Source organism: Lagenorhynchus albirostris, chromosome 19, assembly GCF_949774975.1.
Source record: "Lagenorhynchus albirostris chromosome 19, mLagAlb1.1, whole genome shotgun sequence".
Classification (NCBI taxonomy): Eukaryota; Metazoa; Chordata; class Mammalia; order Artiodactyla; family Delphinidae; genus Lagenorhynchus; species Lagenorhynchus albirostris.
Window position 1 is genome coordinate 16,518,501 of NC_083113.1, and position 103,632 is coordinate 16,622,132.

Here is a 103,632-nt window from a genome sequence, read left to right on the forward strand (position 1 = left end):
TCTAATGTACACTGAAGTTTAAAAATTTAGATGAAAACACTGGGAAAAAAAAAAAGTAGAGCTAAATAAATGTCAGGTTATGTTGTTATCACTGCCTTGTATGACAATATGGTGTTTGTTATGCACCAGTGGTAAATAGTAAAATTACAAAGTCAGGTTTTTCATAAAATAACTTGTGTTGGCTCTTTTAAACACAGAACACCTTAAACGTGAAATACATATATGCAGTATGTAAGCAAGGAAAGCAGAGATAGTATTGCTTAAATGACAGATATAACTAAGGAATACCTGAAACAGTTGATGAAATGTTATCACTGAAAATTAGGATACTTGAGATTTTGTTGGGCTTGGGGCAAGGATAAAGATGTTTAATGGTCCCTCACATGGTTTGGGTATGATATAAGGTAGCTATTAATATGTATCCTGGCAACGTGGGCAATGTGGGAGTAACCACAATTTATCTTATAAATCTTGACTAATAATGATTCAGGTTTCCAATAATCTGGATACTTGTATCTATTAGGATAGAGTAAGACAGATGTACTTATTAGGAAGTTCAGGTCATCTGCCTCCTGACATATTAAAATGACGATTCTGGGGCTTCCCTGGTGGCGCAGTTGTTGAGAGTCCGCCTGCCAATTCAGGGGACACGGGTTCGTGCCCCGTTCCGGGAAGATCCCACATGCCGCGGAGCGGCTGGGCCCGTGAGCCATGGCCGCTGAGCCTGCGCGTCTGGAGCCTGTGCTCCGCAACGGGAAGAGGCCACAACAGTGAGAGGCCCGCGTACCGCAAAAAAAAAAAAAAAGAAAGAAATAATCAAAACCTTTACTTTTAATGCATATGCTGTTCCCATGGAAATTTACAGGACAGGAAAATGGTCATTCCAAAGTCAGTTTATCTGAAAAACACAAATTATATGAAGTCTGTGTGTGTATCCTTATTTAAACTAAATGTTCTTAAAAATTCCTAAACTCAAATGATGTCACAAAAGTGTTAGAAACGTGTAGACCATATAGTGTACACTATATCATTTAAAAATAAATTAAGACAGATTTGGATTATGCTGTCATTTTTAATTTTAATAAAATAGATAATTTCATACTACATAGAGAGCAAGTCCATCCACTCATCGATAAAATTTTAGAAATACTTTCTATAAAAAGTTTAGTAGCTGATTGCAAATGAATCCATTAGAACATGATTTCTATAGGTACAGTGTTCCCATCCTCACCCCCATTCTTGTTAATTTTGAGAAAATTTAAAAATACAGAAAAGTACAAAAAATAAGACAAGATATCCATATACCACAATCCAGAATTAACCAGTATTTCAATATATTTTCTTGCAGTCTTTTTTTTTTTTAAAGAGAAATGGACGTTTATATATAAAACTGAAGTCCCCTCTAACCAATCCAATCCCCCCCTCTCCCACACGCATTCCCTTCCCTTCTCCACTCTTCACAGGCAACCACTATCAAGAGTTTGATCTGTATCCTTCCAAACCATTTCAAAAACATTTAAAAAACATACATACATATATGTATCCATTACCAATATATAGCACTGAAATTTTGAGGGAAGTTTTATTCAAATTTACAAAACTGTCATCATAATATATGTCATTCTGCAACTTTATCTTTCCCCCTCAACGTGATTTTTGAGATCTTTCTCTGTAATACATATAGATCTCATTTATTACATTTTACAGATATACAGTATTCCATCATAAGTACTTTCCATTTTGTTGCTGATGGGCATTTAAGTTGTTTCCAATTTATGACTACTACATATCATGCCACAGTAAATAGCCTGGTACACATTTCCTGAGCATACAAACTCAGACTAGAATTGCTAGGTGTTTTTCAATTTGCTATAAGGAATGTTTCCCAACTCCCAAGGTCATAACCATTTTAGTATATAGCTTTTTCATATTACTATTTTTAACCTAACCCCCCTGGATCTTACCTTAATGTATAGTTCGTGGGTTTTTTTTTTTTTTTTGTCCCTTGGAGAACAAATTATCTCCAAATCATTTTTTAAATAGTCCCATTATATTCTCATCTCCTGATGCCATTTCTATATTATAAATTCTAATAAATGCATAGGTGTTTCCAGAATCTCTTCTGTTCTGCTAAATCAATACCATAAAGGTCTCTTCCTTTCTAATACTTGCAACCTTTTTTTTTTTTTTACATTGGTGAAGATCTCCAGATCCATGCAGACGGCAATGTTAAACATGTTTTCCATTCCCAATTTTAGTGGAAATGCATCTAAAGTTTCAGCATTACCTGTGCTGTATTTTTTTTTTTTGCTGGATATTATCATACAAATGTCTTTCTCTTCAGGATGAATTCTCTGGTATCCTTTAAGTTTTTAGCTTTTGTTTCTCTCATTTGTGATGCTTTCCTTCAGAATGATTATTTCTGATATGTTATGAGATGTAAATTCCTGATGAACACCTTTCATGATATCCACAGGTTTTTAATGAGTATGAATTTTCTGGTGTCTAATATGGTGTGATTTCTGGCTGAAAGCTTTCCCACATTCACTACATTGATAAGGCTTCTTACCTGTGTGTATTCTCAAATGTAGAGCAAGGGTTGAGAATTGAGAGAAAGCTTTCCCACACTCATTACAACCATAGGGTTTCTCACCTGTATGGCTTCTCACATGCACCGTAAGAGATGAACTTTGAGAGAAGGCTTTTCCACATACATTGCATTCATAAGGCTTATCACCTGAATGAATTCTCACATGTACAATAAGTGACGTTCGCTGAGAGAAGGCTTTTCCACATTCATTACATTCATAGGGTTTCTCTCCAGTGTGAATATTTTGATGTTTTATGAGGTACTTCTTCTGACCAAAAGCTGTTCCACATTCACTACACTTAAAGGGTTTCTCTCCAATATGAATTTTCTCATGCTCAGTAAGGTTTGATTTGCCACTGAAAGTTTTCCCACACTCCTTACATACAAAGGGCTTCTCTCCTGTGTGAGTTCTCTGGTGTCTGATGAGGTTCGACTTCTGAATGAAAGCTTTCCCACAATCCTTACACTCAAAAGGTTTCTCTCCAGTGTGAATTTTCTGATGGGTAAGAAGGTTTTCCTTCTGGCTGAAGGATTTTCCACATTCATTACATTCAAAAAGCTTCTCTCCAGTATGGGTATTTTGATGTTTAATAACATACTGCTTTTGGCTGAATGCTTTTCCACATTCATTACATTCAAAAGGTTTCTCTCTATTATGAAAATGCTCATGCTCAGTGAGAGTTGATTTGTGGCTGAAGACTTTCCCACATACCTTACAGGCAAAGGGGTTTTCCCCACTACAAATTCTCTGCTGACTGAGGTGTGACATCTGAATGGAAGCTTTCCCACATTCACAAGATTTCTCTCCAGTATGAATTTTTTGATGAATGAGAATTTGCTTTTAGCTGAAGGTATTTCCACATTTCTTACATTTGTAGGGCTTCTCTGTGTATGACCTTTCAAATGCAGAGTAAGAGACAAGGTTCAAGAGAAAACTTTATCATACTTAGTACCTTCAAAGCTTTCTCTTCAACTCTAAATTTTCTAATACTCAAATGAAGTTTTGTTACATTCACTGGTTTCTCTCCAGTATGAATTTTCTTCTACTCAATGAGATTTGTTATCTAGCTAAAGGCTTTTCAATATTCCTTAGAAGCACAGGGTTTCTCTCCAGCCTGACTTCTACATTTATGAGGTGCAACATGTGAGTGAAAGTTTTACCACATTCAGTAAATTCATAGGTTTTCTCTCCAGTATGAATGCTCTGATATCATATGGGGTTCAAAAATTTTTAAATGAAGGCATTTCCACACTGATTTACACCTAAAGGGGGTTATTACCACAAGGAGTAAGCTGTGGCAGGATTTCCAAACTAATTGATGATTCTTTCCTACACAACTAAGTCTAAATTGTGTTTCAAACTCTTTCTAGGTTAAGTTGAAAAAGGTGTTGCCTTAAAAGATATAAGGTTTGAGATCAGAGGAAGTATTTTTCCAATTTTCTTATATTCACTGCTTTTTTCCTCAGTCTGTACTTTACTGGAGCTGGATGCAACTTGCCTCCCAAGTCTTGTTGCCTCTCTATCTGCTCATCTTCTTCTCAGGCTTCTTCTAAAATGGAGTACAAAGAATCATCATTTAAAGGAGTCAATGTGCTTAGAACTGTGGCTGGCACATGGTAAGCACTCAATAAATGTTAGCTTTATGTTATCATCATTATGAATTTTCCCATTACTAGTAATAAAATTTCAGATTGTGCTTTTGGGGATGAACTCGGGTAGCCCACCTCAACAGTATGAAAGAATCCTCATGACCAATGTCTCCAACTAAATTTTGAGAAGGAAACCTTTATAGAGGACCCCTGGTTGAAAATTAACATTCATACATACATAAAGCTTAGATTATTCTTTAAAAATAATCTTTCTTATTTCATAATCCAGCAAATTGAATGTAACAAAAAATGAGGAATTAACAAACAGGATAAAGAGGTGACCACATAAAATTAAGAAAGTCTACCTGGGATTCTTAAGAAATGGAAAAAGGAAAAATCAACTGCTTCCTTCTAAAACTCCATTAAAATGACAAGAAAAGGGAAAATGGTAAACTCACAAGAAAAAAGAATATGATAGGAGACATCAATACACACAGGTATTAACAAAATTTTTGATAACATAAAGTACATGGAAGATTTTCAACACACAGAAGAGCTGAGGAAGTTCGAATAACATAAAGGTATTCCAGAAGAGGATGCCAATGTCAAGCAAGCCAATTTGTGCCACAAAATATCAGAAAGATTCAGGAAATGAAGGGAAATCAAGTATCTCAAAAGAAGGAATGAAGGATTGTTGCTGGGTTAAAAAAAAAAAAAGGTGTGAGTTGCAGCTGGACCTCTACTGTCAGTCAGGAGGACAAAGGACCACTCCTCTGTAAGAAATGGAAGTTATTCTTTGCAGAAATTTAATCAGAGTAGCTCTAGTCTCAGGGACACTCAACAAATGAGATGACAGGTGCTATACTGAAATCAACAGGATCTATATGTAATATGGTGAAACCTCCAGTTCCATTATGCAGCTGATGCCAAAAATTGTTGGCAACCTGTGAGCAGGATATGAAAGGACCTTTTTCTGGACAAACTGAAAGGCCAGTGAAAAACTTAAACAGGATGCCCACCATCTAAGATGATACTTGTTGCTTGTACTCTTTTTTTTTTTTTTTTGCTGAAACGAACTACCTGGCCACACCTGAGTTCATGAGAGTAAGGCAGTATAACGCTTCTGCAGGAGGAGACCCTGAGTCCATGAGGCATTCTATTTTTCACCCACTAAAGCCTACCAGATGACTAGAAGCACCCAGGTATGAAAGAGCTTACGTTTTAGTGAATCATTCTTAAGTATGACTGTGCAGCCAGTGTTCCACACACATTAGAGGAACCCCACTAACATGACAGATCAACATTGAGAGAAAAAAGAAAGTCAAAGGAAATAAAGGTAAGGCACAGCAAACAACAAAACCCTAAAAACCAATCAGTTATGATAAGATATTTTATAAGTGAAACAATAACAGGATTCTGTAAGCAAGAAGCAAAAAGAAAAAGTTCCCTTACAAATTAAGACTGGGGTTGAGGGGGTGGTGCGGGGGAAGGTGGTAAAGTAGACTGTATTACCATTCACCAATAACAGAGTCTCCTAAGCACAGAGGGGTCATACTGTTAATATGAGCACAGGTGACAAGTGTGATTTCCTAGTAGAAGTTTTGTTTGTTTTTTTGGGGGGGGCACGCCTCAGCTTGCAGGATCTTAGTTCCCTAAAACCAGGCATCCAACCCGGCCCCCAGCAGTGAAAACGCTGAATCCTAACCACTGGAATGCCAGGGAATTCCCTCTAGAGACTTCTTTTTTCCCCTCTTTTTTTTCTTTCTTTCCTTTTTTTTTTTTGGCCACACCACGCAGAATGTAGGATCTTAGTTCCCTGACCAAATATCGAACCTCTGTGCCCTGCAGTGGAAGTGCGGAGTCTCAACCACTGGACCTCCAGGGAAGTCCTCTCTAGAATTCTTAAAAGGCCCACTTGGTACCCCACACAATGAATAATAAAGATGCATACCTAGACACATCACTGTGACATTTCAAAACAGAAAAGAGGCCATAAATGCTCTCAGAAAAAAGAACATATATCATTCAAAGAAAAAGGAATCAGAATAAAATTTCCCAACAGAAAGGAAGCTAGAGAGAAAATTCTGAGAGAAAAATTTTAAGCTTAGCCTATCAATCTAATAAGACAGTCAAATAAATCCATTTTTAAGATATGCAAATGCCCAAAAATGCACCTTTTCTCCCAGGATGGTACTAGAAGATGTGTTCCATCAAAATTAGTAGAGAAGGCAACAGATATAGAATCCAAAAAAGAGGGGATGAATAGGGGAAAAAGTGAAAAAAATTTCTATGATAATGGTGATGAAAAGCTATAAGGTAAGAGCTGACTATCAAGTCAGAGTACAGCCAGTCTAGACTGAAGCAGGAAGACAAAAATTCTAAAAGTAATATCTCTAAGGGGAAAAATGGAAGGAGATTTCCCAATGCATCTGACCATGTGGAAACAAGTATTGAGAGGGCTTTGAACTATTCTGAAGAAAGTCCAAGGGAGTCTGTGCTAAATATAGGAAACCAAGCAAGGAAAAGCACTTGGGCAAATCATCTAAGTTGTGAGCTAAACCTAGCCACTTTTCTCATGAAGCACCATTTTTTACTTTATTTTATGGAGCACCACTAATTTGCTTTAAATAAATTAATAAATGCCTTACAAACTATGGTTATTAAGCCTTGGGTATTGTTTGCCAGGAACTTCCTTCAGACAGAACAAAGTAAGACATCATCTCAAGGAAAACAACTGACAGTATATGTTGCCAATGATAGAATTCAAGTTTTCAAACAAAAATTAGAATTTTGGAAAACCACAAATCCTCCACCATGAGACTGATAGCTTTTCAATACTTAAAAAACTTTTCTGGGCTTCCCTGGTGGCGCAGTGGTTGAGAGTCCGCCTGCCAATGCAGGGGACACGGCTTCGTGTCCTGGTTTGGGAAGATCCCACATGCCGCGGAGCGGCTGGGCCCGTGAGCCATGGCCGCTGAGCCTGCGCGTCCGGAGCCTGTGCTCCGCAGTGGGAGAGGCCACAACAGTGAGAGGCCTGCATACCGCAAAAAAAAAAAAAACAAAACTTTTCTAATGAGACTGGTGATGTTAACAAACTGTGATGTTTTGATATTGTATAGTGAGATACATCAACATTTTAAAGATCTCCATAATTCAACAGACAAACGCATATTACAAAATCATGCATGGGTAAGAGATCCATTCAAAGTTTAAGACAAACCAATGGATTTTACGTAAGAGAACAAGAAAATGTGTTTCAAATTTCACATTATGGCTAACCTTAAAAAAAACGATCACTTGTCAAGTGTTGGTATAGTACCAAAGAATATTTACAATTATCTGAAAAGGCTACTAAAATACTTCTCCCTTTTCTAACTACATCTGTGTGAAGCCACAATTTTTTAATATACTTCAACCAAAACAACAGGTTACAATAGCAGATTCTGCTATCTCCTATTAAGCCAGACAATAAAGATATTTACAAACATGCAAAACAATGCCACTTTTCTCACTAAATTTTTTTATTTTGGAAAATTGTTATTTTTATTAAGAAACAATGTAAGTTTATATGTAATGGGTTTTTTTTAATTAATAAATGTTTCTAAAAGTTTCAATTTTTTGTTAAATAAAGTAAACATCACAAAAGTCCACATAATAAACCAAAGCTCTTTGCGGGTCCTCAAGTTTTAGGACTGTAAATTTTATTGCTATTGGGTACTGGGTTTCCTTCTGTGGTGATGAAAATGTGATAATGGTGATGACTGCATGACTTTGTGAATATATGAAAAACTACTGAACTGTATACCCTAAAAGGGTAGATCTGGTTAGCTGAATTATATCTTAATAAAGCTGTTATGTAAGAAAAAGAAAAAAAAAATGTGAAGAGTTCCTAAGACCAAAAAACTTTGAGAACCTGATGGTCAAAACATTTCTCATTATTCATTCCACAAATACCTTCTTCTTTCCTACTATGTGCCTGGCACAGTTCTAAGCTCCAGGGATAAACAGTACTGAATAAAACAGACAAAATTTTCTGCACCCATCAAGTTTATATTCTAGTGGACAGAGACAAATAATAACCAAATGAAGGAGATGGTTTGTTAACAAGTTTTAAGTGATATGGGGTAAAATTAGGGAAGGGATAGAGTTTCAATTTCAGATGGAGAGGCCTCTGAGAAGGAAGATTCAAGACATGAAGGAAGAAAGAGTGATCTGGAGGAAGAGCATTCTAAGCAGTAGTTAAGTAAGTTCAGAGGCCCTGAGGAAAAGCCTGCCAAGCATGTTAAATATGCAATCAGTGAGTCACAATTACACATATTATGTTCCTTATATCCTTTGGCTTAGCTTGATCCCCTCCTATTTTTTACACTTCTTAGAATTCACAGAACCTCCTGGAAGCAGCTCCAGTAACATGCTCTTAAAAAGACTTCTCCAATCTTGTCTCTTACTTCTAAACATCTTTCCCTTAACTACTAATCACAATCACATTCACTTTTCTTAAAATAAGTGTTTCATATGAAATATTTTTAAACCCAAACTTGTATGTAGCTAAGTCTTAGCATGCTAACTATAATCTGAGATGCTGGATTGCAGTAACAGCTCCACTCTTTTCTTTGGATGGCTGATAGCAAGTATTTTTTAAATATAGGGGGCATTACCAAGGGGGAAAAAAGGAGGGGAGGACAGTTTAGAGTTTAAAGACTAAAAAGACAACAACAAAACCCAAAGTTTAAACCTTGACTGGATTCTGGTATTTAAAAAAAAACTATAGAGGGAGCTCCCTGGTCGTCTCGTGGTTAGGATCTGGCGCTTTCACTGCTGTGGCCTGGGTTCAATCCCTGGTCAGGGAACTGAGAACCCACAAGGCTCGAAGAGGCCAAAAAGAAAAAAGAAAAAACCTACAGAAAGTATTTTGGAGATAACTGGGGAATCTGAATATGGACTATTACACAATATTAGCACATTATGACTAATCATCTAACGTGTGGTAACGGTATTTTTGTTATATAGAGGGATGCCAGTATTTTTAGAAAATGCTTACTTAATTTTTTAGGAGTGAAATGTCATGCTGTTTGTGTGCTGTAGTGCACACAATACACATGCACTGGAATACAGATACATCAAACATGGCAAAATACTATTGAATCTGTGTGGTGGGTATAGAGGAGATCACTGTACTCTTCTTTCAGTGTTTTATGGTGTTTGAAGATGTTAAGAATTGATTAAAAAAACAAATCTTCCACAATAATAATTCAGATTATTTAACAAGTTACCACATGTGTAATCAAAACTGCAAACAGAAAATATAAAACATGAGCCTTCCTTTCAACAAGTTCTTAAGATATCCAGACATAAAAAAAAAAAAAAAAACACTTAAGATGGTATTTACTAAGGACTTTTGAATTTCTGTGGAAAATGTGAAGCAGGATGGACAATCAGAGGGGAGAGCAAAAGAAGAGGAAGTAACAGGTTTAAATAAGCAGGAACTAAATAGGTAGGGTATTTCATAATCAAAGGCCAAGATTCAAATAATTTTATAGAAAGGAAATATGTTCACATTTATATTCACATGGTTAATATGCCCTCTCTTGATTAGAGCAAAGTATATCTTTTAAAAGGTTTGACTGACCATATCACAAGGACCAGAAGAAAAGAAATAATCCAGACCTAATTTGAAAATGGTTTGAAGTAACGTCTGGACCTGAAATAATGAGCTGAAATCTCTAATTTGGGTACGATATTAATGATTTCACGGTCTGACACAATGAAAATGAAGTTAATTGGACAGTTGTTTATCCCGTAAACAGGTAAAATCATGGTGGGCAAGACAAAAGCCTGGAGGTGCCAAAATAAAAATTGATATTTATAGAAAGAGTTACTTCTAACTTCAGAACGAATGAGTCACTTTCTAGGGATCAGTTTATAAAGGGAAGGAGGAAAGGCAGAATACAAAGTTCCAGAAGCCACCTCCAGTAAGAGGATGGGGGGGGAGGGCTCAAAAGATAAGGAAACACTTAAGACAGAAAAAGCAACATCTCAGGCCATCAAAGCACCAATCAAGCTGAAGTGGGAGAGAATTCCTAGAGGAGGGACTCAAACATAACATAAATAGATGCTTTCTTCTAAAACGATAAAGACATCTCTGCTCACTTTATGCCTGTGAAGGAGAAAGATAAAGAGGAAAAAAAAAAGGGAAAACTGCATTGTTGATAAGAGTAGGAAGTAGCTATAATTCTAATGTCTTATGAGAAAGGATATGAGTGGGCAGCTGCCATTGCTGTTTTTACGAAGAGCTCTCATGCACAATGCTCTCCAAAAACAAAAGGCACAGCTTCAAGGGCCATTATCACTACCTCCTTGTTTCTAACAAGAGAATCCAGGAATGTAGGCTGGATGCAGGAGACTTGGTGGACACTCTGGCATCCCTGGGTGGTAAGAAAAGTTAAGACTGAGCAAGGAAATGCAGAGACACCATCACTGAATAAAGCAGCTTATTAGTACAGCAAACAGAAGTCATCACAAGTTTCTATCTCCCTAAATTCCTGACTTGTGCATCCAACTGTCTACCTGAATATGCACTTAGATGATGGACCAGTAGATATGTCACAATTAACGAGTCCAAAAGAAAACTCTTGATCTCCCAAAATTCCTGAAGTCTTCCTATCTCAGTAAATGGTAACTCATCCTCTTCTAGTTAAAAGAGTCATCAACAACTCCTCTTTCTCTCATAACCAACATAAAATAAGTCAATCTTGTCAGCTGTTCCTTTAAAATATCTTAAGAATCTGACTGTGTGTCACTAAGTACAATTACTACCTACTGCAATAGCCTCCCATTAATCCCCTCTACCATGTTTTCTTTATAGCAGCCAAACCGTAATTCTGATCTTTTCACTCCTCACCTCAAACCCCCCTGCTTTTTTCCCCAAATATTTCATTTTTATTAGAGTATTTTTTTTGGGTAGTAGAGCATATTACAATCTCAATTATCCTAACAGGCTTTTAAAGGAAAGCAGCTCTGGGTCGTCCCTGGTGGTGCAGTAGTTAAGACTCCAAGCTCCCAACGCAGGGGGCCTGGGTTCGATCCCTGGTCAGGGAACTAGATCCCACATGCATGCCGCAACTAAGAGTTCACATGCCACAACTAAAGAGCCGGCAAGCTGCCAACTAAGGAGCTCACGAGCAGTGCTGCAACTAAGGAGGACACGAGCTGCAACTAAGGAGCCGGTGAGCCACAACTAAGAACTGGCACAACCAAATAAATAATAAAAAAAAAAAAAAAAAAAAAGAACCCAGAATTCCTTCAGGTTCACATGCCTGGGAGGAGCAGGGGGAAAAAAAAAAAGGAAAGCAGTTCTATCTGACAAGGAGAGAAGAACCAATGTTTAGAGAATGGTTATTAAGCAGAGAGGAGTAGAGTAACTCTTCCTCCATATGTCAGCAAACTTGAATACACTCAGCTTTGATACCTTGCCAACTTGCAAAGCATCTAATGGTGGCTTGAGCCACAAGGGATAAATGAATTATGGTATTTAACAATATTTACTGCTTGACTACTGGCTTCATACAATTTGGTGATTTACCTCAAAACCCTTTGATGGTCTCCCAAAATCACTCAGAATAAAGGCCAAAGTCTATGATTTGGCCTGTTAACCTAACCAAATCTATTCTTATTTCCTTTGTTCACTCTGCTCCAGCCCACTGCCCTGATCATTATTTCTTGAACAGCACGCTTCAGCCTCAGGGTTTTTAAGATTTTGTTCCTTTTGGCCGAATGCTCTTCCACCAAATACTGCACGTCCCACTCTCATACTCTTAAATGCCATCCTCTTAATGAGACCGTTCCTTGACCAACTTCTTTAAAATTATAACCCCCCAACTTGCCCTCTCTATGCCAGTTTTCCTTGCTTTACTCTTCTGCACAGGACTCACCACCAACTGACAGAATATATCTTTTACCTATTTATTCACAGTCTGTCTTCCCCAATTTGAATATAGGCCTCAAGAGGGAGGAATTTTTGGGCTTCTCTGGTGGCGCAGTGGTTGAGAGTCCGCCTGCCGATGCAGGGGACACGGGTTCGTGCCCCGGTCCGGGAAGATCCCACATGCCACAGAGCGGCTAGGCCCGTGAGCCATGGCCGCTGAGCCTGTGCTCCGCAACGGGAGAGGCCACAACAGTGAGAGGCCTGCGCACCGCCAAAAAAAAAAAAAAGAGAGAAGAATTTTTTACTGCTTTGATCACTGACATTTCCCTAGTAACTGAACTGGTGCCAAATTCAAATCATTCAGTAAATACTTATTGAATATACGAATATACTACGTTGGTAGAAATGTAAATTGGTTTACTTCTCTTGAGAACAATGTGCCTATTTCTATCAAATCTATAAAAAAACATAACTTTGACCCAGCACTTCCACTTAGAGTAAATTATGATGTAACTATATCTGCACATCTCTGCAAAGCAATATAAACAAGTATATGCACTTACATCTTCAATTGCATAAGCCTGGAAACAACCTAAATGTCCATTAGTATGAGACAGGTTAAACAAATTAAATGTTGATACAGAAAAAAAGAAAACTATGTACACAATAGAATACATACCACCATTTACATGAAAAGGAAAACTGAGGGCTTATATATATTCATATTTGCAGCACAGATACATAATATAGGCTGGTTTATTCGTAGACTACCTCAAGAAGGATACATGTGAAACTCTTAAAAGTGACTGCATCTTTGAAAAAGAATTACAGGACTCAGGGTCAGAACAGCAGACTTTTTCACTGTATACCTGATGTTCAAAAATTTTTACAAATTCACGTATTACATTAAAAAACAAATACAGACTCATACATCCATACACACACACACACAGCAGACAGGCAGAATTGACTTCTAAGGCAAAAACTTCTGAAAGAGGTACATGGGGGCAGAAGGGAGTGAGGCAGGAGTTTGTTGATGTATAATGGGGGCACTGGATAAGAAGACAACAGGAAGTGTGATTACAGATGTAAAATATAATGCTGAGGCATTTAACCACTAAAAGAATTAAAGAAATTGGTAAGTAATAAAAAGGAACCTAAATATCAGATAATATATAAAGACTTAAGACATATAAAAGAATGCACAAAGGAGTCTATACACATCAGGGGATATGAGACTGAGGGCATCATGAAAGAGAGAACAATGACACAGAGGCAGTACAAATGACGTGCGAAGTGCTGACATGCAGAATAAAGGTAAGAGGGGAACCTGGTCCTCTAGCATCTGATTAAAGGAGTAGACTACTAAAAGAAAAATGACTGGAAATATCTTTCAGGTTTCTAAAGAATTCATATCAAGTGATATTCTAAGACTAGGGCCTGTAAGAAAACATCCTTAAAAGCATTTCAGAGGTGGCAATGCCGACTGAACAACTGTGACCTGCCTGGTTGTGATGCACTCACCTGGACAAATTTCCTTTACACTTCTTTCTCCACCATCCACAGTTCGTCTTCTTGCTTCAACAGAGGATCACATACAGCTTGGCCAGCTTATAACCTGCTATTGGGGAAATGACACAGCACTAGAATGTTAATGCTGGAGCCAAAGTTCTGTCCTATAACTCAGGCTGAGCCCTGGGGCCTCCTGGCCTTCTGAAGGATGAGGAAGGTGCAGTCTCCAGGAATGCACAAGGAAGCGACCCTGTGAAAAAGAACAAAGTAATGACTTTTTGTCTTAGAAATTAAAGCACACACAACTATATGAGCAAAGGGACTATTTGGGTCCTGAATTTCAAAGCCATACACTCACTCAACCTTTTAAGGCTCCACACATCCAGAAATGGAGGAAGAAAGAGGGAATGTATTTTGAAAATTTGACCTACATAGGAAAAGCTGTTCATACCGTACATGACTGGCTGCTACTGTTCTCTAGCACCACGTTCCTATGTAGGCTCCTAAGTGGATTTTAACTGTGGCCCTTATTCCTGGATGAAATTCAATACTCATATCTATAACAACATACACCTAACATAACTAAGCCACATGGATAAAGTTGTTCTTGACAGTATTCAGGAATAAAAACTGAAGTTTTCCTGGAGTCCTAATATTTACTTTGTTAGCAATATCCTCTGAAAGAAACTATATACTAAAAATGTCCTGTAAATATATGTTCATCCACACATTCAAAAAAACGTTTTTAAGAACATTATTGGGACAATGGACAAAATTTGAATATGGATTTTGAATTAAACAATAGTATTGGCATTACATTTTCTGATTTTGATTACTGTACCATGGTTATGTATAAGAATGTCCTTGTTCTTAGAAAATTTATGCTGAAGTATTTGCAGATAAAGGGAGCATGTATACAACTTAGTCTCAAATAGTTCAGAAAAAAAATGTACACACATATTTGGAAAATAAGAGAAGGAAAAATAAAGCAATAAAAAAGTAAATGATTGGTGAATTTCGGTAAAGGGTATATGGGACTTTTCTGCACATATACCCTTCTCTAGAAAAGGTACATGCAACTTTTCTGTAAAGTTGAAATCATTAAAAAAAAAAGCAAAATCCTAAGTTTACTTATACACTCTATCTACTATGTGTTGAAAAAGCTTGGTCACCAGCTTGTACTGGGGTGTGGCAGATGGAAGGCTTAGAGCCTGCTTTAAACAGTAATGTACACAGAGATAAACATGAGAGAGCGAGTTGCCTAGAAACAGCCTGCAAAAGGAGATCAAATTTGATCTTCTGGACATTCAGAGTGTCAAGTTTCTGAGGATCATGCAGGCAAGTATATCCATTACACAACTGCATATATAAATTAGGAGCTCAGAACAGCCTAGAATGGAAATGGGAATTTGTCAGTTGTCAGAATATCACTGCTGTTGAAGACAGGTGGAATACTACTGTGACTGCTTATAGAGAACATACACAGTCCGTGAAGATGGTCAAGGATGGAATCCTAGGAACACCAAAGGTCAAGGACACAAGGAAAGGTTTCACAGGAGCATGGTGGCTGTTTAGTTTCAATCTTTCAAATACTTTTCCTGAAAACCATATAAAACATCAAAAATAATGGGGTAATGGGGAGGGTGGAACAAGGGGGCAAGAAGCTAATCCATACACTACATCTGTAGTGAAACTAGTAGAGAGAATTTATGTTAACTCTAAATTATTTGTAAGTGCGGACCAAAAACCCAAAATAGCCGAAGTGGTACAGGAACCACAATAGTGTAATAGGTGTAGCAAGAAAGACTAGATAATGGTGAGAAGTCTTTGAGGTAACAGATCTCAGAAATAACTAGCAAATATTCATTCTCAGAATGAGGGATTCACCCTGAGTGAGAACTGTTGTAATGAAGTCTAATTATGAACAAAACTAGCCACAAAAGACAAACCCCCAAACTCCATGTACCTCTGCCAAAGGGAAAGCCAAACAGGAGGCCTAAAGAAGTTACAAAGAAGCCAGGAAGAACTCAAAACGCTGAGGGAGATTCTCAGGACTTAAATAGTTCAGAAATCTGCAGCTAGTATTTCCTTACAGAACGAGTAGACCTTACCCTAAGACGGAACTAATGAAAGCAAGACCTAGATTAAACAGAAAGAGACTGCAGGGGAAGCAGAAAGAGCAGGCTTAAAAAGTACTTGGGGGCTTCCCTGGTGGTGCAGTGGTTGAGAATCCTCCTGCCAATGCAGGGGATATGGGTTCGAGCCCTGGTCCGGGAAGATCCCACATGCTGCGGAGCAACTAAGCCCATGCGCCACAACTACTGAGCCTGCGCTCTAGAGCCCGCTCGCCACAACTACTGAAGCCCCTGCGTCTAGAGCCCTTGCTCCGCAACAAGAGAAGCCACCATAGTGAGAAGCCTGTGCACCACAACAAAGAGTAGCCCCCGCTCGCCACAACTAGAGAAAGCCCATGCACAGCAACGAAGACCCGACACAGCCAAAAATAAAATAAAAAATAAATTTATATATTAAAAAATACAAAGCAGGGCTTCCCTGGTGGTGCAGTGGTTGAGAGTCCGCCTGCCGATGCAAGGGACACGGGTTCGTGCCCCGGTCCGGGAAGATCCCACATGCCGCGGAGCAGCTATGCCCGTGAGCCATGGCCGCTGAGCCTGCGCGTCCGGAGTCTGTGCTCCGCAATGGGAGAGGCCACAACAATGAGAGGCGCGGGTACCGCATTTAAAAAAAAAAAAAAGCAAATGCATCATCCTGGAAGGCAAGTACTATGAAGATTTATGGGAAACAGAGAGATGGAGATAAAAGTCGGCCTCAACCAGGTTATGGTCATCTAGCCAGAGAAGGTGTGGAAGCCCTCTGCTTTTATACACTAGAAGAAGTACATGAGCTTTGAAGTATAGAATGCTACTATGTTTCCTTTTTCCTGGTACTTGTCTATGAATATCTACCTCATACAAACATGAGAAACACAAAATAATTTTGTCTGTGTCCATACAAGGATGCTTTAAAGAAAACAGTGGCAATGAACACCATAATTTTCCAACAGTTAAACTCACCTGAAAATACTGCCACAAGTAGATAAAAAATGAAACACAATGTAACAAAATTAATTTTTTAAAAAAGACATAAAAACTTTAAGAAGCAAGCAAAGCTATAAAAAGAACACAAAAGATAAATGGAGAAACTGATTTAAGAAATGGTCACCCAAAAGGAGGAAATGGAAAGAAAATAGCAGTGGACATCTTATTTTTGTTATATTTGACTTTTTTTAAGACTGCAGCTATCAGAGAGTTTAGAGGGATTTTTATTTCCTTGATTAATGTGATCTTTCCTGGTTGTTGTATCTGAGGCATAACAGTGGTCTCAGCCTTAAACGTTTTGTTTCTACTCACATCCCCAGAGACCCAGGCAGCATGGGTAATTTATACATATATAGGTAATCATAATCTATATCTGACCACGAAAGCCAGCATCTTATCTAATGCAAAAATATTGAAGGCATTTCTATTATTAAACTCTAAATAAAGATAAGGATGCCCACTGCCTCATTTAAAAATATAACTATAAACAATAATTCTGTAAATTAAGCAGGGAATAAAATTAACTTATAGAAATCAACAAACTTTGGGACTTCCCTAGTGGTGCAGTGGTTAAGAATCCGCCTGCCAATGCAGGGGACACGGGTTTGAACCCTGGTCCGGGAAGATCCCACATGCCACGGAGAAACTAAGCCCGTGCACAACTACTGAGCCTGCGCTCTAGAGCCTGCGTGCCTCAACTATTGAAGCCCATGCACCTAGAGGCCATGCTCCGCAACAAGAGAAGCCACCACAATGAGAAAACCGCGCACCGCAAGGAAGAGTAGCCCCCATCACCGCAACTACAGAAAGCCCACAAACAGTAACGAAGACCCAACACAGCCAAAAATAAATTTATATATATAAAAAAGAAACCAACAAGCTTTATATATAGCACAATGACTCCATTCATAACAGCAATATAAAAAATAAAGTACTTAGAAATAAACTTAGTAAAAAGTGTCTAAAACCTATATGAAGAAAATATTAAAACACTCTAGGGCTTCCCTGGTGGCACAGTGGTTGAGAGTCCGCCTGCCGATGCAGGGGACACGAGTTTGTGCCCCGGTCTGGGAAGATGCCACATGCCGCGGAGCGGCTAGTCCCATGAGCCATGGCCGCTGAGCCTGCGCGTCTCGAGTCTGTGCTCCGCCACGGGAGAGGCCACGACAGTGAGAGGCCTGCTTACCGCAAACAAACAAAAAACCACTCTAGAAGACCCAAAAGTAAACTGGAATATATACAACACATATCATGTACATAGACAAGAATATTTAACATTATAAAGATCTAATGTCCCTTCTGCTAAATTATTTTACAAAATTTAATGCAATATCAGTAAGTTTTTTTCTAGAACCAGACAAGCTGATTTTAAAGTTTATACAGAAAAATAAACAAGAATTAGGAAACTGAAAAAAAACAAGCAATAAGAGAATAGCTATAATAGATATTAAAACAAAATTATAAAGCATCCATACCAAAAAGATAAATATTGGTACACGAATATAGGCTGGAAGATGGATGAGAATATAAAGTCCAGAAATAGACCAGAAACACGAGAATTTAGTATATGATCAAAATGGAATCTTAAAATAGTAGAGTTAAGGCCTTTTAATAAATGGTGTTGGAAGAACTGGGTAGCCTATTGGAAAAACATAAACCTGGATGCAAACCTAAATATCATACACGAGGATATGAAAACCCATAGAAATTATAATCTTTTAAGGATTTGAAAGTATAGGTGAAACTTGGAGTGGGAAAGGCTTTCTATGACCATAAATGGAAAGACTGATAAATCTATTACATAAAAATAAAAACTTCCTGATTCCACATGGTTTAAAAAAACAAACCAATGTGAACAATATCAAAACACAAATTTAAAACTTGGAAAAAAAACTCCAACTCATTTCACATAGGGCTAACCTTTCTAATGTAATTTAACAGCTCCTAGAAGAAAGAGACACCCCATAGTAAAAGGAGAAAAAGGATATGAACAGAGTTCCCAGATAAGTACATGTGGCCATTAAACATATGGAAGATACTCAACCTCACCCATAATAGAGATGTAAATTAAACCTACACTGAGATACCAATTTTCACTCATTCCTTTGGCAAAAAAAAAAATGCAACTCTACATTGTGATAAGGTTCTAGGAGGAAAGGTGTTCTTGTAGATTGCTAATGGAAATGAAAGTACTTAGCCCTATGTGCAATTCTACTTGTAGCAATCTACTTTAGAGATAATCTTGCATAAGTACAAAATGACACAGATGAAAAATTACTCATTACTGCAGTAACAGCAAAAGACTGGAAACAACCCAAATGTTCAAGAGCAGAATCAACTACGGTACATGCACACAATGGCATCTTATTTATAAGGCAGTTAAAAAGAAAAATATATATATAATGATTAATAAAGGATATCTCCAGGACGTATTGTTAAGTGAAGAAAGTGAGGAACACAGATGTACATAGTACATCTTTTATGTAAGGACAGTGGGGGATAGGAGGGAAGAATAAACATACACTAATGGCCCAACAAACAAAAAAAATCTACTTGAAGGATAAAGAAACAAAAAAACAAGAAACTATATTTAATTGGGACAGAGAAGAATGTGATGCAGGGGAGCAGAATGAGATATCTCTATGAGATACAGTTTTTGTTGAATCACCGAAATGCATTATTTACTTTTTATATGATGAAATTGATTTTTTGAAAAAGCAGTCCCTGAACTTGAAAACAAACTGAAACAAATGAACCCAACTGTACATTAACTTGGTAACATAATTCCTCAAAGAAAGGATTTATTTCAAATGACTTTAGAACAGAGAACTTTGACTACACATCTTTCCTGGGATGCATTCTAAGGACAAAAACAGCTACAAAGAAAATTTTCACATGATACAATATGTTTATGGTTACTACTATCAACATTGTTATTTTTGAAACCATTTTTTTTATAGTGGAGGATAAAGCAAATAATCCTATACTTATATTAACCTGTTCCAAAATTTTTACTATAAAATACAATTAGGGGCTTCCCTGGTGGCACAGTGGTTGAGTCCGCCTGCCGATGCAGGGGACACGGGTTCGTGCCCCAGTCCGGGAGGATCCCACATGCCGCGGAGCGGCTGGGCCCAGGAGCCATGGCTGCTGAGCCTGCGCGTCCGGAGCCTGTGCTCCGCAACGGGAGAGGCCACAGCAGTGAGAGGCCCGCGTACCGGGGAAAAAAAAAACAATTAGGAGCTAAGTATGAGGTAAAAATACTGAACCATTTAAACTGAATTATAAATACTAATATGAACTCATGATTTTTCAAAATGGGTTTTCTAGTTCCATCTCTGAAATGGCCTTGAAACAATTACCTCTGCAGCAATAAAATAACATCCAGGAGCTTCCCTGGGTCTGCCCGCCAGTGCAGGGGACATGGGTTCGATCCCTCGTACGGGAAGATCCCATATGCCGCACAGAGGCTGGGCCTGTGCGCCACAGCTACTGAGCCTGCACTCTGGAGGCCACAAGCCACAACTGCTGAGCCCACACGCCACAACTACTGAGGTCCGCGCGCCTGGAGCCCCTGCTCTGCAACAGGAGAGGTCACCACGATGGGAGGCCCGCGCACCACGGCGAGGAGTGGCCCCCGCTCTCAGCAACTGGAAAAAGCCCACACACAGCAATGAAGCCAGTGAAGCTGAAAGAGGGGAGGGGAGGGGAGGGAGGGGATGGGGGGGAGAACGAACATTCAGCACCCAGATCTTGGTCTCCAATACCACTCTCCAGTAAAAGGAACCAGAGCTCCTTGAAGAAATAGCTAATTCCAAGTCTGGGAGGGAAGGTACAAGATGGGCCTGGAGTGCAAGATCGCTTTCAAAGTTAAATGGGGGCAAGTTAAAATGAGACTGGAGTTAGCATGAAGGAATGTCCACTGACTAAAACTGTGACAATATGACTATCAAAAAGAAACTAGCTGCAGTTATTAGAGCACAACTTTAAAATGATGCTTAAAGAAAAAGCCAGGATAAATTTGTCACAATTTGAGGTAGCAATCAAATAAATGTAAAAGAAATGAAAAAACTAGAAAATCACTTTGCAACCTTGAAGAAATTATTGATTCAGCTAAGGATTATTTATTGGTGTTAAAACCATTCATTAAATGATTAATGGGGAATGGACATTTGTACCGTGCCAAATTATGAAACCATACAGATTACACTTTGGTCATAAAGGGGAAAATACAATCACTAATGGTGGACCAGTCATATATTTCTGTCCTGATGTTATGCAATTTGAAGATCACCTCTGATGTAGTCTGACCCCAAACAGGTCACAATTAGGATTTTTAAAGAACATCATCAGAGGCTCTGAATTAGAACCATGAGAAAGTAACCGTCATAGAAATCAAAGAACAAATCTCATGAAGGAGGCAGTGATGAATTTCTAAGGATGAATGTAACCTGAACAAAGAACTCTAACTTCCTCATTCCCATTACAAAAGAAAATGTAAAAAAAAAGCTTAAACATTGAAATTAAAAAAGAACATCTGCATATCTGAATCTTTCAGAAAATTTTACCAGAAACAGTAAGAATGAATGTACTGTTTCTGAGGAAATTTTTTGTCCCTTTCTGAATTTTCTAAAAATTTTTATTTTATATTGGAATATAGTTGATTAACAATGTGCTAGTTACAGATGTATGGCAAAGTGATTTAGTTACACCCATTCAAGTATCCACTCTTTTTCAAATTCTTTTCCCATTTAGGTTATTATATTGATCTGAGTTCCCTGTGCTATACAGTAGGTCCTTGTTGGTTATCTATTTTAAATATAGTACTGTGTACATGTCAATCCCAAATTCCCAATCTACCCCCCCACACACACACTCTTTCCCTCTGGTAACCATAAATCCATTCTGAGTGTTTGCTTTGCAAATAAGTTCATTTGTATCATTTTTTAAAGATTCTGCCTATCATATATTTGTCTTTCTCTGTCTGACTTAACCTCACTTAGTATGATAATCTCCAGGTCCATCCACCTTGTTGCAAATGGCATTATTTCTGAGGAAGTATTATTCTGTAGATAGTAACAATAGTACTACTTAAAGTTTATCCAGTACTACTAAGTAATAAGGCACTATTCTTTAGAACTCCTCCATCTACACAACTACTCCGTGAATCAGATACTATTATTTTCTCTATAATACTGGATGAGAACCTGAGGCACAAGGGATTACCTGCCTAAGGTCACCAAGGTACAAAGTGGCAGAGGAAAGAGTCTGGTTCTATGGCCTACTTTTAAAAAAAAAGTACTTTGACTTTTGAATATATACTAAATTCATATAGTTAGGGGAAAAAAAACAAAACAAAACATAGAAAGCTATTTGCCCTTGTCCTATCTATGCCAGTACCTCTACCCCCAACAGAGGTAGCCACTCTTACTAGTTTCTTGTGGATCTTGTTTCTTAAAGGAAACAAATTCAAGTATATATTCTTATCGCTCCCCTTTCTTACTCTAAATGAAGCATACCATACATTCTGCATCTTCCATTTTTCACTTAATATATTTCTGGAGTTATTTCAGTGTCAGTATACAGAAAGCTTCCTCCTCATTCTTTTATAGAGCTGCAAATTATTCTGTTGTATACATACATCATAATTTTATTGAACCAATCTCCTACTGATGGGCATGAATTGTTTCTAATCTTTTCCTATGTGAAACACTGCTGCAATGAACAACCTTGTACCTGTACAACTTCATGTAAATTCAGGTACATTTGAAGAATGAATTTCCATCTGTAAAATAAGTCAAAAAGAAAATACATTTGTAGTTATTATACATACTGCTGAATTGCCCTTCATAGGCCTGTTTCCTGCTAATACCAATACTATTTTAATTTCTGAGGATTTAAAATGTTACTGTTGGGGGAATTCCCTGGTGGCCCAGTGGTTAGGACTCTGCACTTTCACTGCTGAGGGTGCCTGTTCAATACCTGGTTGGGGAGCTAACATCACAAAAGCCCAGGGGAGTGGCAAAAAAAAAGTAAAATGTTACTGTTGGGCTCCCACCTCCCCACACCCCAACTGCTTTCCTTTTTCAGAGTTTTACTAGCTATTCTAGCTTGTCTATTTTTCCATATGAAGTGCAGAATCAGCTTACCTAGGTCCAAAAAAAAAAAAAAACTGGATACTTTTATTGGGATAACATTAAATTAATAAATTTACCTAAATTAAATTTGCACACACTTCTTTAAGACGTCTTCCTATTGAAAAACACTGTATATTTGTTCACATCTTATGTTATACCCTTTAGCAGTATTTTAAAGTTCTTTTCCAATAGTTTTGCACAGTTCTTAAGTTTATTCCTCAATTTTTAAAAAACTGTTCTTGTAAATAATGGTTTTCTTCTATTATACCTTCTAACTGGCTGTGGTTTGTCTATTTGAAGGCTACTGATTTGTAGATATTGATTTGGTCCCCAATTATTTACAATCACGTGAAGGATAACTGAAGGTGGATTCGTTACTTCACAAAATCCATACAACCTGGGAACACCTCCACGCATTTAGGAGTTAGGACAACTAACTAGTCCAGACTCATGTATAAACACTGAAGGAACTAAGTTTTTTTCAAAGAACGAGGATAACCGTGCCGAACCTAGAACCCCAAACCCTTGACTCCCCAGTCCTCGGCCTTCTGCACTATTTGACACTGCTTCTCAACATGTAAGACTGATACTCTAAATTAACAGGAGACCTATTAAAGTACCCCAAAGATCAGAATATTTGAGACCGTTTGAAGCAGGCTTCCCATAACAAAAATTTCCTTTGAAATATTTTTGTTTAAAAAAAAAAACACGGTGATTTGCATTCTACCCCAATTAAAAACAAACGCACTTTTATACAAAAGTCCATTTAAAAAGTATTTACCACTTAGCTTTTATATCACCCTTCAAATCTTCAAGTAAATTAGATGTTCCAGGAAGACGGAACCGTTATTATCAGCACTTTCGACACGGTAAGTGCCGCTCGGATGTCATTTTCTCAATGCTGGTTTCCTACACCTCTCTCTCTTAGAAACAATCATACACAATGCTGCACCCTCAGTTTCTCCCTCAATCTCAAACATCCGATCAAACTTGCGGTCAAACTCAGGGTCATGCACGCTCGAACCCTCCTCAGAGGCCCCCACCCCCACCCTACATGTAGGCCAGAAGCTCTTAAACCCACTCCCCACCCTCGCGCCGCACCCCAATAGATCTAGAATCCTTCTCTTCAACCTCCCAGACCCCATCGGCCCAAGACACCCACATCCCACCTCCTATTTTCGCGCCACGTGGATCCAGGGGCCGGACTGACCCGCGGACAAAGACCAAAATGTCCACTCGGTGCGCTGCGCCTGCGCACTCCGAGGCCGAGTGAGCACTCCCAGAAATCTCCGCGATGCGGCCCGCACGGTCACCGCGGCCAAGCGCAGGCTGGTATCTGATTACCTTCTATCTACAGCAACGCCGATTTTCCGGCCTTGGACTACATTTCCCTTAAGGCTTTGCTGGTCGACATTCTATGTCTCTCCGTCTGTCTTTCCCACGCGAACTTGGCGCCTCTTCCTGTGATTATGCTCTCAGGGTGAGTACTTTTGCCTTGGAGGAAGATCAGCTCAAGCCTGGTGGAAGGTTTGGAGCCGGAACCCCACCCCGTCTTTGAAGCCTCCCGAGGGCAGCGTCAAACGGGCCAAGCCCATACTCCGAGGTATGAGGACGCCATCTTCCCTGTAGCTGGTCTGGCTCTGGACTACACTTCCCAGAGCCCACAGCGGCCCAGCGTTACGTCTCTCTTGACGTCGTGGCGAGGTCGTTAGCTTCGCAGGGCCCCGGACGCGACCACGGGGAGGCAGAAGGTGAGGGGTCTGGGAGTCCGGGGCGGGGACAGGGCGTGTCCAGAGAGCCTTGGGTTTTTGCGCGCTGGCGTGAGCGGGCTGAAAATGCACAATTCTGAATGTGTCTTTGTGTGTCATGGTGGTGAGTAGATTGTGCGACTGTGTGTGCCTTAGTGGGTGTGAGATTGTGGCTGTGTATAAAGCTGTGGAGGTGTCTATGATCGTGTTTCATTGTGTGTCCTAAGAGTGGATATGTGTTTGTGTGACATTGACCATTTGTTCAGCACCAAGTGTGTGGGTGTGAGGTGCCTGTGACTCCAGTACTCTGACAGATTTTGGCCCTGGACAGTGATAACCTCAGCCTTTCCCTGTAACACCGAAATTGGGCATGATGTCCAGTCTTCTCTGCTCTCCCTCCTCTGTGTGGGAGGGTCGGGCGATGACCCTTTTAAAATGCCCTGGTCCGTCATGATTGCTTTTCCTTGACTCTTCTCCAAGAGACGTATTGAGAAGAGACAAAAAGAATTATTATTGAACATCCAAAAGCCAAGTTCTCCGTGTATCAATGTTTCTTCTTTCCCTGAAACCCTTCTTATTATTCGTGATGTGTGTTAAAAAAAAAATTTAGCCAAATAAATGTGAAGATTAATTGGCTTTATTCAACAATTCATGAGTCAGCCAGCATCCCATCTACCAAGTAGAGAGATACTCCAAGGAGTTGGACAAAATGGAAGGTTTTTATAGGCAGTAGGGAAGTGGTGCAAGGAAGTTATTAGCAAAAGAAAAGAAAGGATTGTTTTAGGCCGGGACATCTTTTAGGGGAAGGGAATGGCAGGGGTCTTATCATGCAGATTACCTCACTAGTGCTAATCAGGAAATTTCAGATTGATTGTTTAAAGAGCACATTTTCTTTTATTTGTTTGTTTGTTGAGTTTTTATTGAGGAGCACATTTTCTTGAGAGAGATTGAAACTGGAATTGTCTTGTTTGCTGTTATGGGGGCACATGACCCCCTTTGGGGCTTTTTTTTTTAACACGTGCTTTTCCTTCCTTCTTCTGAAACTTCTTGCCTAACAAAGACACACACCACCACCCACCCCCAAGTGAACTGGTGTCCAGTGTTTGCCATTGGAGTAAATTACTGAGTGCTATGGAGGTGAACTGAAAGGCCCATACCTTCCATACTCCCTATACACCTAATGTTAATCTAAATGTTTTTAAACTTTTCATTTTTAATTAGCTTTAGACTTAAAACTGTTGCAAAAATAGAATTCCCAAATACTCTTAACCCAGCTTCTCTATCAAAGCCAGGAGATTCACGCTGATAAATAACCAATCTACAAACCTTATTCAGATTTCATCAGTGTCCCTTAGTGTCCTGTTTCTGGACAAGGATCCAATCCAGGATCATATGTTGCAATTAAGTTGGTAACTCTCCTTAGTCTTCTTTTATCTGGAACGGTTACTCAATCTTTGTCTTTCATGACCTTGACACTTTTGAGATGAACTGGCCATTTATTTTGTAAATTCTGCAATGTAGAATGTTCCTCAATTTGAGGTTGTCTGATACTTCCTCATAATTAAATTTGGATTATGCAGTTGAGGCAAGACTACCCCAGAAGTGATGTATTCTCAGTGCATCTTATCAGGAGACACATGAGATTAATTTGTCTCATTATTGGTGGTGTTAACTTTATTTGCCAGGTTTCTCCACTGCAAAGTCACTCTTTCCATTATAATTAATGTGTCTCAAGGAGAAATACTTTAGGTCTATAAAATTATGCTGTTTTTCATCCTACTTCCATCTACTACATCCATTGATAATTCCTGCCTGAATTTATTACCAGGTATTTGCCAAACGGTGATTTTTTTTTTCGGCTTCTGTTATTCCTTCTACATTTATTAATTATAATTCTGTCACAACTAGATTTTCCTTCTCCCCATTTAATTGATTTACTAACTTATATAAGTATAGTCTGGATTTTTTAATACTATAGGTTATAATCCATTACTATCACTATTTTATTGCTCGAATTGTCCCATATTTGGCCACTGGGAAACCCTTTGGATTGGTTCCTGTATCCTTTCAACATATCCCCTTTATTTATTTAGTACTTCCTTATTTTCCTGCACCACAGGATGTTCCAGGTTGATACTGTACTTTCCCAGCCTTAGTCCTGGAATCAGCAAATTTCCCAGGGATCACTGGCACCTTTTATTAGAAAATTATATTTAGAAACCGAGATTAGATGTGCTCATTGCTACTGGGATGTCTTTGCTTCTTGACTTTCTCAGATATGAAATATATGCATCTGTACCCACACATCTGTATCTATCTGTATGTATACCTATACAGATAATCCATGATGTCATATGATATCTCCAATTCCAGTTCAATACCACAGGGCTTCTTCTAGACATCTCCATTTCCTTTTCTGTAACTCCTTTCTCTGACAGTGAAAAACTCGGCTCTCATTAACCACAGTACATTTATTTATTTGCTCAGTCTTGAGTAGAAAGTAGTTCTAACACATATCCCCAAACCCCATATAGTTCTTTTTGTATTTAGTCTTACAGTTCATAGTAAAAATACAGTACCGCCCCCCCAAAAATAAAATAAATAAAAATACAGTTTTCCCTACACCCATCTGTATGGTAATATTACTCATTTGTAATATACATAGGTTCATTTGTTACTGTTTGTATTTTATTTGGGGCTCCCAAACACACATCCTGGTTGATTTTAATTATTTTTTGAGTATGTGAAACATTAACATGGTTCTGAAAGTTAGAATTAGACCAGAAGATCTACTCAGTTACTCCTCCATCATTCCTTCTCTCCCAATTCCATTCCCCCATTCTTTCCACACTGTGCCCAATCACCCATTATAGGTAACCAACCAATCTCAGTTTGTTGGGGGTTTTTATGGTTAAATATACATAACATAAAATTTACCATTTTAATTATGCTGTTCAGTAACATTAACTCCATTTGCATTGTGCAGCCATCACCACCATTCATCTCCAGAACTTTTTTCATCTTCAAAGACCGAAACTCTGTACCCATCAAACAATAATTCCCTTCGCCCCTTCCTCCAGCCCCTTGAAACCACCATTCTGCTTTTTACCTCTATGAATTAGAACATTCTAGGTACCTCACATAAGTGGAATCATACAGTGTTTGTCCTTTTATGACTGACTTATTTCACTGAGCACAATATCTTCAGGATTCATCCATGTTGTAGCATATGTCAGAATTTCCTTCCTTTTTAAGTCTGAATAATTTTCCATTGTACATGTATACCACATTCTGTTTATTAATTTATCAGTGGGCACTTGGGTTGCTAACACCTTTTCGCTATTGTGAATAATGCTGCTTTGAACGTGGGTTTACGAATATCTGTTCATGTCCCTGCTTTCACTTCTTTGGAGTATATATCCAGAAGTTGAATTGCTGGATCACATGATATGTTTAATTTTTTGAGGAATCACCATACCATTTTCTACAACAGCTGCACTATTTTACATTCCCACTGGCAGTGAACAAGGGTTCTGATTTCTCTACATCCTTGCCAATGCTTGTTATTTTCTGCTTTTTTTATAATAGCCATCCTAATGAGTGTGAAGTGGTATCTCATTATGGTTTTGATTTGCATTCCTTTAATTATTAGTGATGTAGGAAATCTTTTCACGTTGTTTGTTGGCCATTTGTATATCTTTGGAGAAATATCCTTTGCCCCTCCCCCCCTTTTCTTTTGGCTGCACTGTGCAGCGTGTAGGATCTCAGTTCCCCGACCAGGGATTGAACCTGGGCCATGGCAGTGAAAGCCTGGAATCCTAACCACGAGGCCACCGGGGTTTGTTTGTTTTTTGTTGTTGTGTTCTAGGAGTTCTTTATATACTCTGAATAGTAATCCCTTATAAAACACATGATTTGCAAATATTCCCATTCCATGGATTGTACTTTCACTCTGTTGACAGTATGCTTTGATGCACAAAAGTTTTTTATTTTGATGAAGTCTACAACACGTTTTTTTCTTTTGTTGCCTGTGCTTTCGTTGTCATATCCAAGAAATAATTGCTAAATCTAGTGTTATGAAGATTTTCCCCTATGTTTTCTTCTAAGAGTTTTATAGTTTTAGCTCTTATGTTTAGATCTTTGATCCATTTTGAGTTAATTTTTTAGTGTAGTATTAGGTACAGGTCCAACTTTATTCTTTTGCATGTGGATATCCAGTTTTCCCAGCACCATTTGTTGAAAAGACTGTCCTTTCCCCTATCAAATAGTCTTGACTCCATTGCTGAAAATTATTTGACCATATATGTGAGGATTTCTATTTCATTGGTCTAGATATCTGTCTTTTTGTTAGTACCACACTGTTTTTTGTTTGTTTGTTTTTTGTTTTGTTTTGTTCTTTTGCGGCACGCGGCCTCTCACTGTTGTGGCCTCTCCCGTTGCGGAGCACAGGCTCCGGACACGCAGGCTCAGCAGCCATGGCTCATGGGCCTAGCCGCTCCACGGCATGTGGGATCTTCCCGGACCAGGGGCACGAACCCACGTCCCCTGCATCGGCAGGCGGACTCTCAACCACTCCGCCACCAGGGAAGCCCACCACACTGTTTTGATTACCATCTTTGGTAAGTTTTGTAGTAAGTTTTGAAATCAAGAATTGTGAGAGTAAGATTGTTTTGGCTGTTTGGGGTCCCTTGAGATTCTGTGTGAATTTTAGGATGGATTTTTCCATTTTTTCAAAAAATCATTGGGGTTTTCATAAGGATTGCATTGAAACTGTATGTTACTTTAGGTAGTATTGCCATCTGTCTTGGTCAGATCAAGCTTCCATAACAAAATACCATAGACTGGGTGGCTTAAACAACAGAAATTTATTTTCTCACAATTATGGAGGTTGGAAGTCTGAGATCAAGGTGCCACCTTCTCACTGAGTCCTCGCATGGCAGAGAGAGAGTGAGCTGTCTGGTATCTCTTCTTATAGGGACACTACTGCTATCATATCAGGCCCCCACCCTTATGATGTCATTTAAATGTAATTACTTCCATAACTGGCCCTATCTCCAAATACAGTGACATTAGGGGTTAGGGCTTCCAACATATGAATGGGGCGGGGAGGACACACACAATTCTAAGTCCATGACAGCATCTTAACAATATTAAGTATTCCAAGTCTTGAACACAGGATATCTTTCCATTTATTTATGTCTTCTTTCATTTCTTTCAGCAATCTTTGTACTTATCAATGTGTTAAGTCTTTTGCTTCCCTAGTTAAGTTTATTCCTAAGTATTTTGTTCTTTTTGATACTATCATAAATGGATTTGTTTTTTAAAATTTTCTTTTCTGATTGTTCATTGTTAGTCTATATAGAAATTCAACTGATTTTTGTGTGTTGATTTTGTATCCTGCAACTTTGCTGAATTCATTTTTCAGTTCTAACAGGGTTTGTGTGTGTGTGTGTGTGTGTGTGTGTGTGTGTGTGTGTGTGTGTGATCTCTAGGGTTTTCTATATATAAGATTATGTCATTTGTGAACAGAGATAAGTTTATTTCTTCCTTTCCAATTTGGATGCCTTTTATTTCTTTTTCTTGTGCAACTGCTCTGGCTAGGACTTGCAGTACTATGTTGATAGACATCTTTGCATACATATCCTTAAGGGCCTTTTTTACATCTTTTTTGTGTGTGAATTGTCCATCTCTTTTTCCTGTTTACTTTCATGGGGTTTTTTGTTTGTTGTTTGTTTGTTTTTGTTTTTGGTGTTTTGTCACAATGTTTAAGAATTCTTTACACATTAGGAATATTAGTTCCTCATCTGTGTTGTATGGTGCAAGTATTTTCTTCCAGTTTGACAGTTGTCTTTTGACTTTGTTTATGGTGTGCTTTGTCGTTGAATATTTTTATTTTTATGTAGTCAAATTACCAATGTTTTCCTTTATTGCTTCCGGAGTTAGAAAGCCTTTCTCAATCTCAGGATTAAAGGGGAATTTACATGTGTTATCTTCTAATAACTGTATGATTTCATCTTTTACATCTAGCACCCTGATCCATTTGGAGTTTAATTTTGTGTATGGAATGGGGTATGGATTTAATTTTATATTTTCTAAATGGCTATCCAGTTTTCCCAGCACCATTTATTAAGAATTTTATCTTTGCCCCACTGATTTGAAATGCCATCTCTATCATATACTAAATGACCATACATATTGATACTTGGTTCTATTTCTAGGCCTTCTTTTCTGTTCCACCGGTTGGTTTGTCTATTTATGCACTACTACCACACTGTTTTAATTATAGAGACTTTACAGTACATTTTAATGTCTAGTACAGCTAGTTTCCTGATGTTCCTTTTTTTATTGTCAAATTATTCAGTTTCTCCTTTATACCATTTATGCAGCAAAGGGTTCTGTTGGCATAGATCTACATCTTTTGGAGGGTTGTGATTTGTTGACTCATGAACAATAGCCCCTGCATAATTGTACACAGATACCCTGGATCATGTAACACTTGTTATTAATATTTTTGATTTTCACAGTCTGGGTTGATGAACAAGGCCTTCTGCTGTTCTGGCTTTTAGGAGTAAGAATGTGATTGGGACCTATATCAGAAGTCTAGATTCACAAATCTGGGATAAAAGTTTGTTTCAGTAACCAGATCTAATTTGATATGGGACATTTTAGGTTTTGGGTCTTAAATTTGTTTCCAGCCAAATCCATGTTGTTCTTTTGATAAGTTATGGAAAAAACAAAAAAAAGAATATTAGCTAGTAGTACTTGGTGTTTGTAAATAAGTGGTTACAGCAGGGTTTTTAAAGAAGGTCCAGGCTCCCACCCTTAGACTTCAGGGCTCTGCAGACGCCATGAAATTTTATGCAGCTTTTGCAGATACATTTTTTTTTAAATATTTATTTATTTATTTATTTTGGCTGCGCTGGGTCTTAGTTGCAGCACGCGGGATCCTCACTGCGGCTTGCAGGCTCATAGTTGTGGCATCTTAGTTATGCCATTCGGGCCTCTTAGTTGTGGCATATGAACTCTTAGTTGTGGCATGCATCCCGGACCAGGGATTGAACCCGGGCCTCCTGCATTGGGAGCACGGAGTCTCAGCCACTGGACCACCAGGGAAGTCCTTGCAGATACTTATTTATTTGATTTTTTTCTTGAAAGAAGTTTTATGATTTCATAAGATTTTCAAAGAGATTCATGACCCTTAAAAATTTAGAACTGCAATCAAAGACAGTAGTGCCTGGTAATAATAACCTTTGAGATGTTGTGCAAAATTTGTGCCCAACAACAGGGAGTTAAAAGAGGAAGTTTCTATCACATATTACATTCATATGATGGAATATTATTCAGCTAATAAACATATGCTTACAGAGAGTTAACCAGAACAAGGAAAATACGGTAATGATACAACACTGAAAATGATGAATAAAAAAGTATTCGGGGCTTCCCTGGTGGCGCAGTGGTTGAGGGTCCGCCTGACGATGCGGGGGACACAGGTTCGTGCCCCGGTCCGGGAGGATCCCGCATGCCGCGGAGTGGCTGGGCCCGTGAGCCATGGCCGCTGAGCCTGCGCGTCCGGAGCCGGTGCTCCGCAACGGGAGAGGCCACAGCAGTGAGAGGCCGCGTACCGCAAAAAAAAAAAAAAAAGAGTATTCAAATTTTGGAAAGATCCCATCCCCAAATTTTTTAATGGGTAATTGAATGGAGAAGAAACTGGCTACGTATCTGACACCATGCATTCTGCTTTGTGCTCACTGTCTCACTTAAACTGGAAATTGCACTGTCTTGAAAATTGGTCATTCACAGGATGTTTTTGATAATGAGGCTATTTCAGTGCACCAGAGAATATGTTAAAGGACTGTTAAAGAACTTTTAGTTGTAATTTGTTTCAATCATACTAATTTCCTTTTTTGTCCCTACTTGTGTTGTAGACATTGGCTCGATTGCTCATAATTTTTCTGCTGCCAGGAAAATAAATGTCAGCTACAACTCTAGTTATTTATTTTTGTTTAAGTGGAAAGTACTGTTATGTTTTTTATTATGAAATATATAAGCTTAATGCAAAAATTAGAAATTTTGCTTAAAATGTAATTCATCTAAAGATAAATATTCTTAATATTTGATGGATATATTTCAGGTATTTTTCTGTGGGATTTTTATTTATTTTTTATTTATTTATTTATTTATTTTTGCGGTACGCGGGCCTCTCACTGTTGTGGCCTCTCCCGTTGCGGAGCACAGGCTCCGGACGCGCAGGCTCAGCGGCCATGGCTCACGGGCCCAGCCGCTCCGCGGCATGTGGGATCTTCCCAGACCGGGGCATGAACCCGTGTTCCCTGCATTGGCAGGCGGACTCTCAACCACTGCGCCACCAGGGAAGCCCTTTCTGTGGGATTTTATAGAGTGGTATCTCTTATATAAATTCTGTAACCTGCCTGCTTCGTTTAATAATGCATTGACTGTGTAACAATTATATTTTAAAGTCACTATGTAGTATTTCATTATCGAGATGCACCTTAATTTATTCGCTTTACTGCCTACTAAAGAGCATTTATATTTCTATATTTTAATTGTGAAATTGTCCCAAAAGTACTCTTGTGCATACAACTTCATGTATTTTTATAATGAATTCCTTTGGGTCAGGCATTAGACATTTATTAAGAATTTCCAAATATGCAAAATCCTAATCTAGAACTCAGGGAGACAAAGTACTTTTAAAAAGTGAGAATCTCTGTTTTTAAATTACAAATAATGTAATGGGGAAGATAAAACTTGTATACAAATGTCCGAAGTAAAGGATGAAAAAGGGCATTAGTTTACCCTGATAGTATGCTATGAGAGTTCATAAGAGGAAGATATTTGTATGACCAGAGCTGTCATTGTCATGTCATGTCATACCTAAGTCAAACTGATCCCATAAGAACTCTATGGAGGTGAACTGAGTCACCTATATTTCCTGCAATTTTCATTCTAATCATCAGAAATCCAAAGTATGGGGACTTTCCTGGAAGTCCAGTGGTTAAGACTTCGCCTTCCAATGCAGGGGGTACAAGTTCGATCCCTGGTTGGGGAGCTAAGATCCCACATGCCTCATGGCCAAAAAAGCCAAAACATAAAACAGAAGTACTATTGTAACAAATTCAATAAAGACTTTAAAAATGGTCCACATCAAAAAAGTCTTTAAAAAAAAAAGTGTTCAAAAGAAATACAAAGTATGACCAGTGGAGCAAGATGATTCTATAGCTGTTTAGAGAACACTGAGGCAAATAGGGCAGGTGCAGAAACATAATAAACCTATCTGGCGAGAAGTGCTGAAAGGAAGCATCACTTATACACAGGACTTGGCCTGAATGACTTTTAGTTCTCTTCCAGGCAGGTCTCCAGCACACATAAATGTAGTTACCAAATCAAGAAGTTTGCAACAATTGGGAGCTGACAAGCAAAAACAACAAAAGCCATTCTGTGAAAAAGAACTGTTTTTAGAATATCCTGAGCTATTATTTCATGTTCAAAGGAAGATTGTTTAAAATAAAGTATTTCCTTTTTCATCTGCCGTTTGGGAGTAGCTTATACTTAACAGAACTTTAAAATATGCATTTAAAAATTAATGCCTGGTTATTGAAAAACTACACTTAAGCAAAACTAAGAAAATTGAAGATCACAACCCAGAAATAACCAAAGTAATCTTTAAGGATAAAACTTCCCAGATATGTTCAGTCTGATTTGTCTGTCTATATTGTCTATGTTAATATATACATGTATTTTACAAATAAGACCATATGATGCCCAGTTGTTTTGTAATCTAACCATATCTTGAACATTTTCTATGTTATTAACTACTTAATTACTACTAAATTTGTGAGTACTGAGAATTGCTGTTTTATAGAAATCTTTAATTTATTTAATATGCTGTTGTCTGACTCAGAATCTTGAACATTGCCTGAGAATGTACATACCTCTCAGTGTATTGATTTTGGGTTGATGTTTAGACTGGATGTTTACATCCATAAAGCTCAATACAACATTTAAAAATATGACATATGGGAAAAGTTTCAAGTTACATCAGAAATTCACTTAGTTAAATATCAGAGTCATGTAAATATTTTGACAAACGTATAGATTGGCCTGTCAACAAAAGGGATGTGCAGATGTTCATGGTGCTAAAGGAGGCCATGTTACTGCACACAAAGCAACTAATTATTAATATCTATAATAACTGGTGATCAGGAAGTGATGTTTTAAGAAATTTTCATCTTTTTTTTTCTTTTTGTCTGCGTTGGGTCTCCATTGCTGCGTGCGGGCCTTCTGTAGTAGGGGCAAGTGGGGGCTACTCTTCGTTGCGGCGTGTAGGCCTCTCATTGCAGCGGCTTCTCCTGTTGTGAAGCACGGGCTCTAGCCTCGCGGGCTTCAGTAGTTGTGGCGCGCAGGCTCAGTAGTTTTGGCTCATGGGCTCTAGAGCGCAGGCTCATTAGTTGCGGTGCACAGGCTTAGTTGCTCTGTGGCATGTGGGATCATCCCAGACTGGGGTTCATACCCGTGTCCCCTGCATTGGCAGGCGGATTCTTAACCACTGCACAACTAGGGAAGTCCCAGAAATTTTCATCTTAATACAATAGTTTATTATTTATATGTAGGTGTTTCTTGTGTTTAATTATGTTTAGGAAATTATTTGGGGGCTTTGTGTTAAAATGTGACTCATTATATTTTTCACATTTAAAATATTGGGAGAGAGGCTCCTGGTTAGAGTTTTTACTCAGAATGATTGCTTTTTCAGGAACAGATTACTAATGTTAAGGTGAAGATATCTATATATATCTACTTCTCATGAGCTATCAAGTTCTCGCACTCCCCCGGCCCAAGCCTTGTGTGATGTGGGATCCATGCCCTCTGAAGAATGTCTGTCAATTTAGGGACAGGGAAAATCCAGGGACGTAACTGCAAGCTTCACTGGGTGGTGTGTAGATGACTGAACTTTGCTTAGAAGGATTTGTACAAAGATTTGATGATAGAGATCTAAAGGAGCATGATTTTGCTGGATCAAGAACAACTTGTCCCCTAACTCATCATCTGCCTTTTTAGGGCCTTTTGTTTCACATTGTGGGTTTGTGAAAAATCCCTTTGAGATGTATAGAGTTGGAAATGCACAGCTCTGCTCTGTTATTTCTGAAGTTTCCTGTGACTTTTTAAAAATTATTCTTTCTTGTATTGACCAAGGCCGCAAGTCTGAATTTTTATTTAGTCAGAGTATAGCTGAATTAGCATATTAGTTAGGACAGGTTGTTATGCTGTGGTAGCAAACAACCCCCAAATCTCAGTGGTTTACAAAATAACTTTTTAATTTTTGCTCATTATGCATCAGCATAGGCAGGGTCCCAGACTAAAGGAGACTCCGCCATCCTGTAGCTGTACCATCTGAAACACACAGCCTCCTTGGCCACCACATCAGCAATAGAAAGATTAGAGAATTATGTGGTCTGGATTATGTGGAAGACTGGATACTTGAAAAACTGGATAATGGTGAGACATTAGTAATTAAATTAGTAATGTCTACCACACTGACTAAGACCCATTTCTTTTTCTGTGTATAGGAAGTTGCTTCTGTAAATTAGGTGTGAATTTTTTTTGGAGCAAGGAAGACATCCTGGACTGTGGAAAGAGGTTAACAAGAGGCCTGTGCACAGGTGAGTGAGGAGACTAAGGAAACAGAAAGGCTTTTATATGAAAGCTCACCTCCTCTGTGGGAAGTCAGTTACTGTTTGAGAACACACCCCTCAAAGGCTCTAGAACTATGGAGAAGATTAAGCTCCTTCAGCATACAAGTTCCCAGAGGCACTTCACTGTCACTCGTATCACTCCATTCGTATTTTCTTTTATAATCTATCCTGCCCCATGAGGAGGAAGGAATTAATTGTGTTATTTATGATGATAAAACATATGCTTAAGGGAAAACTTGAAAACACAGGAAAACAGGGACTTCCCTGACGGTTCAGTGAACCACGGTTCAGTGGTTGAGACCCCATGCTTCCAATGCAGGGGGCGCAGGTTCCATCCCTGGTCAGGGAACTAAGATCCTACATGCAGCGTGGTATGGCCAAAAAAAAAGAAAAGAAAAGAAAAAAAAATACAGGATGGGCTTCCTTGGTGGCGCAGTGGTTGAGAGTCCGCCTGCCGATGCAGGGGACACGGGTTCGTGCCCCGGTCTGGGAAGATCCCACATGCCGCGGAGCGGCTGGGCCTGTGAGCCATTGCCACTGAGCCTGCGCGTCCAGAGCCTGTGCTCCACAACGGGAGAGGCCACAACAGTGAGAGGCCCAAGTACCGGAAAAAAAAAAAAAAAAAAAAAAATATATATATATATATATATATACACACACACAGAAAAACAGATACCCCCATAATTATACACCTAGACACAAATGTAAAACTTTAATTGAAAATTCTTTCAATCCATTTTCTATGCATACACATATGCATGTATATATGCATGTATATATTTTTCCTATAACAATAAGATTACATATACTGTTTTATTACCTACCTTATTCACCCAAAGTTGTTTAACATCTTAACATCAGCAAAGATACGTTTTTATGGCAACAATGTTTCCATTGTATGGATACACTATATTTTGTAGGATATTTAAATTCTCTTCAAGTTGTTTCCATCGTCAGCAGTGTCTCCATCATACACCCCACATTCATCTTTTGGATAGAGTCTCAGATATAGAATTACTTCATCAGAGGATATACATGGTTTAATTTCTGCTAACATTGCCTTGTTGCAAGTTTATACCAGCTATAATCTACTGTGTGTGTCCATTTCCTCACATCATGCTCTTGTGACGTGTCATCAGTCTTTTAAAAATCTGCCAAATTGATAACTGTAAAATGTTATTTCCTTATTGCTTTAACGTACATTCCCTTCATTACTAGTGAAGTTTTAAAACTCTTGATAGGTTGAGGAGCCACTTTATTATCTAGTGAGTTGCCCATGCATATCCTTTGCTCATTTATCTAAAATTATTGCTTTTTTCTGAAAATTTAATTTTTTTTTTAAATTTATTTATTTATTTATTTTTGGCTGAGTTGGGTCCTTGTTGCTGCGTGTGGGCTTTCTCTAGTTGCAGTGAGCAGGGGCTACTCTTCGTTGCAGTGCACGGGCTTCTCATTGCAGTGGCTTCTCTTGTTGCGGAGCACAGGCTCTAGGCACACGGGCTTCAGTAGTTGTGGCTCTCAGGCTCTAGAGCGCAGGCTAAGTAGTTGTGGTGCACGGGCTTAGTTGCTCTGTGGCATGTGGGATCTTCCCGGTCCAGCGCTCAAACCCATGTCCCCAGCATTGGCAGGCAGATTCTTAACCACTGTGCCACCAGGGAAGCCCTGAAAATTTAATTTTAAAAGCACTATCCAATAAGAATTTTTGTTGTTTATCTGACTTGTGAGTTAAAGGCTTTTTTTTTTCCATTTTATCATTTGCCTTTTCATTTTGATTTTAGTATTTTGGGCTAGAGTTTTTAAAATCTCAAATATAAGTTTTTTCTTTGTATTTTTCTGCCTTGTATGTTATGTGTTCACAAAATATAAATACATTATATTTGTCTGAAGTACATTTACAGATATTTTATTTTTATATTAAATATTTTATCAAGTTAGAACTTCTTTTTGGCTTATGGTACAACCACAAAAAATAGGCTGAGAAATTGCTACTTTGATAAACTCTTAAGGTTTCCATTGTGATCTTGTACATTTATTGGAGAGTTTGAGTGCCTCCCATGTAGTATTTTATGTCCTGAGGAATTAATAATGAACAAAACCAACAAGATCCCTGCTTTTAAGTTTAGTGGGAAGAGTCAAATAATTGACAAGCAAATATATAATATAATGTATAGTAGCACTGAGAGCTAGAAGGAAAAATAAAGCAGGGAAGGCTAAAGTGAATGACAAAGGGTAATATTTTAATAGTTTGGTCATAGAGGTGAAGTTTAAGCAGAAACCTTCGTGGAGGGAGCAAGTGAGCTCTATGACTATCTTGAGGAGGAGCATTCTGGAAGGAATATACAAAGCCTCCAAAGGGAACATGGCTGGTATTATGTGGTGCATTCTAAATAGTCCATGGACATTTAAGAATAATATCTTATTGGTAAGTGAAAATTTTAGGATTGTTACCAGGATGCATCCACATGTGGCCCTTTGTGAATTTTTATAAGCTCTCAGGGATTCTTTCTAATATAAAGATTCAAGTATTTTATTTCCTCCAGAAAACACGCTTATTATTAACTTTTATTCACTTTTCCTCCCGCTGTTCTGTTTTATTCTCCACTTTTATGTATATTTTAGGTCTTCTGGATCTCTCTTCCATATCTCTGACCTTTGTTTTCAGAATTCATTTCTTCTGTGTCTTTTTCTCCTCTGAATTCTGAGATGTTCTCCTAGGCTTTTCCCTCCTGATTTCTAATGTATCTGGTGCCTTCTTGTCTAATAATTCTTAAAAGAAACTATTACTTGTCAGAATTGTCTCCTGTGACAAAGCCCTTACAAAAGGTTTCAGTTTCCTTCTCCCATTAGCCCCTAACTCTCTTAATTGGGCCTTTTCTAACTCTCTTAATTGGGGAATTTATTGTTCATTCCCCTCATTAATGGCAGTAACCACAGGGAGGCAGTTTATGCTGATGGAAACTTTCATGGGCAATAAAATACAACACTTCGGTTCATATCCCACTCAGTGTGGCCTTGGGTCAATATCATAACCTCTCAGGCCTTCTAGCTTCTCTTATGTATAATGTGAGAAATAAAATCAACTTTATTTAACTAACAGGGTAGTTATAAAATTAAAACTAAATGAAAGTGTATATGAATGGCACTGCATCACCTCACCCTAGAAACCTGGGGATCATTCCTGTACTTATGTACTCTACCTTCCCTAGTTATGAACGAACTACCTGTGATCTTCTGTAATTCAGCCCCCAATACTTGGGTGCTGGTTCCCATCCCCTCTCTCCTGCTCAAGGTCATTGCTCCTGTGCAGTTGTCTCCTATGTCCCTGCATTATTCATTTTTCTCTACTGGGTTATTCCCATCACTATAAACCATGCTGTAATCTCTCCCACATTCAAAACAAACAACCGTTCCTGGATTCCATATCCATTTCTAGCTCTATTTCTCTGCTCTTTTCAACGAAACTCCTTGAAAGGGATGGCTCTTCTGTCTCCACTTCCTTTCCTTCCATTTTCTCTTATAAATGTATTTATGTATTTATTTTTGGCTGTGCTGGGTCTTCGTTGCTGCGTGCAGGCTTTCCCTCGTTGCAGCAAGTGGGGGCTACTCTTTGTTGCAGTGCTCGGGCTTCTCACTGCGGTGGCTTCTCTTTGTTGCGGGGCACAGGCTCTAGGCGGGCGGGCTTCAGTAGTTGTGGTACGCTGGCTCAGTAGTTGTGGCACACGGGCTTAGTTGCTCCACGCCATGTGGGATCTTCCCAGACCAGGGCTCCGAACCCATGTCCTCTGCATTGGCAGGCGGATTCTTAACCACTACACCACCAGGGAAGTCCCACCTTCCATTTTCTCTTGAACTCACTCCAGCCAAGGTTTTGTGTCCTCCACTCTAGAGAATCCACTTTTGTTGAGACTTCTAATGATCTCTCTAATGCCAGATCCAATGGACAGTTCTCATTCCTCATACCACTTGACCTATTGGTAGCATTTGACAGTTGTTCTCACCTTCCTTCTTGGTATACTTTCTTCACTGGGCTTTCAGTGAAGCCCCAATTCTCTTTTTTTCCTTCTATTCCACTGATATTTCCTTTTCAGACTTCTTTCTTTCTTTTTTCCTTCTCATCTCCCTGTTCTCTAACCGTTGGAGCCCCTCAGGCTCAGGCTTTGGACCGTTTTTCTTCCTTACCTTTAATCACTCTGTAGGCAATCTTACCTAGTATCAGAGCTTCAAATATCAACTGAACATCAGTAACTTCCAATTTTATATTCCTACATTTGAACTTTCTCTGAACTCCCAGATCGAATGTCTAATGGACATCTGGCATTTCCACTTAGACATATAATAATCATCTCAAGTATTAAGGTAAAACAGAATTCATAATTGGTCCATCCAAACCTGCTCCTCTCACAGTCCATTGTGTTAAAAAATGGCAACTTCATACCTCTAGTTGCTCAAGCCAAAAACCCTAGCATCATCTTGGCCTCTTTTTTTTTCTTTTATACCTAAAATCAGTAAATCCTGTCAGCTCTTCCTACAGAGAATATCTAGAATCTGATCAGTTCTTGTCACCTCCCCCATGACCATACCACCCTAAGGCAAGCCCCTCAACCCCTTGCCAGGATTACTGCAGTAACCTTCTCAGTTCCCCCCATTTCCCTGCTTCCCCCCCTTGTCCTCTTAGTCCATTTTCCATGAGTGATCCTTTTAAATGTAAATCATATTATGCCATTCCTTGGTTTGAAGTGTTTCATTGGCTTCGTATCTTACTCAAGAGTAAAAACCAACGTTCTTACACAAGGCCCACAAGCCCTGTGTGATCCAGCTTCCATCTACCTCTCTGGCCCTCATGTTCTCACTCACCCCATTCCAGCCACTCTAGTCTCCTTCCTCTTTGTTGTTAAAGCCTGCTCTTGCCTAGAGGCCTTTGCATTTGTTGGTCCCTCTGCTAGGACTGTGCTTCCCCTAGATTTCTGTGTCGATGAAAAGCCTTCTTAGACCACCCTTCATTTCCCCATCTCCTTAATCTTTTTATTTTCCTCTATAGAACTTTGACTCCTTTACATATAAATAGGAATATCAATGTCAGTATATCAATATTTGTTATTGTCTCCTTCCATTAGAATGTGAGATCCGCTGGGACAGACTGGATTTGCTATCTTCCTTACACATAGAACCATGCCAACTGAGTTGGGAACTCAGTAAATATGAAAGAATTCCTGACTCCTTTTTCTCTCTGCATCCATATCCAATCAGCTGCCAGAACCAGTTGATTTTACTTCTCTGACACCTTGAATTCATCCCCTTCATCCTCATTTCTACTATCACTATCTTGGGTCAGGCCCTTTGTTTGCTTGGGAAAGTACAGGCACCTTTCAGCTGATCTCCCTGACTCCAATTTTACTCCTCTCCACTAAAATAATCTGGCTATATTGGCCCTTTCACTTCCTTTTTTAAATTCTTCAGTAGCCTTCCATTCATTAATGGGTGAAAACCAAACTTGTATATATTCAGTCAGTATTCATTGGTCACCTTTATACTTCACTCACTGTGGCCCGTACTATTTACAGTGATGATGAGACCTGGTCCTCATAGTTAATGTCATAAGCATTATCTTCCTCTAGATTCTAGAATTAATTAGATTTAAATTCAGATTAACTAAAATTAAATTAAAAATTCAGTTCCTTGGTCATACTAGCCACATTTCAAATGCTTAGTAGCCACATGTGGCTAATGGCTACATTATTGACAGTACAAGATGTGACAATTTCCATCATCACAAAGGTTCTATAAGACAGCACTGGTCTAGGGCTTCCCTGGTGGCACAGTGGTTGAGAGTCCGCCTGCCGATGCAGGGGACACGGGTTCGTGCCCTGGTCCGGGAGGATCCCACGTGCCGCGGAGCGGCTGGGCCTGTGGGCCATGGCCGCTGAGGCTGCGCGTCCGGAGCCTGTGCTCCGCAGGGGGAGAGGCTGCGGCAGTGAGAGGCCCGCGTACCGCAAAAAAAAAAAAAAAAAAAAGACAGCACTGGTCTAATCCTTGCCCCAAACTGTACAAGTCTTTCCCAGTTATTCTCTGCAATCCAAACACACCGTCTACTTTTGGTCCACTGTTTTTGCCACTGCTCTTCACTTTGCTCAGAATGCTCTTCTGTCCCTTTTCTGCCTATTAATATCCTCTGATTTTAGGCCCCAAATCATACTCTGTAACTTACAGGAAATTTTCCTTGACACCAGCCCCCAATGATTTAACTAGTCTTCCTTCTGACGGCACCCCTCCCCACCATGGGAACTCAGCAAGGCAGTCTGGCTGCTTACTTCACTATTGGAATTATTTCCCGCTGTTGCCAATGGAAATCAAAGAAAATGGATGTGACGTCTCTGCAGGTGGACGGCAGTAAGAGGGGCTTATTTAACTTGCTTCTCAGTGCAACTTGATAGGAGAATACAACATCTTAAAGTTGCATATGTGTAGCACTAGTGTTTCTTTTTAAATAGTTGGGGGAAAATGACCTAGAAAACCAAATTGCAGTTTGGTAGCCAAAATTAACTCTTGGTTTATTTGTCCTTTGTGTGTGAAATGTCCTACTATTCCATGCGTCTGACTTCCTCACGTATCTGTTGATCAGTTTTGGTTCTTCTTAGTACTATTGAGATCTATCCAGTTGATACCAATGGCCTTAGCGGCGGCAGCCTCTGGAATAACTCCTTACACCTTTCTGGCCTGCATTTCTCTAGACTTCACTCTCCAGGGAGGAGTTTTCTTTTCTTACTTTTTGACTCTCTTGCACACCATATGCACTAAGGATTCTGGAAACTTCTAGCATGACTGCAAAGTGGCCAAGAGAATAAAGTACCTGATGATAAATCACAGTATTAAAAAAAAAAAAAAAAAGCATGGGTGCTCCTTGCACCTGTGATTAGAACCAGCCTTACTACCTTCCTTAAAAAACCCCTGAGTTCTCATTATCTTAAAGTAGGCCGTTCTCCACCAGCCTCAGCAGTTGTCAGCCAGAGAGGAAGTGATGTTCTTCAGGAAAGCAGTAGAGAGGGCTTATGTGGAAAATAAGGATTGCTGGGCCAAGAAGCTTCTAGAAATTGAGTTCCCACTCAGGTAAATACTCTGGATGTGTAGGTATGCTTGTAAGATGCCTGTATTACTGTGGTTTTTTTTGCTCCTGTCTGATAAGTCCAGCTGGGGCTGGAGGCTTTGACGAAGCCTCTCATATGGATGGCGTGGCCCTTTTTGAACTTAGAAGGCGAATGTAGAGCCGGGGAGGTACCCAAGCGGTTTCGCCTGTTGAACCCAGAGAAGCTGGAAAACTTTGTTTAAGGTTTGTCTTTTTTACAAGGTTTGGCCTACACAGGTATGCTCTGCTCCTAGCCTGTAGGTACCGTCCTCATCTTTAAGGGGTAAAGTCTGAGTGAGTCTGAGTTGTGATCCTCCTTGCTGCAGCTGCAAAGGAAGGTCTGCTTGGTACAGCTAGCTGGGAGCTGTCTAGGCCTCATCTAGGGTGTACATTAGCATCAACAAGGTAGGGACTGTCCCAGCCAGAATCCCTCCTGCTAACGTGCTTGGATTCTATGTCAGTGCCGAAGCACATCTGCCTTGAATCCATCTTTCAGTTTCCTTATGGTTTAGGAAGGGGCTGGGTTTTGTTAATTCAATAGTTCTTGGCATTAGTGTTGTGTGGTGGGACAAGGGGAGAGCAAAGGAAGCAGAGCAGGGACCCTGGAAGTACAGTTGTTTTAAGCTCATCTATTTAGGCGTGCTGAGGCAAGCTCGGTTTATGAAATTTGCCCCTTCTCCCCCTACTCTGTTTTTTTTTTTTTTCAGGACTCTGCACTTGTTCAAGAATCTAAAGAAATCCAAGCAGGACAGGTAGTTCTAAAAGCCATGACCCAGGTAAGTGGAAGTTTCCTCTATCCTTGAAATAATATCAACATTTGTGTTCTTTATCCTGAGACTTCCCTGTCTAGCTGAGCCCCATTCAGTAACCTGCTCCCAGTTCCTCCATTGCAGAGAATGAGCAATGATGCCTCACCTCCCTTTGTGGCCCTCTCTTCTCCAAGTGTTCACATACGTGCACAATGTTCTTACCAGAGCACCAATGGAGCAGAAATATATTCTCCTGAGAGAAATTTGAGAGCCGTCCTTATCAGAACCGTGGTTGAATAGAGCCAAAGATAAGATAACTTTGATCTTTTCCATTAACCCAAGTAGTTTCCTTTTTTCCTTCTATTTTAAAATATCACCCCCCTTTAAAAATCATAAAACATTTCACAGTATTGAAAAATACATACAAAAACGTGTCTATAACATATATATGGTATAAAGAATAATAAAATGAGTTGATATATTTGTTTAATGTACCATCTAAGTAACCCTTATCCCTTCCCACATCCCTTCACATATCGTATTACCACCTCACCATGTTAATGACTACTTTTAATTTTGCGTTCGTTAGCACTTTGATTCTTATAATTTACCATATATGAATGCCTGCTGAACAGTATACTGTTGAGTTTTTCATTTTTAAATTTGATGTACAGTTGTCATATTCTCTATATTTTTTACCGTATTTTTTCACTTAACACAATGTGATTTCAAGTTATTCACGTTAAATTGTGTAGCACTAGGTCAGCAGTTCTTAAAGTGTGGTCCAGGAAGACTTTGAGACCCTTTCAGGAGGTCTAGGGGTCAAAATTACTTTTATAATAATAATACTAACACATTATTTGCCTTTTTCACTCACAACTCTAATGAGTGTACAGTGGAGTTTCCCAGAAGCTATATGAAATGTGTTATCCCAACAGATTGGGGACCTAGTGGTTAGGATTCCTGGCTTTCCCTGCTGTGGCCTGGGTTCCGTCCCTGGGTGGAGAACTGAGATTCCGCAAGCCGCGTGGTGCAGCCAAAAAGTAAAATTAAATTAAATTAAATTAAATTAAATTAAATTAAGTTGGCCAACAGATTGAATACAGAAGATGTGAAAATCTAACTCTTTCATTCAGCCAGTCATTAAAGAGATTTGCAAAAATGTAAAACAGTGCTACTAAATTTATTTCATTTTGACAGTTATTTTTCATAAGATGTGTGTTATTTATGTTAACAGGTTTATTATTATTTGAATAAATTAATATATTTTTTTAATTTATCTCTTTTAATTTCTAATGTGGTATATATAGATAGATTTAACCAGCATTAATGAAAGTCTTCAATAACGTTAACAGCTTTATTTATTGTACATATGTATAATTCACATACAATGAAATACACCCATGTAAGTATATAGTTCAGTGCTTTTCTAGTATATTTGCAGAGCTGTGCAACCATCAGCACAAACCATTTTAAAACATTTACATCACTGCCAAAAAAAATCCTGTTTGCATTAGCCGTCACTCCCAAATTCCCCTCCTCATCCCCTGGCAACCACTAATTTACTTTGTCTCTATGGAATTGCCTTTTCTGGACTTTTAATATAAGTGGAATCATTGAATATTTGATCTTTTGTGTGTGACTTTTTTCACTTAACATAATGTTTTCAAGCTTCCGTGATGTAGCATGTATCAGTATTTTGTTCATTTTTATACCAAACAATATTCCATGGATATGTATAGACCACATTTGGTTCAGCAATTCATCAGTCTGTGGACATTTGAGTTGCTTCTACTTTTTGGCTATCATGAATAATGCTGCTATAAGCATTGGTATATACCAATGTTTTTAGGTAGACATATGTTTTCATTTCTGTATACTTAGGAGTGGAATTTCTGGGTAACATGTTAACCCTATGTTTAACATTTTGAGGAACTGTCAAAACTGTTTTCCAAAGTGGCTACCCCATTTTACATTCCTACCAGCAACGTAAGAGAGTTCCAGTTTCTCCACACCTTCACCAATATGTGTTTTTTGGGAGTTTTGTTTTTTGTTTTGTTTTGTTTTGTTTTCATAATAGCCACCCCAGTGGATGTGAAATGGCATCTTATTGTGGTTTTGATTTGCACATCTTTGATGCTGAACATCTTTTCATGTGCTTATTGGCCATTTGTATATTTTCTTTGGAGAAATCTCTTCAAATTCTTTGGCTGGTTCATAATTAGGTTGTCTTTTTTATTACTGAGTTGTGAGAGTTTTTATATATTCTGGATTCAAGTCCCTTATCAGATAAACAATTTGCACATATTTTCTCCCAGTTTTGTGGGTTGGAATTTCACTTTCTTGATGAAATTATTTGCAGAACAAAGCTTTAAATTTTGATGAAGTTTATTTTATCTTCTTGTTCTTTTTGTTTCTTTTTTGTGTCTGGTGCCATATCTAAGAAACCCCTGCCTGACCAAGGCTGTGAAGATATACTCCTATGTTTTCTTCTAAGAGTTTTATGGTTTTAGCTTTTACATTTAGATCTACAATTATTTTGAGTTAATTTTTATATATAGTGTGATGTGGGGTCCAACTTCATTCTTTGCATATGGATATCTACTTATTCCAGCACTAGTTGTTAAAAAGACTAATCTTTTCCCATGAAATTATCTTGGCTGGTTTAATTTAATATGTGGTAGTCCTTAGGGAGCTGGTAGAAGATGCCTTTCTTCAGAGAGGTTTTGCAGCTAGGAGTATTCTCAAATTCGGCACACTTTAATTTTTCTCCTGGGGTTTCCCCCAGCTGCATGAATTTCAACCTCACTAAAAATGAGACAACCAGTCATTATGTGCTTCCTAAGGGGATGCTATAGGAAGTACACAGTATGTCCTCTGACATATTTATGTCCCCTAAAAAATATGGAAGTAGAGAAACATGTTAAACTATACCATGAAGATATGATCAGCCAAATCCAGAATATGGGAAATGCTACTGATTCAAATGTTTGTGTAATGAATAAACAGCAATAAAAATTTTTAAAGGGTCTGTGGGTGCTATAAGAGATTTGAGAGACTTTAGGAAATCTATAAACTAATTGCAAGGGGTGGATTTTGTTTGAATCCTGATTTGAACAAACCTCCTGTCAAAAATCACTTTTGAGAAAATTGGGGCAATCTGAAACTTGATCTGGTTATTAGGAAATTATTGTTAATTTTATTAAGTGTGATAGTGATATTCTGGTTATTATGCATTTTTTAAAAAGCCTAATCTGTTAGATACTAAAGTATTTGTGGGTAAAATACTATAATGTTTGGTATGTGGGATTTGCCTCAAAATATACCAGGGGTAAAAAATGGAAAGGAAGACCTAAAACAAGATTTTCAAGGTCTTGTTAAGTTACTGAAGCAGAGTGATGGATTCATGGGGGCTCATTATACTATTCTCTGTACTTTTGTGTATTTTGAAAATTTTTGTAATCAATTTAAAAACTAAAAGTCATTTCATTTACTAGTAGTGCATGGGTTTATTGTTTCAGGGATTGGTGACATTTAGGGATGTGGCCATAGAGTTCTCTCAGGAAGAATGGAAGTGCCTGGAACCTGCCCAGAAGGACTTGTACAAGGATGTAACTTTGGAGAACTTCAGTAACTTGGTCTCACTAGGTAAGGACATTGTATAATACAGGACCAGCCAGGAAACAAGGCTCCCAGGGACTACAACAGTGGGAGGCTGTTACCACCTTCAGCTGGAGGGGGTAAAGAGAGGAAACACTGCCACTGGAAGATAGTGAGAGCTAGAGCCATGGAGAAGGGCCAGCTGGTAGCCACTGTAGCTACCTCCAGAACTCCTGGGTCAAAGGAGGGAGCGAGAGGGATGAGAAATATCCTGAACTGTCTTCCTGTCCACTGATGCTTTCCATCTACCAAACCCAATGAGATATGATAGGACCAGGGTATTACAGTCCTTACAGGTAAGCTGTCTGGGGCACAGCTAGGCACACAGCAGGGCCAAGAGTAGCGAGGAATGGATTGGGGAGAGGGAGAGGGCAAATGGAGAATAAAATTTCTGGTTTCTTCATGGTGAATTTCTGGGAAGACTTACACGTTTCTGGCTAAGTTTCTGTTCTCTGTCTTCAAGGGAATTGTTCTGTGCTTTGTTGAAGTGGAAATGGGTAGTGCCATTGGCACCTCCACCTTCCCATCCTTTGGACAACCTTCACACCTTCTTTTATGTAATTGCCTCTCTTCCTTAGCAACCAAGAGACTGGGTTTGAATTTGGAAACAGCACGATCATGCCCCATTTCTTTTCCTATAAACAGGACTTTCCCTTTCTAAGCCCGATGTCATCTCCTTACTGGAGCAAGGGAAAGAACCCTGGATGGTTGTAAATGATACAGGACCATGGTGCCCAGGTGAGTGAGGGCTGATCCAATGGGGGGAGGTCACTGGGAATAATAGCCTAGCAGGTGAGTCAACTCGTAACAGTAACTTGAGTTATTGTCAGGAAACTCCCTCAAAGCCCTACCAAAAACTGAGGAATAAAAGCCTGAGACGTGAAGCCATGAAGAACAAAGACCTTGCCAGCATCAGCTTCCACGGGAACCTTGTCTTTATCCCCATTAATTCCTCTCTGTTCTTTCTTCTCTTATGTTTTCTTCTCATTTCAAAAAGGAATGTGCCCCTTTCCGGTGGCAGCTATTTTACCTGGAGTTTGGATCCTTTTTTCTGCAAGTGTCTTCATTCCTTAAAAAGTATTTATTTTCTTAAAACAGCTTTTCACTTCACCTAATTCAGCAATTCATTTATTCTCTTAACTTTTGAGAGGTAAGGATGTGTAGTGGCTGAGGGAATACTCTGGAATCAGATTTTCTTTTTTTTTTTTTTTTAATTTATTTGGCTGCATCGGGTCTTAGTTGCGGCATGTGGGATCTTTCATTATGGCGCGCAGGCTTCTCCCTAGTTGTGGTGTGTGGGCTGCAGAGTGTGAGGGCTCAGTAGTTGCAGTGCATGGGCTTAGTTGCCACGCAGCATGTGGGATCTTAGTTCCCCAACCAGGGATTGAACCTGCGTCCCCTGCATTGGGAGGCGGATGCTTAACCACTGGACCACCAGGGAAGTCCCTGGAATCAGGTTTTCTGAGTTCAAATCCTGGCTCTGTCACTTACTAGATCTGTGAGTTTAAGTAAGTTACTTAAATTCTCTGTGCTTCAGTTTTCTCCTCTGAAAATGGGATTAAAAATAGTGCCTTCCTGGGGCTTCCCTGGTGGCGCAGTGGTTGAGAGTCCGCCTGCCGATGCAGGGGACACGGGTTCGTGCCCCGGTCCGGGAGGATCCCACATGCCACCGAGCAGCTAGGCCCATGAGCCATGGCCACTGAGCCTGCGCGTCCGGAGCCTGTGCTCTGCAACGGGAGAGGCCACAACAGTGAGAGGCCCGCGTACCGCAAAAAAAAAAAAAAAAAAAAAAGTGCCTTCTTCATGTAGTTAGTGTGGCTTTTTTATGAGTTAGTATGTGAAAATGCCCAGAACAATGCCAGGCAATAGTGACCACTAAAAAAATGTTAGTAAGTATTTGTAACTGGCTCTTGCTGGACAAAAATGGAGCCTTTGAATACTTAGTTATGTTACTACCTCATGACTTCTCTGTATTGTCATTTATTTTCATCTGGGATCATTTTTTCTCTATCTGAAGAACACCCTTAATATTTCCTTTTGTGTAGGTCTGCTGTTGACAAATTCTGTCAGCTGTTGACCACATGAAAATGTCTTTATTCTACCTTTTTTCTTGTAGGATATTTTCACTGAGTATGGAATTCTGTGTTGGCAAGAATCTTCTCTCAGCCCAAAGAAGAACTCATTCCACTGCCTTTTCTCTTCCAATGTTGTCATTAAGTCAAGTTGTTCCAATTTTGGAAAATGTTCCACATATATTTAAAACTAGTGTCCTTTGGATGGGGCACTCACCTCTTTAACTATAACCCTTTTGATTATGTGATTTAGAGTCTGTATGTCCTTTTAACTTTCTCTGTACTTCCACTGTCAAATTCTGAGAGCTCTTAATTGTATTATATATTTTGCTACTACATATTACATTTTTATAAAGATGAAATATAGATCCTTGTTGCAAATTGTATTTTTATCAGTACAGTCCATCCTTCATTTTGCCACTTAGTGGCATTTAACCTTGAATTCTATTTTTTCTGATACTAGTATAAAATGCCCTGTTTTTGTTAGTTTAAAAAATTATGGTGTATCTTTGCTTATCCTTTTTTAAAAATTATTGCCATTTTAAGTGTGTCCATTATAATCAGAATTAGAGTTTCCTTTTTTAATCAATCTGAGAGTCCTTGACTTTAATAGAATTTAATCTGTTCTCATTTATTGTGATCATTCATGTGTCTGTTCTTACTCCTCCCATTTTATCTTATATTTTCTGTTCCTCATTCTCTTTATTTCTAGCTATTCCTGTTTTGCTCACATTTTTTTTTTCTTTCTTTTTTTTTTTTTTTTCTTTTTGCGATACACGGGCCTCTCACTGTTGTGGCCCCTCCCGTTGCAGAGCACAGGCTCCGGACGTGCAGGCTCAGTGGCCATGGCTCACAGGCCCAGCTGCTCCGCAGCATGTGGGATCTTCCCTGACTGGGGCACGAACCCGTGTCCCCTGCTTTGGCAGGCGGACTCTCAACCACTGCGCCACTAGGGAAGCCCTTGCTCACATTTTATTACCCTTTCTACCTTTAAGCAATTTTGAAGTTGTACATCCTATTGCTTTGTAATAGAATAGTCTTTAACTTGACTAAGAAATGTGCTTAGGGGGCTTCCCTGGTGGCGCAGTGGTTGAGAGTCCACCTGCCGATGCAAGGGACACGGGTTCGTGCCCTGGTCCGGGAGGATCCCACATGCCGCGGAGCGGCTGGGCCCGTGAGCCATGGCCTCTGGGCCTGCGTGTCCAGAGCCTGTGCTCCACAACGGGAGAGGCCACAACAGTGAGAGGCCCGCGAACCGCAAAAAAAAAGAAAGCAATGTGCTTAAACCTGTGTTTCTCTTCCCACCTCAAGACTGAAATAGAATTTTTTTCTTTTTAGTAAAGTTTTTAAAAAAATATTTTGAAATCATTCTAGATTAGACTTATAGAAAATTTGCAAAATTATTACAGAGAATTCCCATATACCCTTCACTCAGCTTCCAAATGTTAACATTTTATGTAACCATAGTACAGTTATCAAAATCAGGAAGTTAACATTGGTGTTATACTATTAACTAATCTACAGATCTTATTAGAATTTTATCAGTTTTTCCCCTGATGTCCTCCTTCTATACCAGGATCCAGTCTGGGATCCCACATTGCATTAAGTTGTTTTGTCTCCTTAGTATCCTCCAATCTGTGACAATTGCTCTGTCTTTCATGACTTTGATCCTTTTGATGAGTACTCTTTTGGAGAATGTCTTTCACTTGTGTTTGCTTGATATTTTCTCACAGTTAGATTGAGATTATGCCTCTTTGACAGGAATACCACAGAAGTGATGTTGTGTCCTTCTCTATGCATCATATCAGGGGTTGCCTGATGTTAATATGGCTTTTTACTGGTAGTGTTAACCCTGATCACCTTGATTAAGGTGTCTCTCATGTTTCTCTCCTGTAAAGTTAGTACTTTGTGACTGTAAGTGGTAATTATCTTGGAGGGAGATACTTTGCAACTATATGCTGTTTCTCCTCATTTTGCCCACTGGTTTTAGTATCCATTGGTGGATCTTGTCTGTAACAATACAATAGTGTTGCCTTGTGTTGATTTTCTATGTCCCTTATTGCTTCTGCATTTATTAATTGGAATTCTTCTGTAAGGAAGGGCTCTCCCTACTCCCTTTCCCATTCATCTATTTATTCAAAGATTTGTTTCTATCAGTATGGGCTATTTATTTATTTATGTATTCTATGAGTTATAGTCCAAACATATCATTGTTTATTCTGCTGTTCAAATTGCTTATTGGGAAAGCTTTGGCCATTTGGGAACACCTTCAGGTTGTATATATATTCACAATGTTGTGCAGCCATTATCACTATCCATTTCCAGAACTTATTCATCATCCCAAACAGAAACTCTGTACCTATTAAACAATAACTCTCTACTTTCCCCTCCGCCCTGCCCCTTGTTACATCTTTTCTACTTTGTCTCTATGAATTTGACAATTCTAGGTATATCATGTAAATGTAGTCATGCAATATGTAGTTTTAGGTTCATTCATTTATCAGAATTTAATTCCTTTTTAAGACTGAATAACATTCCATTGTATGTATATACCAAATTTTGTTTATTCATTCCTCTGTTGATGGACACTGGGGTTCTTTCTGTCTTTGGCTATTGTGAATAATGCTGCTCTGAGCCTTGGTGCACAAGTATCTGTTTGACTCCCTGTTTTCACTTCTTTGGGGTATATACCTAGGAATGAAATTGCTGGATCAGCTGGTAATTGTTATGTTACTTTTCAAGGGCATTTCTTAATTTTTAAGAGTCTTTTATAAATTGTGAAGATCATCCCATTATCTATGATATAAGTTTCAAATATTTTCTCTGTCACTTGTCTTTTGACTTTGCTTTTGGTGTTTTTTGTTCGTGTGCAAGTTTTTTGTTTTGTTTTTCACCTTTACATAATGGAATTTATCAGTCTTTTGATGCTTTTGGATTTTGAGTCATTATTTAGAAGGTTTCCCTGTACCTAGATTATAAAGTAATCTACCACATTCCCTTCCAGTTTTTGTATGGTTTCTGTTTTCTTTTAACATTAAAACTGTATTCAGAGTTTATTCTGGTATACGGTGGTATAACATATGGATCTAATTTTATCTTTTTCCAAATGACTAATCCCAACATTATTTATTATAAAAACTATTCTTTTCTCCTTTGAGATACCACCTTTATAATAAATTCAGTTTCCATATAAACTTTAGTCTATTTCTGGCCTTTCTATTGAGTTCCATTGGTCTGTCTCCAGAATCCAATATTTATTCATCAAGCAATCCGTTATTGCTACTATGTGCTAGGATTTGGTGACAACGGCTAGTGAAAAAGGCTTTATTTCTGCCTTTGGGGAGGTAAAAAAACAAATCAACAGATGAGTAAGTAAATGAAACTCTTAAGTACAACTGATGAAAGTGTTATGACAATAGGACACGTTGTGGGAAAGAGAATCAAAGTATACGCTTAGGGTTATCAGGCTGAGAGCTTTTTGAAAGTATGAGTTTTAATCTGAAACCTAAAGAGAAAAGCAGCCATACAAAGGGCCCAGGACAGGATTCCCAATAGATAAAAGAATCTGATGAGAGGTCTAAGATGGAAAAGACCTACATTTATTCTAGATACTCAAAGGAGGGCTGTGGTTTGTTACATAGGGAGGAAAGGGGAGAGTATTCAATATGAAGATGCATTGTCCTTGGTGGAGATAGAGCAACAGAAGGACAACAGAGACAAGCAGGGACCTGCTTTGCCAAGAACCTGTGAACCATGGCATTGAATTTAGAATTTATTCTAAGTGCAGTGGGGAGGCTGTGAAAAAGTTTAAGCAGACATTTTCATTTTGACTGACATCAGCATCATATGGTAGAAAGTGCTAAAAATATAGATGCCTTATTTGTATGAAATGCCCTGAATAGGCAAATTCACAGGGACAGAATTAGTGTTTCTCTGCCATTAGTGATTGCCAGGGGCTGGCAGGAATGAGGAATGGGGAGTGGCTGCTTAATGGGCACAGGGTTTATTTTTTTTAAATTGAAGTATAGTTGATTTACAATATTGTGTTAGTTTCTGCTATACAGCAAAGTGATTTACATATATATTTTATATATATATATACACACATATATACATATATATATATACACACACACATTCTTTTTCATATTCTTTTCCATTATGGTTTAATTTCGGATATTGAATATGGTTTGCTGTGCTATACAATAGGACCTTGTTGTTGATGCATTCTATATATAATAGTTCACATCTTCTAGTCCCAAACTCCCAATCCAGCCCTCCCCCGCCCCTCCCCCCCTTGGCAACCACAAGTCTGTCCTCTGTGTCTGTGAGTCTGTAGCACAGAGTTTCCATTTGGGGTGATGAGAGTGTTCTGGAATTAGAAGATAGATAGTGACAATGATTGCAGGACACTGGGAATGTACTGCAAACCATGGAATTGTACACTTTAAAATGGTTAAATGGGAAATTTTATATTATGTGAATCTTCAATTAAAATATATATATATAACTTTTAAAATATGTGTAGATATGTATGTATACACATGTCTTGGCCCTACTCCTGTAGATTTTGATTCAGTGTGGGGTGCTGTTTGGACATTTGTTTTGTTACAAGGCTTCCTGGATGATTCTGATCTCTATCAAACGTGAGAACCACTGGCTTAATTTGTTTTCTTGCCCCTTTCTGGCACCATATGAGCTCTTATCATATTTGTGCTTTCATGTGCTTTTTAGAAATTGCACAGCAATATTTGAGACTTATAGAAGCAATTCACCTATTATGGTTATTATTTTCGTTTTGTCTCTCTAGTCTCCTGTAGAATTCTTAAATTTCTCTTAGAAGAAGAGAACAAGTTGTATTTACTTTTTTTTTATTTTTCAGACTTGGAGTCCAGGTGTGATAAATTTCTACAAAAAGATATCTTTGAAGTAGAGTCATTCGATTGGGAGCTGATGGAAAGCCTTACATGCTGTGCTTTTGAGGGCTCCAGTTTTAGAGATGACTGGGCATACAAAAGCCAGTTTGAAAAACAACAAGTAAATCATGAGTGCTCTTTCAAGCAAGTGAAAATCACCTATGGAAACATGCCCACTTTTGAGCATCATACATCCCTCACCCTACATCCCAGCAATGAGACTGGTGAGAAACTGATTGAATGTAATGAATGTGGGAAAGCATTTAGCCGTGGCTCACACCTTATTCAACATCAGAAAACTCATACGGGTGAAAAGCCCTTTGAATGTAAGGAATGTGGGAAAGCCTTCAGTCGTACCTCTCACCTTGTTCAACATCAGAGAATTCATACAGGGGAGAAACCTTATGACTGTAAGGAGTGTGGGAAGGCCTTTGGTCGTACTTCAGAACTTATTCTACATCAGAGACTTCATACTGGTGTCAAACCCTATGAATGTAAAGAATGTGGAAAGACCTTTAGACAGCACTCACAACTTATTCTGCATCATAGAACTCATACAGGTGAGAAACCCTACGTATGTAAAGACTGTGGCAAGGCTTTTATTCGCGGCTCACAACTTACTGTTCATCGGAGAATTCATACAGGTGCTAGACCCTATCAGTGTAAAGAATGTGGGAAAGCCTTTAGACAGCATTCACAGCTTACTGTGCACCAGAGGATTCATACTGGGGAGAAACCCTATGAATGTAAGGAGTGTGGCAAGGGCTTTATTCATAGCTCAGAAGTTACTCGACATCAAAGAATTCATTCTGGGGAGAAACCCTACGAATGTAAAGAATGCGGGAAGGCCTTTAGACAGCACGCACAGCTTACACGACATCTGAGAGTTCATACAGGTGACAGACCCTATGAGTGTAAAGATTGTGGGAAGGCCTTTAGTCGTAGTTCGTACCTTATTCAGCATCAAAGAATTCATACAGGTGACAAACCCTACGAATGTAAGGAATGTGGGAAAGCCTTTATTCGTGTTTCACAACTGACTCATCATCAGCGGATTCACACTTGTGAGAAACCCTATCAATGTAGGGAATGTGGAATGGCCTTTATTCGTAGTTCACAGCTTACTGAACATCAGAGAATTCATCCTGGTATCAAACCTTATGAATGTAGAGAATGTGGGCAGGCCTTTATTCTTGGCTCACAGCTCATTGAACACTACAGAATTCATACTGGCTAGAAAGCCTTGATGTTAGGGATGTAGGAAAGCCTTTATGTGGAATTCATGCCTGACTCAATATTAGATAATGCATAATGTAATGTAATTATTGTCAGAGAACCTTCATTTGTCACCTCCATTATGGAACATCAGGTAATTCATACCAGAAGAAAATTCAATAAACATGGGAATTCTTTTTGCCTCACACTCACTGTTTACTAAGCATCAGAGATCTTACACTGAAAAAAAATTAATATGAATATAGAAGAGCCTCCTGTTACCACTCAAAATATGTTAAACTTCTGAGAATTCCTAATAGAAAATGACCCTATTAAAACATTTTGTGACTGTGCCTTTCGCCATATACCTTACTTAACATTATCTCACTTCCAGCAATTACTGACTGTATAACATTGGGTAAATTATGCAATGTCTGTGTTCCTCAGTTTACTTATTTTTAAGCAGTGATAATTATATGTACCTAATAGAGTTTATGTGAAGATTGTCAGATATTTTATATAAAGCCTATGCTCAATAAATACTATTGTCATTAATTAATAACAGTATTACTGTTAAGGAGTTCATATGAGAGGAGGGCCTTATGAATGTATCAAATATCCAAAGCCTTCAAAACCACTTGTTAGGATAATTCATTCTGAAAAACAGTAGTAAAGTATAGTTATTATGAGAAGATCTTCATTTAAAAGGTTGTAAATTTTGAAGAGTAGAAATTAACAGAAGAGCAGCTGAAAGAAATCTGCCCATTTAGGAATCTAAAACCACCTCTAAGTATAACTTCAAGAGAATCAAACTAAAATTACAAACTAGAATGGCAGTGAATTCTGCATATCAAAACCAGTTCAGTGTAACCAAAGCTGTACTCCTGTCAGAACCCAAGGATTAAAGGTAGGGGCTTTGGGGGCTTCCCTGGTGGCGCAGTGGTTGGGAGTCCGCCTGCTGATGCAGGGGACGTGGGTTCGTGCCCCGGTCCGAGAAGATCCCACGTGCCGCGGAGTGGCTGGGCCCATGAGCCATGGCCACTGACCCTGCGCATCCGGAGCCCGTGCTCTGCAACGGGAGAGGCCACAACAGTGAGAGGCCCACGTACCGCAAAAAAAAAAAAAAAAAAAAAAAGGTAGGGGCTTTGGGACTTTCCTGATGGCATGGTGGTTGGGAGTTCACCTGCCAATGCAGGGTATACAGGTTCGAGCCCTGATCCGGGAAGATCCCATGTGCCATGGAGCAACTAAGCCCATGTGCCACAACTACTGAGCCTGTGCTCTAGAGCCCGCATGCCACAACTACTGAGCCCACGTGCTGCAACAACTGAAGCCCGCACACCTAGAGCCTATGCTCTGCAACGAGAAGCCACTGCAATGAGAAGCCTGCACACCGCAACAAAGAGTAGCCCCCAATCACCACAACTAGCAAAAGCCCGCGTGCAGCAGCCAAGATCCAATGCATCCAAAGATAAATGAATAAATTAATTAATTAAAAAAATTTTTTAAAAAAGGTAGGGGCTTTGTTCTCTAAGTAGATCTCCAGCACCTACTCATTGCCAGTCACATACTAAACGCATTAAATGAATGGTCAATCCTAAAAGTTAGGGGAAATTGCCACATAAACCCAAGTCAACAGTAAGAACGATTATTAAAAAGAAAAGAAAAAAATGGGACTTCTCTAGTGGTCCACTGGTTAAGACTTCAAGCTTCCACTGCAGGGGGTGTGGGTTCGATCCCTGCTCAGAGAACTAAGATCCTACATGCCACATGGCACAGCCAAAAAATATAAAATCAGAAACGACAGTAGACTTAATCTGAAGGTTATTTAACAATATAATAGACAACTCTGATATAGAAAAAAAAACACATTTAGCAGTATGAATGAGGAAGGGGTGGATTTTTTTAAAAAGTAGCAACTATGCATGACTTTAATATATTTAGAAATCTAGAGAGAATGGATTTTTACAAAAATAATCAACATTGGTTCAAGAAGATGTGGGATTTCTGAACAATCGATTGTGGAAGGACATAAAAAGTCATCAAAGCTCTGTCCCTTTAGAGAAAACAATTTTTTTGTTTTGTTTCGTTTTAATTATTTTTGGCTGCGTTGGGTCTTCATTGCTGTGCGCAAGCTTTCTGTAGTTGTGGCGAGCAGGGGCTACTCTTTGTTGCGGTGCACAGGCTTCTCATTGTGGTGACTTCTCGTTGCGGAGCATGGGCTTTAGGCATTCAGGCTTCAGTAGTTGTGGCACACAGGCTTAGTTGCTCCGTGGCATGTGGGATCTTCCCGGACCAGGGCTCGAACCCGTGTCGCCTGCATTGGCAGGCGGATTCTTAACCACTGCGCCACCAGGGAAGTCCCAAGAAAACAGTTTAACATACAAAAACCTTAAAGTACAGATAATCCCTGAGAGAAGCTTTACAATTCATCTTCAAGGCTAAAAAATTTATGATTAAAAAACTCAACAAGAATAACTCCTGAAAAACAAATTGTAGATAATAATTATCATTTGTGAAGATAAATATAAATAAAATTCCAGCTAATTTAATCCAGTCTATGAAAATTAATTTTAGATGGAATGTCTGGAACTGCACCTATTCTGGATTAAATATGTTTTTAGAATTTTGATGTTGCAACTCCAGGATATGACAGTGATGGGGAAAAGAGCCTTGATCCAACTCCAGGGACATCCAGATCAGGGCTTGTGAATGACTGAGTAATCTTAAAAAACACATCCCCTCAGCCCTTGGGGTAGCCAGTCAGTGTCTGGGCCAGAGAACCCATTGCACCCTGATGCTATCCATCTTCTCAGTCATCCTGAGTGTTCAGCAAAAGCACCTGCATTTTCTGCATGTGCCACTGCCTACAAAGGGTTACAAAGCAATGTGCTTTATGTCATTTTTCTTTAAGTGGCTTAATGATTAGGATGTACAGTTGGAGGGGCTCAAATCTATGACATTAAAAATTAATCACTTTGAATAGCTAAAACACAGGCACAGGATAAAAATTTTAAAGTTAAATTTTGTATTCACATAAGTGAACCTCCACACATTACCCTGTTGCCCTTTATGTAGCAATCACTGCTATCAAGTTCTTGCATATACTTCCTGATTTCTCCGTTTGCTTAAGTGTAGACATACACATAACACTCTTTATAAGAAATGTTTTACATAAATGGTAGCAAATTTCTATACATTGCTAGTTTTGCTTATCCATACACCTTGGAAGATTGCACCATGTCAATACATATATAATGGCCTTATTTTTTAACAGCTGCATAGTATTCTCTCATGTGTGTTTCATAATTTATTTAACCTTATCAATTTAGTTTATTTTTTGCTCTTTCCAACAATCCTATAATAAATATCCTTGCACATACATTATTTTGTATATGTAATGTATATCTTTAAGATGAATTTCTAAAAGTGGAAATATTAGATCAAAATAATACTTTTTTTTTTACTAGCAAACATCAAAAAAAATGTATATACTTCTCTCTTTTAAACTTTTTGTCCTCACACTCTTAGAATGTACCCGCAGTACCCCATGACCAGCTTCAATAATTACCAGCTCACGGCCAGGCTTGTTTTATCCATATTTCCACCCACTCCCCCACCTCCATGTTATTTTTGAAGTAAATCCCAGATATATCATTTCATCTATAAAAATTTTAATATGTACCTCTGAAATATATCACAAATTTAAAAAGATTTTCACGCCTTAAAAAAATTGACAGCACTGCCTTAATACTTAACATTGCATATCTGATAGCCAGTGTTCCAATTTCTAATTGTTTCATGAATGTCAATTTTTTGAAAGTTATTAGGATCCAAATAATGTTCACAAATTGCAGTTGATTGTTGTGTTTCTTAAGTCTCAATCTATCCATTCTCCTTCATCCTCCTCCCCCGGACCCCTCCACCCCCACCCCCCGGCAACTTAACTTTTCAAAGAAACTAGTTTGTTTGCCTTGGAGAGTTTCTCAGAGCTTGGTTTCTGCTGGCTCATCCCAATGGGTAGTTAAACCTGCTCCTCTATCCTTGGTATTTCCTGTAAGTTGGTAGTTGTTGTCTAGAGGCATGATCAGATTGAGGTTCCATTTTCGTTGCTGTTGTTAAGACTACTTATAGGTGGTTAATATTGAGAGACATAATATTTAGGTGTCTTTCTTTTTATGATGTTAGCAGCCATTGATGTTCAATTGGTAAATCTATTAATTTATTAGGGATTGCAGAATGATGATATATTATTTTTTCTTCCTTTATCAGCTAGAATATTTTTAAAAAGAGAAACTTCCTTTCAACTACTGTTTGGTTATCCATGTTACAATAAGGAAAGGCAGGGTAGATGCTTCTTTCTTTCTCCTTATTGGTTTGCAAAATAATGAGTTGGTTCCCTAACATTGTGCCATGGTAATCACTGAGTTTAGAGGGGTGTGTATGTGAAGCATATTCAGTATGTTTAAATCTATTTAAGTTGTACTCTCATTGATGCTCAAATTGTTCCACGTGTGGCTTGTGGGATCCTTTTCCATTTGATTCCTGTGTCCTTTTGATATGACCCTGCTAGTCTTTGATCACTTGCTTGCTATCTGCCACAATAGGATGTTCCAGGCTCGTCTTGTTCATTTCCTAGCTCCCACCTTGAAGTAGCCATTTTCCATTTTCCAAGGAATCCTTTTTCCTTTGGGTATTTTGGCACTTTCTAAAATGGTATTTGGAAACTGCAGTCACTAGGTGTGCTTCATTCTCCTGGTTGGACATTTTTTTAAAGTAAATATACATTTCGGCCCGTTTTATACACATTGCTCAAGTGCCTTCAGGAAGATGGTGCATCTATGTGTCTGCCCACTTTAGAAGAGATCCCAAAGCACCACATTCATCTAACCCTAAGAAAACATTTACTGAAAGTTCACCGTTTGGTCGGTGAAAAATGGAAAAGTCGCTTTTGTTTTCACTTGCATTCCTTCGATTATGACTAATAGAGATGACCATTTGTTCACATATTTGCTGACCATTGATATTGCTTCCAGCATGGTACCTAAAATATAGTAGGTGGTCATAAATGTTTGTTAATTGAATAATTGAATGTTCATATCCTTTATTCATTTAATATTGAGGTAGTCATATTTTTCTCCCTTAAAATAGATGTTTTTGAGAGGAATAAATGTGTATAAAATTCCTAGTACAATGCCTGAAATTCACCAAGTGTTAGTTCCCTGCCTTGCTGTTTGCCTACATTGTCATTCATGCCTCTGATTTGGCTTATTTTCTACTTTAAGATAAAGAAATTGAGAGTCAGAGAGATTAAGTAGTTTGCCTAAGGCCTCTTAAGTGGAGAATCCTAATTTCAAGGACAAGGGCAAGATAGGGTAGAGTTTCATATGTACAAATTTCAGAATGTATGACTGAAAAGGAAAAAAATCAGTGTTTTTTCAGATAATCTGTAAACTGCAGTCAGTTCATGGCCGTAACACAGAAAGTGGCAATGCTAGGATCAAAAGGATGAAAGAGCTTAGTAAGAATGGGGTTTTGGTTTTTTGTTTTTGTTTTATCCTTATAAAAAAGTAAAAATGCTCAAATAGAATACAGAGAATATAGAAAATGAGAGGGAAAAATATTTTTGTGGTACCTTAAATATAAATGTTATCATTTTTGCATATTTCTAGCTTCTAAGTTTTTAAAAATTCATGCTGTCTTTATTATGGAAAACTTCAAACATATACAAAAGTAGAAAATATAGTACAGGGCTTCCCTGGTGGCGCAGTGGTTGAGAGTCCACCTGCCGATGCAGGGGACATGGGTTTGTGCCCTGGTTCGGGAAGATCCCACATGCCGCGGAGCGGCTAGGCCTGTGAGCCATGGCCGCTGAGCCTGCGCTCCGCAACGGGAGAGGCCAAAATGGTGAGAGGCCCGCATACCACACACACACACACAAAAAGAATCTATATCTGACAAAACTATCCTTCAAAAATAAAGGAGAGGGCTTCCCTGGTGGTACAATGGTTAAGAATCCGCCTGCCAGTGCCAGGGACACGGGTTCAAGCCCTGGTTCAGGAAGATCCCACATGCCTGTGTGCCACAACTACTGTGCCTGTGTTCTAGAGCCTGCGAGCCACAACTACTGAGCCCACGGGCATTAACTACTAAAGCCCATGTGCCCTAGAGCCCATGCACCGCAACTACTGAGCCCGCATGCTGCAACTACTGAAGCGTGCACACCTAAAGCCCATGCTCTGCAGCAAGCAAAGCCACCACAATGAAGTCGCCCCTGCTCGTCACAACTAGAGAAAGCCCGCACACAGCAACAAAGATCCAACACAGCCAAAAAAAGTAAAAAATATAAATTAATAAATAAATTTTCTTTTAAATAAAGGAGAAATTAAGATACTCCTATATAAATAAAAACCAAGAGATCATTGCTAGCAGACCTTCCTACAAAAAACACAAAAGAAATGCTTCAAGCTGAAATGAAAAAACACTTGACAGTAACTAAAATCCACAGGAAGAAGTAAAGAACACTGGTAAAGATAACTACAAAGATAAATATAAAATGTATTTTTTTGTTTGTAACTCCTCTTTTTCCATACCTGATTTAAAAGACTACTGCACAGCGCTTCCCTGGTGGCACAGTGATTAAGAATCCACCTGCCAATGCAGGGTACACAGGTTCAAGCCGTGGTCCAGGAAAATCCCACATGCCGTGGAGCAACTAAGCCCGTGTGCCACAACTACTGAGCCTGTGCTCTGAGTCCGTGAGGTGCAACTACTGAGCCCGTGTGCCACAACTACTGAGCCTGCAAGCCACAACTACTGAGCCCGCACACCATAGCTACTGAAGCCCGTGCGTCTGGAGCCCGTGCTCTACAATGAGAAGCCCACGCACCACAACAAAGAGTAGCCCCCTGCTCACCACAACTAGAGAAAGCCCGTGTGCAGCAACGAACACCCAATGCAGAAAAAAAAAAAAAAATTTTTGGTATATGGTGTGAGGGAGAGTCCAACTTAACTCTTTTGCATGTGGATATCCAGTAGTACCATTTTTAAAAATAAATTTATTTATTTTATTTATTTATATTTTTGGCTGCATTGGGTCTTCGTTGCTGCGCGTGGGCTTTCTCTAGTTGCAGCGAGCGGGGGCTACTCTTCATTGCGATGCCTGGGCTTCTCACTGCAGTGGATTCCCTTGTTGCGGAGCAGGGGATCTAGGCTCGCAGGCTTCAGTAGTTGTGGCACGTGGGCTCAGTAGTTGTGGCTCACAGGCTCCAGAGCGCAGGCTAAGTAGTTGTGGCGCACGGGCTTAGTTGCTCTGCGGCATGTGGAATCTTCCTGGACCAGGGCTCGAATCCCTGTCCCCTGCATTGGCAGGTGGATTCTTAACCACTGCGCCACCAGGGAAGCCCACCATTTTTAAAAATACCATTCTTTCCCCCACTGGATGCTCTTGGCACTGCACTTTACTCTATCATCTTATTTTTGACCACAAAGTTCACAACTATCCCTGGGTATGAGGAGGAAGGGAAGGAGGGAATGGTGACTACTAATATGCTTTTTGGAAATTTGCAGAAAAGTTCACCCCTTTAGTCAAAGTTCTGAGGTTAACTTCATACTGGCACTTCTGCTTAGTTATGAAGTGAAATTTGAGAGAATTTTACCTGCTGCTAGCAAAACAAACGTTCCACTGAGTTTCAGTTACCAACGTTCAGTGCATTTTTTGAAAGGACATTATCAAATGAGGCTTCTAAAAAATCCAACTGTACATGTTATTTGAACTGATATTAACTATCCTTAGAATGGATGGTTTTATTATTAGAAGAAAAAGAGTGATGAAATGAAGAGATGTGTTCAAGTTCCACTGCTGGATCTGGAGACATAAATAATGGACATATTGAGAAAAATGTTGATTCAGCAGACTTCTTGGAGCCACATTATAAAAGGAAATACATACAAGACTATATAATGAAGATTACTTTTTTAATGGTTTTATCAAATGTATAAAATTCAATGAAAATGTCATGCCACAGTATATTTCTCTATAATTATATTCTTGCAAAAAAAATTTTATTTATTGATTTGTTTTTGGCTATGCTGCACAGCATGCAGGATCTTAGTTCCCTGACCAGGGCTCAAACCCAGGCACCCTGCATTGGGAGCACAGACTCTTAACCACTGGACCGTGAGGGAAGTCCCTACTGCAAAAAGAATTTAATTAAACATACATGGACATACAGCACACCCACCTGATGATATGTCCAGAGGATGGATGCTTTGATATGCTGCCCAGATCACTGTTTCAGGACCAAGGCACTCAATCCTTCATCTGCTTAGAGCACTGGCTAGCAATGCCTTGCATCTGAGTTACTCCTAGTGCATGCTCTCAGCTAAAGAAAGGTTTTAATTTATAACTATGTATAGTGTTGAGGTTAACTAGATTTATTGTAGTGGTCATTTTGCAATATATACAAATACCAAATCATTATGTTGTACACCTAAACTAATCATTATATATCAATTATATCTAAATTTTAAAATTTTTTTAAAAGAAAAACAAAATAAAATAAAATAAACGTTTCCATGTAATATCCCTTTCCCAGAGATAGCATCATACATCAGAGACATTGTGAGCTTGGTTCTAGAACACCATAATAAAGTAAATACAGCAATAAAGTGAGTCACACCAATTTTTGGTTTCCCAGTGCATATGAAAGTTATGTTTAGGGACTTCCCTGGTGGAGCAATGGTTAAGACTCCGCACTCCCAATGCAGGGGGCCTGGATTCGATCCCTGGTCAGGGAACTAGATCCCACATGCGTGACGCAGCTAAGAGTTCACATGCCATAACTAAGGAGCCCGCCTGCTGCAACTAAGACCAGTGCAACCAAATAAATAAATAAATATTGGGCTTCCCTGGTGGCGCAGAAGTTGAGAGTCCACCTGCTGATGCGGGGGACGCGGGTTCGTGCCCCGGTCCGGGAAGATCCCACATGTCGCGGAGCGGCTAGGCCCGTGAGCCATGGCCGCTGAGCCTGCACGTCCGGAGCCTGTGCTCCGCAACGGGAGAGGCCACAACAGTGAGAGGCCCGTGTACCGCAAAAAAAAAAAAAAAAAAAAAAAATTAAAAGAAGAAAGTTATGTTTACACTATACTGTAATTTATTAAGTGTGCGAGAACATTATATCTTTTTTTTTAGTACATACCTTAATTTAAAGATACTTTATTGCTAAAAAATGCTAACCTTCATCTGACAACACAGGGTTGCCACAAATCTTTACTTAGTAAAAACCACAAAATCTGCAAGGCACAATAAAGTGAAACGCAATAAAACGAGGTATGCCTGTCTCCAATTACTAGTTGATGCTGGGGATTCCAGCCCCATTGTCCCAATTTGGAAAACTCTTAGAGGCCATCCAATTTCCACAGCTCCCCAAGGTCTGATATAGAGCACCCAAGGAAGAGGCCCTCCTGGGGCTGAGATCCAGACCTTGTTGGAGAGGGCATGGCTATGGCTCACCAAATGGCAGAGAAGTGCTAGTGGATCTTGCTGGAAATCTGCCCTTTGGAACTTGCTGGAAATCCACTCTAGTGTGTTCAAGGGGAAGAGTCTCACCCGAGGCGCTCTGCTATAAAACCACCCAAGGGAGGTACTGAAGAAAGCTGCAGGCCACTAGGTGCTGCTTGGCTGCTCTGCGCTGTAGTGCAGGCCCTGGTTCTGGAGAAGCTGAGAACACTGTAGGAACCTGGTGCTGGAGAAACTGCCCACACTGAGGAGCTGGGCACTGGGGAAGCCAAGCACATTGTCAGGAGCCTGGCAATCGAGCACACCAGAACCAGGATGCAGAACCCTTTTTCATTCTGCAGTCTCTCTCCATCAACCTCTACTGATGAAGCTTATCATCATGCCAGCTGGCAAAGGAAAAATATTTGTTTAATGGGTCCGTATTTGTTTTCACAAAGCAGACAAAAGGGCAAATTTAGGAATATTACTCAGCCATAAAAAGAAATGAAATTGAGTTATTTGTAGTGAGGTGGATGGACCTAGAGTCTGTCATACGGAGTGAAGTAAGTCAGAAAGAGAAAAACAAATACCATATGCTAACCCATATATATGGAATCTTAAAAAAAAAAAAAAAGTGGTCATGAAGAACCTAGGGGCAAGATGGGAATAAAGACGCAGACCTACTAGAGAATGGACTTGAGGACATGGGGAGGGGGAAGGGTAAGCTGGGACAAAGTGAGAGAGTGGCATGGACATATATACACTACCTAATGTAAAATAGGTAGCTAGTGGGAAGCAGCTGCATAGCACAGGGAGATCAGCTCGGTGCTTTGTGACCACCTAGAGGGGTGGGATAGGGAGGGTGGGAGGGAGACGCAAGAGAGAGGAGATATGGGGATATATGTATATGTATAGCTGATTCACTTTGTTTTAAAGCAGAAACTACCACACCATTGTAAAGCAATTATACTCCAATAAAGATGTTAAAAAAAAGGGGCAAATTTAGAGCTAAACGGCAATAAATCAATAATCAACACAATCTACCCCTTTGACTAATTACCATCCATATGCACCCTCTACACAGATGTGAACCTCTATACAACAGCAAAAACAAGAAAAACTTTATGGTTGTATCTAACAAGATACAGCTGTCCTCCTTACAGATGAAGAAATTCTCACCCTTTCCCCCAAATGAGGAGATGCACAGACCCCAGATGCACAGACCCCAAATAAGGAGATGCACAGACCCAGTCATTGTATCCATCGCTGGCTATATTACTACTCAAATTCAGTCACTCTGACTAAATACTAGTTTAAGGCCAAATTGTAAATTAACTACCAACAACTTGCATATAAAATAAAAATGGATGAAGGAAAGAGAAGAAAACAGCATATACAAATAATAGGCAAACAGGAAATATGCAAAGTCACTACAATCCTCATTTTTGTAACTGGTCACCAGGTCATAATTGGTATCTTCCTTCTTCCACAACCCATTCTGCATTTCCACTACCCTCAGCCAGAACCTCAGCTAGGTTCTTTACCTGGTGGGGTAATCTGTTTTGATTGCATTGTTTAAGGAGGGTTCTTTTACCTCAGCATTATTTTTATTGTACTTACATTTGGCGTGGCACGGTATCAGTCAAAAAACTTATTCTGGGAATTCCCTGGTGGGCCAGTGGTTAGGACTTTATGCTTTGACTGCTGAAGGTGCAGGTTCAATCCCTGGTCGGGGGGAACAAGGTCCTGCAAGCTGCATGGCATGGCCAAAAAAAAAAAAGATAATTTTATGAAAGTTTAGTTTTATTTACTTATTTATTTATTTTTGGCTGCATTGGGTCTTCGTTGCCGTGCGCAGGCTTTCTCTAGTTGCGGTGAGTGCGGGCTTCTCATTGTGGTGGCTTCTCTTGTTGCAGAGCACAAGCTCCAGTAGTTGTGGCACGCAGGCTCAGTAGTTGTGGCTCGCGGGCTCTAGAGCACAGGCTCAGTAGCTGTGTCGCAGGGGCTTTGTTGCTCCGTGGTATGTGGGATCTTCCCCGACCAGGGCTCGAACCTGTGTCCCCTGCACTGGCAGGCATATTCTTAACCACTGCGCTACCAGGGAAGTCCCAGTTTAGTTTTATTTAAATTTAACTTTATACTCACAGGATTGAACATACTAACAGGATTATTAAAATGCATTGTTAATCAGTACACATTAAACTGAAAAATTTGTAAAGGAAGTACAAGCAATGGAGCTACAAGTATGACCAGAAAACATAGTGGAGCTATTAAATTGTTGGAAGAATTATAGGAATAATATCTTATATAACAAAGTTTTGGCACCCAAAGAGATTCTTCTGAATCTTATTAGATGCATTTAAAAATGCAGCAGGAATTGTTAAAATGAAGCTCATCAAAGAGCTGAATTAATGAAATAATATATTTTGTTCAAACACTGGAGCTATGATACTGAAATCTGTTGACTGGTTGGCATCAAGGTGAAGTTCTACACATCGTCAGTCTTCTGGTTTCAACCGGTCTGGGGTCTAAGTTCTTGAGGCCAGCAGTTTTCATCTGGTGGGAGTCTGGTTCCTTACAGGAACAACTTAGGAATGTGTGTCAGACCTTTATGTCTTTCAGGAAACTGGGAGTTCAGTGACTCTGCTACATGGTTGATTTATAGTCTAAATTGTTACCAGTTTCCCAGCCCAACAACTATTTCTTATTTCTACATCTTCACATTTCCTAATCATTTTTTTTATTTTTTGGCGGTACGCGGGCCTCTCACTGTTGCGGCCTCTCCCGTTGCGGAGCACAGGCTCCGGACGCGCAGGCTCAGCGGCCATGGCTCACGGGCCCAGCCGCTCCGCGGCACGTGGGATCCTCCCAGACAGGGGCACGAACCCGTGTCCCCTGCATCGGCAGGCGGACTCTCAACCACTGCGCCACCAGGGAAGCCCTCCTGATCATTTTTAACTCTTGAGTCAGCCTTTTGGGACTCTAGGGAGGACTGAGAGACTAAAGCAAAAGCCTTTTACTTAAAAAATCAGGGACACAGGGGCTTGTATATGGTTTTAAGCTCCATATCGCCCCTAAACAATTAACATTAATTCCTTCATATAATAAAGTTTTCAGGCAGTGTTCACATTTCCCCATTGGGTCATATTATTTTTAAATTTTTTGTTTGTTGAAAACATATACACATTGCTTGTTCAAATTAGGATCAATAAGTATTACTGAATGAATTTGCTGATTTCAGGAACAAATTATCCTTTTATGACTGGGGGAGGCTGAGTATATTTTTGTGGTTTTGTTGTTGTATTTGGAGGGTTTATTTATTTATTTTATATGCATAAAATTTCCCTGTAAGGATACACAAGAAACAACACAGAATGGTTCCCCTGGAGAGGAACGCAGAGAGTCCTCAGAGGAAAGAAGACTTTTCTTCCTAGTCACACTTAACGAATTTTAAACCATCTTGAGCTCATGATCTATTCAGCAACTGGGTGGATAAAAGTAAGAAGTTTTTAAAAAGCAAGTCCTAAAACATCATCAAAAAGAATTGGTGTGTGGGAAGGTAGCGGTGGGAGGAGCTGTTTTTGCCACAAGATGGCAGCAGAGAGATACCAAAGCTTGGTTCTGGACTCTGGAAGGCTGCTTGGCTGGAATCAGTCTCTCTCCCCACTCATGACAGGTAAATCCTGGTGGGTTCCTGCCCACCTCTATCCTGAGCTGTGAGACTGTAGCTGAGCTAAAACACCCTCAGACTCCTGACTAACAGAAACTGTGAAATAATGTTTATTGTTGTTTTAAGCTGCTACATTTGTCACTTGGCATTTATATATTAGAACTCATACCATTCCACCAAAAAAGATTTGAGTATGTATTTCTAAAGTGTAGAGACTCATTTTTTTTTTAGAGACTCATTTTTTAAAAACACAACCACAACAGCTATAAAATTTTAAATTATTTACCATAATAAAATATCCAAGCAGTCTAGTTAAGCACACACTGATATCTGCAATCTACTTTGACATGGATCAAAAAATGATATGGGGGACTTCCCTGGCAATCCAGTGTTTAAGACTCCACGCTTCCACTGCAGGGGGCGTGGGTTGGATCCCTGGTCAGGGAACTAAGATCCTACATGCCAGGCAGCACAACCAAAAAAAAAAAAAAAAACAGATGTGGCTTGATGGATTGATAGAGGCATAGATGGCTAGTTCTGTGATAAAGCAAATGTAGCAAAATATTTATTATAGAATCTAGGTGGTGGGGATATGAATGTTTACTAGAAGGTTTCTTCACCCTTTCTGTATCTTTGAAATTTTTCATAAAATGTTGAGGGAAAAGTCAATCATTGTCCAAATTTCCAATTGTCTTAAAAATGTTTGGTTTTTTTTTTTACTGTTTGTTCATATCAAGATCCAAATAAAGTCCACATGTTGAGATTGGTTGGTATATAAGTTCTGTGTTCTTTAAACCACAGAATTTTGGTGCCTTTTTGTTATAGCAGTAAGTGTTCATGCTAACACAGGGCAGCAGAGCTTACATCCCCCAGCTGGTTCTTTATCCTGAAGTTGAGCCCTTTTGTCCTGCAAGTGGATGAACCCATTCCTAAAGGAGACCTGAGTGATGGCAGCAGCAGCTTCTTGCCTAGGGCTTCCTGACCAAGGTCAGTGCTACACGGTGTGTTCTGGACTCTATCCCTGCAGGGGCAGCATCAGAGAACAGCTTTCCTAGGTCAGTTTTCCTAGGTCCTGAGACTCATTCCTACAGGACTAGCCTAAAAGCAAGGCATATGTCCAGTGCAGTTGCACAGAGCCCCACACTCATAAGTGTAGTAGGTTTTTGTTTGTTTGTTCTTTGGCCGAGAGGCTTGCAGTATCTTACTTCCCCAAGCAGGGAATCAAACCCGAGTTCTCAGCAGGGAAAGCGCAGAGTCCTAACCACTGGACCTCCAGGGAATTCCCCTCAGAAGCGTGAGGTTTAATGCTCTGTGGCTGCCATCTTGTAATTCTTCACGTTATCTTTGAATTTGTGTTTTATAAGTGAAGTCGGCTTGGACGATGGAGCAGGCGCCAGGGACTTGGAGCCTGAACCGTGTGCATTCTCTCCTCCCACCACTCTCCACCTCCCTGAGACAGGCTCTTAGCTGCCTATTCTTCTGCCTCCTGGGAGCCTGGGCATAGGGAGGGTCAAGGTCCACCACACACATCCCATGGCCTCTGAGGGTAGGGCAGAGTGGCCCCTCCTCAGTTGGCACTCCACGGCACATTTAGCAGGTGACCCGGCAGGGGCGAGGGTCCTGCCCACCTTTGATCCAGGTTTCTGGCTCTTCTTGGAAGGGAAGTTGCATCACCCTGTAAGGAGCAAGCCCGTGGGAAGGAGAGATGCCTTGTTTGACTTCTCCACCTCTGGCCAGGGCACGAGTTGGTCCAGTGGCTGGTGGGGAGAGGAGGAGAACCCAGCAGCCAGCAGCCACGTGTGTACGCACACACAAAGTTGCAAGGCAGGTCCCCCAGGTGACTGTGAGAGTTTGTACTCACCCCAGGGTATCCCTTACTCTAGGGAGCATGACATTGTATAGCAAATTAAAAACACCATGACAGGTTAAGAGCAATCATGGAAAAAAGAAAAAAAGCTTTATATTTTAGTATTTTTAACAGCAATTTTTTTTTCCCTGCTGTTTGAACGAGAGATCCCACGTTTTCATTTTGCACAAGGCCCCATAAATTAGGTAGCAGCCCAGCTTAGAAGGCACTCCTTCAGCCTTTCCAAACTTTCTGGTATCCAATTCTCAGAGCAGTTTCTATTTTCTTCCCTGAATATTGATCCTACATGACTGCAGATAACAGGGGACAGCTGGGTAAGTGAGCACATGTGCGGCCACTTCCCGGGGATGCCCAGAAATATCTAGATGACTAGAATCTAGGCGAAGCACTGAGGTCCTTCTTTGTTAAGTGGGTGGGAGCGACCAAGTTAGAGAACATTTGGGTTATATTGTATTTCCTTCAACGAATATTTATCAAATCTACCCATGCGGGACTTCCCTGGTGGCGCAGTGGTGAAGAACCTGCCTGCCAACGCAGGGGGCACGGGTTCGAGCCCTGGTCCAGGAAGATCCCACGTGCCGCAGAGCAACTAAGCCAGTGCACCACAACTACTGAGCCCATGAGCCACAACTACTGAGCCCATGTGCCTAGAGCCCGTGCTCCGCAACAAGAGAAGCCACCGCAATGAGAAGCCCACGCACCGCAACGAAGCGTAGCCCCCTCTCCGCAACTAGAGAAAGCCCCCGCGCAGCAACAAAGACCCAACGCAGCCAAAAAAAAAAAAAAATCCACCCATGCGCCAGGTGCTGGGGATGCAGTGGAGTCTAAAGTCAACAGATAGATAAATAGAGCAACTACACCGTTTTCCAGGGTGAAGAACTGAGTGCGGAGGTGGGGGTAAGATATGAATGAAGAAGCAAAGATGGTGGCTATGCGGCGGAGTCATTTTGTGTGCATGTTTAACCTCTGCAGAGTCAGCTACATGGATTCACAATAAACCAAGAGAGATAATGAAAAATAACTATTTAAACAAGGAAAATTATCCTGCCTTTCATTCCACTCAGTGAGGAAGCAGCATATGCCCCCGTGAGTATGAGATACGGGCGTAATCTACTTCCTTGGTTCCCATCACTCACCTGGATGAGGTGTGAGTTGAGTGCATTTTCCATACTACATGGTCCCTAAACCCAAAATGAATATTGACGTTTAGCCAAAGCCACAGCAATCTGTTTCAACATGGGAGGAAAAAGGACCGCACTTGACATAATGAAAGATGGTATCTTACCTTCCTTTACTCGCTCTCCAACGTCAGTCGGATAGGGAGAGATCCGAGGGACCCGACGGAGGACTTGCACTTGCCCCAGGCCGATATCACCGCAGAAACAACCCAAAAATGAATTCTCTGGAACCGCTTTCCTCTCCACGCGGACCAACAGAATTCCGAGATGAGTAACAGATGGGTGCTCCAACCATTTGGCGCTGGGATGCGGGGATGGGGTTGCAGCGTCTTCTCCGCCCACCTATTGGACGAATCGGAAAGCGGCCGCCGGGACCTCGCTGTCCTGGGGCTCACCGAGGGCGTGGCCTGGGACTCCCCCGGAGGGGAGGGCACCGTCTGTCCTTGGGCGGAGAGGGGAGGTGACTCCGGCCGAAGAGGAGGACGCAGGATGAGGGCCCTGCGGGTGAGGGCCACCATGGGTCGGGCTGGGGCCCCCAACCCGGAAGCCCTCGCCCCTATACGAGACTCCCCAAACATTCCGGGATCTGGGGACTTGGAACGTGAGCCCCCTTCAGGGCTCGAGACTCCCTCCTAATAAGCCTGGGGCCCCCTCCCCCCAGCTCCCAGTCCAAGAGCTTCTGAGACAGCCGGGGACCCGTTAACATGGCCCAAAGCCCCGAGTCTGAACTTCTCCCCTTCATCCAGGGCTCCCGTAATACCTCGGGACTTAGGCACCGGGAACGTAACACCCCTTCCCCGCCGCCGAAGCGCTCGGGCAGCCGGGAAATCCCCCAGGCACTCCAGCTCCAGTCCTGACGTTCCCGGCACCTGAGCTCCTCCCGTTAACCCAGGAGACTGCAAAAAACCTCTCCGGGACTTAGGCCCGCAGAACATAGTCTCCCTTCTGGGTCCAATCCTCTTCCAATAGTACCCTCTAGACAGCCTGATAACCTCCAAGCCAGACCCTCTAGGCACGAGTCCCCTTCTTCTGGGCCTTTCTTGACAGGACACCCTCCCCCACTCTTGCTGCCAGTTCGGATCTTGCCTTTGAGACGCTCCCAAGGGACAGGACCGTCCCCGAGTCAGAGCCTCGGAAAGTCCGACACCCTCTCCCCAGCGGGACCTCCTCCGGGACACCCCTCCAGGCGCCTCCAATACCCAGCCATCCCCTCTCCACAGGTCTCCCAGGCACTGGTACGCTCCTTTAGCTCAACCGCCCGGAACCGCTTCGAGAACCGAGTGGCTGAGAAACAGAAACTCTTCCAGGTAGGCGGGGCGGGGGGAGGACCCGGGGCCGCCTGCTTGGTCCTGAAGACGAGTTGGGGGAGGCAGGGGCTTAAGGTCTACCGAGTAGGCAGCGCCTTTCCAATCGTTTACCCCCAACATCCAGGCGGACAATGACCTCCCGGTGCACTTGAAGGGCGGTCTAACCGACAACATCCTGTATCGAGTGACTATGGCTCTGTGCCTGGGAGGTGAGTGCAGGGCCCGGCTCAGCCTGAACTGCGGGAGGGAGTGGGACTCGAGATGGAGAGGGGAAGGGGCTGGTTCCAGCGCTGGGGTTTTGGGAGGGGATTGGGTTCTGAGCTGGTGTGGGATGGTATGGGGCTCTGGGCTGGCAAATAGGAAGCACCCTAGGGCTTGGGCTTCTGTCCCAGGAGGGTGGCTGGGCTAGTGATGGGTCTGGGGAGAAAGCCCAAAGCCCGGTCTGGATCAAGGTCCAGCATTTCCCCAGTTGAAGTGCAGTTTGGGAAGGGAGCTGGAGCCTGAAGTAGGGCTGGGATCCAGGATGGTGACTGGGGAGTCTGCAGGGGGCTCAGGGAGGGAACTAGGGTCTCATTCTGTATCCCCCCCCACTCCCTCCCTAGGCACTGCCTACGGCCTGTACTGCCTTGGCTGGGCCTCCTTCCCTCAAAAGAAGTGAAACCAAGAAGTCTGCAGGACCTGAACAAGCATCAATAAATGTGCTGGCTTCTTGGGGAAGCCAGCCCGGCTCTGTCCTCCGTGTGTGTACCTCCCAGCCTTCCACCAAGTGATCTTTGCCCTGTGGACAGACCATTGCCCCAGCCCTGAGTCTCCGACGCTAGACCAGGGCTATCCCTAGGATGTCGCTGCCTCTCAGCCCTCCCAGCACCCCTGGGCTGCCCCTCAGGGCCTGGGGACCTGGAATGGGACAGGGGCTTTGTATCCTGGGAGAGCAGCCCCTCTCCCTGCAGAGGCCAGAGGGTGGGAAGGAAGATGCTGAGCATAATGTACGACACACAGAGGCAGAGGCAAGTGAGGACAGACTCACTCAAGCACAGAAGCTGAGAGGGGCAAACATGGCCTTGGGGGACAGAGCCAGGGGTAGCACTAAGACTTCCCACCAGCATGGCTCTTGGAGCAGAAGCAGAGATGGTCCAGGCTTCTAGTCTTGGCCTCCACAGGCTCTGTGAGAGATCTCAGCAATGAGGCTACAGGGACTTCCCTGGTGGTCCAGTGGTTAAGACTCCGCGCTTCCAACGCATGGGGCGCAGGTTCAATCCTGGGTCAGGGAACTAAGATCCCACATGCAGCGGGGCCAAAAAACCCCCAAAAAGAATGAGGTTACAGCTCAACTGGGATCCAGAATTTGAAAAAAGACCAGGACTAGAAGACAGGCGGAGACAGACTCCCTCTGCCCCTAACAGAGCCAGAGACACCCCTCAACTCTCAGAACAGGAGGCAGATCTCAGAGAGAGCAGCAACTAGGGTGCATTTATTTCCTCCTGGACCTGGCAGGCTGGGAGCAGAATACAGACAAAGGCACTGGGGCATGTGGCCTGTTGTGGCCTGGAGTTCAGCTGCCTGGGTGGTAACTGAATGGGTGTGCCAGGGTGTGTAGGGACTGGAGTGATCCTCCCAGAACTGAGAGAAGGGCCCTTGGGGTGTGCAAGCAACACAAACATTGGGCTTGGCACAGAAGCAAGTAGATATGGAGTAGATGTGAGATGGGTGTGCTGGGGCGGGGTGTGTTGAAGCATGTTGGGCCCTGGCTGTTGACTGAGAATCCGGGTGCCAAGGGCTGGGAGAACAGAAAGGCCTGTGGGTCAGCAGGAGCCATGAAGATGTGACTGCAAACAGGATCAACCCTGGGGGAGACTGAAGAGTCCAAGGTGACTCCTACAGCGAGGCGATGAGGGGGCAGGTCTGGGACTCCCGTTCAGGAATACATGGTCAGCTGTAGCCACTGGGGAGAGGAAGGCACCGAGAGTGAGGATCAGGGAACCTAAGAATACCAGCAGCCCTTCTCTGCCCTCACCCAGGGGTCACTGGGAAAATAGGAGGGAGGGAGCCCCAGCCCAGAGCTGGTACAGGGGACTGAGGGGAGGGGCCCCCTGCTAGGATCCCACATCCCAGGATGGGGTTCTTACCTCCTGGATGTTCACCTGGATTTGTCCAGTGCCATCTTTGTCAAGAGATTTAAAGGCACCTGGAGAAAGGAAGGGTTGGAGGGATTGGCTTTTAGGATAAAAATATATTAATATATGGGATGACAATAATAATGGCTAGTACTCTGTGCCAAGCAATGTATAAAGTGCTTTCCGTGTATGAACTCATTTAATCCGATTCTGTGAGATAAGTGTCATTTAAAAATAAGGCACAGAGGGATTTCCTGGGTGGTCCAGTGGGTAACACTCCACACTCTCAATGCAGGGGGCCCGGGTTCAATCCCTGGTTCGGGAGCTAGATCCCACATGCATGCCACAACTAAGAAGTCCACATGCCGCAACTAAAAAAAAAAAAAGATCCTGCATGCCACAACAAAGATCCCACGTGCCACAACTAAGACCCAGCACAGCCAAAATAAATATTTTTTTAAAAAATGAAAAAAAAATAAGGCACAGAGAAGTGCAGTTATGTGCCCCATGTCACACAGTGTAAGTCAGAAAAATGGGATTGGAACCCAGACTGCTACCCACCTCAGTAATGGGCTCCATATCCCGACCTGCATGCCCCCCATCACCCCTCTGCCCAAGCCCCAGCCTCCCACTGACCGGCTCCACACGGTTCCAGCCTAAGGGGGCTACCGGAAGGAGGCGCTGCACTTCCTGCTCCTACAGCCTCGTGGGGTCCCCACTCCTGCCCTGAAACTCGATTCCACGTTCCTCACTCACAGCCAAACCTGTAGGCAAACAGGCTCCCATACTGTCTTTGTGGCTTCTCTGTCACTCACCACTCAGTTACCACCCTCAAGGGCCCACTCGCCTGGTACCCCGGAAGCTGCACTCACTGCTGGCCCTCTTGCTGGTAAATCCAAGGCCATTTCTTGGGCCCTCTCATACATGACTTTTGGCATCATCTGCCCTATTGTCCTCTCCCACCTTCCCCTCATGTCCCCGACACACCTGCCCCTTTTCCTCTCCCCAGGCTCTTAATGCATTGTCTTCCCTGGGCTCTTGGGACACCGGGAGATCTTCCTAAAGTTAAACCTGAGACCCTGTCATTCCCCTGCCTGGACCCTGTCCACTGTCCCCAGTAGAGTCTGAGCACCCCTGAACTTGGCATTCACAGCCTGCACAGCCTGACCAGGCCCATTACTCCTGCCTCCTTCTATGCAACTCTCAGACAAATCTGAGTTCAAATTCTAGCTTTGCAACTTCCTAGCTAAGTGGCTGTGAGCAAGAAATTTTGCCTCCTTGAACCCTAGGTTCCTCCTCCAGAAAATGGGGACAATAATTCCCACTTCGCAGGGCTGTCTTAAGGATTCAGTGCGTTAATGTTCACAAGAGACCGCATGATCCAGCCCCTACTGACCCCTCCCAGCCTTATGTCTCCCCATCCCACCCCCTTCCTAAAATGTTTAGCACTCTGAACCAAGTCCAACCAAAATCATCCAAAGCACCATCTACTCTTTCCTTTCTAGGCCTTCGCACAGGCTGTTCCCGCTGCAACACTCGTCCCCACCCTCTTGCTGGGGTCACTCCTCCTCATCCATCAGGTCTCAACTCACATGTGCCCTCCCTCCTCCAGGAAGCCCTCCTTGACCCCTTAAGCTGCATCAGGTGCCTTGTTAGGGTTGAATAGCTGTGAGAGCTCCCCCAGTCACAAATCTAAACCCAATCTGCCCTGAGCTTCCCCCTCACAGCCCTCATCACTCTGCCTAGGCTTCCCCGATCCCAGCCGTAACCACTGTGAGCTGTCACTGTCTGGGAATTTGCCTCTCCTCCTCTGGACTGTGAGCAACATGCGGGCAGAAACTAGGGCTATTTCAGTCGCTGCTGTGCCCCTAACATTGCCCACCTCAGGGTCAGGCTCAAAGGAGGCTTGGCGGATGGAAGTTGGACAAATCCCCACCCAGGAAGAGAGCTGGGGTGTCACTCACGGAACATGGCATCCAGTCTGACCAGGCAGCTGATGAAGTTGTCAAAATCCATGTTCCCTTCCTCATCTGAGTAGCGTCGGATGATCATGTTGTAGAGATGCTCATTCAGGTGGAATCCTGAGAACGACTGTCTCTCAGGTGCGGGGGCCACATAGCCCAGCCCTCCCAGCCCCAGGATTCAGGCTCAGCCCAGCTCAGTGGGGGCTGCCTCACCAGTCCCACCCCCAGCCCCATCACGTTCCCACTAGCCACACCTGCTGCCTCAAAGGCCCCTGGGAGTTCACTGCTGCCAATGGTCCCTGAACAGTCAATGTCAAACTGTTTGTATATGGTCTGTGGGGACAAGGAGGTCAGGGTTCAACTAAGCACCATGGGGCATGGCATTTCCATGGCTTGGGGGTCTTTGTGCTAGGAGTTTCAGAGGCTGCACACACCTGCCACTTTTTGATGTTGTTCCACAAGTACTTGAATTCCTCGAAGCCCAGCTTGCCGGTCGTGTCACTCTGGTGAGAGGGTGTTAAGAATAAATTTACCCAGATACGTGCACTGTGTACATGATGAGGATAATGGCCAAGCAGGGGAACCTGGGCTAAAACCCCAGCTCCCATCCCACCCTAGTCATGTCACCTTGGGTGTGGCTTCATTGTTCATTTTGCCATACTTACTTTAGTCTATATTTCTAAATATAGACTATTTTAGTCTATATTTCAAAATAGAGACACTTTAAACATAACCACGGGGAACTCCTCATTTATAAAATTCTTCAACAGTAATTCAATGTTATAAATGTTAGGACATGTAAAAAACAAGGGTATCTTAGAACTCTAAGGAAATAAGGGATAAGAGTAAATACCTGCTGGGTTTCTGATAAAAAGTGAATGAGGGGCTTCCCTGGTGGCGCAGTTGTTAAGAATCCTCCTGACAATGCAGGGGACATGGCTTCGAGCCCTGGTCTGGGAAGATCCCACACGCCGTAGAGCAACTAAGCCCGTGCGCCACAACTACTGAGCCTGCGCTCTAGAGCCCGCGAGCCACAACTACTGAGCCCGCGTGCCACACTACTGAAGCCCTCGCGCCTAGAGCCCGTGCTCCGCAACAAGAGAAGCCACCTCAATGAGAAGCCCATGCACCACAACGAAGAGTAGCCCCCGCTTGCGGCAACTAGAGAAAGCCCACGCGCAGCAACGAAGACCCAACGCAGCCAAAAAATAAATAAGTAAATAAAAATAAATAAATAAAAGTGAATGAGAGGGCTGTATATTGGTATAAAGCCCTTAGCTCAGGGGTTGGCACTTAATAAATTCTCAATAAATAGCAACAATGGCCAAGACTTATCAAATGACCAAGTACACGTCAGATAGTGCTAAGCTTCTCAGGAACATCACTTTTGTCACTAAATCCTCAAGACACCAGTCCCACCAGTATTATACCCCAGTGACAGAGAAACAGATTCAGAGCTGAAAAATCAACCTGGGTGAGATCATGGTAACAGTTAGCATGTACAGACCGCTTATGTGCTATGTACTGTGCTAAACCTTTTGCATGTAACTCCAATTTGTTATCACCATTATCATTCACCCGATTTTACAGAGAGGCAAACTGAGGCACAGAGAGGCTCAGTAACCTTGCTAAGGGCAGAGCTGGATTTGGTTAATCCTATGCAACATGTTATGACAGCTGTTATTATGTATTGCCACATGTCCAAGGTGGGTGTGTGTTGTGATATATACATGTCTACATCTGTGGATATGAAAGCTACACACTGACCGCCCAAATCACGCTCTCAGAAAATCCCCTCTTGGGAATTCCCTGGCAGTCCAGTGGTTAGGACTCCTTGCTCTCACTGCCGAGGGCCCGGGTTCAATCCCTGGTTGGGGAACCAAGATCCCACAAACCATGCAGCACAGCCAAAAAAGAAAAAAAGAAAGAAAAGCAAAAAAGAAAATCCCCTCTTCACCAAGGCCTCCGCCAGACTGCCCTCAAGGATACATCCATAACAGCCACCATGCTGCGACATGTGTCAATGCCAAAACCATCAGTCTTCAGATCAGGATCTGTGGGATGCAGGTTGAAAGTCAGAGGCCAGAGATCACAGCTACCCCAGTCGCCATGCCTCTAAACCTGCCCTGTGTGTTGACCCCAGTCACTCACGTCGGGTCACGACTTTGTTGAGAATGTTCATGAGTTCTGTGGCACTGACCTCCATGTCCTAGGGGGAGAAGTTAGGAATGGGTCAGGGGTGACTGAAAGGGGTCTGGGCATGTCATGAAGGAGGATGGGAACTTTGGGATTGCCATGGTCGAATGTACATGTAAAGGGCATCCAGAGGGAAGGCGTGGAAGGGTGAGGACACTTCTGGGGGCCCCAGGTTACTTACCTCTCCAGCCAGCTGGGCAAAGAGCCTCCGGAACTGCCGGACCTCCTCACTCTCATTGGCCTCGATGTTGGAGTAATGGGTGCGAGGGGGCTGCAGAGGGAGGAGATCTCAGAGCAGGTAGGGGGAGGGGTGCCCTGGCCAGGACAGCCTTAGGTGGGAAAGTCAGAGTGGGCTGGGTGGCTGAGTGACTAATGAATGAGAGGTGGTCAATGAATAGGGAGTGGATATAGCTAAGTTTAAGGATGTTACAAGGGAGAGACTTAATGAGATAAATTTCATAAGGAGAACTGTGGGGCTTCTTCAAAGGGACAATGATGGGTCCTTGTCCCTTTGAAGAAGAGGGGTCTCCGATTGTGAAGGGTGGCTTACCGGGGGCTCTGGGTTGTACTGCGCAGCCGCCTCACTGAAGGGAAACAAGGGGCAGTTAGTGCCAGGGGGCGGGGCCTCCAACGGGCAGCACCAGCGCCCACACCCCAAGCCCCCAACCCCCAGCTCGCCACCCTACCTACCTGTTCCCTCTGCCCGCCTCATCAGTCCTTGTCCTCACCTGTCCCTATCCTCGCTGCCCTGGTTGTGTCCCCACGGTAGGACCCCCTCTTGCCAGGGCACACCCACGCAATGGCAGATTTCTCAAAAGACGGGAGCTCATTTCATAGAAGCTCGGCCCCAGCTTCCCGGGGCCCCACCCTCCTGGGTTCCACCTGTCTAGGAACTGCTCCATCGCCACGGCTTCTGAACACTTGTGTCTTCCCAAGATCCCACCCCAGCTCCATTAGTTCTCACCCCTTTAAGGGATCACACTCAGTGGCCAAGACTAATGAGGCCCCTACCGACGCCCTGCCCTACCTCCACCAGGACATTTTTCTAATTTAACCAGCCAGTTCCCAGCCAAGCCCTGCCCCTTCAAGGCCATTTCCCCTGTCCCATTACGGTTAGACCTCTTCTGGGCACACCTCATTGACCCACCTACGAGGGCCACGCCGCGCCCATAAGGCTAGCCGTGCCCCCATGAAGTGATACCCAGCCTCACTGGCTCCGCCCCCTTAACGTTTGTCTCCAGGTTAGCGGAAGTAGGCCGCGCCAGCCCCATTAAGCTCCACCTCCCAAAGCCCATCAGATTGTCCCCACAAGACTACCCCCATGTCAAGCCCCGCCCCCATGAACTCATTACGGTCGGCCCCCTCAAGGCCGGTCTCCTAGCCCAGTCCCGGCCCAGCCTAATTAAGGTTCCTGGTCAGTGTTCAGGTTACCCCACTCTATTCTGGCTGGACAAGCCTCTTCCTCCAGGCCCCGCCCCTCCTCAGGCCCCGCCTTACCTAATGGCGCTAATGACCCCGCCCAGGATGCGCATGGCGGTTCCGCCACCGCCGCCGCCTCCTCCTCCTCCGCCGCCGCCGCCGCCGCCGCCGCTGATCAGGCCTCCAAGCACATTCCCTAGGCCCCCGCCCAGGCCCCCGCCTCCCCCGCCGCCTCCTCCACCCTTCAAGAACGAGTTAACCAGGAACATGGCTGTGACTCAAGATTCCTGAGGAGGGAAAAAGGGGTCAGGTGGCTGTCTCGTCCCTGAGCCCGCCCCTTCCCCCAAAGAAATACGCATTTCTGACTGCTGGACTTGGGGGAGTGATATGAAGCCGCTAGGCGGAGACCTGTCCTCCGGCTGCAGCTTGAGGGTCCATTCGGGATGGGGTCTGGGCTTCTGGGGGAAGGGTCCGCGTCTGACTTGAAGGACTCTGGGCTGAGTCTACGCATAGGCATCATTAAGCACCAGACAGCGGCCAGGTCAAGTGGGGTTCTCGAGATGGGGGCCCCAAGCTGACTCTCGAATCTGAGATCCAGAGCCCTAAGACTGATTTAGGGGTTTGGGGTGGGTCGGGAGCGTGGATCAGAAATTCTCCGCCTGGAGGCTCCTGGAGCAGAGTTTAGTAAATCCAGAATGTGGGCTTGAGGGTTTAGGTACAACCAGCAGCGGGATTAGTCTCATCGCTGTGTCTATGGGTTCGGGTCTAAGATATTGAGTGTGAGCCCCGGGGCCCGGGATACCGGAGTCCCCGTTAGAATTGAGAGCACGGATCCAGGATCGTAGTCCTGGAGGCCACACCCAGGGCTGAATTTACGGAGTACCTCTCAAATCCATGGGCTTCTATTTTAGATCCTGAGAGGGAGGGTGGAAGAGTCCCCGGGGCGGGATAACTAGGGCCGGACAGATCTGGGGGTTCGAATCCGAGATCGTGGGTGTGGTGGACCCCTGAGGACAAGATTTGAGCATCTTTTCGGGTCTGGAGGCCTCCAGGGCCGGGTTTACAGAGTGCAGGGGGAGTCCGGACTGGGCGCTCACCGCCTCGCTCGCGCGTCGGCCGGTCCGCTAGTCTGTGCTGCTCTGGGGCCTCCTGCTGCGTCCGGCTCCTCAGGGAGGGGCGGGTGACTCAGGCGGAAGAGGCCGGATTAGGCACTTGCGGGGCGGCCCAGCGGCATCCGCACGGTCCTAGAGCCGACATTGAAACTGCGCGTGTGCCTGCGGGCCCCGCCTTCTGTGATGGGGTGCGGCCGCCCAGGCGCAGTCCTGCGTTTCCGGTGCTTAGCGTTCCAACACCGCCCTGACTTAAAAGAGCTGAGATTTTTCCCTGCACTTATTGGTTCCAGGTGCAGGCGCCCGGGGACGAGAACTCCGAGGTGACTTGAGGACTCGTCGTGCCCAAGGTCACCCCCTAGTGTTGTAGTGTGAGTGTTCGCCCCAAAATCAGCCTCCACCCAATCACAGATGTGGTTTTCGGTCTCCTCGGAAAGGAACTCTTGGGACACTTGGCACTTGTCGCCTATCCTAGCCTTGTCGCGACAAGCAGCAGTTGGAGGCCCCGAATTATGTTTGGCCCACAGTACGGGGACAAGCGCCCGCATCTGTGGCGGGGTACAGCCCTGTGCGGCACAGCCCTGATGGTGTTCCAGTTCCGCCTACGAATTGGACTGTCTTGTGCCTTCTCCATCCACACCCCTTGGCCCCCTGAGTCAGGGTCACCAGAATCATTTTTCCTGGACGGGCCCAAAGTGTAGTCTCAGTCTTACAGTCTCTAAAGAGGGGCCCAGACACAGGATGAGTCCCCTGGCCACAGCCTGGTTTCTGAGGCTAGATGTTCCCAAGGTCGGGTGGTGGGCAGGGTGTGGAATGCAGCTGAGAGGGAAAATGGCAACTGAAGCCACCTTTGGGTATCTCCCTTGCTCTCTGCTTCCAACGTCCAACCTGTGAGGGCCCAGTACTTTTTCAGGGCTCCTCAGAGGGAGCTAAATCTGGCTCCCCCAGGCAGTCTGACTGTCTAGCCTTTAGCCTCTCCCTGGGAAGCTGGCTCAGCCTGAGTTTGAATCCTGACTTTGCCCTTAATAATTTGGGATCCCAAAACAGTGAGCTGAGCAACGATCTCCTAACCTGTAAAATGCAAACGAAGGTTTCCATGCCCCCACTTTCTAGGCCCCTATCAAAATTAAGCAGTAAATGCTTCGTAAATAGTAGCTATTATCCTCTGTGTCTTGCTCCTCCTTAGGTAATACTGATAAAAAAAATAACTGCCAAGCACTCTCCCAAGTACTTTATATCGAGTCATATGTCCTCATAACAGTCCTATGGGATGGATGCTATACATTATCTCCATTTTACAAATAAGTAAACTGATTCTGAGGGTAAACTCCCAAGCCTGTACTCTTGAGCACTACTGAAAACTAGGACCCTGTAGGGCTCCTGGGCACAGAAGCCTTTCTTTGTCCCCTGTTTCTTGTTTGTAGGAAATAGGCTTCAGCCTCCATGACCTTCCTTGAGCTCCAAAGGGCAGGTTCAAACAGCTGCTAATCAGGGAAGAGAGGGGATGTGGAGACAAAGGGAGGAGCAGTCAAGAAAGAGTAGTGCAGCCTTGGAGCAGGGTCCTGGCTCCTCAAGGAATACACAGAATATCTTTGAGCTCTTCTGCAGAACTAAAACCCCCAACAAATGGAAGATGTTAACTATTTGATGAAGCGTTCTTCATTCCAGAGAAGTGCATCAGGAGACCACCTGAGGCCAGATCACAGAGGTGCAGGCCCTGCACACACCCTGATCCTTATCACCAACCCTGCCCTTGAACCACTGCTATTAAACTCCTCACCAAATCCCCCGGTTTGGGACACAGTTTTTGAGGCCATGAGCCTGTTGTGTCCCTGTTTGCCTGGGAAAGCAATAAAACTCTTCTTTTCTACTTACCCAAAACTCTGTCTCCAAGATTTGATTTGGCACCAGTGCACAGAGGCTGAGTTTTCAGCATCGTTACCCTAACGCATTGACTCTTCAATAATATAATTAATATGATAATAGCTCAAATAACAAGCGCAACAGACAAAACCCCAGTCACAGCTATGCTTCCTGAAGGCTTGCTGGGGCTGCCACACAAGCCTTATCTATGAGGCAGGAACTAACAGGAGAGAAAATGGAATCTCTGAAGGCAGGGTCACTTGCCTGAGGTCACAGAGGGTGGCAGGACCAGGTCTGAACCTGGGCTTGGCTGTTGCCAAAAACTTTTGGTGATGACTAATCTGGATTCCCTTCTGACCACACCCCTCCCTGCCAGTCTGAGTAGCTTCCTTCTCTGCCCTCTCCGGGGCTCACTTGCTGACAGGCCTTTGCATGGGCTGTGCCCTCTATCTGGAACACTCCTTCTGCCTTTTTTGCCTGGTTTTTTAGCCACTCAGGTTTTGGTGTCAGCTCAGGAGTCACCTCTTCCAGGAAGCCCTCCCTGTCTGAACCTGAGACTAAAACTGAAGCTTGCAGTTACATGCTTGTAACATACTTTCTCATAGCACTCACTGCCAATTACAATCATATTGTCATCTAGGTCTGGCTCCCTGACCTCTTAACCCTGGCCAGCTCTAAATCTTAGTCCTTCTCTCTAGTTTACTCATGCCATCATGGATCTCCCTCACATGCATGGCTAAAATTCTATCTCTAGGCAATTCCCTGGCGGTCCAGTGGTTAGGACTCCAAGCTTTCACTGCCAAGGGCACGGGTTCAATCCCTGGTGGGGAACTAGAATCCCCCAAGGTGTGCGGTGCAGCCAAAAAAAGAGAAATCCATCTCTAGGGTATCAACACCCAAGTTTCTATCTTCAGCCCAGATAGTTCTATCTTCAGGATCCTACATCCTGCATCCTACTCAATATCTCCATGGGGGTCTTAGAGATGTCTCAAGCTTGACACATCTTAAACTGAGCTCCTGACCTTCCTCCCAAACCTGCTCCCTCCCCACCTTCCCCATCTAGGTTAATGGCACCTCTGTCCTTCCAGTGACTGAGACCAAATACCCTAGGTCCATCCTTGACCTCAGTTTCACACCCACTCCAACTGTCAGCAAACCTTGGTGACTCTACCTACAGAATCTAAACTCTCCTCCCCTTCCCCTGCCCCCAACCTGGCCCAGCCCCCACCCTCTCCTGCCTGGACAGTTAGAGCAGCCTCCTCCCTGATCCCCCAGCTCCTGAGCCTGCCCTCCCAGTCTTTTCCCCAAACGCAGCCAGAGGGAGCCTGTGAACACCTGAGGCAGATCAGAAACCTACTGGCTGAGCCCTCCCTTGGCTGCATCTCACCACAGTAAGAGTCAAAATCCTCACAAGGCCACCAAGTCCCTAGTGATCTGCCCTGTCACCTCTCTGCCCTCATCTCCTCCCCCTTAAGAAAGTGAGGCTTCCCTGGTGGCGCAGTGGTTGAGAGTCCGCCTGCCGATGCAGGGAACGCGGGTTCGTGCCCCGGTCCGGGAGGATCCCACATGCCGCGGAGCTGCATGCTGGGCCCGTGAGCCATGGCCGCTGAGCCTGTGCATCCGGAGCCTGTGCTCCGCAATGGGAGAGGCCACCACAGTGAGAAGCCCGCGTACCGCAAAAAAAAAAAAAAAAAAAAAAAAAAAAAAATGGAGAAGCAGCCCTACTGGCAGCTTGACCTGGATGTTCCCAGTTGAACGAAGACAAGACATAGACGAGGAGGCTCTGCAAATGCAGCAATATCCAAAGAGCCCCTCTCTGGTCACACTTGGGGGCCGATACTCCATTACCAAGGCCCTCTCTAGCCCCTCCTTAGCGACTTACCTCTTACTGCCTCGAGACTACACACCTAGTGATCTCAGGAGGGTGCTCTCAGATCTCCGCTTTAACCCCACACTCCTCATCCCACCTGACACTGCTCTTACCATGTATCACCTGCTAACACAGTGTACAGTTTAGGGACTTCCCTGGCAGTCCAGTGGTTAAGCTTCCACTCCGAGCTTCCACTGCAGGGGGCACGAGTTCAATCCCTGGTCAGGGAACTAAGATCCTACACGCCCACCATGTGTCACGGCCATACTGTACAGTTTATTTACTCGGTTTCTTGTCTGTTTCCCCCACTGGAATGTGAGCTCCTCGAGCGCAAGGATTTCTGTCTGTCTTGTTCACTGCTATCTACCCAGTTCCTAGAACAGTGCCTGGTTCATCTTAGGTATTCAAATATTTGTTGAAAGAATGAAATGTTTTGTGTGGATTTTCTCGTTGAATTTTCAGCACCATCCATGAGATAGTACAACAAACATTACTAAAGTCTTCCACCATCTTCCAGACTCCTTTGAATTCAGATATGGTTATGTGACTTGCTTTGGCCAATAAAAACGTGAATGGAAATGTTGGGGGTGTCATTTCCCAGTAGTAGCATATAAAGGCCTGTGCAGGATGCTCCATGCTCTAATTCTTTAATGCCCTCAGGTTGCCTAGGCAACTCTGGAAGCTCTGCAAGCACAGAGGTGCCACAGGAAGGAAGCTAGCTAGATCCCTGAGCCATGGCATGGAGGACATCTGCTAATTTCTGTGAACAAGAAATCAGTTTTGAGGTGTTGTTCCACTAAGGGTTAGAACTCAGTTGTTACCTCCACATAACCTAGCCTATTCTGACTGATGGTAGAAGTTATTATCATGCCATGAGTTAACCAGAGGGATGGGATTACTTGTCCAACATCACACAGCTAGTAAGTTCCAGAGTCAAGATTCTAATCCAGGAAGGCTGACTTTGTAGCTTATGCCTCCTCCTCCCCCAGCCCGCCTCCTGGCATGTGGGACCTTAGTTCCCTGACCAGGGATTGAACTCACGCCCCCTGCAGTGGAAGCACTGGAAGTGCAGAGTCTTAACCACTTGACTGCCAGGGAAGTCCTGTAGCTTATGCTTTTAATTCTCACAATTTGCTGCCTCAACGATGTTAATGTTATAATGCCGCCACCAATTAATAAACTCAAAATAGTCATAACTATCCTAGCTAATGCCTCCTGAGGGTTTGATGGGACCAGGCTGGAGTAACTGCATTACAGGCATGTCTTTCAAGGTCTCTCACAACCCTCTGAGAAAGGAACTAACATGAAAGGAAGTGGAGGTTCAGAGAAGTAGAGTCCTTTGCCTGAGGGGATGGCAGAGCCAGTTTGAACCCAAGCATGGTTGATGCCAAGTAGTTCTGTGATGTCTACTCCAGTTTACTGTCCTTTCACTGTCCTCCCTTCGCCAGTGTATTAGGGTTTTCCAGACAAGCAGAACCAATAGGATATATATAGAGAGAGAGAGGAAGAAAAAAATTTATTATAAGGAAATGGCTCATGAATGATTATGGAGGCTGAGAAGTCACATGATCTGCTCTCTGCAAGCTGGAGGCCCAGGAAAGCCAATGGTCTAAGTCCTGGTACAAGTCTGAAGACTGGAGAACCAGGGGAGCCAATGGTGTAAGTCCCAGTCTGAGTGCAGGAGAAGAGGAGAAATCTGATGTTCCAGCTCAGTGGTCACGCAGAACATAAACTATTCCTTCTGAAAGTGAGCAGGATCTTGTGTGGCCTTCCTGGGGACAGACACCCTCCCCTCACCCATGTCCCCTGCCTCATGTTTGCAGAAAAACTTTAGCCTCCTAGGCCTTCCCGAGTTCCAAAGAGCAAACTTAATCAGAGAAGTGAGAAAATGCAGAAACAAAGGAAAACAGTCAAGCAAGACAAAATAATAATAGTTTAGACATAAAACAAAGTCAAGGACCTTTAGTTCCTCCTCAAGGGCTATAGATAATATCCTGGGCCATATCCTTCAGTTGTTTTGCAGATACTATGCTCATCAGGTGGAAGAAGCTAACTGCATGATGACCATGAGCACGTAGTTCCCAGACTGGATGGAGCCTGAGAATTGATAATGCTGACCCCTGTGATCTCTTGTGGTTACCTCACCACCCACCAATCAGAGAATTGTGCACAAGCTGATTACCTACCTGGCAACCCTCTCCCTCACTTTGTCTTTAAAAACACTTCCCTGAAGGAGTTCCTGTCTGTTGTGCATGACCTACCCATTCTCCTTGCTTGGCCCTGCAATAAATGGATGCTGTACTTTCATTCTCCATAACTTGGCATCAACAGACTGTCTTTGCTGTGTGTGGGGTGAGCGGATCAGTTTGGTTCAGTAACGCTTTCTGAGTCTTTTTGTTCTATTCAGGCCCTCAAAGGATTGGATGATGTTTCCCACCTTAGGGTGGGCAATCTGCTTTGCTTAGTCTACCAATTCAAATGCTAATCTCATCTGGAAACACCCTCACAGACACACCCAGAAATAAAGTTTAGCCAAACAAAAACCTGGACACCCTGCATCTCAGTTGAGTTGGCGCATAAAATTAGCTCAGCAGAGGGGACTCTGGGGACCTAGAGGTGAGCAAAGCCCAAGATGGAAGGAGCCTGGGTCTCTGAAAGACTCTGTGGAGCAGAATGACCCCACTGACTTACACTGGACTATGGTGTGAATTTAAAAAATAGATTTATTGGGCTTCCCTGGTGGCGCAGTGGTTGAGAGTCCGCCTGCCGATGCAGGGGATACAGGTTCATGCCCCGGTCCGGGAAGATCCCACGTGCCGCGGAGCCGCTGGGCCCGTGAGCCATGGCTGCTGAGCCTGCGCGTCCGGAGCCTGTGCTCCGCAGCGGGAGAGGCCACAGCGGTGAGAGGCCCGCGTACCGCAAAAAAAAAAAAAAAAAATAGATTTATTAATGGGGAATTCCCTGGCAGTTCAGTGGTTAGGATTCCACACTTTCACTGCCGAGGGCCAGGGTTTGATCCCTGGTCAGGGAACTGAGATCCCACAAGCCATGTGGTACAGCCAAAAAAAAAATTAAGAAGAAAGATTTATTAAGCCACTGAATTTGGGGGGCGGGGGGGATCTTCAGTTAACAGCCTTATTTACTTTAACTAATACACTCCATGAAGAATGAGCTCTGTGGTAGACTGATTGCAAAAATAGCTCTATTTTCCACCCTTCCATGTATCCTTGCCCTGTACCATCTGACTTTGCAGTTTCTCACACCAAGGGGTAGAGTCTATTTCCTAACTCTTTGAAGCCAGATTGGCCTTGTCATTAACCAACAGAATGAGGTGGAAGGACAGGGTAATACTTCCCAGCCCAGGTCTCAAGGGGCCTTATGTTCTTTTCTCTCTCTCCCCGCGTGCTCTCAGACAATGCCATCATAACTGTCCAGGGCCGAGTTGACCCTCTAGCAAATGACAGATGCAAAAGTAAGCCCAACCAAGATCAGCCAAGCCTGGTCCAGATCAACAGAACCACCCAGCTAATCCATACACTTTCTTTTTTAATGCAATGTTTTCTTTCATTAATATGTATTTATTTATTTTTGGCTGTGTTGGGTCTGAGCTGTGGCACGTGGGATCTTCTTTGAGGTGCGCAGGCTTCTCTCTAGTTGTGGCACATGAGCTCAGTAGTTGTGGCACGCTGGCTTAGTTGCACTCGGGGCATGTCGGATCTTAGTTCCCCGACCAGGGATCAAACTTGTGTCCCATGCATTACCAGGCGGATTCTTTACCACTGGACCACCAGGGAAGTCCCTAATCCATAGACTTGTGAGAATAATAAATGATTATTATTATTTTTTTTAATTTATTTTTTGCCTGCATTGGGTCTTCCTTGCTGTGTGTGGGCTTTCTCTAGCTGCGGCGAGTGGGGCTGCTCTTCGTTGCGGAGTGTGGGCTCTAGGCGCGCAGGCTTCAGTAATCATGGCATGTGGGCTTAGTAGTTGTGGCTTGCAGGCTCAGTAGTTGTGGCTCACAGGCTTAGTTGCTCCGTGGAATGTGGGATCTTCCCAGGCCAGGGCTCGAACACATGTCCCCTGCATTGGCAGGCGGATTCCTAACCACTGTGCAACCAGGGAAGCTCGACGACTATATTTTTGAGCCACTAAGTTTTGGTGTGGTTTGTCACATAGCAATAGCTATCTGATACAGGCTCCATGACCAAACAAATTCAGAAATGATGCCTAGGAGATTCCCTCTTGTAGAGTTATCATGGACTCTAGCATGTTAATGAAAATTCCTGCAATGAAGCAGCTCATCTAACTTTGTTCAAGCCAGCAAAGCCCACATTTCTTTTATCAAGGAACCCTTTTATCTTTGAGTATTCATTAACATCTCCTCGGAAATTTGTGAAGCTTTTTTTTGCTTTGTTTTTTCTTGTTATAATAATACAAAAAAAAAAAAGGTGCCATGACAATCCTTTCACAAGACCTTACCCACTTCCCTGATTATTTCCAGGGGCCAAATTCCTAGAAACATTAATGATGGGTCAACAGATGTCCACATTTTCAGGCTTTGGACTCAGGCTACACAGTCATTCTCCAGAAAGGTGGTTGCCATTCATATCTCAACCATGGCGGATGGGTCCCTTGTTGCCCTGAACGGTCCTCAGCTTTGAGAAACCAAAATTTAAACATCTTTGCTGATATGAGACAAAAGGAGTTATCTCGGTATTTTAAGTGACATTTTTCAAATACTAGTGGGGGTAAACTGGGCTTTCATATTTAGTTGGCCATTAAGCTTTCTTCTATAAATTGTCTTCCTATTGTATGCTCATTTTTATTTATTAGCTTTTCATGTTAATTTCACATTACTTTATTAATATCTTCACTCCTTAAGGGTGTTAATCAAATTTCTATCATTTTTTTGTTGCAAATATACTTCTCTAATGCATATTTAATTCAATGTTGGCCATGCCTTTTTAAAAAAATTTATATCCATTATCTTTTTTTTTAATTAATTAATTTAATTTTTATTTTATTTTTGGCTGCATTGGGTCTTCATTGCAGCGCATGGGCTTTTCTCTAGTTGTGGCGAGCAGGGGCTACTTTTCGTTGGGGTGCACGGGCTTCTCACTGCGGTGGCTTCTCTAGTTGCGGAGCACAGGCTCTAGACGCACAGGCTTCAGTAGTTGTGGCACGTGGGCTCAGTAGTTGCGGCGCACAGGCTTAGCTGCTCCGTGGCCTGTGGGATCTTCCAGGACCAGGCCTCGAACCCGTGTCCCCTGCATTGGCAGGCGGATTCTTAACCACTGTGCCACCAGGGAAGCCCAGCCATGCCTTTTTTAGACATATAAAACATTCGGCTTTTTATACAGTCAAATTCATCTATCTTTTACTTGGTGGTTTGTTCCCCCACTATACTGAAGTTCCGAAAGTCTTTCCTCATACAGAGGTCATTTACTATTTGCTGGTGAAAATCTTTATCGTTTCATGGTGTAATCCCCACCACCACCAAATAAAATACCTAAATGATATTTTTCCCTCAAAAGGTGAGGGATCAACCCAATTGGTATGACATGATGCTTCTATTCTATTATAAATTCTTACATTCTCCAGTCTGGCCAATGATTCTTTTATATTACCCAATAGATTGTTCTTACACTGAAACCACACTTTAAATTATGTAAGCTCCATGAAGACAGGAGTTTTGTCTGTTTTGGTCACTGCTGTAGCCACAGAACCCAGAAAGGTGCCTGGCACGTGGCAGGATCTCAATAAATATCTGTTGAATGAGTGAGTGAATGAGTGAGTGGATTGATGGGTGAATGAATACATATTCCAGGCCCTGTGCTGGTACTGTGATTGTTTTTATATTGTGAAAAACATGTTATCCCTTCTTCCGCAAACCCAGAAAACATTTCCTTAATCCTGTATCAGTTAGCTTTTGTTCCATAACAAACCATACCAAAATTAGTAGCCTAAAGGAACAATGATTTTTATTACTTTTCATGATTCTGTGGCTCAGGATTTAAACAGGCACAGCTTGGTCTTTAAGCAATATCTAAGACAGGAGCAGGAAGCTATCCGGTTGACAACCAATGTGTACATCAGGAAAGGGTCTGGGCTGGAGATAGGGCTGGGAATTGCATGTAGATGGTGATTAAAGTTACCAGAATAGATCAGAGGAGAATGTGTAGAATGAGGACAGAGAAGGACCCAATGCTTTAAAGAATGTTCTTTACAGCAAGGTGGGACTGTTTGAAAAACGACCACCAGGGCTTTGACATTCCTTGTAGCAAGAATTCAGATCTAGGGGGACTTCCTAGTGGTCCAGTGGTTAAGACTCCATGCTCCCAATGCAGGGGCCCAGGTTCAATCCCTGGTCAGGGAACTAGATGCCGCATGCCGCAACTAGAGATCCTGCACACTGCAACGAAGATCCTGCGTGCGGCAACTGAGACCCGGCGCAGCCAAATAAATAAATTAAAAGAAAAGAATTCAGGTCTATGTGGCCTCCTCTTGAATCTGGGTGGGTTTGTGATCACTTTGATCAATCGACAGCGGCACAAGTGATACTATGTGACTTCTGAGGCTGGGTCAGAAAAGGCCATGCAGTTTTTGCCTGGTTCTCCTAGAACGCTCGCTTTGGAGAAGCCAGCTATCATGTAAAAAGTCCAACTACCCTGGGACAGCCATTATGGAAAGAACATGTGATGTGCTCTAGTTAACGTCCCCACTCAGCTCCCAGCCAATAGCCAGTGTCACTGGCAGTCAAGTTGCTGAGTCACTTTGGAAATCCTGCCTGGTCAAGCCTTGAGATGACTCCAGCCCCAGCCAACTTCTGATTCAAACACAGGGGGGATCTCAAGCCAAGCTCATTCCAAATTCCTGATCTACAAAACAGGAAAACAGGAAAAATAAAGTGGCTGTTTTAACTTGCTGAAGTTTAGATAAAATTTAATGCAGTGGGCTTCCCTGGTGGCGCAATGGTTGAGAGTCCGCCTGCCGATGCAGGGGACACAGGTTCGTGCCCCGGTCCGGGAAGATCCCACATGCCGCGGAGCGGCTGGGCCCGTGAGCCATGGCCGCTGAGCCTGCGCGTCCGGAGCCTGTGCTCCGCAACGGGAGAGGCCACAACAGTGAGAGGCCCGCGTACGGCAAAAAAACAAAAAAACAAAAACAAAAAAACCCATTTAATGCAGTTACAGATAACTGGAACACAGATGCATTAGGTAGTTATTGCTGCTAACAAATTAAAACCAAAATTTAATAGCTTAAAACAATATTTATTGTCTCACATTTTCTATGGGTCGGGAATTCAAGAGTTCCCTATTCCTATTGGCCTACTCCTGGCCTATGCACAGGGCTGTTGGCAGGAGTTCTCAGCCAGTTCCTTGCTGACTTGTGGCAGGACTCAGTTTCTCATCTATAGGGATGCTTGAGTTTTATCACATATGGAAAGCTGCCTTCTTGCAGAGCCAGTGATCCCAGAGAGAGAGCAGGATGAAGATACGCTTTTTATGACCTGATCTTAGAAGTCCCACACCATTACTTCTGTTATGTTCTATTCCTTAGAAGAAAGGCACTAAGTCCAACCCATACACAATGGGAGGGCTCTTAGAGAAGTGTCAAAGAATTTGTGGAAATACTCTTTATCTTTTATTTATTTATGTTCTTTTTTTTTTTTTTTTTTTTTTTTTGCGGTACGCGGGCCTCTCACTGTTGTGGCCTCTCCCGTTCCGGAGCACAGGCTCCGGACGCGCAGGCTCAGCGGCCATGGCTCACGGGCCTAGCCACTCTGCGGCATGTGGGATCTTCCCGGACCGGGGCACGAACCCGTGTCCCCTGCATCGGCAGGCAGACTCTCAACCACTGCATCACCAGGGAAGCCCCTATGTTCTCTTTTTTTAACTGAGTTGATGTACAATATTATGTTAGTTTTGGGTGCGTTGTGGACATATTTTAAAACCACCACCCATAATTCAAAAGGACACAGGTACCTCAATGTTCATTGCAGCACTGTTTACAATATCCAGGACATGGAAACAACCTAAAAGTCCAACGATAGATGAATCGATAAAGAAGATGTGATACATATATACAATGGAATATTACTCAGCCATAAAAAGGAACGAAATTGGGTCGTTTGTAGAGACCTGGATGGACTTAGAGTCTGTCATACAGAATGAAGTAAGCCAGAAAGAGAAAAACAAATATCGTATATTAACGCATATATGTGGAATCTAGAAAAATGGTACAGATGAACTTATTTGTAGGGCAGGAATAGAGATGCAGACATAGAGAACAGACATGTGGACATGGTGGTGGGGGGAAGGGTAGGGTGGGACGAACTGGGAGATCAGGTTTGACATAAATATACTACCATGTGTGAAATAGATAGCTAGTGGGAACCTGCTGTATAGCACAGGGAGCTCAGCTCATGCTCTGTGATGACCTAGATGGGAGGGGGGGAAGGGGGGAGGGAGGTCCAAGAGGGAGGGGATATAGGCATACATATAGCTGATTCACTTCACTGTACAGCAGAAACTAGCACAACATTGTAAAGCAATTTTACTCCAATAAAAATAAATAAATAAAACAATCACAACAGGGATTACAAAAATTTTTTTTTTAATGTTTTGGCTGCACTTCCCGTGGGATCTTGTTGGCCCCGACCAGGGAAGGAACCTGCGCTCCCTACATTGGAAGTGAGGAGTCTTAACCACTGCACCACCAGGGAAGTCCCAGCGATCACAAATTTAACCTCTAAAACTCTAATCCTAAAGCAGCCAGACATGTCATGTAAATCAGTAAGCAGGGTCGGGTGTCAAACAACAAGCCATGGTGGGAACCCCGGTGCAGAGGGGGTACCATGCTGTGCTGCTCTGGGCTGTATATATCCCATCTGTTCCTTGACCTCCCCTTTCTGTTCCAGGCCACAGTTCCCAGTCTCCCCTTCATCTAGACGCACCTGGGGTTCTGCCAATGGGAGATGTGGGCAGGAGACCAGAAAGAGGGAGGAGCTCTAGCAGCTTCCTGCTGATCTAATTTCCCATTGGTTTACTGGCTCCTGTTTGGCCCCTCAGCTCCTCCAACGGCTGTATAACCATCTCCATGTGTTAATGTCCCTGTTTTTTCGTATAGGAGTGGTTTCTGTGTCCCAGTTAGGTCCTGACAGGAACGGCAGATCCAGTAGAGAAGCGGGCTGTGTGTTGTCAGATACCCCAGTGTGGAAGCCAGAAATCAGGATTGTCACGGGGAATGTTTGGATATTTCAAACACTGGGTACACCTGGGTGTCCTTGAGACCTTTTCAGGGGGTCTTTGAAGTTAAAACTACTTTCATAATAATACTATTATTATTATATACTAATATACGTTTTTTCCTTTTCCTTTTCCACTCGAATTCTTTCACGAGTGTACAGAGGAGTTTTCAGAGGTTATATGATAATATTCAATAGTTTGCATGCAAAAGCAGATATGAGAATCCAGCTATCTTCTCTTAAGCCTGACGTTAAAAAGGTTTTGTTTGTTTGACCGCGCGCGGCTTGCTGGATCTTTGTTCCCCCACCTGGCCCTCGGCGGTGAAAGCATGGAGTGCAAACCACTGGACCACCAGGGAATTCCCTAAAAAAGATTTTCAAAATGTAAAACCATGCCGCTCTTCTTGCTAGTTTTTTCAAAAGTTACTTTTTATAAAAAATTAATAGTTAACATGTAATCGTTTACTACTTTTAAAATGAATGTTTAAACATTTTAATTTCCAAAGCGGTAAATAGCTACAGATATAAACTTCATAAACAAAAGCTCTTTTTTAAAAAAAAATTATTTATTTATTTTTGGCTGTGTTGGGTCTTCGTTTCTGTGTGTGGGCTTTCTCTAGTTGCGGCGAGCGGGGGCCACTCTTCATCGCGGTGCGCGGGCCTCTCACTGTCGAGACCTCTCTTGTTGCGGAGCACAAGCTCCAGACACGCAGGCTCAGTAGTTGTGGCTCACGGGCCCAGTTGCTCCGCGGCATGTGGGATCTTCCCAGACCAGGGCTCGAACCCGTGTCCCCTGCATTGGCAGGCAGATGCTCAACCACTGCGCCACCAGGGAAGCCCAACAAAAGCTCTTTGAGGCCTCAACGATTTTTAAGAATGTAAAGAAGTCCTGAGACACAAAAGCTTGAGAACCATAGATCTAAATGTCAGCTGTCATTGCAGGACCAGTAAGTTGAGGTGAAGAGCTGCCTCTTGAGTTGAGCAACAAGGAAGGGCTTTATTTTTTATTTATTTAAAAATTTATTTATTTATTTATGGCTGTGTTGGGTCTTCATTGCTGCGTGCAGGCTCTTCTCTAATTGTGGTGAGCAGGGGCTACTCTTCGTTGCAGTGCGTGGGCTTCTCATTGCAGTGGCTTCTCTTGTTGCGGAGCATGGGCTCTAAGGCACGCAGGCTTCAGTAGTTGTGGCACATACGCTCAGTAGCTGTGGCGCATGGCTTAGTTGCTCCGTGGAATGTGGAATCTTCCCAGATCAGGGCTCAAATCTGTGTCCCCTGCATTGCCAGGCGGATTCTTAACCACTGCGCCATCAGGGAAGTCCCAAGGAAGGGCTTTAGCAATAGAAAGAGTTTAGTTTTTGTGGAGTTAGGAGAAGGTTGCAGTAAGGGCCATGTAGACACCTCTTTTCTGAAGTTTGGCTGTGGTTTTATAAGCGATGGATCAGGCCGACAACACAAAATCCAACATTGGATCTTAACATCACAAAAAGAGAGAACCTGATAGTATGTGCCTCCTGATGCAAAAACTCACCACCACCCATAAAGTGTATTTATCCTAAAATTGAACCTGGATCTGACCCAGCTTTTGGATCTACCAGTTTGCAGGATACACTGGGATAGAGGAATATATTAAAGGACATCAGGGGGGTACAACCAGCCAAATCAGACAGTGGGAGATCCCACAGGGAAGTTGTAGAATAGAAGACTTAGAGCTCTATCAGCCAAAGGCACTGCCTGAACCCTACTTGGATTCTGATTTGAACAGGCCAACAGTAAAAAGACATTTATGAAACAAATGGGGACTTTGTTTCATATATAATAATATAACACTGACCATATATTAAATCATATTAAAGAATTATTGCAATTAGGTGTGACAAAGAACTCATACCTTTTAGAGACACATATAGAAACACATTTCTGGATGAGGTGATATGTTGCCTGAGATTTTTTAAATTATTAATTATTTATTTAGGCTGCACTGGGTCGCAGTTGCCACATGCGGGATCTTTTAGTTATGGCACGCTTACGGGATCTAGTTCCCCAACCAGGGATCGAATCCTGGCCCCCTGTATTGGCAGCGGAGTCTTACCCGCTGGACCACCAGGGAAGTCTCTGCTGAGATTTAATTACGGGAGAAATAGGGGGAGGTCAGAAAAACTGAACATGATTGGCCAAATGCTGACAATTACTGAAGTTGGGTGACAGGTAAGAGGGGAAAAGGGATATTTTTTCCTTTAAGATGGGCGCTCCTTGACCCAGCTTGAGAGTTAACCGAGACCCTTGAGAGTGACCGGTGGAGATGCAGGAAAGCGGGAGGGAAGACATTTGTTCTCGCTCTCTGATAAACCATGGCCGGCTCGGCAGGCCTCCCGCACCTGCGCAGCCCCGTCCTCCGCGAGGGAGCCAAACCCCACAATTCCCTGCGCCGCAGGGCGGGAGCAAGACCTCCGCTTCCAGACGTGAGCAAGGTTAGGCCGAGGGTGTCGCATGCTTTTCTGGGAAATGTAGTTTGCGTGTTAGGTTGGGAGACGCCTGTCAATACCAGCGAGACTACATCCCACAATGCACCGCGCGCACGGTGCGCGGAGCAGTGCGCTGCTGTCCCCACGTGGCGACTGAGAGGTTATTGCCCGAGTCTGGGACAGTGCAGAGATTAGGGTTGCAGAGCCTGCAGGGACTTGGGAGGCGGGCGCTGTCCTGGGAACCCCTTTCGGGGAGGGTGACCCCAGAATTGGGCCAGGAAAGATGGGGTGGGGAGGTGAAAACGGTGAAGAAATTGGGGACAGGGCCCACTGTGAGGATTAAATGAAGCCAGCATTGTAACTGTTGACTGTATATAAGCATTTTTATTCCTATGGCTTATACAGCACTTACCTGCGTGCCTGGCTCTGAATTTAAGTGCTTTACATGTGCTAGCTCATTTAATGCTCACAAAATCGTTTGGTAGGTACTATTATCGGCTTCAATTAAGAAATGAAGCTGAGGGCTTCCCTGGTGGCGCAGTGGTTGAGAGTCCACCTGCCGATGCAGGGGACATGGGTTCGTGCCCCGGTCCGGGAAGATCCCACATGCCGCGGAGCGGCTGGGCCCGTGAGCCATGGCTGCTGAGCCTGCACGTCCGGAGCCTGTGCTCCGCAACGGAAAGAAATGAGGCTGAAACCCAGGGAGAAGGACTTGTCCAGTGCCCAGCTGGTGACACAGCTGGGGTTTGAACCTAGGCTGTCTAGCTATTCCTAAGGTTGCACCACCTGTTAACCTACTGAATTATTCCAAGTTTGTAACTGGTACGTGAATGAACTCAAGTGGGCTATTAGCATATTGAGTTAGCAATTTAGCTCAGTTCCAGGACAAAGGTATTCAGCCTAAATTTAGCACTGGGATCAAGTTTCTGATCAGCCATGAATCACGGAAGGGATTACTTCAAGCCTACAAAGCCCAGTCCCCGTTTGTTCACATGACTCCTATTCAAGTCTCCTCCATCCCATCCCTTCCCTCGTACCAGCACCACCTGGCAAATTTAGTGATTTTATTCTCCCTTCCCCTACTGCCAGCAACCTTATTCATAATGAAATATCACAGTCAAAAAAAAAAAAAAGATAAAAAAGAAGAAATGTTTGGTAATTATGTTTGTCTGCCTTCAACTCCCAAGCCAGTACTGTGTTCATTTCATGAGTGTGTTTCCAGCATCAAGCCTGACATACAGTGGGGATTGGGAGGACTCAAAAAATGTGGGGAAAGAGTGCTGGACATTCAGTGTCTTCCATCTGCACTGACCTGAGGATTAAGGGCAGCGTGGTGGATGCTGCAGGTCAGGCACAGGCAGCTGGTTGGGGGACAGGAGGATTTAATGGGCCTGGTGGATCCCATGGCCCTTTCCTGCCGCTTCCCCTGAGGTTATGGATCTGGGGACCTGGTAAAGGGTGGTCAATGCTGGAGCCGCCAAAACCCACGGTCCATTTTCATAGTAGTGGCTGGGAGGGAGCTGCTCAGCCCAGGAGTATGTTCCAAAGCCCACTCTGCATCTAGGGTGGCTGCATGACTGACACGTACTCATCAATACAATATGAGCAGAAATGGAACATGTAGAACATGTTTTTAAAGAAAATGGTGAAACATCCCCACACTGTCTTCTCCTATTTGCCACCTGGAAGCAGATAATTCCAGGCACATGAAGATGATGGAGCCCCAGTATGGAGTCTGGGTGTGTGAATCATGGAGATTGCTGTCAATCAACCAGAAACTCTGCACCGGACTGTGTATGTAGGGGGATATTTGTTACAGCAGCTGGTATTGCCTTAACACATTGACTACTGTCCCCTTTCCTTTCTGGACCCCTTAAAGCTTAAGCACCAGGTCATTCTGTAAAATGTGCCTCCCCAATCCCTAACTGTGGTTGACTTTCACACAGCAAGTGTAGGTTTCCTAATTAGAAATTACCAGCATGGTCCCTTCCATTGTCATCAAAAATTTTAATGTTTCCCATGTTCTGATGGGTACAGCTTCTTCCATGCTGACAGCTGGAAGGCATTAAAGCACACCCTGGAAGTCTGTGCTTAGATCTTCCACTGCAGCTTGACAGATCCTCATATACACTGATGCTGTGACCCTTGCTTGGAGCTTGGAGGTATGACTTTGGGTGATCACTGTGTCCAGGAGAGCATGTGATCGTCTTCCTGCCCTTATTCTTTGGCCTCATCACATGGGGGTGCACACTGGGCCTGATCTTAAAGTGAGCCTCAGGTCCTCAATGCTGAGCTAATTCTGCTGAGCTCTGGCTGAACTAAGGTTGGTAGATTCTGGTTGAGAATTTGGGGACACCCCCTCTAATGCTCCTCACTCTGACAACTCCCTCATGTGGAAGGGATCTAAGCCTTGGAGTCCTTTTATAAAGTAACCAGTTTTGTTTTGTAGATCGACAACTTCATTGATATGTGTGTGTGCGTGTGTGTAGGTGTATGTCTATCCCAGATGGGTGTTTGATGTGAATCTGAGCGTATCCTGTAAGTGTGACTCCCCTGTGTGGGGGGGACAGAATCTTTGTGCACTGACTGTATTTCTGTACATGTGACCTCTAGTGTCTGTGTTTCCGGTGTTTGAGTATGAGTCCAGGTGTGTGAATGTTCTGTGTATCTGAGTGGGTCCACGTACCTTACAGTGGGCATGAGAGGATGTATGCATCAGGCTGTATGTGCACGTGAGCAGCTTCCCCAAGGACCCCTTCAGCTCTCAAGCATTTCAACCTTATTCTGCTTACTGCGGTTGCTCCCACCAGTGCCAACTTCTTCTCCAGAAGCTATAATAAAGTCATTTTAACAATTAAGTAGAACCTCCCGAATAGTCATTCCATCAGGAATCCCTTCAAGGAGCTAATGAGGAGTCACTGCACATGCAGACATACACATGGTGGAACAGCCTCCCTAGAATGCCTGGGCTGCATGCACACGTCACATATCTGAGGGCGCAGACCTCTTTGCCCAGCTCTACGATGCTGTGAGGGGCCTCATGCTACTTCTAAAGACTTGACATTTCTTTTTTCTTTTAAATATTAAGTGAACGGGTCCCCCACCCACAGGGATAGTGGTAGAACTACTTGTTGACCCCAATATCCCTTTTCCCCAGCTTCTGTAGCTGGAGGAACTTCTGATATTTGGCAAGGAAATGGCCACCCAGTATAAAAACTACATTTCCCAGCCACCTTTGCAACTACAAGTGGCCATGAGACAGAATTCTGGCCAATGAAATAGGAACAAGTTTTGAGTTGTATATACATATTCCTTAAAAACAAGGGGTAGGGCTTCCCTGGTGGCGCAGTGGTTGAGAGTCCGCCTGCCGATGCAGGGGACGCGGGTTCGTGCCCCGGTCCGGGAAGATCCCACATGCAGCGGAGCGGCTGGGCCCGTGAGCCGCGGCCGCTGAGCCTGCACGTCTGGAGCCTGTGCTCCACAATGGGAGAGGCCACAACGGTGAGAGGCCCACATACCGCAAAAAATTTAAAAAATTGAAAAAAAACAAGGGGTATCCCCTCTCCCTCCCCTCACCTACCCAGCTGTCTCCAGCCCCCCCATAATCATTGAGTCTTCCAAACACTTCCCAGGTTTCCGGCAAATTTAATACATGTGTCTCAAAAGTCAATGGCGAGGGTCAAGTGAATAAAATAAAAATGGGGTCATGGGGAAAGGGCCATGGACACACACAGGGAAGGGCAATAGGTGAGTTAGCTGGAGCAGGGGGGTGCCCTTCCTTGGGCATCACATCTCGTCCAAACCGTAGTCCTCCTCGGGGAAGTCCCCCACTGTCACAACGGATGGCTTGACGAAGGCGCCGTACTTGGCCTGGCATTCAAAGTAGCGTTTCCCATTCACACTGCAGGGCATGATGGGGAAGGCAGTGTCAGAGGGCTCCTACTCCAGATGCCAGCATGGCTGGGCTCCCCCAGTAGTACATGTATGCACTTACACATAAATGCACACATACGCGCACAGAGGCACACACACAGACGCTACACGGGGGATCTCTACCTGCCATCGTTTTTCCCTAGCGGCTCATCATAGCGGACACCGATCCAGTAGCCAGGCTTGAAATCTGTAAGTCCTGCCCAGGGGAGAAATCCCAATGAAACCTCCTTAGGCAGTTCACCCCAGATTCGCACCTGCCCACTGAGTATAAAGCCTGTCCTGGCAAAAACCACTCCTTGCTACCACCCAGGACAACCACCACCTCCTGCCCACGTCAATATGGTAGCCCCCTTCACTGGTCTCCCTGTTCCTACCCTGACCCCCATTCACTCAACACCCCCAGCCAAAGGGGGCTCTGTAAAAATCAAAGGGAAACAGCACCACTGCCTTGTCCCAAATTCCTCAAAAACTGCCCGTCTTGCTCAGCATAAAACCCACACTGCTTATGGCCAAATGATTTCTGACAAGGGTGCCAAGACAGTCCAATGAGGAGAGAACAGTCTTTCCAACAAATCGTATTGGGTCAACTAGATATCCACATGCAAGAGAATGAAGTTGAACTCCTACCTCACACCATAACCCAAAATTAACTCAAAATGGGTCAAAGACCTAAATGTAATATGTAACACTATAACACCCTTAGAAGAAAACACAGGTTTAAATCTTTGTGACCTTCTATTAGGCATTGACCTCTTACATATAATGCCACATGCATAAGCAAAAAAAGAAAAAAAAATTGGACTTCATAAAAACCAAAAATGTTTGTGCTTCAAAGGACACTATCAAGACTGTAAAAAGACAACCAACCCACAGAAAGGGAGAAAATATTTGCAGATCATATATCTGATAAAGGAATTGTATCTAGAATACAAAAAGGACTCTTACAACTTGTTATGGGCTGTACCGTGTCCCCCGCAAGTTCACATGTTGAAGCCCTAACCCTCAGTAGCTGAGAATGTGACTGTATTTGGAGACAGGGCCTTTAAAGAGATAACTAAGTTAAAATAAGGCCGTTAGGGTGGGATCTAATCCAGGCTGACTGACATCCTCATAAGAGGTTATCTGGACAAAGACTCCAGGGATGTGCTAGCCCACAGAGGAAAGACCATGTGAGGACACACAGAGAGGGTGGCCATGTGCAAGCCAAGGAGAGAGGCCTAAGAAGAAATCAAACCTGCCAAAGCCTTAATCTTAGACTTCCCGCTTCCAGAACTGTGAGAAACAAATTTCTGTTTTTTAAGCCACCTGGTGTGTGGTACTTTGATACGGCAGCCCTAACACACCAATCAACAACAAAAAGACAAACCACCCAATTAAAAACTGGGCAAAAGATCTGAATAAGCCATCTCTCTAAAGAAGATCTACAAATGGCTGTTAAGCACCTGAAAAGAGGCTCAATATCACTGGCCATCACAGAAACGCAAATCAAAACCATAATGCTCTACCACTTCATACCCATTAGAATGACCGTAATCAAAAAGACAGGTAATAGTAAGTGCTGATGAGGGCGTGGATTAACTGGAGCCCTCATTCATCGCTGGTGGGAATGTAAAATGGTGCAGCCATTGTGGAAACAGTGTGGCAGCTCCTCAAAAAGTGAAAGAGTTACTCTGTGACCCAGCAATTCCACTCCTAGGTACAAAGAAATAAAAACACATGTCCGCACAAAAACTTAAACAAGGATACTCAAAGCAACGTTATTTGTAATAGCCAAAAAGTGGGAAGGAGCCAAATGTTCTTCAACTGATGAATGAATAAATAAAATGTGGTGTTGCATACAATGCAATATTATTTGGTAATAAAAAGAAATGAAATACTGCCACATACTACAA

The 103,632-nt window shown here is 42.7% G+C and overlaps 5 protein-coding genes across 17 annotated transcripts in view; 2 read left to right on the plus strand and 3 right to left on the minus strand.

Annotated features, from left to right (window-relative positions):
* Positions 1-1,058: 1,058 nt before the first annotated feature.
* Positions 1,059-24,479, minus strand: ZNF146 (zinc finger protein 146). 7 transcript variants are annotated; one of them, XM_060132396.1, is made up of 5 exons: positions 24,196-24,479; positions 23,633-23,774; positions 22,451-22,499; positions 13,629-13,866; positions 1,059-4,140 (listed from the first exon to the last, which is right to left on the minus strand). In XM_060132396.1, the coding sequence occupies exon 5, from the start codon at positions 3,357-3,359 to the stop codon at positions 2,481-2,483; it is 879 nt and encodes a 292-aa protein (XP_059988379.1). In that variant the 5' UTR covers positions 3,360-4,140; positions 13,629-13,866; positions 22,451-22,499; positions 23,633-23,774; positions 24,196-24,479; the 3' UTR covers positions 1,059-2,480. The 7 variants fall into 7 exon arrangements, with proteins under 7 accessions (XP_059988379.1, XP_059988378.1, XP_059988380.1 ...); XM_060132395.1 differs by lacking the exon at positions 24,196-24,479 and adding an exon at positions 24,021-24,143; XM_060132397.1 differs by lacking the exon at positions 23,633-23,774.
* LOC132510376 (zinc finger protein 565) lies at positions 24,153-56,585 on the plus strand. 7 transcript variants are annotated; one of them, XM_060132380.1, is made up of 7 exons: positions 24,153-24,602; positions 35,953-36,110; positions 36,182-36,274; positions 44,135-44,203; positions 47,698-47,824; positions 48,482-48,574; positions 54,791-56,585. In XM_060132380.1, exons 4-7 carry the CDS (start codon positions 44,195-44,197, stop codon positions 56,059-56,061), a joined length of 1,500 nt encoding a protein of 499 aa, XP_059988363.1. In that variant the 5' UTR covers positions 24,153-24,602; positions 35,953-36,110; positions 36,182-36,274; positions 44,135-44,194; the 3' UTR covers positions 56,062-56,585. The 7 variants fall into 7 exon arrangements, with proteins under 7 accessions (XP_059988363.1, XP_059988362.1, XP_059988366.1 ...); XM_060132379.1 differs by lacking the exon at positions 35,953-36,110; XM_060132383.1 differs by lacking the exon at positions 35,953-36,110 and having other exon boundaries at positions 24,153-24,454.
* A 16,046-nt stretch (positions 56,586-72,631) lies between these two features.
* LOC132510387 (cytochrome c oxidase subunit 7A1, mitochondrial) lies at positions 72,632-74,288 on the plus strand. The gene is made up of 4 exons (XM_060132404.1): positions 72,632-72,757; positions 73,474-73,560; positions 73,685-73,769; positions 74,163-74,288. Exons 1-4 carry the CDS (start codon positions 72,743-72,745, stop codon positions 74,216-74,218), a joined length of 243 nt encoding a protein of 80 aa, XP_059988387.1. The 5' UTR covers positions 72,632-72,742; the 3' UTR covers positions 74,219-74,288.
* A 716-nt stretch (positions 74,289-75,004) lies between these two features.
* CAPNS1 (calpain small subunit 1) lies at positions 75,005-81,537 on the minus strand. The gene is made up of 10 exons (XM_060132402.1): positions 81,332-81,537; positions 80,385-80,418; positions 80,016-80,105; positions 79,790-79,847; positions 79,628-79,692; positions 78,073-78,141; positions 77,893-77,971; positions 77,639-77,755; positions 75,687-75,745; positions 75,005-75,502 (listed from the first exon to the last, which is right to left on the minus strand). The coding sequence occupies exons 1-10, from the start codon at positions 81,520-81,522 to the stop codon at positions 75,476-75,478; spliced, it is 789 nt and encodes a 262-aa protein (XP_059988385.1). The 5' UTR covers positions 81,523-81,537; the 3' UTR covers positions 75,005-75,475.
* Positions 81,538-101,432: 19,895 nt separating this feature from the next.
* Positions 101,433-103,632, minus strand: part of TBCB (tubulin folding cofactor B) — an 8,356-nt gene continuing 6,156 nt past the window's right edge. The window contains exons 5-6 of the mRNA XM_060130603.1: positions 101,864-101,936; positions 101,433-101,708 (exon numbers count right to left, since the gene is read on the minus strand). Of these exons, the coding sequence (XP_059986586.1) occupies positions 101,594-101,708; positions 101,864-101,936 (188 nt within the window). The 3' untranslated portion in view covers positions 101,433-101,593. The remainder of the gene's footprint in view (positions 101,709-101,863; positions 101,937-103,632) is intronic.

Coding starts and splice junctions, on each gene's coding strand:
- ZNF146 (XM_060132401.1), bottom strand. CDS start 3,359: ATGTCACACCTCAGTCAGCAGAGAATTTGTAGTGGGGAAAACCCCTTT.
- LOC132510376 (XM_060132380.1), top strand. Junction 47,825..48,481: donor CAGTAACTTGGTCTCACTAG/GTAAGGACATTG, acceptor TCCTATAAACAG/GACTTTCCCTTTCTAAGCCC. Junction 48,575..54,790: donor TACAGGACCATGGTGCCCAG/GTGAGTGAGGGC, acceptor TTTATTTTTCAG/ACTTGGAGTCCAGGTGTGAT.
- LOC132510387 (XM_060132404.1), top strand. Junction 73,561..73,684: donor AGAAACAGAAACTCTTCCAG/GTAGGCGGGGCG, acceptor CCCAACATCCAG/GCGGACAATGACCTCCCGGT. Junction 73,770..74,162: donor TATGGCTCTGTGCCTGGGAG/GTGAGTGCAGGG, acceptor CTCCCTCCCTAG/GCACTGCCTACGGCCTGTAC.
- CAPNS1 (XM_060132402.1), bottom strand. CDS start 81,522: ATGTTCCTGGTTAACTCGTTCTTGAAGGGTGGAGGAGGCGGCGGGGGA. Junction 79,693..79,789: donor CAACAAAGTCGTGACCCGAC/GTGAGTGACTGG, acceptor TGCATCCCACAG/ATCCTGATCTGAAGACTGAT. Junction 78,142..79,627: donor GCATGGTGGCTGTTATGGAT/GTATCCTTGAGG, acceptor CCCTCTCACCAG/AGTGACACGACCGGCAAGCT.